Source organism: Amblyraja radiata, chromosome 32 (assembly GCF_010909765.2).
Source record: "Amblyraja radiata isolate CabotCenter1 chromosome 32, sAmbRad1.1.pri, whole genome shotgun sequence".
Classification (NCBI taxonomy): Eukaryota; Metazoa; Chordata; class Chondrichthyes; order Rajiformes; family Rajidae; genus Amblyraja; species Amblyraja radiata.
This window is the reverse complement of record NC_045987.1, coordinates 7193018-7337196: the sequence shown is the minus strand read 5'-3', so window position 1 is coordinate 7337196 and position 144179 is coordinate 7193018. Positions and strand designations below refer to the sequence as shown.

General features: G+C 46.4%; 5 protein-coding genes across 6 annotated transcripts in view; 2 read left to right on the top strand and 3 right to left on the bottom strand.

Moving 5' to 3' along the window:
- Window positions 1-18, bottom strand: part of surf4 (surfeit 4) — a 13519-nt gene extending 13501 nt beyond the window's left edge. Inside the window, exon 1 of the mRNA XM_033049113.1 lies at window positions 1-18. This exon is cut by the window's left edge and continues 113 nt beyond it. The gene's annotated coding sequence lies outside the window, so the exon portion shown is untranslated.
- Window positions 19-40747: 40729 nt separating this feature from the next.
- rexo4 (REX4 homolog, 3'-5' exonuclease) lies at window positions 40748-52318 on the bottom strand. The gene is made up of 9 exons (XM_033048701.1): window positions 52225-52318; window positions 47800-48029; window positions 45934-46244; window positions 45278-45442; window positions 44552-44745; window positions 43399-43487; window positions 42484-42558; window positions 41720-41794; window positions 40748-41235 (listed from the first exon to the last, which is right to left on the bottom strand). Exons 2-9 carry the CDS (start codon window positions 47983-47985, stop codon window positions 41086-41088), a joined length of 1245 nt encoding a protein of 414 aa, XP_032904592.1. The 5' UTR covers window positions 47986-48029; window positions 52225-52318; the 3' UTR covers window positions 40748-41085.
- A 2226-nt stretch (window positions 52319-54544) lies between these two features.
- Window positions 54545-105482, top strand: adamts13 (ADAM metallopeptidase with thrombospondin type 1 motif 13). Of its 2 annotated transcripts, XM_033048735.1 has the most exons (32): window positions 54545-54853; window positions 55316-55382; window positions 59546-59820; window positions 61932-62073; window positions 63045-63169; window positions 65461-65544; window positions 66524-66648; window positions 67682-67828; window positions 69114-69248; window positions 70373-70523; window positions 72636-72740; window positions 73658-73809; window positions 75507-75570; window positions 77030-77156; window positions 78637-78785; window positions 80095-80215; window positions 82720-82800; window positions 84786-84967; window positions 86730-86865; window positions 87811-87940; window positions 88635-88814; window positions 89758-89962; window positions 90671-90800; window positions 92672-92801; window positions 93892-94071; window positions 95453-95629; window positions 96934-97135; window positions 98492-98750; window positions 100278-100424; window positions 101096-101272; window positions 102501-102679; window positions 104511-105482. In XM_033048735.1, exons 1-32 carry the CDS (start codon window positions 54776-54778, stop codon window positions 104685-104687), a joined length of 4719 nt encoding a protein of 1572 aa, XP_032904626.1. In that variant the 5' UTR covers window positions 54545-54775; the 3' UTR covers window positions 104688-105482. The 2 variants fall into 2 exon arrangements, with proteins under 2 accessions (XP_032904626.1, XP_032904627.1); XM_033048736.1 differs by lacking the exons at window positions 59546-59820; window positions 61932-62073 and having other exon boundaries at window positions 54552-54853.
- A 586-nt stretch (window positions 105483-106068) lies between these two features.
- cacfd1 (calcium channel flower domain containing 1) lies at window positions 106069-115829 on the top strand. Its single transcript, XM_033049152.1, has 5 exons — window positions 106069-106340; window positions 110859-110931; window positions 112245-112370; window positions 113768-113875; window positions 115501-115829. Exons 1-5 carry the CDS (start codon window positions 106202-106204, stop codon window positions 115595-115597), a joined length of 543 nt encoding a protein of 180 aa, XP_032905043.1. The 5' UTR covers window positions 106069-106201; the 3' UTR covers window positions 115598-115829.
- Window positions 115830-119985: 4156 nt separating this feature from the next.
- On the bottom strand, window positions 119986-136403 carry slc2a6 (solute carrier family 2 member 6). Its single transcript, XM_033049413.1, has 9 exons — window positions 136315-136403; window positions 132438-132600; window positions 131937-132143; window positions 129541-129640; window positions 128447-128658; window positions 127184-127336; window positions 126511-126619; window positions 123040-123185; window positions 119986-120575 (listed from the first exon to the last, which is right to left on the bottom strand). Exons 1-9 carry the CDS (start codon window positions 136401-136403, stop codon window positions 120411-120413), a joined length of 1344 nt encoding a protein of 447 aa, XP_032905304.1. The 3' UTR covers window positions 119986-120410.
- Window positions 136404-144179: the final 7776 nt, after the last annotated feature.

Genomic DNA, 144179 nt, shown 5'->3' with positions numbered 1-144179 from the left:
GGGCGGAGCCAACCCGTCTCCCACAACACACCGCGGCGCCACGTCGGGGCTATGCAAATCAGTGGGCGGGGCGAATGCGCACGTCACACGGGACAATTACGTCACATAGGGCAGCGACGTCACAGGGACTGATCTACGTCACACGGGGCAGCGACGTCACACGGAACAATTACGTCACATAGGGCAGCGACGTCACACGGGACGATTACGTCACATAGGGCAGCGACGTCACACGGGACGATTACGTCACATAGGGCAGCGACGTCACACGGGACGATTACGTCACATAGGGCAGCGACGTCACACGGGACGATTACATCACATAGGGCAGCGACGTCACACGGGACGATTACGTCACATAGGGCAGCGACGTCACACGGGGCAGCGATGTCACATAGGGCAGCGACGTCACAGGGACTGATCGAGTTGGGCGTCAAGTTGGGAAAAGGGGAAGTACAACGGGATCTGGGGGACCTTGTACATCAGTTTATGAAAGTAAGCATGCAGGTACATACAGCAGGCAGTGAAGAAAGCGAATGGCATGTTGGCCTTTATAACAAGAGGAATCGAATATAGGAGCAAAGAGGTCCTTCTGCAGTTGTACAGAGGCCTAGTGAGACCACACCTGGAGTATTGTGTGCAGTTTTGGTCCCCTAATTTGAGGAAGGAGATTCTTGCTATTGAGGGAGTGCAGCGTGGGTTCACGAGGTTAATTCCCGGGACGGTGGGACTTTCATATGCTGAGAGAATGGAGCAGAATGGGCTTGTACACTCTAGAGTTTAGAAGGATGAGAGGGCATCTCATTGAAACATATAAGATTGTTAAGGGCTTGGACACGCTAGAGGCAGGAAACATGTTCCCGATGTTGGGGGAGTCCAGAACCAGGGGTCACAGTTTAAGAATAATGAGTCTTCTTCTTCATCTTATCGAGTCCACACACAAGATTAGAAGTTGTTCAGCCAGAGCTGAACACACTTCTCGGCATCTGCACAACGGTGTCTGTCTTGCACTTCTTGTGCGTCTTGTGCGTGGTGGTGGAAAGATTGGTTGAAACAGGGCCGCGACGTGAACGCTCTTTCCTTGACCCCAGAATAATGAGTAAGCCATGTAGAGCCTACTCCTGCACCTATTGTCTATTGTCTATTGTCTACATCACATGGGCAGCTCTACGTCACGCAGGGCACACACACACACAGCTTTGCATTCTGAACATGTGACAGGCATGTTACCATATGCCGTGGAAGGCAGACACAAAATGGATAGATGCTGCCTCACCCGCTGAGTTACTCCAGCATTTTGTGTCCACCTTCGATTTTATCCAGCATTTGCGGTTCTTTCTTACCGCATGTAATCATGGGCCAGGGACATACTACACACACATAGACATAGACAAGGCACACTGGCAGGTACAAATAAATTGCACACTGGGCAGAAGCACTGCCCTGAACATAGATAAAATGCAAGAACCCGTGCACACCCGTGCAGAACCAAGTTAAACACACTTTTAGGCCATAATTTTAATTAACGAAGAATGCACCATTCCTATAATTAAAAGAATCAGGAACAAAATTCCAGCATCTAGTTCCGTTGTCTTTTAATGCACAAAATTCCAGCATCTGCAGCTCCATGGATCTATTAAAATAATCACGTCTGAATGTGTTCTTGTGCTTGTAAACACGGTGATATACCAATATTCTCAAATGCAAGCATATCCACTATGGTTAGCAATCTCATATAAACAACAGCACCTGCATATTTAAGACATTCAAGTGGATGCAACCTATAGAACTAAAGCTAACCTATTCAACCGAGGTTGTCTCTATTTCAAAACCAAGGTAATTCTTAACCGCAGTAGTGGTGCTGCAATTCACTGAAGGATATAAGAAGGTGAACATTACATTCAACTCTCTAAACAGTGTCCAGCAAGACCCTGTACAATGTGAGCCTCTACCGTCGTTTAGGGACCTGCCTCTCAGCAAATGCAGACATTGATGATGAAATTCACCATCAATACACTGGTTGTCCAAGTAAAGGAATAAAATCAAGATTTCAAGTCTATTTATGGTCTTGATTATAAATACAATCAAGTCAAACTGAAGAACAATATATAGAGCAAAGAGGAAGATACAGAGCGCAGAATATAGTTCTCAGCATTGAGGTGCATCAATGCCTTAAACAAATTGTATCTGCAATGGGGATAGAGATGAATTAGACAGTACTCTAGGTTATGGAAGGACCATCCAGAAGCCCGATGACAGAGGGGAAGAAGCTGACCAAGTTTTTAGATAACTACCTTAACATTGCTTTGTGTGGCATGGATGGTACAGTACAGTTCAATGGGGTACTATTATTAAATTGTCAGATGAGTATTCAAAGGTCTGGATTGTTGATCTTAAGACACAATTTAAATCCCATTAGGGCAGCTGGCGTTATTTAAATTAATCTGGCATAAAAAAACATTTTGAGTAAGGTGAAGCTGAAAGTTGAGATTGTTGTAAATCACACCTTACACACAGGTGGTAACGGACCTAGAGTCTGAAGAAATGGTCTCGACCCGAAACGTCGTCACCCATTCCTTCTCTCCAGAGATGCTGCCTGTCCCGCTGAGTTCCTCCAGCATTTTGTGACTGTCTTCGATTTAAACCAGCATCTGCAGTTGTTTCCTGCACCTTGTTCACTCATGTCTTCAGGAAGGAGATTTGCCATCCGTACGTTGACCTATATCTGGTCCAGATGTGAATCCGGTTTCATAGTCACACGGTTAACTTTTTTACTGCCCTCTCTTAGATGGTCTGTCTCATTGCCTTTGGTCAAAGATTGAGAAACTCTGCAGGAGAACCGCCTCCTCCCTCCCTCCCACACGACGCCAGCGCCTCTCACACACTGACCTTCGGAAACCCCTGTATTTTACAACAGCCTGCCGCGTGTTTGGCAGAACATGGTTTGGGGATGGGAACACAGAGCGTGGTTGTGAAGTGGCCGTACCTGCTGCCGGTGCTCAGGGGCGACGGGTGTTGCCGCGGCGACGGGTAAACAAGGCAGGGAAGTGCTGGGCGTCGGGTGGGCGCCGCTGGCCATTGGGTTGGTCTTGGTGGCATTGGGTGCTACTGGGCAGTTGGGTGCTACTGGGCAGTTGGGTGCTACAGGGCATTGGGTGCTACTGGGCAGTTGGGTGCTACTGGGCATTGGGTGCTACTGGGCATTGGGTGCTACTGGGCATTGGGTGCTACAGGGCATTGGGTGCTACTGGGCATTAGGTGCTACTGGGCATTGGGCGCTACTGGGCCTTGGGTTTGGTTGGGTTAGGTGCTATTGAACATTGGGTAGGCACTACTGGCCATTGGTTTGGTGTTGCTGGTATTGGCTGTTGCTTGTAGTGGGAGGTGGTGGTGGTTGGATGTTATTGGACATTGGGTGCAACTGGGCGTTGGGTGGGTGGTGCTGGGTCTTGAGTGGATGTTGCTGGGTTGGTACCACTGGGCATTGAGTGGTACTGGGTGCTACGGTGGTGGGTGCACTGGGTTGGGTGTAGCTGGGTGGTGCTGGACTGTGTTGGTTACTGAGTGGTTGGTGCTGGATAATATTGGGTGCTGGCTGGGTGGTACTGGTTGCTAGGTGCACTGACTGGGCAGTTGGGTGCTGAGTGGGCATAGTTGGGCATCGGGTGGGTGGTGCTAGTCTGTGTTGGGTATAGGGTGGGTGGTGGTGGGTGTGTAGTTGTGCCGGGTGGTTGAAACTTGCCTTCGACCCGATGGAGAACTATGAGGTAAATTAGCCTGCCCCTCATGTTTATTACTGAACCAATAATTAAAAGATTGTATGTTTAAATCTCACTGTAACTCCTCCAGAAATTGAATTCAGCTTTAAAAAAAAATCTGGAAGTAGAGGCTGGTTTTAATAAATCCATGAAGTATGTCTTACATTTTTTACAATACAACGTGAGGTTCTAATTATTAAGTATAACTCCCAACATTTTGTCTTTTGGAAATGAATTTAAATGTTTAAAACTGGCAGGAGTTCATTTATAGAAAATTCTCGACTTCTACAAATTTTTGGCGTCAAATATTGTAATTTAAAAAAATCAACTTCCATTATTAACGCCTCCCATCATTGACTAATGATACAATATTTTCCCCCGCCTCTACCTGCATCTAATTCTAGTTTCTGAGACTAGTTTCAAAAGGCACCTATGGAATTCTACAAATGATGAGAGATGTGAACGAAGGCAAGACAGTTGCCGTAAAGATGGTAAGCCTAAATTTCCATTGCAAGGTCATTTTGTAGTAACAGTAGGATTGATCTTTCTTGGAAAAGTAGAGTCCAAGGGCCTCTAGAGCTTGTTCCATGATTCAGTTAGACTGTGTTACAAGGGAACAAGTTCAAGGATCTGACCAGTAGAACAGAAAAAGGCTCACTCATCTGTTTAGTTACAAATCAGATTTATTGGCAAGAGAGAGAATACTGGTCCTGGTATGCGCGGGGTCCGTTTTACAGCAGCACACCTCTCCCTCTTCTCTCTGACTCAGCCCATCGGTGAATGCCTCTCGTACATGAACTAACTTCTGGCTTATTGGCGCCTGCCATTTTACAGGCAGAAATCAGCCGTTGAAATAACCACCGCTAAGTCCTGGCCAGTTGTGCTGCTCCCAAATTCCAACTATAACCACTGGCAGGGGACTGCACCCGAGCGAGGCCCCCCCACCCCCCCCTGTTGGGAACAAAGCGCTGACCACAATCACCGATCACCTGGTTCGAGTCCTACACACGAGAGACAATTAACAGAAGCCATTTAACCTACATACCTGCACATCTTTGGAGTGTGCGTGGAAACCGGAGCAATAGACAATAGACAATAGGTGCAGGAGTAGGCCATTTGGCCCTTCGAGCCAGCACCGCCATTCAAAGTGATCATGGCTGATCATCCCCAATCAGTACCCCGTTCCTGCCTTCTCCCCATACCCCCTGACTCCGCTATTTTTAAGAGCCCTATCTAGCTCTCTCTTGAAAGCATCCAGAGAACCTGCCTCCACCGCCCTCTGAGGCAGAGAATTCCACAGACTCACCACTCTCTGTGAGAAAAAGTGTTTCCTCGTCTCTGTTCTAAATGGCTTACTCCTTATTCTTAAACTGTGTGGCCCCTGGTTCTGGACTCCCCCAACATCGGGAACATGTTTCCTGCCTCTAGTGTGTCCAAGAGCTTAGCAATCTTATATGTACAGTGCAACCTATGCGGTCACAGGGAGAACGTACAGACACCATCCCGTGGCCTGGGTGGAATCCGAACCTCTGCCGCTGTCAGGCAGCAACTACTGCTGCGCCACCGTGCCGCCCTTAATCCTCCTCATCCCGATGTTCTGCACTTTGGAATTGTGCCTTTCTCCTGATGGTGTTACCTGTGGGAATGAACTTTCCCCCATATCCTGCACTGTGGGATCGGGCTCAGTTTTCCTTGTTGTTTTGTGGCCTGGGTGCTTAACCAAGATCTTTCAACACTATTTCTACTATTTACAGATGTGGGAGCTGGACATTCCAGCAGATAATGGGAACAGCAGGAACAGAGAGTTTTATGCTTCATTAAGGGAGGATTCTTGTTCACCTTTAGTGATTTCATTACTTACTACTGATTTTCAGCTTTGACCATCTATCTTTTTTACTCACCTTGTGAAAACAGATTGAATGCATGGACGAGGGAATGGCCAACAAAGCTCTGAGGGAAGTAAGTACACAACATTCGTTGCACAGCAGGGCACAGCAGTCAGTGTTTGGTCTGTGCGGTGGGCAGTGCTGGGCATGTACATTAGGTAGTTGACATAATATTCAGCCTGGAGCAGTCAGTGAACAGAAGCCAGGACTCTGTGTGATATATGTTTCAGGAGTTATCGTTCTCCATAGGCAGATCCTCAGGATCAAAGATGATTTGCTTCCACTGCAGTTCTGCAGGCTGTGGTGATTACAGAAATGGGAATTACAGACTCCTCCATAGATGGCGTGGTGGGAAGGTGGGGGAATCGGGGTGGGGACAGTATGGTTCTTTATTTCTCACCTCCTACCACAATACAGTGAAATTCATTGTTGTACACAGTTCAGTACAAGTATCACTATACATAGGCACTTAGATAAGCATTTCAGATACAGTACAAGTGTACAGTCGCCAGTTTGGCGCCATTTACAAGTCCCAGTTGATGTAAGTGCAGGGATCATGATCTTTCTTTCTTTCTTTCTTTTAAAATCTTTTTATTAGCTTTTTTTCCAAAAACAAAAACAAAACAAAAAGAATAATGATAAACATAACAATGGTATTGATACATAGGGATCAGGATGACATTAATAACAGGTATAACCTAAATATGAGTCCACTATCAAAATACACATTGAATATAGACACTCCCGATCTCTATGTAAATATAGTTAAATGTTTAAAAGAAAACTTATATATGTAGAAAAAAAACAAAAAGATAAAAAGAAAATTTTAAAAAAAAGAGAAAAATGGAAGAAACAAAATCCCCCTAAACTAGAAAAAAAAAGCAAAACAGAATCTGAGCTGAGAATTTCAACAATTTAAGTCCCTGTTTGTTGTCAATATAAAGTATAAAGTATAAAGGTAAAATGATTTGTATAACGGTTGGAGAGGGAGCAATTTGTGTTGTGTGAAAATGTTGAGTAAATCTTCCCCAAGTCTTATCAAATTTAACCAAGGGTTCAACAATGTCACTCCTGATTTTTTCCAAATTTGATTTTGATCTGACCATGAAGGTCTGTTGCCCTTGCGGCGTTGCAGGGTTGGCCTGGCTAAACATAGCCGTTGGTGTCCTCCGCCTCTGCTCCACCTCTGTAGGCCGCGTCCGGTCCACGTACGTGACCTGGGGGTTTCAGCGGTGACAACAGTGTGTGTCAAAAGGAAGTATCGCGCACCAACCACCAACCTGGACACACTGCAGCAGAGCCACTGTCGTGCCGCTGCCGATCGGAACGCCTGTTGATGTTTAGTAGAGAGTAGAGCATTTAATTTGTTCATGATATATGTATTTTTATTTCTATTTATTTTTTACTGCACACTGAATGGACACTGGTTGAGCAACGTTTTTTTGTTTCCTCTGGGTATGTGAGTACTCAGGAAAATGACAATAAAGATATACTATACTACTATACTATACTAAGTCTTGATGTGATCCAGTTCACAGGCATAATTTCAATGCATTTGACACCTGTTTTGACTGATTTGTAATGTTGACTCTTTCAGGCCATCCTCCTGTTGGATTTGCACCATCCAAGTATTTGTAAATACAGGGAGATGTTTGTTGCCTGGAATAAAGAGGTTTGGCGTAGAATTACTCGTTCATAATGGTGAAAATCAAAATAAATTGTAAATACTGGACATATGAAACAAAAACAAAAATTGAAAACCTGCTTTTTTTGGCTTCAGGGAAAGACTTTCTCTGTTGTAATACAGACGAGGTTTGATCTCAACCAAGCAAGCAGCAGTGACAGAATCATTTTAATTCCATGACAGTGCCCTTGGCACCTCTGGCCTTGACTGCGTTAATGTTGCCATCCAACCTTCCATCTTCCTTGCACTTCAGCTTATCTAAAGGTTTTCTGCTCACTCAAACCAATGCCCGTCTACCCCTCACCTAAGTCTGACTGACATTGAGGATGGGTCTGAAATCCAGTCTGATGCTCCAAAGTTATGTCGGAGTGCAGGGAGGTCTGATCAAATGTAAACCTAGCTTCTCAAGTGAATCTTAGGCATCCCCACGACACAAATCCGAAAAGGAACAGGCTGCATTTGTTGATACCATGTGACAACATTTATCATTGAAGCAGCACCAGTAGAACATATGATGAATATGAATGAATAAGTTTATTGGCCAAGTATTCCCATACAAGGAATTTGCCTTGGTGCTCCGCCCGCAAGTGACAACATCACATACAGTGACACATAAAACATTAAGCATTAATAATAAATAATTAAATAAACATTAATGATCTATCATCACTGTGAAGAAACTTCTCATCTCAGTCCTAAATAACTTGCCCCATATCCTGAGAGTAGGACCTCTGGTTTTAGATTCCATCCAGGGCAACTGCTAAACAGTGTTAGACTTTTGAATATTTCAATGAGATCGACTCTTATTCTTAAAATGTCCAACGTACCATTTACCTTCTGGACAGCTTGTCGCATCACTTGTGTGATTTCACTGACTGGTCTACAAGTGTTACGGGCTGTATTTATTTGGTGAAATGTTTCAGTCTTTCACCTTTTAAATAATTATGATTGCAAATAGATTAGTAGATTGTGATGCATGATACTGGATGGTGGATGCTGGATCACTGGATGGATTTAAGAGAGAGTTAGATAGAGCTCCAGGGGCTAGTGGAGTCAAGGGATATGGGGAGAAGGCAGGCACGGGTTATTGCATTTTGCAATTATTAATTTTTAACTGTTAATTATTGGTCTTTTTAAGTATTTATTGCTCTCAGGTAGTGTCCACATTGTATTCTATGTATTTTCTGTCTGCGTTCGTTTTGAATCTGTGGGTTTGTTGGTTGGGAGCTTCTGGACATCTGAATTTCCCTGAGGGGATCAATAAAGTATTTATTATTATTATTATTATTATTATTGATAGAGGACGATCAGCCATGATCACAATGAATGGCGGTGATGGCTCGAAGGGCCGAATGGCCTCCTCCTGCACCTATTTTCTATGTTTCTACGATACAACCCACAGCATTATGTTTGAAATAGCTGAGAAGACTGCGTCTAAAACCACAGTTAAAGTAGAATTGCACAAATAGAATTGGACCGATCATCTGGCATTGGAACTCAATACAGTAAATCTGTCCCCAAGCAAGCTGACCCTGCAAAATCCCACAGATTGGTCAAGTAACTGCTTGACATGGTTGATCAGCAATGTTTGAATGGATGGAGTAGACTTTTTGTTTTCCACTTTTTTTCTTTTTTTTTTTTCTTCTTTTTTTTTTGAGAAAAAGAGAAAAAAGGAAAGAATGAGGAAAAAGAAGAAAGATGCAAAACAGAGAGAAGAAAAGACCCCTGAACTACCAAAAAAGTGCGATAAGAAAACAGAGAAAGAAGAAGGAAAAGAATGGAGATATGCCCCATTGTCCTCCCCCCCCCCCCCCCCCTCTCTGAGCTCACCCATCTCAAGCATCGGTTATACATTTATGTTCAACCATTCTGTTGTTGAAGAAATTCAGTGAAAGGAGACCATGTTTTGGAGAATTGGTCCACTTTATCAGCCAAAACAAGCCTGATTTTTTCTAAATGTAGTGTCTCGGACATTTCCGTAATCCACTGAAGAAGGGTTTCGCCCCGAAACGTTGCCTATTTCCTTCGCTCCATAGATCCTGCTGCACCCGCTGAGTTTCTCCAGCATTTTTGTGTACCTTCAGTAATCCACATCTTCACTGTGGGTAGACTTGATGGACAGAATGGCCTGATTCTGTTCTTAGAACCTATGCTCTGCAGGTGCTGGTTTACAAAAAAAGAAACAAAGTGCTGGAGTAACTCAGCGGGCCAGGCAGCATCTCTGGAGAACATGGGTAGGTAATGTTTTGGGTCGTGAACTTACAGAAGGATCCTGACTCGAAAAGTTACCTATCGCCTGTTCTCCAGAGATGCTGCCCAACCTGCTGTGTTACTCCAGCACTTTGTATCTTTTTTAGATAAAGATGGCAATTTTCCCCCCCAGGAGGCATCGGTGAACCAGCATTAATCCGACACTTTTGTGGTCCCCATTTATTGAAACTTGCTTTTAAAAAAAAATTGCAAATGATTGAATTAACTAAATTTAAACTTCCCAAGTGCTGTAGTAAGCTTTTGATTTAATCTTTCTAAATTGACAGACGCGGGCTTTCATTACTAGTTCAGTAACAGATTACTTCCTGTGGAGCTTTCATGGAGGATGTCAATTTGTGTTTATTGTGTGTTTTTGTTATTTATTACTATATGTATGACTGTAGGCACCAAATTCCGTTCAGACCGAAAGGTCTGAATGACAATAAAGGAATTCAGATTCAGATTCAGATTCATAAGGATATTTATTCTTTAATGTAATGTAGATGGGATGAATCCCAATTCTTTGCCTTAAACTTTGTGCTTTATGGTTAACATTGCAGGAGGCAGCAGTGTCAGTTTGCATGGTGATGGATTATGCTCCGGTAGGAGATCTGGCTTTAGTCATTCGGGAAAAGAGGTGGAAAAATCAAAAAATCAGGGAGATGGTAAGGACAGAATAATCACAAATTATTTTAGTTTAGAGGTACAGCGCGGAAACAGGCCCTTTTGGCCCAACGTGTCTGCACCGACCAGCGATCCCCGCACACTTACACTATCCTACACGTACAATTTACATTTATACCAGAACCAATTAACCTACAAACCTGTATGCCTTTGGAGTGTGGGAGGAAACCGAAGATCTCGGAGAAAACCTACGTAGGTCACGGGGAGAACGTACAAACTCTGTACAGACAGCTACCCGTAGTCAGGATCGAACCTGGGTCTCTGGCGCTGTAAGGCAATAGCTCCACCGCTGCACCACCGTGCCACCCGCAAGATTCTTAGTTGCAGCTCATGCCTTCAAGCGGAGGGAAGTAGCAATATTACCTAGCTGTTGGTCTTTGTGTGAGACAATGAACTCAGAACTTCCTACGGGTGAAATTCACTTTGTGCAGAGGGCTTAAAATGTGAAGGATTCTTTGGGATTGCTGCACATTTTCTGTTCATGGTCAATCCCAGCACTCAATATACCTATCACATTTATTTATTTAGATTTTTACAAAGAATTAGAAAGCATCTTGCAATAGTTTTATGAGACCATGTGAACTGCTCCCATTCTAATTAATTTTACAATATCAACGTATCCCATTCCTGTATCCATCGTGCAGCTTCTCATTTAAACATCTTATGTTATATCACTCAAACACAACATGATCTTGTGACTTCTACATTTTAAGAGTTTCTCTGACTTTCCTTTTAACTATGATCAAGATGATCTCCTAATCTGAGGAAAGACATTCTTGCCATAGAGGGAGTACAGAGAAGGTTCACCAGACTGATTCCTGGGATGTCAGGACTTTCATATGAAGAAAAACTGGATAGACTCGGCTTGTACTCGCTAGAATTTAGAAGATTGAGGAGGGATCTTATAGAAACTTACAAAATTCTTAAGGGGTTAGACAGGCTAGATGCAGGAAGATTGTTCCCGATGTTGGGGAAGTCCAGAACAAGGCGTCACAGTTTAAGGATAACGGGGAAATCTGCTAGGACCGAGATGAGAAAAACATTTTTTACACAGAGAGTGGTGAATCTCTGGAATTTTCTGCCACAGAAGGTAGTTGAGGCCCGTTCATTGGCTATATTTAAGAGGGAGTTAGATGTGGCCCTTGTGGCTAAAGGGATCAGGGGGTATGAAGAGAAGGCAGGTACAGGATACTGAGTTGGATGATCAGCCATGATCATATTGAATGGCGGTGCAGGCTCGAAGGGCCGAATGGGCTACTCCTGCACCTATTTTCTATGTTTCTATGTTTCTAAGATACTTGAAGTCCCTGCAAGTGGAAATATCTTCTAAACACCCAGATTAATCTTCAACAATTTCTTTCACGTCATTCCCATAGCTCCATCTGTACTTTTTCCAGAGATTAGAGTTTCAAACTGTCCATTTTTGCTGATAGTCATAAATGTCATTGTTCTAACGTTAGCCCTTTTTTTTGTATCTTTTCTATCTTTGCTTTACAGAGATTAGAACTATGCCAGTCTTCCAAATGTGATCAAATCAAGACAACATCACTTATTTGCGTTTCCGTGTTATTCTTTTAGATGCCAACTACCTGTTTTATTAAAAAATGTATCGATTCAATCTGTTTGGTGCTTTAAGTGAAGTGCATATGTGTCCACAAGATTTGATTCTTATTTTCAAAGGAACAATTGATCATCTTATTCTTCCTATCAATTGCACCACCTAAGGGATCTTCAACACCACCTTTGAACCTACGCTCTAGTTCATATGCCAACTATATCGTCCTTTAGAAAGTTTATTCATATCTGTATTGATTATTGGTTCATTGTCAAAATTGTCTTGTAGTTGCATCTCTTTGAGTCATTTAACAGCAACAGGAGTTTACACTACTTAATCCAGTCTCTTGGCCTTTGTTTGGAAGAGTTAGCAAATCTCACCCCTCTGGTTCTTTGTCATTTCTGTGAATGTGTGACCTTTGGCTAGCTACGCAATGCCTTACCTTCATCATTTCATCTACTGCCAAGTTGAATGTTAAATTTTACCTCAACCCGACCCGACCTTAACCAAAGCAAATTCTGTTTCTTCGCTCTCCTCACGTCACTGAAGTCTTTCATCCGGGTAAATTCCAGCAAATTTACTCTACTCAATTGCCAAGGCCTTGGCCTTGTTCCTCAAGTGTGGGATCCAGGTTCCAACTGGTACCTAACCAGTGATTTTATTCAAAAACGTTTTAATGTCAAACGCAGTTGGTTGGGTCGAATAAGATTTGCATACTGACCCATGACATGAGGGTCAGCAGAGGTGAGCTCAATGGAAACATGTGTTTTAAAATCATATGGAAGGATGGTTATAAAGATCCAGAAAATGAAATTGAGGAATCTTGAAAACTCTAGTGGAATGTAGAGGAGTAAAGAAACATATCTTCTCTTGGTGACAGATACTGGTGGCTCCTAGAAAGTGAACAGCACAGAATGGCTCCCAGATCAGTTCAGTTTGTTCAGCACAGGGCATATTTGAAGCCTTATCCAGCACAGGACATGTCTAAAGTTTGTCCTTGCTGACTGATGCATTTACTCTGTGGGTTATGGGGAAAATCTTGGGACTTCTGTTTACAAATTGTTTTGTTCTGTACCATTTATACCGTATGCATTTGTTTCCTAAGGTCATCAAGAATTTCTTGGGACAAATGGTGGATGTGCTTGTCTATATACACTCCAAAAACATGATTCACGGGTTAGTGTTTGACTTGATATTTTGTGTTCCTTAAGTTGGGGGAAGTTGATGCTGGAAAATTAAGTCTTCTTTCACTTTAGTGCCGCGGGAACAGAAGTAAATGCTGTCAAGGCAGCTTTAGCATGGTCTGGATTCAAGCGCAAGCTCTCTCCTCTCTGCCCTATCAAACATTTGAATATAAAGTAGAATAGTATTTACCCATAGTATTAAAAACAATGGTCAAGAACCTTCATTAACCTATGAATTACCCAATTAGACTGAAGACTTGTGAAAGAGCAGTGAAAATTATGAGATGTAAGTTTTTTAATGTTAAATGATATACAGGAAACAAAGGAGAGAGAGAGAGAGAGAGAGAAACCAAAAGCCAAAGCAGATTAGAATGTTACCATGCCCTAAAAAGAGATTATAAATTGGCAGACTATCTCACAACTGTTAGAGACATAAAGCAGAGACAGACCCTCACCAAATACAGGTTAAGTGACCACTATTTGGCAGTTGAAAAAGGAAGACAGAAGAGATTCTGGCAACCAAGAGAAAACAGAATATGCGGCCACTGTTTGACAGATGAGGTTTAAACAGAGGTGCACTTCCTCCTAAAATGAAAAAAAAATGACAAAACAAGGAAAACATACTTTGACAAACACACTGGCAACCCCTGATTTTAAAGAACTAGATGATATATCAAAACTAAGAATAATCCTTGGTGAAGGAAATACGGCACATCTTGGTGCACAATACGTAACAGCATGCCATAACCTGAGAGACGGTGAATGACCAATATGCACATATGTACCCACACACCAATTGACATTAACTAAGAAATTAATATGGAATTGCTAAACTTGCTATTCTGTTGTACTGCTTACAGGTGCAAGAACATGTAGCAACCAATAAAGGGCTATAGGCCTATTGCGAGTTTATGTACAGGGACATATCTATCCATGCACTGTATACTTGTATTTATACTTATGCATTTTAAATATGTATGTCATGTTTTATACTTTGGCAATATAACAATGTATTGTTTATCATGCCAATAAAGTTTTTAAATTGAAATTGAAATTGAGATAACTTTGTGACACTGAGAAGAGCAATGGGTGTTGGGACAATTCATTAAGTATATTTCCTTCCTAGAAACCTGAAACCGACGAACATCTTGCTGATGGATGATCTCTCCTTTGCAATTTCTGATTTCACCATTCCAACGTTTGTCAAAGATGAGGTTAAATTTAAAATAAGGATGAAAGACCGTAAGAACCAAAGTTTAATTCGTCTATGTGCATAGGAAACCATTTGTGTGTTGTTTGGGAAACACATGGCTAACCTCTCTGTTGGGGAAACGTCGATTGGAGAGTTCAACCAGAAGATGCTGGAGTAACAACGGGTCGGGTAGAATCTTTGGAGAAAAAGGATGGGTGACGTTTTGGGTCGGGACCATTCTTGGTTGGAGCCAATGATATTGGTTACAGCCATGATCACATTGAATGGCGGTGCTAGCTCGAAGGGCCGAATGGCCTACTTCTGCATCTTTTGTCTTTTGTCTATTGTCTATTATCTATTTAAAAAATATATTTTCTCTCCTCTCTCTCTCTCTCTCTCTTAGATCAAAAGACTTGGATGGCACCAGAGGTGCTGAATAGCAACGTCAACACAAAAAGTGACATTTGGTCCATAGGGTGCATTATGCTTGAGATGCTGGTGTGCAGCAAAATGTCTGTATGAAGCCCTTTTCTATTCTTTAGCTAATTTCTGTTGGATGAGTGCAATAAATACAAACGTTCCTGCTCCTTTGCTGCAGGAGCTAGTTCTCCACGGGGCAGAGAAACTGTGGGGTTCATTTGGCCACTTGTGCTCAATGGTTTAGTCTTTTAGTTTAGTTCAGAGATACAGTGTGGAAACAGGCCCTTCGGCCCACCGAGCCCGCACCGAGCTGTGATCCCCGCACACTAACACTATCATACACACACACACACACAATTTTACATTTATACGTAGCCAATTAACCTACTAAACTGTATGTCTTTGGAGTGTGGGAGGAAACTGATGATCTCGGAGAAAACCCACGCAGGTCACGGGGAGAACATACAAGCTCCGTACAGACAAGCGCCTGTAGTCAGGATCGAACCCGGGTCTCTGACGCTGTAAGGCAGTAGCTCTACCGCTAGGCCACCATGCCACCCACTCCAAAGATATTCCAGAATGCTGTTTACAAAAGGAGGGAGAGGGAAAATGGAAATGGCAACATGTTAGCCTCTCATCAGTCGCTGAATATATGCTGGAATTCCCACATTAGAGAATGCATTATCAAGGCACTTAGTAAATAACTGTGATTGAAAAGAGTCGGCATGGATTTATGAAAGGGAAATCATATTTGAGTGGATGTGGGAGTGAATCAGTGGATGTGGCATGTTTTAGTTTTCAGAAAGCTTTCAATAAGGTCTCTCCGAGGAGCTTCAAGAGATTCTCTGCCTCAGAGGGCAGTGGAGGCAGGTTCTCTGGATGCTTTCAAGAGAGAGCCAGATATGGCTCTTAAAAATAGCTGAGTCAGGGGATACCTGCACCTATTGTCTATTGCCTATTGTCTATTCAAGATTCAAGAGAGTTTGTTGTCATGTGTCCCAGATAGGACAATGAAATTCTTGCTTTGCTTCAGCACAACAGAATATAGTAGGCATTGACTACAGAACAGATCAGTGTGTCCATATACCATTATATAAATATATACACACATGAATGCTTGGTGAATGCGTTAGGGTACATGGAATTAGGGGCAATATACTAGCATGGACTGAGAATTGGTTAACAGGTAGAAAATGAAGTGTGCATATAAACAAGTCTTTCTCAGGTTGCTAGGCTGTGACAAATATGGATCAGCCTCAGCTGTTCACAATCTTCTTAGGACCAAATGGAACATGTTTTAATTTGCTAATGTCTCAAAAGTTCATCCAGTGAGGAGAATACGAAAGGGGCTTCAACGGGAGTGGGCGGGTGGGCAACGACGTGAAAGATAGAGTTCGATGTGGGCAAATTATGGGGTTGTTATTCTGGTAGAAAAAAAAAAGAAATCCTGAGGTTTTTTTAAATGATGAGATATTGCAAAATATTGATGTTTTAAAAATAGGATTGGCCTTGTACATACAGTAAACCACTGAAGGTTAATGTCCAGGTAAAACAGGCAGTTAGGAAAGCAAATAATAACTTACCCTTCATTGCAAGTGGACTTGAGTAAAGGATTTCTTACAATGATATCGGACCTCGTTGAGTCTGCATCTGGAAGAGTTTGTGTAGTTTTGGTTCTCCTTACCAAATGTACAATCACTTTGCCATAGAGGGACTACAGTGCAGGTTCACCAGTCTAGGTGGTAGGTCTGTCATATGTGAGCAGTTGAGTAAGCTGGGTCTCTTTTCCCTCGAGTTTAGAGGAGAGGCTTGCAAAATGGTTAGGTGTGAGGAGTATTTTTGCCGATTGAAGACTAGAACCTAATGCCCCTGTCCCACTTAGGAAACCTGAACGGAAACCTCTGGAGACTTTGCGCCCCACCCAAGGTTTCCGTGCGGTTCCCAGAGGTTTTTGTCAGTCTCCCTAATGGTCGAAAGTGGTTTCCGCTTCCTCTATGTTCCTGCAATTTTTTCGAAAAATTCAAAATTGGCCGCGACTAAAAATAGGTTGCCGTTTTAAAAATTGGTCTTACCTTCCACTACCTGCAACCTCCGGCAACCACCTGCAATCTCCGGCAACCACCTGCAACCTCCGGCAACCACCTTCAACTAGCATCGCAACCTGCTTCGACTAAAAAATTACCGATTTTTAAAACGGCAACCTATTTTTAGTGGTCATCAGTCTGAACAAGGGTTTCGGCCCGAAACGTTACCTATCTCCTTTGCTCCATAGATGCTGCTGCACCCGCTGAGTTTCTCCAGCATTTCTGTGTACCTTCGATTTTCCAGCATCTGCAGTTCCTTCTTGAACAACCTATTTTTAGTCGCGGCCGGTTTTGAATTTTTTGAAATAATCGCCGGAACATAGAAGATGCGGAAACCACTTTCGACCATTAGGGAGACTGACAAAAACCTCCGGGAACCGCACAGAAACCTTGGGTGGGGCACAAAGTCTCCAGAGGCTTCCGTTCAGGTAACCTAAGTGGGACAGGGGCATGAGGTTACAGTTCCAAAGCAAGGAGTACCTGTCTAAATCTTTCTCCAACATTTCCTGCCTCAACTACCTCCTCCTCAGCTCATTCAAGTCAAGTCAAGTTTATTTGTCACATACACATACGAGATGTGCAGTGAAATGAAAAGTGGCAATGCTCGCGGACTTTGTGCAAAAAGACAAACAAACAAACAACCAAACAAACTACAAATAGAATGGAACAATCACATATTCTTTTACATATTAAATATTGTGGGCGGAAGGAAAAAGGGAAATAAATCAGCAAAAAAGCAGGGAACAAAAAAAACAACAGCAGCAATCCATACACCCGCCAGCCTTTGTCATTGACACTGTTCACCTCTAATGATAGATTTCTGGGATTTGGTGGAATCAAAGAGATATGGGGATGAAAAATGGAATTAAGATTTTATTGTGTGGTGCAGCAGTTTGATGGGCTAAATGGTCTTTTGCTCCTAATATCCTTGTGCCGTTTGATTGCATTTGTATTTTTTTCTCCTCAAATTGCCAATTGTCTGGTTCAAAATGTATATTACACCGTCTCTCTCAAAAGGAAAGCGAATTCCGGCAGTTGGTTGGGATCGCCAGAATCGACTTCAACAAACTATCCCGGTTCCTGGAGGAATTCGAAACCAAGCTGAAGTACACCAAGAATCTGTGCAGCGTGGTGCAAATAATGATGGAACACAATTACATGAAAAGAATCTCAGCACTGTAAGCGAACAAACAGGACAGGAAGTCTTGGTGCCCCGTAACAATAATAGTAGATGTCAGAATATTCATTTTTAAGTGGCCTCCAATTTTGGGGCTAGATTGATTTTTTTTAATAGATTAACAGATGATTGGAAGTGAATTTGATGGAATTCAATTGAGGACCTCTTGGATATTGAATTCCACATACCTGTCACTATTATTCTTGTATATGCTGCACGTGCTTGTTTACACCCAATCTGGTTAGAGACAGTAAGCTCTACTTTTTATTCATTGAGGTGACAACTATTTTGTGGAATAATGAAACTTTTTGTGTAATTTGTAGTATTTATCAGGGACAGCGTATCCCTCCGTCATAAATTTGGAGTTGGCACAGCTCAAGTTGGATTCAAGACAAATCCCCTCTGCACTATTCCATCAAATACTCCCAGGACAGACCTAGGATGAGTTCGAAATAAAACACTTAAGGGCCTGTCCCACGAGCATGCGCCTGCATGCGGCAAGCGCGACCAAACTGGAAGCGGGGGCCGCGCGGAGGTCGAGTGAGTGACGTGAAGTTCGAGCGAAGTCCGCGGGAAGTTCGCGCGTGACGTACGGCGTCAAGACGCTGCTTATGTCGTCGAGACACTGCACACGCCCGTCAAGGCGGTGCGTACGGCGTCGAGGCGGCTGAGGGCCGGCAGGCTGTTGCCGCGCGGAATTTTTGAACAGTGTCAGTTTTTCGGAGCGCCGCCCGATGTCGGGGCCAGCTCCGCACAACTCCATATGGCTCTGGAGATCGAAGTGGGACCGGCCCCGCAAGGCCGTACGGCTCAAGCGACCATGTTAGGTCGCGCTTGTCGCATGCTCGTGGGACAGGCCCTTTATCCCTTTGGATCGTTCCAGGGCAGCTGCACCCTGGCCTGGATACAAAGTGTGGTTGTGTCAGAGGTAAAATTGTGTCAGAGGCCGAGGAGAGACCTGATGGAAGGATATAAAATTATAATAGACGGAGATCGGGTAGACAGTCAGAACCGTTTCCCCAGAGTGGAAATGTCAAAGATTAGAGGGTACAGCTTTAAGGGCAGAGAGTCTAAGTGTAAAGGAGATCTGCGGGGCAACTTTTCTTTGACACAGATGGTGGTGGGTGCCTGCCTGGAATATCCAGCCAGGGTTGGTGGTGAAGGCAGATACGATAGTGGCATTTAAGACGCTTTAAGATAGGCGCATGGATGTGTGGCGAATGGAAGGATATGGATCCCGTGCGTGCAGAGTCAGGCAAGAGATACCGTAGCATCAAAGCCCGGACAACCAGACTGCTAAACAGCTTCCTTCCACAGGCTGTGAGGCTGCTAAACAGTCACTCCACCTGATTCTGCTGCTTTTGCACTGACAATTTAATAACTCTGGCACTGGCCACTTAAATCAGCTGCCCTGGACATTTTATGACTGTTTTTACTTGTATTTTAATGTTGCTGTTTTTACCTGCACTTTTTAACTATTCGTTCTGTTTTATCAGGGACTGGATTGTTTTTATTTTATGTGTGAAATGTTTTAAGTTTTATGTGCGATGCTCCGGTATTCCCTGGGAAACGTCTTCTCATTTTGCACTGTACAAATGTTGCTTGCAAGACGACAATAAAGGTTGATTGATTGATTGATTGATAATTTTACCTTGGCATCATGTTCGGTGTGGACATTGTGCCCCAAAAGCCATGTCCCTGTGATGTACTCTTCTATGTACAGTTTGGATTCTATACAAAACATTTCATGCATCTTAGAATGGTGTCCTCCTAGATAGTTCTTTGACATTGAAGTCAACTTTTGTGCTGAAATGGTTTGATAGTGTAGCCCAAGGGAAAGTTCAGTGAGGCATTCGAAAATACATTGAGGTGGGTCTCTTGCAATCTGCACAAATGTCAAACTGAAAGCACATCAGCGCCTCTACTTCCTGAGACGATTACGGAGAGTCAGTTTGTCAAGGAGGACTCTCTCTAACTTCTACAGGTGCACAGTAGAGAGCATGCTGACCGGTTGCATTGTGGCTTGGTTCGGCAACTTGAGCGCCCTGGAGAGGAAGAGACTACAAAAAGTAGTAAACACTGCCCAGTCCATCATCGGCTCTGACCTTCCTTCCATCGAGGGGATTTATCGAAGTTGCTGCCTCAAAAAGGCTGGCAGTATCATCAAAGACCCACACCATCCTGGCCACACACTCATCTCCCTGCTACCTTCAGGTAGAAGGTACAGGAGCCTGAAGACTGCAACGACCAGGTTCAGGAATAGCTACTTCCCCACAGCCATCAGGCTATTAAACCTGGCTCGGACAAAACTCTGATTATTAACAACCCATTATTTGTTATTTGCACTTTATCAGTTTATTTATTCATGTGTTTTGTAGACAATGCCTACTGTGTTCTGTATTGAAGCAAAGCAAGAATTTCATTGTTTTATCAGGGACACATGACAATAAACTTGAACTTGAACTTGAACTTGAAACTGGTCTACGGATCTTCAGACTCAGGAGTGTTAAGGGTCAGTTGAAAGTCTGAGAATTAGAAATGGAAAATGTGTGTCCCATCAATTGAGTCAGTGAGAATTGCATGGATTTGGTTGTACAACGTTTGAGACACACGGAATATTAATATTTGATCTGTCTTTCCCCGAAGAGAAATGGTGGAGATGCAGTATGTGAGGGAATCGCTGGTAATCTGCAATTCTGCTCTGTCTGGAAGGAAGCAATCACCAACAGGTGTGATGAAAATACCATATGGTGAAGACATCGATGTGCTACTAGGTATGAAACACACTCATCTTTATTACGGGAAGAAATGAATGAAGCCCTTGTAGAATAGAACAGTATAGTACAATATTTGAGCCCAATATGTTGTTAATATAAACTCTTATCTGACTGCAAATAACCCATATCCCTCCATTCCGACCTTATCCATGAGCCTATCCAAGAGTCTCTTAAATGCCACAACATTTTCTACACGGCAGGGAATGCAAGCTAGGTCTTTATCAATCTGGATAATCCAACACTCTTATTCCCAATATCATTCTGATCATCTTGTCCTGTAATTCCTCAAAGGCAGATATATCTTTCCTGAAACACAAGAGGCTATAGATGCTGGAATCTGAAGCAAAGAAAAGAGAGACCTAGAGGAACCTGGTTGGTCATGCAGAATCTGCGGAAAGAACTGGACAGTCAACGTTTCAGGTCAATACCTTCCTAGACTGGAATCCAGTCCAGGTGAAGGATCTCGACCTGTAATGTTCCCCCCGGGTCCCTCGTGGGGGACTCAGGGGGAAGAAGAAGCTCCATCGGCCGGCCCGCGGCCTACTTCTACCGCGGGCGTGGCGTGAACTTACCATCACCCCTGGAGGGGAGCTTTGACTGCCGGCCCTGCGGTCTGCGATGCTTCTGGCTGCGGCGCGCGGGGACTTTAAATCTTCGACCGCCGGCCTGCGGCCTACACCATCTTGAAGCCGCGGTCGCCGGTGGGGAGGCACCGATTCAGGACTTATCTGGACGCCCGCAGCGACGGCTACGGAGGGTTGAGGTCCTGACCACGGGGGGAAATGGAGGAGGACTGGCCAATTTCTGTGCCTTCCACCACAGTGATGAATGCTGTGGTGGATGTTTGTGTTAACATTTCTATAGGGTGATTTCACGAAAGGTCACTGGAGCGTAGATCCGCACCCACGTGACCGAAAAATTTAACTGGGGGACAAGCGTCACTTCCGGTACATGTTAGTGAATGGGAAAACACGCACTTTCACACCCGTTAAAAACATCGAAAACGGCCAGGTTTTGAGCTGCAATTTACTGAGCCAGTCGGGGTGACCGTGAGGCACAGCTACCTAAATTTACAGTAAAAAGAAAAGATAGAAACTAAGGTAAATACAAGAGGGAGCTGAAGGGGCAAAATAAGCGGAAGTTGATAGCGGACATTTTTCGTGGAATTATCGCGTTTGCTTGCTGCATTTCATCAAAAGTAAGGCATTATTGACTTTGTTATCTTTATTCATTTGTTAGATGAAAAGTATTAAAAGTTTGAAATCCTTCAGTAAAATTGCAAAATCGCCCATGGTTCTCGGGTGGGTTTTAACATGCAAAATGAACACGCTTCTGAAGCTACATTCACCATTTAAATATCCGTGAATCATAAATGCGTCTTGAAATAAATTTTACTCAGATGCAAGCTAAGGAATTGTATAATTGTCAGCTGTTCATTTGACAAAATTAGGACATTTTATTATTAGCCAAAAAATGTCCTGATTTTGTCAAATGAACAGCTGACAATTATACCATTCCTTAGCTTGCATCTGAGTAAAATTTATTTCAAGACGCATTTATGATTCACGGATATTTAAATGGTGAATGTAGCTTCAGAAGCGTGTTCATTTTGCATGTTAAAACCCACCCGAGAACCATGGGCGATTTTGCAATTTTACTGAAGGATTTCTAACTTTTAATACTTTTCATCTAACAAATGAATAAAGATAACAAAGCCAATAATGCCTTACTTTTGATGAAATGCAGCGAGCAAACGTGATAATTCCCGATATTTTGGATCTTTAAATCTCCACGAAAAATGTCCGCTATCAACTTCCGCTTATTTTGCCCCTTCAGCTCCCTATTGTATTTACCTTAGTTTCTATCTTTTTTTTTAACTGTAAATTTAGGTAGCTGTGCCTCATGGTCACCCCGACTGGCTCAGTAAATTGCAGCTCAAAACCTGGCCGTTTTCGATGTTTTTAACGGGTGTGAAAGTGCGTGTTTTCCCATTCACTAACATGTACCGGAAGTGACGCTTGTCCCCCAGTTAAATTTTTCGGTCACGTGGGTGCGGATTTACGCTCCAGTGACCTTTCGTGAAATCACCCTATTGTGGTTGTGTGTTCTTTCTCATTGTACCGCTGCTGGTAAATTCATTTCACTTGCACTTTATGTGCAAAGTGACGAATAAAACCGTATTGTATTGTAATTGTTCATTTCCCTCCACAGATGTTGCCAAGCCCACTGAGTTCCTCTAGCAGTTCTCCTACTTTAGCTCTGTATCTTCACTCTGGTATCGTGTCCACCATTGTCCTCTGGATGGGTACGCAGAAAGGCCGGGCGAGCTCTGAGTATTTACAACGGTGGAGATGGCCGTTGCTGTATTTTGAAATTCCATCTGAAAGTATGAGGCCAAAATGTTCTTGTGTTTTGTCGTTGCAGCGTATATGCAAAGTGAAATTAATGCGGAGGACGTCCAGAAAGCTGCGCTGAAATACATAGTGTATTTACTATATGATCCTGAGGGTAGGTGAATGTTATATAATAAGCATTGCTCTTATACTAAAAGACCAGCTCGGTTTATCTCTCAGCATGCGAGTTGTACCCTTCATGACTGACTGATATTATAAACACTCACTATTTGGGCATTCGCCCATGAAGATTGACCATTCAACTGACACTTAAACCCTTGATGTAAATGAACACTGATCCTCTTCTTCTTGCGTATGGCGTGCACAGCCCAGAGTTGTAGGTCCAGGGTAGACATCCAGGCCAGGACAGCATCAGTTACTGGGTGGATGGGCTTTGATGCCACCGGGGGAAAGCCTCAGTGGGCAGTCATTCACGATGTGTGGGATGGTGTGGTCTGGGTGTCCACAGTCACAAGCAGGGCTGTCTGTCATCCCCCACGTGCAGGTGATGGGCTGTTCGTACATTGGGGGGTGTGGGTTCCGTTCAGGGTTAACCATTGCTTGCAATGGAGGTCAAATCCAGGTGGTTTCTCTGTGTGGGGTCTATGATGACCTCTCCGTTGTTGGTGTTGGCATCTTTCCAGGCTCTGCCCCACTCAGTCTTGGGGTCAAAGTCTTCAGGGATTTGACGGAAGACCAGAAGGGTTTGCGGGACTTCAGGCGCATGTTGGACAGATTGTTCAGTTCAGCATGGATGGGAAGGTCAGGGCTAGCCTCGATGGTGCACCAATCTTTCAACATCCTCTCCCTTCTGCGTACGCTGGGAGGGGCGATATGAGCGGGGACACGGAGCCACTGCAAAGGTGTTGACTTAAGCGTCCGTGTGATGACCCGCATCGCAGAGTTAAGGACAGTGTCAACTCGTTTGGTGTGGCAGCTATTAGCCCAAGCTGTTGAGCAAAACTTGGCTGTTGAGTAGACTGGGTATAAGCTTGTGGTACGGAGGGTGTGTGCATTGGATCCCCAGCTGTTGCCTGCAAGTTTCCTGATGATGTTGACCCCCTGCTTTCAGTTTATCAGCCACCCTCTTCAGGTGTTCACGATAGGGGAGGGTGCGATCCAGGGCGACTCCGAGCTACTTGGGGAATTCTTCATTCTTCACCGGCTTACCACAAAACGACACTCAGAGCTTTGCGTTGGCGAGCCGATTGCTGAGGTGAAAGGCAGAGACAGTTGTCTTAGATGGGTTAGGGCGAAGTCGCCAGAGGGTGAAGTACTCCTCCATCTCCCTTCAAGTCTTGGGTTAGCAATCTGCTGATATCCTCAAGGGCAGCTCCCTGGTAGACAAGGGCAAGGTTATCTGCATATGCAAACCTCCTGGACGAGGTAGTTGCCATGTCATTCACATCAATGTTGATGAGTTGGGGAGTTAGGACAGAGCCCTGGGAGAGACCATCATGCAGGGTCCTGACAGAGCTGGTCTGGTTCCCAAGCGAGACCTTAACTCTACAGTGGCTGAGGGTGGATGAGAGGGCACGCATGCTGGTTTACCACTTCAAGATTCTGGAAGCTTTCAGCAACAGATCATGTCTCCACAGGTGACAGATCGATGAGAGCAACACCAGTTTTCAGGGCATGTTGAAAAAGCCAGCCTCTATATTGGTAGTGAGGGCAAAGAAATGAGAAATGCAATTTCACGCATGGATATCCCTTAAAGGTGGACTGAGGAATCTTTGGAATTAGAGGCAACGATACCAATGAATGTATAAGTATCATTGGATGGATAACCACAATGTTGTGAGTTCTGAGCTATGAATTTCTGGCTGCTGTTCCAAGTTGGAACTGCCCTGAACTGAAATGTTAACTTTTATTCATTTGCACTGCTCAGTACACATGGCCAGTGCCCGGATCATTCCAGTCCTCATCACTTTGCTGAACGTCCATCCGAAATGCTTGGAAATACAGGCTCAGGTGTGCCAGATTTTCCTTAAATTTGCAATTAAAGGTAAGATAATCTCGCCATTTAAGGCCAACCTTGTAGTGTTTCTCTACTGTTGTATCTGTACCGAAGGTTAGATGGCAATTTTGTATTGTATTCAATATATTGTCATTATCTCATATTAGAGACAACGAAATGAATTTTCCTTACAGTCAAGTATCATTAAAAAAAAATAATAATAAATAAATAAAACATATTACAATGGGAAAAAAAGCACAAACACAGAAGTCCACGACACAATATAAACCACAACACAACACAGTTGCACCAAAGTTGAGGAAGGTACCATAGTCCAGCCAGCCTCCACTCCCATCTTCCCAGATGTTCACTCGTGGTCGGGTGTATTTGAGTGTATGTTCCAAGCTGACTCTCCCATGTAGCACTGAGGGAGAGCTGGACTGTTGTGTAATGAAGTCTGAGGGAAGTCTGCACTGATGGCGCTACTTAAACTTTTTTTTAACAAAAATAAATTAATCAATTATTGCAATAATATATAGAATACAAAACAACACCAAATAACCCACCACCATCACCCAATTATCTAAACACATATTTTTAGTTTTAGTTTTTAGTTTTAATTAAGAGATACAGCACGGAAACAGGCCCTTCGGCCCACCGGGTCCGCGCCGACCAGCGATCCCCGCACAGTAACACAGTCTTACACCCACTAGGGACAATTTGTACATTTATACCAAGCCAATTAACCTACAAACCTGTACATGTTTGGAGTGTGGGTGGAAACTGAAGATCTCAGAGAAAACCCACGCAGGTCACGGGGTGAACGTACGAACTCCGTACAGACAGCGCCCGTAGTCGGGATCGAACCCGGGTCTCCAGCGCTGCATGCATTCGCGGTAAGGGGGCAGCTCTACCGCTGCGCCACCGTGACTGCCCGGTTCTTATCTACTTATAACTACTATTATACAACTATATTACAATCCTTGGCAAGGATACATTCCACCCCTCGCGGTGCCCAGCGGTCCTGGAAACCCCCCAGGGTGCCTGTGGACAGCGCGTAGTCCCTTTATAATACCACCCGGGCGCAGACATAACCCCGGAAAAGGGGCTTGGGCAACTTTGGCACTGTTGGAGAGGCAGTATTGAGGGAGTTGTGCATGTTCATTGACAATACTGAGAGAATACTGAGTTCTCAGTGCAATGTTGCACTGTGGTCGGCAGTAAAGGAGCTCCATAATATCAAAAGGACATGACTGAGAGGATGCTGCACTATCATTAGATCAGTACTGCTGTGTCAAATTAGGCAGTACTGGCAAAGTGATGCTGTACTTCAGCGAGAGGCGCCAAAAAAATTGCAGCCTGAATTTAAAGGAGAGGTCATTTCTCCAGTTTCCTGATCAGTATATCTTGAACAACGTTGTCTTTCTAACAGAAAATCTGCAACAACTTCACAGAAACTTTGCTCCGATCTTTCTTTGATTTTTTTCCCCCTGCAGCCACGGAGCTCAGTGTGGAGGACAGCATTCTGTATAGTGAGCCTATGGTCAACGTCGTTCTGTCACTGATGGAGTCACAACGCAAGTCCCTGGATCTCCAGATGCTCATTTGCAAACTTCTCATGGTGCTGTCAGGAAGCGGTGAGTCTGGATGCTGACATGTTTCGAACAGTGTTGCATTAATTCACGTGCCGATTTGATATCTGCATCACTCACACTTTCTAAATCCGCAGCATGTACTCATCATCTGGAGAACAAGGGGCAAATGTGTCTTATTTTGCCCACTCATTATTAACAAGTATAAAGCATAAAGTATCCTTTATTGTCATTCAGACATTTCAGTCTGAACGAAATTGCATACCTTGGTGCAGGAGTAGGCCATTCGGCCCTTCGAGCCTGCACCGCCATTCAATATGATCATGGCTGATCATCCAACTCAGTATCCTGTACCTGCCTTCTCTCCATACCCCCTGATCCCTTTAGCCACAAGGGCCACATCTAACTCCCTCTTAAATATAGCCAATGAACTGGCCTCAACTACCTTCTGTGGCAGAGAGTTCCAGAGATTCACCACTCTCTGTGTGAAAAATGTTTTCCTCATCTCGGTCCTAAAAGATTTCCCCCTTATCCTCAAACTGTGACCCCTTGTTCTGGACTTCCCCAACATCGGGAACAATCTTCTTGCATCTAGCCTGTCCAACCCCTTAAGAATTTTGTAAGTTTCTATAAGATCCCCCCCTCAATTTCCTAAATTCTAGCGAGTACAAGCCGGGTCTATCACATAGAATAAAATAACAGAACACACACTTAACACAGTTTAACATCCACCACAGTGAGTCTACCAGACACCTCCTCACTCTGATGGAAGGCGATCCAGGCTTCCGATGTTGGGCCCCCACGCCGGGTGATGGTAAGTCCCGCGGCCGAATCCGAGCTCCGCGAACGGGCCGGTTCTAACTCCGCGGCCCGGGGCGGTCAAAGCTGCCACCCTCCAGTCCAGCGGACGAAGCTGTTGTTGCGGGAGCTCCGGAGAATCGGTCACCAACCTGGGACCTGCGAGCTCCCGACGTTGTCGTCCACTGGGCCCGCGGCCGAAGCCTCCGAGGCTCCGAAGTCGGCTCGCCGCAACGCCACCACAGCCCCGAAGTCGGCCAGTTGGTAAGTTCTGGCTCATACTCTCTAGAATTTAGGAGATTGAGGGGGGATCTTATAGAAACTTACAAAATTCTTAAGGGGTTGGACAGGCTAGATGCAGGAAGATTGCTCCCGATGTTGGGGAAGTCCAGGACAAGGGGTCACAGCTTAAGGATAAGGGGGAAATCCTTTAAAACCGAGATGAGAAGAACTTTTTTCACACAGAGAGTGGTGAATCTCTGGAACTGTCTGCCACAGAGGGTAGTCGAGGCCAGTTCATTGGCTATATTTAAGAGGGAGTTAGATGTGGCCCTTGTGGCTAAGGGGATCAGAGGGTATGGAGAGAAGGCAGGTACAGGATACTGAGTTGGATGATCAGCCATGATCATATTGAATGGCAGTGCAGGCTCGAAGGGCCGAATGGCCTACTCCTGCACCTAATTTCTATGTTTCTATGACCTGGGAGACGTTCACTGGGTGAAATAGTGTGAACTTAAATCTCTCTCCTGTGTCCTTGTGTAGAGAGAGCTTTGCCCACTGAGAGAGTGATGGGGCCATGTAGAAGTCGCGATGCTCTATAACTAACCCATGTTGTGGATATAATTGTGGAACTGCAGATGCTGGAAAATCGAAGGTAGACAAAAAAGCTGGAGAAACTCAGTGGGTGCAGCAGCATCTACGGAGCGAAGGAAATAGAAGGGTTTCGGGGTTTCAGAAGGGTTTTGGCCCGAAACGATGCCTATTTCCTTCGCTCCATAGATGCTGCTGCACCCGCTGAGTTTCTCCAGCTTTTTTTGTGTACCTTGTGGATATAATTGATGGGGAAGAGTAATGGGAGCTTTACCCGTATCTAATTCATGCTCATTGTCCCTGGAAGATTTTAACATGACTGTGTGGAGGAAGCCTGCTCAGTTAGACAAAAACGCTGGAGAAACTCAGCGGGTGAGGCAGCATCTATGGAGTGAAGGAATAGGTGACGTTTCGGGACGAAACGTCACCTATTCCTTCGCTCCATAGATGTTGCCTCACCCGCTGAGTTTCTCCAGCATTTTTGTCTACCTTGGAATTTTTCCAGCATCTGCAGTTCTTTCTTAAACAAGCCAGTTCAGTTATGTTTGTGTGACCTGGATCTGTACCCGACTGTGATTGGATTGTTACGAGGTCAAAATCGGAACATGATGTCTGATCCGGAGCACAGATCGTGTGTTATTATCCGAACCCAATGAAAACCGTGGCACTTCCTTACAGAAACGACTGGAAAGCTAATCGGACGAGCTAAAGGGGTCCAGTCGATCTTGATGACATTGAGAATGTACATAGATTCCAGTCACATCTGCATCCCCTGCTGTGGAGCCATCTGGAGTCTCGTCACCAACAGTGAGTCCTCGCTCATTCTCCTCCTTCCGATTGCAACTTGAGATAGGAAAGGGAAGATAAGTAAATACAAATTAGGTTACAATGATAAAGGAGATTATATGCTTCACTTTAGAGAAACAGGCCCTTCGGCCCACCGAGTCAGCGCCAACCAGCGATCACCCCGTACACTTATGCCCCTGTCCCACTTAGGAAACCTGAACGGAAACCTCTGGGGACTTTGCGCCCCACCCAAGGTTTCCGTGCGGTTCCCGGAGGTTTTTGTCAGTCTCCCTACCTGCTTCCACTACCTGCAACCTCCAGCAACCACCTGCAACCTCCGGGAACCGCACGGAAACCTTGGGTGGGGCGCAAAGTCTCCAGAGGTTTCCGTTCAGGTTTCCTAAGTGGGACGACAGGGGCTTAACACTCGTCCTACACACACTAGGGACAATTTACAATTTTACCGAAGCCAATTAACCTACAAACCTGAACGTCTTTGGAGTGTGGGAGGAAACCGGAGCACCTGGGGAAAACCCACGCAGGTCACAGGGAGAATGTACAAACTCCTTAAAGACTGCACCCTTAGTCGGGATCGAACCAGGGTCTCTGGCCCTGTAAGACAGCAGCTCTACTTCTGCGCCACTGTGCCGCCCCCATGCTGGTGGGAGAATAAACACTGACTTGGACCTAATGTGTAAATCACATCAATTTGGTACATTCTACGTGCTATATGCTCAATATGGAATAGGAATAAGAAATGGATCTAAGCTTTTCCCCTAAGCTTTTCGTAGGATAGAGAGTAAGACAATCAAAGACCCAAACTGCTGGAGTAACTCATCTGGTCAGGCAGTATCTCTGAAGAACATGGATAGGTGACATTTTGGGTCGGGACTACTTCTCCAGAGTAGGGCATTTAGTTCCTTTAAGTCTTTTCTGCTTTTTAATCAGTGGACATTTTGTAACTTAGTTCCCACCTATTTGCTTGGTTGCTTGCTCTTATTTCCCCTACCCAACAAAAATCATCGATCCCAGACCATAAGCCCACTTTGCCAGGGATGGTCTAACATTTTAATTATTCTTGTGTGGAGAAGTGCTCTAAGTGACCGAGCTCTGATATTAGAGCATTAGATCATGCCCTTTGCCTTATGCCCCTGTGTCCCACTTAGGAAACCTGAAAGGAAACCTCTGGAGACTTTGCGCCCCACGCAAGGTTTCTGTGCGGTTCCCGGAGGTTTTTGTCAGTCTCACTACCTGCTTTCACTGCCTGCAACCTCCGGCAACCACCTGCAACCTCCGGGAACCGCACGGAAACCTTGGGTGGAGCGCAAAGTCTCCAGAGGTTTCCGTTCAGTTTTCCTAAGTGGGACAGGGGCATTAGCCTCATACACCTGGGGCAAATAATTTCTGCCCATTTACATCAAGTCCCTTAACTATCTGCAGCTCTTTCATTAAGCCGCCTTAACTCAGGAGAATACAAACCTGGTCTACACAATCCATCTTTAAAACGTAATCGTTAGTCCCAATGACATTTGGTAAATCCCCATTCCTGCTAAAAATAAAAAATAAAAATAAAAATTTCTTTATTTATATAGCACATTTTTAGTCAACTTGCATTGACCCCAAAGTGCTTCACATAATTACATCCACACACACAGGCAAAGGTGGGTGAAGTGTCTTGCCCAAGGACACACATAGGCAAAGGTGGGTGAAGTGTCTTGCCCAAGGACACAACGACAGTATGCACTCCAAGCGGGATTCGAACCAGCTACCTTCCGGTTGCCAGCCGAACACTTAGCCCATTGTGCCATCTGTCGGCCTCTCCAGACACAAACTGCATAACCCAGACATGAGGATTTTGGGTTGTTAGGTTGCAGTAAAGTTCAACATTCCTCTAGTCTTTTCTACCTATGCACTAACTTTTGAAGATTTTTAGACTCGTAAATCCCTCTATTCATCACAGTTAGAAACATAGAAAATAGGTGCAGGAGGAGGCCTTCCGGTCCTTTGAGCCAGCACCGCCATTCATTGTGATCATGGCTGATCGTCCCCAATCAATAACCCGTGCCTGCCTTCTCCCCATATCCTTTGACTCCACTAGCCCCTAGAGCTCTATCTAACTCTCTCTTAAATCCGTAGCCAAGTTCCCAGCTCTTGGCCACTTGGAAAACATTCTGGTCTTTCATCCTTTGATTTACATTCATCAAACACAATTCAATCCGCCAGAATATTGCCCCTTCATTTAATCTATCAATATGTTGAGTGGAGTGTAGATGATGATCAAGCAAGGACAATACTGGGCCCCACTGCAGTGGCATAGTGAATGAAAGGCCATCCAGTGTGCACTGTGAAACAGCAGCCTGGAGTATCAGGAAAGGAGGTTGTTTGTGGATCCAACACTGTACAAGAGTCAGAGGCTTTATATATTTATTCACTCCTTTCAGGACAACCTAGAACACTTTTCTAGATGATAGCGATCATATTACTTGCTTTCCTGTGATCCCCAATTGACGGGAATTGTGCAGGTCCAGGGGAAAATACCAAACTCTTCTTCAAAATCCGACACTTCCTACAACACAGGGAGACTGTTTGATGCATCAGATTAATGCCGGGTCGATTATGCACCATTGCAAATGAAGGCAGACTTTGGCTTCAAAAATAGTATATATAATAATAGCCTGTTCCAACGTTAGCCTTGGTTATACAAAACAAATCTCAACTGAAGCAAAACACATAGTGCTGTGGAATCTCAGTGGGTCTGGCACCTTTAGTGGGGGGGGAATGGACTGACGATGTTTAGGGTCTGGACCTTTCTTCAGATCCTTGTGTCTCCAAATCTCAAGAGAGGTAGGAGGTCAAACCCATGACCTCTGATGCAAGGGCTCACTGGACAATGGCCAGCACTATCTCAGGAAAGAAGCGGGGCTCGCCTGCTGTCCGCTCTCACGTGAATTACTTGGAGAGATCGTGGGATAGAATTACCGTGTTGACTGTGTCCTTGTTTCCCCGGTAGAAATGAATGCGCGGATGGCACAGAAGGAAGGAGCCCTGGAGACCGTTTGGCAGGTTCTGGAGAATCATCTTCAGAATGGTGATGTGGTGGAGACGGCCTGCTTAGCTCTGTGGACTCTATCCTTGGAGGGTTAGTCCCGAATCCTTGTCACCACAAAGCATACACACTTGATCAAAAATGCTAAAAAAAAAACACGTGATATAGAGATCCAAAGAAAGGCACACCATGTCAAACAGTGTCTGCATACATCACGTACTAAACATGTGGGAAATCTCAGCATGGATGCACACCAAATGATTTGTGCTATCACTCCTCTTGCATGCCATGTATTGTTATCTGGGTGCATGTAGGCCATAGACACTTTGTGTTGTACTCAATAACTCAGTCCATTGAGCTTTTCTCAATCTGCATCTCAATACCTTCCAGTCCATGTGTGCAGTCATGGGTGAGGGTCCCATTGTATAGGCAATGTCCACCCAGGCCCATGTCCATCTCCCCCTCGGCCTTCATGCAGCTACATCCACGCGTTCACCCCATCCCCACAGAATGCATGACTTCCTCAGCTTTACAAGTGCTGTCATACTTTCTCTTCAGAGACGCTGTCTGATGCACAGTTTGAAGATATCACTCTACTCCTGATTGGGGCATTTGAGCTCCATAAACGAAAAGAAAATAGTGTCAGAAACATCTGCCTTTGCCTATCCAGCCTTATTCGATTATCAGGTAAGATTTAGAGATGAGTTCTTCGTGCAGTGCTATTTAATACTCGTCCCAGCTGTGCTTTCCCTTTGATGTTCCGTATGCTATCCTGTCCAAGAGAACTACAGGCCTATTTCATTGAATTTGCAAGCTACCCAGCTTCTCTTCCTGGATATCTTCAGGTCCTCGGGTTTGCTGCGAATGTTTCTGTGTCTTCAGGTGGTATCACCTTCCACTGTATCTACATTGTCAGACTCTTAGCCAGTGTCAGGCAAGTTGATGTACAGAAATTTCCCCCCCCAGCTAAATATCGAGAAGACTGAAGCCATCGTGTTTGGTCACAGTTACAGATTATGTTCACCAGTCACTGACTCTGTCCTACACCCTGGCAATTATAGAAACGTAGAAAATAGGTGCAGGAGTAGGCCATTCAGCCCTTCAGGTCAGCACCGCCATTCAACATGATCACGGCTGATCATCCAAAATCAGTACCCTGTTCCTGCTTTTCCCCCATATCCCTCGATTCCGTTAGCCCGGAGAGCTCTATCTAACTCCCTCTTGAAAATATCCAGTGAATTAGCCTCCACTGCCTTCCGTGGCAGAGAATTCCACAGATTCACAAATCTCTGGGTGAAAAAGTTTTTCCTCATCTCAGTTCTAAATGGCCTACCCCTTATTCCTAAACTGTGACCCCTGGTTCTGGACTCCCCCAATATCGGGAACATTTTTCCTGCATCTAGTCTGTAGAATTTTATATATTTCTATAAGATCCCCTCTAAATTCCAGTATCAGCCCAGTCGATTCATTCTTTTATCATATGTCAGTCCCATCATCCCGGAAATAAACCTGGCGAACCTACACTGCACTCCCTCAATAGCAAGAATGTCCTTCCTCAAATTTGGAGATCAAAACTGCACACAATACTCCAGGTGTGGTCTCACCAGGGGCTCTGTACAACTGCAGAAGGACCTCTTTGCTCCTATACTCAACTCCTCTTGTTATGAAGGCCAACATGCTATTTGCTTTCTTCACTGCCAGCTGTACCTGCATGCTTACTTATTCATGGACTTGTTGTATTTAACCTCAAGTTGAATCTCTAGTCACCTAGGCGTGCCATCACCAAGACAGCCAGTTTCCACCACACTGGAACAACCTGCCATCCATAAACTTCTGTTCATCCTCAGCTCCAACCCTCTTACATGCCTTTAAACAAACCACTCCAGTTATTTGTCTCCTTTTTTTGAGCCTATGTCAGCGGGATGATCCAGCACTGCTTGAGCCTTTTCATAAACTTGGCCAAATTCCACTCGCCCATGAGCTTGTTTGTCTACTGTGATTAGTAGACCCCCCCCCCCTCAGTCATGACTGACCATGGGTGATGCACCCTAGTTTGCAGGTGATGTGTGGTCGGATGCAAGCCTGGGCGATGTCATATGGTGGACAGGCTGTTGCCCATGCAGCACGTCCCCCCTCTCCACGTCGCTGATCGATCCAAAGGAACAGCAGGGCCGTTACAGTTCGGCACCAGCGCCATCGCAGGAGCTGCCAGAGCGAGGTTGTAGACAACGACGAACTGCCTTAGGGGCTCCGACTCCGGATTCTCTTGAGGTTTACTCCAGGGGCCTTTTCCATGACTGCATATGGCCACAATGCAGTGGAGGCTTTAAATCAGTGTTTTCCCTCTCCTAGATGGACCGCCTTCCCAGGCTGACGAGCCCCATCTGCCCGAGACTCGTGGGGGCGGGAGCGTCTCCCTTCCCGCGCAGGTCTATAGCACCTGCCCACTGCCCACTGTGATTGTAGGTTAAGCAAAACCGCCTATGCTGGGTGTTCATCCTCATTTTCAAATTATTGCATAAACTCTTCCATCCCTTTCTTTATAATCCTCTCAGGAATGCTTTATAATTCACTCTCAGATCTCTGCTTTCCTCCAATTTCACCTTCGTAATTGTCCCTGACTTTGATCATCACTTTGTGAGCATCCATATCTTCAGATGTCAATGTCCTAATCTCCAGAATGCACTCCTTAATTTCTAATTCTCTTTGCTCTTAAGATGGTCTTTCACAAATTACATCTCAGATGCTCGATGTCAGATATGTTTGAAACATATTAAAGCACCGTGGGATATTTTACTCTGCACGTGTACAAGTTGTGGCTGCGTGTTATCTTGGCCGGGAAACAGAGGTGCAGGTTGAAGACAAAATGCTGGAATAACTCAGCGGGTCAGGCAGCATCTCTGGAGAAAAGGAACAAGGTGACGTTTTGGGTCAAAACCCTTCTTCAGACTGAGAGCCAGGAGGTAGGGAAGCTAGAGATGCGAAAAGGATCAGAACAAGTCAGAGCCGGCACCGAAGACCAGGGAAAGGTGGAGCCCACAATGGTCCATTGTTGGCTGTGCAAGCGGTAATAACGAAGGTATATGTGGATGCAAATAGAACTGACAGGACAACCAGGATGGGGGAGGGGCTAGAGAGGGAAGGCAGTGGTTATTTGAAATGGGAAAAATCAACATTCATACAGCTGGGTTGTAAGGGATGCTGCCCGACATTGAGTTACTCCAGCATTTTGTGTCTCTTCTTAGGCTCCCTTTGGTCATGGCTGACCATGGGTGTCTCCAGCGTGCTATTCCCTGTATGGGGGACGCCTGTGCGTGACTTTGTTTAACGTGGGGAGACTGGTGCACAGACAGCCACCACACACACGGTCCTTGACAGATCTGGGTCAGAATCCAGTGGCATGGAGTCCAAGACGACCGGAGACCCTTTTCTGCTGCAGCCTTCATCCCCCTTCCCAGCCGTTGTGACGAAGGTCCACTAAGGTCAGCCATCATTCTCCGCCTGTTCCAGCGTTGAGGTCTTGGTTGGATTGCTCTTTGTCAGAGACCTCCCCTTGACCTTGCTGCCATGGGTGGCCCTACCAGGAGCATAGCTCCAGACGGCATCGCTCTCAGGATCTCAGGCCAACACAACAAGTATTTTATGCCTATCTTTGGTGTAAACAGGCATCTGCAGTTCCTTCTTACACAACTAATACCAAGACTGACTTTTGAAATCTTTAAGTTTACCAGGAAGACCACAGGAACAAAGGGTCGGTTAATGCACTGAGTCTAGATGTAAAGGCCAGGAAGGGAGGTGATGTGGGTTTGTGTTTAAGGCACCCATTCTGGATCCTTTACTCTCCTCCTTTCAGAGCTGGTGGCCTTCCGAATCCTGGTGCCGGACATGCAGTATGATGGGCTGAAAGTGCTGGTGCAGAGTTACTACTTCCACCAGAATGACTCTGAAGTGGTGCAGATTATCTGCATGGTGTTTCAGGACATGGCACAATACGGTGGGTTCAAATATATGGCTAGTTGCAAGGGAGGAGAGAGTGAAAGATAGAAGCATAGAAAATAGGTGCAGGAGTAGGCCATTCGGCCCTTCGAGCCTGCACCGCCATTCAATATGATCACGGCTGATCATCCAACTCAGTATCCCATCCCTGCCTTCTCTCCATACCCCCTGATCCCTTTAGCCACAAGGGCCACATCTAACTCCCTCTTAAATATAGCCAATGAACTGGCCTCAACTACCTTCTGTGGCAGAGAATTCCACAGATTCACCACTCTCTGTGTGAAAAATGTTTTTCTCATCTCGGTCCTAAAAGACTTCCCCCTTATCCTTAAACTGTGTGACCCCTTGTTCTGGACTTGCCCAACATCGGGAACAATCTTCCTGCATCTAGCCTGTCCACCCCCTTAAGAATTCTGTAAGTTTCTATAAGATCCCCCCTCAATATTCTAAATTCTAGCGAGTCGCAAGATGAAGTTGGGAACAGGACAGTACGGAGGGAGTGGGTGGAGGGATGGAGGGGAGTATGGGGGCAATGGGCTGAGATCAGTTTTTGGAGAGAGAGGGGATGGGGAATGGAGAGGAGAATATACTTCCCAAATGGTAGCTGTATAATTCCCTGGCTAATAATTGACTGGGATGATTTCTACTGTAAGTCCCGTTGCAGGTGCAGAACCCACTTCCCTGCTGCAGGCCCCTGAGGCTTGAAACAAGGTGAAGACCACACTGGGGGCAAGGTTTAGTTTCTCCTCATCCCTGATGCCAGAGTAAATCTTCACAAAGTACGGTGCTGAATTATTAGAACTGTTTGAGTATTTATCCTCCCATGAGTTCAATGGGCCAAAGGGCCTGTTTCTGTGCTCCATGATTGCAATCAACCGGATGTTTTGGAATGTCCTGAAGTTGGGAGATTTTTTTTTTAATTTGTTATTTTATTAATGAATAAACCTGTCATTTCCTTTAATTAATAAACCTGAATACGGATGATGCTGCTCCAGAGGATGTGTTGCCTTGTCTACTATCTGAAAATATAGACAAGCTACTGAATGAAATCAAAATCAAGTTTGCATCAAATGAGGTGAGTGGAATTCACTGAATATTGGCCTTCTGCACTGTCCTCTGTTCCATAAAGCAGCCATATGGATGGGCAAACTTAACACCTATTAAATCTCAGATATAGGGTAGATTTAACCATGTTTATTGTGGCTGTTCACCTTTGTGCAGAGAATATCAATAAGATTTCAAAATAATAAATTAAATAAATAAATAAATGAAAATAATGAGTGTTCAAAATCGCAAGGAGTTCTGATGAAGGAAATTGTTAGTTATTTGCACCATCAACAGACAGTAACTAGGGAACACAAGATAATCAGCAAAAGATTTTGAGAAGTTAACTTTTTTTTGTAAACAGTAAATTTTGATCTATAATCATATGTCAGACATGATAGCTAATAGCAGATTAAAAACTAGTGTTCCAGGGGCTGTGGCAATATATACTCAAATTGTGCAATATATACACTCAGAGTTGAAGCAGATGGTCCCATGAAGTGCTTTTTGATTTTTCCACATTATTAGCCATGACATGATTATGGATCAAAATTCGTTGTTTACAAAACAAAGTGGGGGGGGTCGTTAAAACGAGGCTTTACTGGGTTATTATCTTTGCGAAAAAGTTAGGAGAGAAGATTAAGAGCATATTAGATTCTTTCACAACAGTGGCTCTTGCCCTTCACAACACCATCCGTGGCCGCTCAGAGAATTTCAACTGAACTCTCTGAATTTTGTCCGGATTGTAGAGGCAGGCGGACCATCAATTGCTGGGAAAATCGGTGTTCAACCTATAATTAAAGCTGCAGTTACATCCCATCTGGATTATTTATTACAATCAGTGTGGGCTCATCATAGAACAGTTATTATTGATACTGGACCGATTCACAAGAGAGATCATATTGAAGCTAAAACAGTAACATTGTTTTAAGGCTTCATTGCCTTAAATATTTAACATTAATTGGGATCTAATTAACAATACTGAAGATGACTGAAGGATTTAGAAAAACTAATACCGGCACTCCCCGACTTACGTAATAGGCGATTTATGTAAACTCACACTTACGTAAACAATTCTTTAAGGCCACTGATTTTATTTCTGATCAGCATGTCATGTCTCAGTAGACTCATTAGCAGAGTGCTGTTGCCATCGCGTGCAGCATTTTCTGCAAACCAGTCTCGCAGATGCTCCGAAGTGGTCTTCTGCCTTCCACAAGGGTCTGCTGGACGTAACCCTTCCGCAAGTCGGGGAACGTCGGTAATGCTCTCTTCAGGGATGATGCAAGAAAAGACCTCTTCCACCAGGGATGAAGGGAAATCCTCGACCCAAAGAAACATAAACATAGCGGCCCAACTGAAATACTGGAGGAATTGATCTATTTCCAGTGGGTAGGGATATCAACAGAATACATAAAAATAGGTCAATGGAACTGAGGATTAGTCACGATCTTTACCATGGGTTGAATAATTACGCATTCTTTTTTATTGTCCAATTGGTGCTGAAGTTAGGAGAGGGAGACATTTGGTTACATCTGCCTCGGCATTTACAGCAAAGGGAGAAAGTTTGTGCAAGGAATAGATAACGCAGGAGAGAAACACATGAAATGTTAATTTACTTCCTTTCATTCTTCCCTTCAGGATATCATCACCATAGTCAATCCAACAATTCTAAAATTTCAGGAAATGGATAGAAAGTCTGAGAATGAAGACAGCAATTCATCTGCACAAGATGTCCACAATTAAACGGACAAATTGACCCAAGTCGCTTGTTTGTGTTAAGTTCCTCCTCCCCACAGTGCCTGACTTAGCAGTAACACAGCAGCTTCTCCCACGGGTGCTCTCAGTCGATGATGCAGCACTCTACAAACCATCTCCTGCCTCTAACCTTCCAAACTGTGCTCTGTATCAATTGCACTCTCCTGAAATCTGTAGGTTCGACTTCCTCCCCCTGACTTCACAAACCACATCCAACTCCAGGTAATGCAACCCAAGAAAGATGATTGATTCAAATGCTGCATCAGAGATTTGGGGAGTTATGCCCCTGTCCCACTTAGGAAACCTGAACGGAAACCTCTGGAGACTTTGCGCCCCACCCAAGGTTTCCGTGCGGTTCCTGGAGGTTGCAGGTAGTGGAAGCAGGTAGGGAGACTGACAAAAACCTCCGGGAACTGCACGGAAACCTTGGGTGGGGCGCAAAGTCTCCAGAGGTTTCCGTTCAGGTTTCCTAAGTGGGACAGGGGCATAAGCTCCCCCCACCTGCTAAATTCCAGGAAGAAATGGCACAACCCTGCGGTTGAAGACAACGGGCAAGCTAATTTGTTTAAAGACATGAGGAGGAATAACAGGGAGAGAAGATGTGGAGAAACACCCCTTTTGCTGGTTCAGGAAGGGTGTTGTCTAAAAATTGACGCCAAGCCTTTCAAGAGCTAAAAACAAACTGCTGGAGGAACTCAGCGAGTCAGGCAGCATCTGTGGAAAGAACTGAACAGACATGTTTTTGGGTTGATGCCTTCCTTGAGATGCGCTCTGACCTGAAATGCCATGTGTCCATATCCTTCCACACATAATAATAATAATAATAATAATAATGGATGGGATTTATATAGCGCCTTTCTAATACTCAAGGCGCTTTACATCGCATTATTAATTCACTCCTCAGTCACACTCGGTTGTGGTAAGCTACTTCTGTAGCCACAGCTGCCCTGGGGCAGACTGACGGAAGCGTGGCTGCCAATCTGCGCCTACGGCCCCTCCGACCACCACCAATCACTCACACACATTCACACACAGGCAAAGGTGGGTGAAGTGTCTTGCCCAAGGACACAACGACAGTATGCACACATACCGCCTGACCCGCTGAGTTCCTCCAGCAGTTTGTTTTTTTGGCTGAAGATTCCAGCATCTGCATTCTTTTATCTCCTTTTAAGAACAAAATTGGAAAGGTGCCAGAAATCTTGAACTTTTCCGAAATGTTGTAAATTGATGGACTTAAGTTAACAAGATACTTGTGTGTCTGTGAGAAATACCAGACAGATAATTCACTGATCTAATCTTATTGGAAGCCAGAACAGGATAGAGGATCTAATTAGATAATCCTTCCTCATGTGTTCTTTTGATAGATATTCTAGAGCAAGGGTTCCCAACTTGGGGGTAAATTTTCCCTACCCAGGGGGTAAATTTGTTGATTCTGGATTTGTACATATTTTTTCTCATTGACTGACTGTGTTTGGTTCTGGTATACCGGTATCTGTTCATCATTAGTTGTTCATAAATAAGTGAAATAACATTGTTATGTGCTATTAAAGTTGCCAGGGGTAAACGGATGAAAAAGGTTGGAGATCCCTGTTCTAGAGGGGAGCTCTGCTCTGAGAATGTATGAAACTAAACCAGGGTGCACAGATTTTCTAGGCACAAGGAACTGAAGATGCTGGTTTACAAAAAAAGGTACAAAGTGCTGGAGTAACTCAGCAGGTCAGGCAGCATCTCTCGGCAATATGGAATGGCATCGTTTTGGTTTGTGATCCCCTCTTCAGTCTGAAGGGTCCCGACCCGAAACGTCACCTATCATGTTCTCGAGAGATGCTGCCTGACCAGCTGTTACCCCACCCAGCACCCTGGGCCTTATTTCATGCAGCTTCTGTGTTCTCCCAGTCACCAACTTGCGCCACTCCATGTAAAAGCTTGACAAATTTAATTTTCTTAAAAATTCCTAGGATTAGATGCAGAATATCTGCAAAATGTACAGATTTCAGTATCAGCCCAAACCATCGAGTTGCCACATGAACAACTTTGAGGAGATTGCAGCAGCCTCTTGCTCTTTCTGTTTGCATCCACTTAGTGTATTGTGCTCTTTACTGCAATATCCATTGATGTGTCACAAATACCGCTGTTGTCACACAAGGACTTTCCCCACACAACTACGTGTTCCTCTGTCAAATTTAAATTGCAGTGCAAGGGTGGCATGGATTGACCTCGGAGAAGCATTAGAGGGACACTGGTCCCTCCCTCACTGTCACTTTCTTGTGCTCCCCTCCTCTTTCACATGAGCTTTACTTTTCTCTTTAATGGCTTCTTTCTTCCCTTTGTGCTTTGCCTTTAACTCGGCTTCCCACTCTTTTCGTGCCAACGTGTACAGTCTCATTGTTGCCTGCGCGTCCTGCACCTATAGGTAAGAGACATCGAGAGCAGGTTATGCACAGTTCACATCAGTCAGTGCTGAAACACAGGGCTTCTGCCAGTCCAAGTGCCCTGTCACCCTCTCAGCTGAATACACTTTACACTGGTGAGGACCCGGGAAGAGATAGTGCTTGGATTAGTCGTTTTAATTGTTCTTATCGGGGGAATGACATCAAGGCCAGGGAAGACTTCTGCCTAACGACAACTGATATAATCAGTATTTAAAGGTGAAAGAAGCTGCATCTCTGAGCGTTTCCAGGCTTGGACACCAAAGTGTGATCAGTTAGTTCACTTGGCTAGATGTTCCCCACACCAGGCCATTCTCACACAGGAGGGTGTTCATGCAGCCCATGCTCTGGTATCCACACTCCAGTGGATGGAGAGAGATTAACTGAAAAACTGGAGTGTTCCAGCACATCACTGATATTAATTTGCACAGGCTATCGCATGACTTCAGTGAATATACTCACCGAAGAATGTTCAGACTCTTGCACTTTAACCTTTAGGATCTCTCGACACAGATGTTTGAGAGAAGGTCGACCACACTGCAAAGAAGAAAATAAATCCAGGGATGAAAAAGTTCCTGCGAATCTTAAAATAGTGCCGTGCGCGTCATTCCAAACCCCTCGTTCAGCTGTGTCCTGCACAGAATCTCCCTGCTTCAGTCTAGCTCACTGCAATAAACAGTGATTTCAGTGATGCAAGCGTGGACAAGGAGTTCCTGTATCTGACAGGATCAAAGGGAGACACAAAATGCTGGAGTAACTCAGCGGGACAAGCAGCATCTCTGGAGAGAAGGAATGGGTGACGTTTCGGGTCGGGACCCTTCTTCAGACTCGACCCAAAACGTCACCCATTCCTTCTCTCCAGAGATGCTGCCTGTCCCGCTGAGTTACTCCAGCATTTTGTATCTACCTTCGATTTAAACCAGCATCTGCAGTTCCTTGCTACACATTCTGACAGGATCAATCCTGGTACAGTGCTCTCAGAAACATCACCAGAGGCTACAAATTCTCAGAGCAGCTTTTAGTAACACAAACAGATCCAATGCATAATACGGCCCATTTCAGAAATGCACACCACTCACCCATTCCACAATGATTAAAAACTACATTATTCACAACCATCTTAGTACAAGACCTTAGATTAAGAATGTATTTGAGTCCCACACTCATTTAGCTGGAAATGACCCTTTACTGCTTGGCAATGGCATGCTGTATTTAAATTTACTTACCTGGGTAATTGCCTTGAATGGTTTGTATTTCTGCGTGTCACGAATTCTCTTTTTCGGATGATCCAAAAGCAGGATCTGTAGGAAATGATATCGTGGGTACCAGAGAATTAAATACTTTTATTAAAACATGTTTACTTATGTCAAGTAGTAGATTCTGTGCCCAAGAAAACAAAGAGTCTTGACGTTCTATCCCTGACTCGTGTCATTTGTACAATCCTCTAGTTTGGATCTGGGGTCGTGGGTAGTTTGTATGGGTGGGTGCTGATTCAGCAAAATGAACCCTGAACTTGTGGAAATCAGGAATGCAAGTGATTGCAGGTGGAAGTTTAAACGTCCACAATCATTTACAATGGCTCAAATCGCCTGAAAACTCAACCCAATTGTGCCAAAACCTTTGTAAATGCTAAATATCGTTATGTCTTTAGTAAGCTGGATTTAAGTTTGAGAATTTGATCTACGCCTTCTACCCTACTTCCTTTCCCCCATTTATTTCCAGCCCTCATCTATTCTGATGATGACAGCGTTTCTGAGACGTCTTCCTTTTAGTTTGACCATGGTTATCATTGCACCAACAATGTCAGGGCTTTCAACTGTGTCTGCTCCATTTCCCCCACACATTTCCTTTAACCTCCCAACCATTACAAGGATAGACGTCCCCTTTCCCTCACCACCCCCTTAGCCTCCACAATTCTGCCAGCTTCAGCACCACATCTTCCTCTCCCTTCTCCTGCCACTACTCCAAGGGGACCATTCACTCCATAATCACTGGTTCATTCTTCCATCTTAGAATTAAGTAGCATCTGTTTCTATTCAGTTCAGCCTTCTCTTCTACAAAGTTCACATGGATCCAAGCCCACACGCTGAGCATCTTGGTGTTCGGGAACGGGTCAGACTGAGTGACGGTGGAGAGCTAACCTTGAGGTCGTTGTGTATCGCGTGGCCGACTAACGTCCTGCCTTTCAAGATGTCTGCCACCTCCTTCTGCACCACTTTGAAGGCTTCACCTGAAAATAGCCAAGCCAGTCATATAGTGGAATCAATTTACGTGCAAAACCCGCGTGCAATTTAAATTCTTTACTGTAAAGCAACGGTCCCACTCTGGGCCACTGAGGCACACAACTGTTTACATTCCTCCAATACAAAAAGACATTAGCTGTTTTTTCCACTCTACCCAATTTCCTATTCACTCTGATGCCTTTGGAATATCCATTTAGGTAACGCACAGTATACTTCCTTCATCAATAAACTCCCATTATTTCCTCACCCAGCACCAGTCTAGCCTTGAACAACTCTACAATGACTGGTTAATAACCAACATCCTTCCACACATTATGTCGTCCCATTCTCTGGACTCAACAACTAGCTATTTAGTTTGTGGTCATTTGGTTCATATTTTTCTGAACTGAGTTCATATTTTTTGTTGTTTATTTTTCAACATTAGATCATATTTTTACACTGACCACCTCTAATTCATTGAAGACTATTTATGTACCCAAGAAGTTATAAAAGATGGCCTTAAGTATTGTTCCAGTATTCCAGGAGAGAGATCAGCATTAATGTCCCTTTCCACTTCGGCCATGGGGAAACGCATGCCTCTATTTCCCCCCCCCCCCCCCCCAAACAAGCCTGTCATGACCTTGTTTACCTATCAGCTCTCCTCTCAGTCTCCTACACTATATGAAAAACATTTCTAGCCTATCCAATCTCTTCCATATCTGAGACCATCCATCCCAGGCAGCATCCTATGAATCTCCTCCATATCTTGGGATCGGGATTAGGACACTGTTGGTTTAGGGTAGATACAAATGTCTACATTCAAATGTCTACCATTCAATCGTGGCTTTCCCTCTAAACCCCATTCTCCTCATAACCCCTGACGCCATTACTAATCAAAAATCTGTCAATCCCTGCCTAAAAAATATCCATAGACTTGACCTCCAGAACCGTTGATGTCAGTGAATTCCACAGATTCACCACCCTCTGACTTTGCACCCTATGCACTAGTTTTATGCACAAGTTCTATGCACTTCTTAATCTTTTCACCAAAAAAATCAAGGGAGTCTCTTACCGTCCTTAATGTTCTCTGGCCGGATGCCACTCACCCAGGTCCTGTAATCGGTCACCTTCTCCGTTGGTTTCACATATTTGTCATAAACACATTTGCCAAACTGGTTGACAATGGAGACCCTTGCCAGGATACTGTCCACTTTGTCTGTCCCCACACCGACCATCTCGCAGTCCATCGCCACAGCTTTGGTCAGTCTGAGAAAGCAACCAGCACAGCGATGCAGAGTGTCACCAAGGATTTATGTGAGATTTGTATTTAGATATTAGTTTGGAGAGACTAGCGCCCTTCGATCTACAGAGTCCGCGCCGACTAGTGATCCCTGTACACTAGGGACAATTTACAATCTGTACCCAAGCCAATTAACCTACAAACCTGTACGTCCTTGGAGCGTGGGAGGAAACCGGAGCACCCGGGGAAAACCCACGCAGTCACGGGGAAAACGTACAAACTCCATGCAGACAGCGCCCGTAGTCAGGATCGAACTCGGGTCTCTGGCGCTGCAAGGCAGCAACTCTACCGCTGCGCCACCCAAGAAAATCTTGCAAAGGATAGACGATATTTCACTAAAAACTAAACACTGGGCCATCATGGTGGAGTCACCCAGGGGTTCCAGGCCCTCCTCGGGTCTGACACAAGAGGTACACAGTAGAGCATTCTCCATGCTGCCCCATTAATTCATATCATTGTGGCTTAAGGTAGGGGTTCTACCCATAGCTCGGTACCCACCCTTCAAAAGCTCCATCCTTAACCAGCGCCTTTTCCAAGCCTTGTTCTGTCGGGTTTGGATTTCCCGACGCTGCACCTTCCTGCCGCCGAGCAATGTTTGCAGCTTCTGGCCCCATCGCGGCTTCGATATCATCGGGGTCCACGTCATCAAACCAGATGTCAGGCCTGTCGGGAAAGAGAATAAAGACACGGAAATAAGATCAGTGCTGGGTTCCCTCAACAGATGCTGCCTGACCCACTGAGTTCCTCCAGTAGATCGGTTACTCAAGGTTGCAGCATCTGCAGTCGTTCATGTGTCCTGTACTGGCCTCTGCCGAGGGACGACTCTACTTTCAGCCCCACTGTTGGGGCAGCAGAGAAAATACAGAAGGGACAATTTGTACAAAGGCCGATTAACCTGAAAGCAGGAAGAAACCGGAGCACCCGGAGGAAACCCACACGGTCACAAGAGAATGCGCAAACTCCACACAGGCAGCACACATGGTCAGGATCAAACCTGCTCCGCTGCCCATTTTAATCGGCAAGAACAACATCACCATCGTTTTCATGCCATCACTTTAAATGACCGTCTCATCACTCTTTAACCTGTTCTATTCAAAGGGAACCAGGCGCGGCAAGTCAGGAAGATAGAGGTTGATCACTTTGCAAATACTCACGCAGGTGGTTTCTCAACTTCTGGTTCCACCTTTCTTCGTTTTCTCTGTTGAGGGCCATAACCTTCCTCTGCCAGGCCATGGCCGTTCCTAACCCGCTTATTTTCCCTACGTTGAGTCCCCTGTTGTGCGTTCTTATCTACTTTCAGTCCGTTTTCTCTCGCTGGTGCACTTGTTGAAGAGTGTGGCTGGGTCTTCTTTTCTGCCCCTTTCTCAGGTTTGACTTGTTGACAATGTTTCTTTTCCTCCTTGGTCCTTGTCTGGTTTTTGCCGTCTGGAACTTTGTTCTCGTTTTCTGTCTTCGGATTCAGCAGCTAAAAAATTACAAGCAGTTACATGAATTGGTTGCCAGAGGTCGGGCTATCAGGGGTTATGGGGAGAAGGCAGGAGAATGGGGTTGAGAGGGACAGATAGATCAGCCATAGGAGCAGGGAGGTTCTACTGCAGTTGTACAGGGTCTTGGTGAGACCACACCTGGAGTATTGCGTACAGTTTTGGTCTCCAAATCTGAGGAAGGACATTATTGCCATAGAGGGAGTGCAGAGAAGGTTCACCAGACTGATTCCTGGGATGTCAGGACTGTCTTATGAAGAAAGACTGGATAGACTTGGTTTATACTCTCTAGAATTTAGGAGATTGAGAGGGGATCTTATAGAAACTTACAAAATTCTTAAGGGGTTGGACAGGCTAGATGCAGGAAGATTGCTCCCGATGTTGGGGAAGTCCAGGACAAGGGGTCACAGCTTAAGGATAAGGGGGAAATCCTTTAAAACCGAGATGAGAAGAACTTTTTTCACACAGAGAGTGGTGAATCTCTGGAACTCCCTGCCACAGAGGGTAGTCGAGGCCAGTTCATTGGCTATATTTAAGAGGGAGTTAGATGTGGCCCTTGTGGCTAAGGGGATCAGAGGGTATGGAGAGAATAGTATGGCAGAGTAGACTCGATGGGCCGAATGGCCCAATACTGCTCCGATGTCTCATAAACTACCAACAGAGACATGCCACACTCAAATCCATTGTGTGACGGCGAAGTCTATTCATAGAACATAGAAAAGTAAAGCACGGGGACAGGCTCTGTACCCCTAAATGTCTGTGCTGGGCATGATCCCAAGGGCTTGTACACTCTGGAGTTTAGAAGGATGAGAGGAGATCTCATTGGAACATATAAGATTGTTAAGGGTTTGGACACGCTAGAGGCAGGAAACATGTTCCCGATGTTGGGAGAGTCCAGAACCAGGGACCACAGTTTGAGAATAAGGAGTAAGCCATTTAGAACGGAGACGAGGAAACATTTTTTCTCACAGAGAGTGGTGAGTCTGTGGAATTCTCTGAGGCAGGTTCTCTGGATGCTTTCAAGAGAGAGCTAGATAGGGCTCTTAAAAATAGCGGAGTCAGGAGATATGGGGAGAAGGCAGGAACGGGCTACTGATTGGGGATGATCAGCCATGATCACATTGAATGGCGGTGCTGGCTCGAAGTGCCGAATGGCCTACTCCTGCACCTATTGTCTATTAAACTAATCCCGTATGCCTGTACGTGATCCATATCCCTGCATATCCAAGTGACTCTCTAAAAGCCTCTTCAATACCACTATCGTATCTGCCTCCATCCACCACCCCCTTTTTCAAACAAAAAGGCAGAACTTTTCTTGATAATGAAAGGCACATTTTGTCAACAATCCATGCACAAGTCCATACAACCTCCCTCCAGCCATAGTAGTAAGCTCCCAAGCTCCCAAGATTGGCTCAGGGCCACAGTTTTAGCCAAAGGTTTTATTTGGATGAAAGTTAATGTTTGGCATGATGTTTCTGAATTCAGTTTCTGACGCTTGCAGTGTGCTGCATCTTTGTATATTTATTTAACCCTTACCTGCTGCAGTGCCTTCCAGTTGGTGGAGTATTCAGCACCATCTCCAGGAGGCAATATTGGTTCCGTCTTTTTGGTCGCACCTTTCTCCTTGGCCCAGAACTTCTTCCTCTTCTTGTTCTTCTTTTGGTGACCCTGGGCAGATCCAGTAGGGACCACGCTGTCCGCCTGCAGATCAGTCTTTGCCATAGTGTACAGGCCAGGCACTTGTCCTCAAAGCCAGGGAGTTGTCTCTACACACAGGACATTGCACAATATTCTTAGTTTAGTTTAGAGATACAGTGCGGAAACAGGCCCTTCGGCCCACCGAGTCCGCACTGACCAGTGATCCCCGCGCACTAATACTATCCTATACACCAGGGACAATTTACAATTTCACTGAAGCCAATTAGCCTACAAACCTGTACGTCTTTAGAGTGTGGGGGGGAAACCGGAGCACCCGGAGAAAACCCACGCAGGTCACAGGGAGAACATACAAACTCCATACAGACAACATCCATAGTCAGGGTTGAACCCGGGTCTCTGGCGCTGCAAGACAGCAACTCTACCGCTACGCCACCGTGCCACCCTAACATTCATTTTTGAAACACACTTACCCATGTGGGCACTCTATCTAAATAGTCCAATTGTTGCCTCACTCTCTTTCCTCTTATCCCTTCATATTGTTCTTTCTTATGTATTTTTTTAATTCCCTTCCATTTAAAAAGCTGTATCCGATTCATTTTCCTCCTGTCTTTCAGGCAGAGCATGCCAGATCAGAGCCACACAAAACAACTTAGCTGCTCTGTCATTTTTTGCTAACTATATGAAATCCATGCCTTTCGATTATCTAAAAAGACACAAAGTGCTGGAGTAACTCGGTGGGTCAGGCAGCATCTCTGCAGAACATGGATAGGCGATATTTCTGGATGGGACCCTTCTTCGGACTCTTAAGCCACCCCTTGTTTAATCTAAGGTAGACACAAAATGCTGGAGTAACTCAGTGGGACAGGCAGCATCTCTGGATAGAAGAAATGGGTGACATTTCAGGTCGAGATCCTTCTTCTGACTGAGAGTCAGGGGAGAGGGAGACACAGTGATAAGGAAGGGTAAAGTGTGTGAAAACTAGACACCAAAAGAGATGGAAGATCAAGCTATCTGTGTTCTCCGGAGATATTGCCTGACCGGCTGATGTGCTCCAGCACTTTATGTCCTATTTTGTAAATGAGCATCTGCAGTTCCTTGTGTCTCCTTCAGATTATCAATCTTTGTGTGTGTTTTTATACTCTACCGAGGCACTTAGTTTGAATTTGGTTTGATTATATTGATCTGATCTGTCTGGATAGCATGAAAAACAAAGCTTTTCACTGTATCTCAGTACACGTGACAATAATCAATTTAAACCTTGCTGCGGTTTACAAAAAAGGCACAAGTGCTGGAGTAACGCAAGCATGTCAGGCAGCATCGGAGAACATGGATGGTTGATGTGTAGGAAGGAACAGCAGATGATGGTTTAAACCGAAGAGACTCAAAATGCTGAGACCATTCTTGCTCTGAGACATCTGGACAAACCAGAGGGCAGTGGGCTGACGGTTGTCCAGCAGTTTCAGTCCATGCATCCCCTGGAATAACACAGACACACACACACTCCCGTGGAGGGCTACAGCTGTCACGGACAAGCCTCCACATGGACGGCTGCACTTCTACACGGAGCTGCCGGGCGTGAGGAGAGGCAACGGACACTACACGCCGACCTTCACCCCATTAGCCATTCGCTGCCTCAGTCCCTTGCCCCAACACCCCCAGCTCCCACATCCCCGCTCGCTGCCCCCACCCCACAACTTCAGGCCTCCTGCTCCCAGCCCCTTGCTCTCTTCCCAGCCCCCTGTATCCTGCTCCTTTCTCAGCTCCCAGCTCCCTGCCCCCAGCCCCCTGTACCCTGTCCCCAGCCCCCTGTTTCCTGCTCCTTTCTCAGCTCCCAGCTCCCTGTCCCCAGCTCCCTGTCCCCAGCCCCCAGCTCCCTGTACCCTGTCCCCAGCACTCTGTACCCTGCTCCCTGCCCCCTGTACCCTGCTCCCAGCCCCCTGTCCCCTGCCCCCTGTCCCCAGCCCCCTGTACCCTGCTCCTAGCTCCCAGCCCCCCTGTCCCCAGCTCCCAGCCCCCTGTACCCTGCTCCTTTCTCAGCTCCCTGTACCCTGCCCCCCTGTCCCCAGCCCCTGTACCCTGCCCCCTGTCCCCAGCCCCCTGTACCCTGCCTCCTTCTCAGCCCCCTGTCCCTCAGCCCCCTGTCCCCAGCCCCCTGTACCCTGCTCCTTTCTCAGCCCCCTGTCCCCAACCCCCTGTCCCCTGTCCCCTGTCCCCTGTCCCCAGCCCCCTGTCCCCAGCCCCCTGTCCCCTGTCCCCAGCCCCCTGTCCCCAGCCCCCTGTCCCCAGCCCCCTGTCCCGTCCCCAGCCCCCTGTCCCCAGCCCCCTGTCCCCTGTCCCCAGCCCCCAGCCCCCTGTCCCCAGCTCCCTGTCCCCAGCCCCCTGCCCCCTGTCCCCAGCCCCCTGTCCCCAACCCCCTGTCCCCTGTCCCCAGCCCCCTGTCCCCTGTCCCCAGCCCCCTGCCCCCAGCTCCCTGTCCCCAGCTCCCTGTCCCCAGCCCCCTGTCCCCTGTCCCCAGCCCCCTGTCCCCTGTCCCCAACCCCCTGTCCCCTGTCCCCAGCCCCCTGTCCCCAGCCCCCAGCCCCCTGCCCCCAGCCCCCTGTCCCGTCCCCAGCCCCCTGTCCCCAGCCACGTCCCCAGCCCCCTGCCCCCAGCCCCGTCCCGTCCCCAGCCCCCTGTCCCCTGTCCCCAGCCCCCTGTCCCCAGCCCCGTCCCCAGCCCCCTGTCCCCAACCCCCTGTCCCCTGTCCCCAGCCCCCTGTCCCCAGCCCCCTGTCCCCAGCTCCCTGTCCCCAGCCCCCCTGTCCCCATCCCCCTGTCCCTGTCCCCTGTCCCCTGTCCCCTGTCCCCTGTCCCCTGTCCCCTGTCCCCTGTCCCCTGCCCCTGTCCCCTGTCCCCTGTCCCCTGTCCCCTGTCCCCTGTCCCCTGTCCCCTGTCCCCTGTCCCCTGTCCCCTGTCCCCCAGCCCCCTGCCCCCATCCCCCTGTCCCCAGCCCCCTGTCCCGTCCCCAGCCCCCTGTCCCCAGCCCCCTGTCCCCTGTCCCCAGCCCCCCTGCCCCCAGCCCCTGTCCCCTGTCCCCTGTCCCCAGCCCCCTGTCCCCTGTCCCCTGTCCCCAGCCCCCTGTCCCCAGCCCCTTGTCCCCTGTCCCCTGTCCCCAGCCCCCTGTCCCCAGCCCCCTGTCCCGTCCCCAGCCCCCTGTCCCCAGCCCCCTGTCCCCTGTCCCCAGCCCCCTGTCCCCTGTCCCCAGCCCCCTGTCCCCTGTCCCCTGTCCCCAGCCCCCTGTCCCCAGCCCCCTGTCCCCTGCCCCCTGTCCCCAGCCCCCTGTCCCCAGCCCCCTGTCCCCTGTCCCCAGCCCCCTGTCCCCTGTCCCCTGTCCCCAGCCCCCTGTCCCCTGTCCCCAGCCCCCTGTCCCCTGTCCCCTGTCCCCATCCCCTGTCCCCAGCCCCCTGTCCCCAGCCCCCTGTCCCGTCCCAGCCCCCTGTCCCCAGCCCCCTGTCCCCTGTCCCCAGCCCCCTGTCCCCTGTCCCCTGTCCCCAGCCCCCTGTCCCCAGCCCCCTGTCCCCACCCCCCCTGTCCCCCTGTCCCCTGTCGCCGTCTGTCCCCTGTCCCCCAGCCCCCTGTCCCCAGCCCCCTGTCCCCTGTCCCCCACCCCCTGTCCCCTGTCCCCAGGCCCCTGTCCCAGCCCCCTGTCCCCAGCCCCCTGTCCCCTGTCCCCCGTCCCCCTGCCCCCTGTCCCCAGCCCCCTGTCCCCAGCCCCCAGCCCCCTGTCCCCAGCTCCCTGTCCCCTGTCCCCTGTCCCGCAGCCCCCTGTCCCCCAGCCCCCTGTCCCCTGTCCCCAGCCCCCTGTCCCCAGCCCCCTGTCCCCTGTCCCCTGTCCCCTGTCCCCAGCCCCCTGTCCCCAGCCCCCTGCCCCTGTCCCCAGCCCCCTGTCCCCAGCCCCCTGTCCCTGTCCCCAGCCCCCTGTCCCCTGTCCCCTGTCCCCTGTCCCCTGCCCCCTGTCCCCTGTCCCCAGCCCCCTGTACCCTGTCCCCTGTCCCCTGTCCCCAGCCCCCTGTCCCCTGTCCCCTGTCCCCCGCCCCCTGTACCCTGTCCCCTGTCCCCTGTCCCCTGTCCCCTGTCCCCTGTCCCCAGCCCCCTGTCCCCTGTCCCCTGTCCCCAGCCCCCTGTACCCTGTCCCCTGTCCCCTGTCCCCAGCCCCCTGTCCCCTGTCCCCAGCTCCCTGTCCCCTGCATCTTCTCCAAGCTCCCAACCTCTGCCAGCCCTGACACCGGGGGACGAGGATGCCCCGCCGGGGAGGGGGAATTACCGGGTGTGGAGGCGCCACTTGTGAGGCCGCTCTGACCAGAGATACTAGAGGAGCGTCCACGCTGCCCGCTGCCGGAAGCGGTGCCGCCTCCAACACCGTCCCTCCAGTAACCCGCGCCCTCTCTCCCCGCCCGCCCGCGTGTCAACACCGTCAACACCATCAACACTGGGATGTATTTGGAGTTTGAGAGACTCTGACAAACTCCTGGATGGGCCTTCAAGAGAATTCTTTCCAGGAAAATTAAGACTTTTATATCAACCAGCTTCAGACTTAGTTCAAAAGTCACAATACCAGTTTATCCAATTTAGTGTGAATGTGCCCCACTGAGTGGCTTGGCATATATTTAAATACAGGTCAATGGTATTTGGACATTTACAGGATTTACAATATATATTAATGATTTAGACGAGGGAGACAAGTTTGTGGATGACACAAAGCTGGGTGGCAGTGTGAACTGAGAGGAGGATGCTATTATATGAGGCTGCAGGGTGACTTGGACAGGTTGGGTGAGTGGGCAGATGCATGGCAGATGTAGGATAATGTGGATAAATGTCAGGTTATCCACTTTGGTGGCAAGAACTGGAAGGCAGATTATTATCAGATTAGGAAAAGGGGAGGTACAACGAGACCTGGGTGTGCTTGTACATCAGTCACTGAAAGTAAGCAGGCAGGTACAGCAGAAAGGCCTTCATTGCGAGAGGATTTGAGTTCAGAAGCAAGGAGGTCCTGCTGCAGTTGTACAGGGCCCTGGTGAGACTGCACCTGGAGTATTGTGTGCAGTTTTGGTCTCCTAATTTGAGGAAGGACATTCTTGCTATTGAGAGAATGCAGCATAGGTTCACCAGGTTAATTCCCGGGATGGCGGGACTGACATATGATGAAATAATGGGTTGACTGGGCTTGTATTCACTGGAATTTAGAAGGATGAGAAGAGATTTAAACATATAACATTCTTAAAGGATTGGACAGGCTAGATGCAGGAAAAAAATTTCCAATGTTGGGGGAGCCCAGAACCAGGGGTCACAGTTGAAGAATAAGGGGTAGGCCATTTAGGTCTGAGATGAGGAAAAACTCCTTCACCCAGAGAGTTGTTAATCTGTGGAATTCTCAGCCACAGAAGGCAGTGGAGGCCAATTCACTGGATGTTTTCAAGAGAGAATTAGATTTAGCTCTTAGGACTAAAGGAATCAAGGGGTATGGGGAAAAAGCAGGATTGGGGTACTGATTTTAGATGTTCAGCCATGATCATATTGAATGCTGGCTCGAAGGGCCGAATGGCTTACGCCTTGCGACCTATTTTTCGATGTTTCTATGAATCTTGTGCATGGCGTAGGATGAGACTGCAACATATATGACATTTTATCCCATCTAGGACCACCAGAGGGTGAAAATCTTCTTGGGAGGATAGTATATATCTCATATTTCGCTTGGGCAGCTTACAGCCCAGTGGTATGACTTTTGATTTCTCTAACTTTAAGTAACCCGGGCAGTCCCTCTCTCTCTATCCCTCCCCCACCCAAGTCGCACCAGCTTCTCGTTTTCACCTAAAAAACAGCTGACAATGGCCTGTTTCCTTTATCAACGTTTCTGATTTCCAAATCTTTCATTCATTGTTCTTTATCTCTCCACATCAGCGTCTATATCTCTCATTTCCCTTTTCCCTAATGAGCCTGAAGAAGGGTCTCGACCCGAAACGTCACCCATTCCTTCTCTCCAGAGATGCTGCCTGCCCCACTGAGTTACTCCAGCTTTTTGTGTCTATCTTTAGTTTAAACCAGCATCTGCAGTTCCTTCCTACACTATCCCATTATCCAATGGTCTGAAGAAGGGTCCCGGTCCGGAACATCACCCATCCTTTTTCTCCAGAGATGCTGCCTGACCTGCTGAATTACTCCAGCACTTTGTGTCTGTCTTCCGTATTACTCCAAACAGGGCCTCACCCATGTTTTATACAGCTGCCACATGACTATTATATTCAATGAAGGCAAGGATATTAAACGCCTTCTTAACCACACTATCCACATGCGTTGCTACTTTCAGGAAGCTATGGACTTGCATACCAAGATCCCTCTACATCAATTTCTCGTTGGCCTGTGCCCTTTCTGTGATGCGAAGGCCAGGAACTGAGCACTGTGCTCCAAGTGTGATCCGATCACTATCGTAATACAGCATAGGTGGAGGACATTTGGCCCATTGTGGCGCTGCCAGCCCCATCCTATTAGTTCCACTCCCTCCGTCCTTTCACCGTTCTCCCTTTTTGTGTGCATACTTTAATTTACTATAACTCACCTCCTCCCGTTTTGTTTCCATCATATTTGCATTAGTGCGTGGTGGTGGTGTAAGTCCTGGCCTGCCCACTGCGAGTGGTCACTGTTTGCAGAGGAAGAGAGTGTGTTGTGCAAGGGCCGGACTGGCCAGGAAGCAGTTGCACAGACCTTTAGCCGAGTCGAGGCTCTCCAAATGAAAGCCCAATCAACAAGCACAGCTCTCTGTCCCCTCGATATGTTGCTATCGTTCCTTGGAGCCTTTCCGACTGCCTGATAGCGATACAATGATCAGTCTTTCACTGCCCTTGTCGTATCCGAACCTCCTTCTTCATCTCTCGTGTATCGGATTGTTCTTTAATCAGGTAAGCCCAACTCCCCATTAACAGGGCGCAATTTCCACAATGATTCTTTAAAACAATAGTTGGTTACTCCGTCAACGGCGAATAAAGGAGTAGATTGGATGGATCAGCTTTTCTTTGAACATAAATATTTTTACTAATTTAGTGGAAGGAGGGGAAAGTTATAGTAAATTAAAATTCACACAAAGGGGGAGCGGTGTGGGAGGCGTTTAAGAAGGAACTGCAGATGCTGGAACATCGAAGGTGGACAAAAATGCTGGAGAAACTCAGCGGGTGAGGCAGCATCTATGGAGTGAAGGAAATAGGCGACGTTTCGGGTCGAAACGTCGCCTATTTCCTTCACTCCATAGATTCTGCCTCACCCGCTGAGTTTCTCCAGCATTTTTCTCTCCCTGCGGTGTAGGGGGTCGTTTATTTTATATTTAAAAGTCAGTAACTTGTCTATTTGTTCACACACTTCTTTAGGCATTTCTGGGATCTGTCAAAGGCACCAGTGATTCGCCTAATTTTGGTGATCCCTCATCAATTGGAGGTATGAATATCCTTGCTACACTCTTCCCCAAAGAGGACCCCTGTGTGTTTACAGAACTTAAAACAGTTAATATTACACTGAAGCTGCATTGCCTCATTATGGTAAATAAGGACCTCAGCTCGTTTGTTAAAGGGACAGGATCACATAGAAACATAGAAACGTAGAAAATAGGTGCAGGAGTAGGCCAGTCGGCCCTTCGAGCCTGCACCGCCATTCAATATGATCATGGCTGATCATCCAACTCAGTATCCTGTACCTGCCTTCTCTCCATACCCCCTGATCCCTTTAGCCACAAGGGCCACATCTAACTCCCTCTTAAATATAGCCAATGAACTGGCCTCAACTACCTTCTGTGGCAGAGAATTCCAGAGATTCACCACTCTCTGTGTGAAAAATGTTTTTCTCATCTCGGTCCTAAAAGATTGCCCCCTTATCCTTAAACTGTGTCCCCTTGTTCTGGACTTCCCCAACATCGGGAACAATCTTCCTGCATCTAGCCTGCCCAACCCCTTAAGAATTTTGTAAGTTTCTATAAGATCCCCCCTCACCAGGGGATAATATATTATGAGGTGAACTAAAGCAAGCAAGCAAGGAGGGAAAGGAAGAACATGGAACGTTCATCATGCATATGCCTGAAAGAAAGAGAGATGTATTCGTAGAGCACCTATCACGAGTGCTTTACTGCCAATGTGCTTCATAAGTTTTGAAATTAGACAGCAACGTGACCATGATCAAATATATTTTGTGTGATGCTGATTAAGGTTTGAAACATAGAAAACATAGAAACATAGAAAATAGGTGCAGGAGGAGGCCATTCGGCCCTTCAAGCCAGCACCGCCATTCATTGTGATCATGGCTGATCGTCCCCTATCAATAACCCGTGCCTGCCTTCTCCCCATATCCCTTGACTCCACTAGCCCCTAAATGTTGGTCAGGACCTGTCAGAATTACCGCGCTCTTCTTTGAAGCAGCATCATGGGACCTTGAAAGACGTGGCCTTGGTTTAATGTCTCAAGTCAAGAGACAAGACTCAAGTGTGCTCAGTGGTCATATGTGCTTGTGGCCTTGGGCAAAGCAGTTCCAAAACCAAGCTGTGATGCAAGCCAACAGTAGGCTATCTCCGGTGCATCTGTAAAAGTCTGAAAGATGACGAATTTCCTCAGTCTCCTCAGGAAGTAGAGCTGTTGATGTGCCTTCTTGACGGTCGCTAGGGTTGCCAACTGTCCCGTATTAGCCGGGACATCCCTTATATTGAGCTAAAATGGTTTGTCCCATACGGGACCGCCCTTGTCCTGTATTTGACTGCTACTACTCGGGTCGGGGGGAGCGCCGCGTCCAGCCCCGCCTCACCCATCCCAACGTAGTGCAGCTCATGGAGTGCAGCAGCAGCACCTCGCCCATGGCCCCGTCGGTCGGCAGCCCAGCCAGCTGTCCGACCTTCGTACCTTCGCTTACCGCCGACACCACCACCACCCCTCCTTCTCACGGCCGATCATCGGTTCATGAGTTGGATGGGGCACCGGACCAAAACTCTTCAGCTGGCCCGCCGGCTGGGCTTTGTGTGCAGTCCAGCACCCGGGCCAACTCATCAGTCACCAAGCCACGGCCGAGTCGGTCAACGAATTGCCGTGGGGAATTTGTCCCTTATTTTGACCTTTTGTCCCTTATTCGGGAGTGAGAAAGTGGCATGAGAGAAATGAGAGAAGAAGGGGGAGATACAGAGAAAGTGAAAGATAAGAGGCTGCAGATGCTGGAATCTAGAGCAACAAGCAATCTGATGGAGGAACTCAGCATCTGGGAGTGCTGGTGAGGGGGAGGGAGGGGGGCGGGGGAGGAACCGAGTTTCGACCAGAAACATCGACCATTCCTTTCTCCCCACAGATGCTGCTCGACCTGCTGAGTTCCTCCACCAGATTGTTTGTAGCTCCTGATTCTAGTATCCGAAGGCTCTCAGTTTCAGTTTAGTTTATTGTCACGTGTACCGAGGTACAGTACAAAAGCTTTTGTTATGTGCTATCCAGTCAGCGGAAAGACTGTACATGGTTACAATTGAGCCATTTACAGAGTATAGAAACATGATAAGGGAATAACGTTTAGTGCATGGAAAAGCCAGTGAAGTCCGATCAAGGATAGTCCAAGGATCACCAATGAGGTAGATAGTAGTTCTGCACTGCTCTCTGGTTGTGGTGGGATAATTTAGTTGCCTGATAACAACTGGGAAGAAACTGTCCCTGAATCTGGAGGTGTGCATTTTCACACCTATACCTTTTGCCTGATGGGAGAGGGGAGAAGAGGGAGTGGCCAAGGGTGCGACTCGTCCTTGATGATGCTGCTGGCCTTGCCGAGGCAGCGTGAGGTGTAAACGCAGTCAATGGAAGGGAGATTGGTTGGTGTGATGGCTCCTGTGTCGTCGGAGAGACGGCACTGGTACAGTTTGAACGATGGGAGAGGGGGGGGAATAATGTGCAACGGGGAGGGCAGAGAAAACACTTCACCCGTTTTATAGAGTGGAAGTGAATGGGAAGCAATGTGGTGCGCTGGGCTGAATGTCAACAAAAGGGATCATCTCGCGAATGAATGGAAATGCTCCGATCCAGTGGAATTCTGTGGAAGTAAATCAGTAACTACCTTGTTGTGTACTCGCCTGGGCTTTAATGGACCTTGGATTTTTGGCAGTGAAGCACTTTACTGTAGAATCAGAAAGAAAAAAAAACAAAGTGCTGGAGTAACTCGGCCGGTCAGGCAGCATCTCCGGAGGGAAACCCAACTTGAAACGTTGCTTGTCCATTCCGTTCAGAGAAGATGCCTGACCCGCTGAGTTACACCAGCACTCTGTGTTTTTTCTGATTCTACAGTAAACCCACAATACAAGATCTAATATTATTATTATTAACTCGTTGAAAACATTAGCGACACAGTGGTGCTGGTTTCCGACGGGCACGGTCTAATAGGGTGATTTCACGAAAGGTCACTGGAGCGTAAATCCCCACTCACGTGACCGAAAATTTTAACTGGGGGACAAGCGTCACTTCCGGTACATGTTAGTGGATAGGAAAACACGCACTTTCACACCCGTTAAAAACATCGAAAACGGCCAGGTTTTGAGCTGCAATTTACTGAGCCAGTCGGGGTGACTGTGAGGAACAGCTACCTAAATTTACAGTCCAAAAAAAAGATAGAAACTAAGGTAAATTCAAGAGGGAGCTGAAGGGGCCAAAACGGCGGAAGTTGATAGCGGACATTTTTCGTGGAGATTTAAAGATCCAAAATATCGGGAATTATCGCGTTTGCTCGCTGCATTTCATCAAAAGTGGCATTTTTGGCTTTGTTATCTTTATTCATTTGTTAGATGAAAAGTATTAAAAGTTAGAAACCCTTCAGTAAAATTGCAAAATCGCCCATGGTTCTCGGGTGGGTTTTAACATGCAAAATGAACACGCTTCTGAAGCTACATTCACCATTTAATTAATCGTAAACTCTCAATGCGTTTGGAAATCAATTTTACTGAGATGCAAGCTTACGATTATTTAAATGGTGAATGTAGCTTCAGAAGCGTGTTCATTTTGCATGTTAAAACCCACCCGAGAACCATTGGCGATTTTGCAATTTTACTGAAGGGTTTCTAACTTTTAATACTTTTCATCTAACAAATGAATAAAGATAACAAAGTCAATAATGCCACTTTTGATGAAATGCAGCGAGCAAACGCGATAATCCCCGATATTTTGGATCTTTAAATCTCCACGAAAAATGTCCGCAATCAACTTCCGCCGTTTTGGCCCCTTCAGCTCCCTCTTGTATTTACCTTAGTTTCTATCTTTTTTTTGGACTGTAAATTTAGGTAGCTGTTCCTCACGGTCACCCCGACTGGCTCAGTAAATTGCAGCTCAAAAACTGGCCATTTTCGATGTTTTTAACGGGTGTGAAAGTGCGTGTTTTCCCATCCACTAACATGTACCGGAAGTGACGCTTGTCCCCCAGTTAAAATTTTCAGTCACGTGAGTGGGGATTTACGCTCCAGTGACCTTTCGTGAAATCACCCTATACACTGTACATGAAGCTCAGGAAAATACACTAAAAGGTAGTTGCTGATATTTTTGTAAACCAGAGCCTGCGGTGGCTGGTGGGTGTCTCCTTTATGATCTCTCAGTCTTCATTTACAGAGGGATGGCCAGCAAGCTTCCAGTGTCAGTGCCAGGGACTGACCCAGGGCCACTCCTGCAGGGAGGAGTTGTGCACACTCCGGACTCCGGGGGAGATCTTCCTCATCCGGTTCCCCACTGACAACAGACTCTCTTCCAACTTGTCTTGCATTCATCACGTCTTCAATTCGTCGGTCAGCACCATCAGGCGACTGGCGGGGAGAGGCGTCCAGAGCGGGGAGCTGGTGTGGCCGCCGGGGCTCCGTGCGCTGGTCACCTACTGCCGTGGTCATCTGGTGAGCCACAGTCATGGCTGTGCTGCAAGCACTTTAGTTCAATAGAGAGAAGCTGTTTCCTTTGGCTGGGGAGGCTATGATCCCGATGCTTGGCCCCAGGATGAGGTACTGGCCATTCCTTCAATTACCAGTGGTGGAGCCGCTGCCTCACCCCGTCACAGACCCAGGTTCGATTCTGACCTCGGGTGCTGTCTGTGTGGAGTTTGCATGTTTCCCCTGCGACTGTGTGTGTGTGGGTTTCCTCCGGGTGCTCCGGTTTCCTCCCACATCCCAAAGACGTGCGAGTCTGTAGGTTACTTGACCTTCTGTAAATTGTCCCCGATGTGCAGGGACTGAGAGAATATAGAATCTGTGTGAACGGGTGATCGGTGGTCGGCATGGACTCGGTGGGCCGAAGGGCCTGTTTCCATGCTGTATCTTTCAATCAATCAAAAGATAGTGAATCTTTAAAGTTCTCTACTCCAAATAACAGAGAGTATTTAAGGGTGTATAGAATATAGACAGATAAATAGGCACCGAGAGACTTGCGGGAAATGAGAATCGGACATCAATGTGGATAATTGAAAGGACCAGCAGTGATCTTATTGAATGTGGAGCAGCTCGAGGTCATAGCCTTAGAATTAAAGCATGTTCTTCAAGAAAGATGAGGAGAAATTTATTTAGTCAGAGGGTGGTGAATCTGTGGAATTCTTTGCCACGGAAGGCTGTAGAGGCCAAGTCAGTGGATATTTTTAAGGCAGAGATAGATAGATTTTTGATTAGTACGGGTGTCAGAGGTTATGGGGAGAAGGCAGGTGAATGGGGTTAGGAGGGAGAGATAGATCAGCCATGATTGAATGGCGGAGTAGACTTGATGGGCCGAATGGCCTAATTTTACTATCAATTATGACCTCATGACCTCATGAGCTGAGAGGGGGTGTGGTACACCAAGTAAGAATTGCATTACCCTATCTGGGATGGGACATATGACAATAAAACATTATTGACCCTTGCTTTGGCTGGACCTGCTGAAGTTTCTGGAGATGTTGAACAGAGGGCCTTTCTGCCCTCTGGTGGACAGCAACGGTGTTTCAGAGACGTTGAGCAGAGCTGAGGAATTCTCACAATATTTTCCCCTCAACCAAGATCTAACCAATACTTGGAAAGGTAGCGTTGGCATGTGACAGTTGTGTACTTGGTGGTAAAACTGCATCTACCTGCTGCCTGGATTAGGTGGTATTTACTACCCGGTTAAGGAAATATTAGATACAAGAAGAATTTGGACGAACTTGGTTGAGGGAAACCTGATAGACGTATATATGATGAATAGACACAAATGGAGTTGGCAGAACCTTTTTTCCCCAGGGTGGAAATGTCAAAGATGAGAGGGCATAGCTTTAATGCGAGAGGGACAAAGTTTAACAGAGATGTACTGGGCAGGCTTTTTCACACAGGGGGTGGTGAGTGCCTGGAACGCGCTGCCAGAAGGAGTGGTGGAGGCAGATACGATAGTAGTTTTTAAGAGGCTTTTAGACAGGCAAATGTGATTAATTTATCTTGACATCATATTCAGCAGAGACATTTTAGCTGAAGGGCCGAAGGGCCTGTTCTAATGCTGTACTGAGCTAAAGAGAGACACAAAGTGCTGGAATAACACAGCAGGTCAGGCAGCATCTCTGGAGAAAAGGATTAGTCAAGTCAAGTCAAGTCACATTTATTTATATAGCACATTTAAAAAACAACTCTCGTTGGCCAAAGTGCTTTACATTTGTTATAAGAATAGTGTAAACAAACAAACTACATACATATATACATGTAGCCCTCGCTCAGTGGACGTCAGGAAAGGCTTGGGAGTATAGATACGTTTTTAGTCTTTACTTAAAGGAGTCGATGGAGGGGGCAGTTCTGATGGGAAGAGGGATGCTGCTGTTCCACAGTCTAGGAGCTGCAACCGCAAAGGCACGGTCGCCCCTAAGCTTATGCCTAGTTAAGTGACGTTTCGGGTTGAGACCCTTCTTCAGACTGTGCAAAGTTCTATAAGAATACTTTGGAAGTTCTTTGATCAGTGTAAATTAATTTAAAAACAAATTTGATTTCACTTCCTCCCCCCTCTGCAACTCCCCGTCCTATAGCATGCGATGATATTTACAAAGGATCGGAAGATTCACATTCACCCAAAGGAGCTGGAACGATCTACTGATGGAGGGGGCATTGCCCCACTCGTTGGCTTCCATTACCCGCTCTCAGATGGCGCCCGGAGACCTGCTCGTGACAGTAAGAGTTCCAACATGTGATCTCTTACTCACCGGCGCTCTGAGTCAGGCAGCTGTGGCTTTGAGCCGTGCTCCAGAGTTTTGTGCAAATAATCCAGACTAGTCCCAAACTGATGCACTTCATACAAGTGGCTTAGTCATCCTCGAAGGCACCATTGCTCAAAAGATGCCCTCGCTCGTTCAGTTGCTGCTGAGGCAGGTTGTTGTTATATTGCTGACATAATGGAGCATCAAAAGGCCACAAAACGCTGGAGTAACTCAGCAGATTTGGCAGCATCTCTGGAGAACATGAATAGGTGACGTTTCAATAATAGAATCGATATCCCTGGGATGGCGGGACTGTCATATGAGGAAAGATTGAAAAGACTAGGCTTGTATTCACTGGAGTTTAGAAGGATGAGGGGGTTCTTATAGAAACATGTAAAATTATAAAAGGACTGGACAAGCTAAATGCAGGAAAAATGTTCCCAATGTTGGGCAAGTCCAGAACCAGGGTCTTAGAATAAAGGGGAGACCATTTAAGACTGAGGTGAGAAAAAACGTTTTCACCCAGAGAGTTGTGAATTTGTGGAATTCCCTGCCACAGAGGGCAGTGGAGGCCAAATCACTGGATGGATTTAAGAGAGAGTTAGATAGAGCTCTTTGGGCTAGTGGAATCAAGGGATATGGGGAGAAGGCAGGCACGGGTTATTGATTGAGGACGATCAGCCATGATCACAATGAATGGCGGTGCTGGCTCGAAGGGCCGAATGGCCTCCTCCTGCACCTATTTTCTATGTTTCTATGATATAGGAATTATTTTCTCTTTGGGACGGTGGTGTCGGCAGCCCAGCTTGAATGCTGCCGGGGAGGTGGTGCGGGCCAGGGGCGATGTAGATCTGTGGGGTCCGTCCGCTATAACCAACATCCATTGTACTGAGATCCGTGACAACAAGGGTTTACTGCAGGTTCCATTCTGTTTGATCATCCCAGGACACATCAGACGCCGGTCAGCGCAGGACACAAAACATCTGGAGCTCCTGGTTGTGGTGGGGCAGGATGTGTACAATGTTCACAAGCAAGACACAGAACGCTACATCCTCACCAACCTGAACATTGTGAGTACACTTGTCCCTCCTCCAACATAAACCACGGCCCACGACTTGTGCGACACTTCCAGCATTGTGTCGATTGCATTGTATTGTAGCAGTAGATGAGTCACATGATCCTTGGCCTTTGATCCACGTCTATTCCTCCAGCAGAAAAAAAGCTTTGTTATGTATATATATCCCTGATAACACGATACGATACGATCGAACTTTATTTATCACAGGAGGGAAATTGGTCGTAAAACACAACAAGATACGTGAATCATGAAACTAAAGTGATGAGTGGAAGGTCCAGGATTTGGGATGTGCAAAGATTGGGGGGGGGGGGGGGAGGGGGGGAGGGGGAGTCAGTCTACCCCACGACAGAAAAGGGAGGAGTTGTACAGTTTGATAAGGATCCACAGGGAATAAGGATCTCCTGTGCCGTTCTGTGCTGCATCTTGGCGGAACCAGTCTGTTGCTGAAAGTGAACACATGAATGTTATCCCATTTTCTAACAGAGTTAAAGAGCATAGGAACAGGCCCTTGGCCCCTCCGTGTGATTGCTAATCGCCAAGCCCATGTATACTAATCCCACTTGCCCGCAGTAATTCCTTTTCATTAGTTCACAAGTCATAGGAGCAGAAGTAGGCCATTCAGCCCATCAGGTCCATACCGCCATTCATACTTGGCTGATTTATCTTTCCCTCTCAAACCCATTCTCCTGCCTTCTCCCCATATCCCTTACTAATCAAGAATATGTCAATCTCTGCCTTAAAAATACCCAATGACCTGGAAGAAATGAGACTCCTCCTAATAGATAAACAAGACCAATTCTTAACGAGTTGGTCTCCATTTATTGATTTCTTGGATTCATGTGGTGCAACAGTATCGTAAAAATTAAAGGTTTCAGGTATGGGTGAAAGATAATCAATAATATAAAAACTCATCTCCTTGCGGCGATTTGTTAATCTCCCCCCTGGTTTCTTTTCTTGCTTATTTCTTTTCCTCACTATTGCTTTTCCCTCCTTCCCGACAGATGGCACAATGGGCTAAGTGTTCGGCTGGCAACCGGAAGGTAGCTGGTTCGAATCCCGCTTGGAGTGCATACTGTCATTGTGTCCTTGGGCAAGACACTTCACCCATCTTTGCCTGTGTGTGTGAATGTAATTATGTGAAGCATTTTGGGGTCAATGCAAGTTGACTAAAAATGTGCTATATAAATAAAGAAATTTAATTTTAATTTAATTTAAATTTTATTCACACACACTAGACTTTCCTCTATTCTTTACTATCTCTTTCTTTCTTATTTCTCTCTTTAAAAAAAAAAAAAAAAAAAATTAAAGTTGTACAGAGAATGTATTATGTTAACATAATTTTGGGAACCTGTAAAAAGGTACTTGCTTCTAATAAAATTAAAAATAAATAAATAAATAAAAATAAAAATACCCAATGACCTGTCCTCCACAGCCTTCTATGGCAATGAATTCCGCAGATTCACCACCCTCTGGCTAAAGAAATTCCTTCTCAACTCCTTTCTAAAGGTACGCCCTATTATTCTGAGGCTACGCCCTCTGGTCCTAGACTCTCCCACATCTACTCTGTATCCTTTATGCCTCCTCCATCTCCTCTGTCGGCACATTGCAGGCACCTACTGGTCCTAGTTATGAACAACACCCCTCAGGTAGACAAAAGTGCTGGAGAAACTCAGCGGGTGCAGCAGCATCTATGGAGCGAAGGAAATAGGCAACGTTTCGGCCCGAAACGTTGCCTATTTCCTTCGCTCCATAGATGCTGCTGCACCCGCTGAGTTTCTACAGCACTTTTGTCTGCCTTCGATTTTCCAGCATCTGCAGTTCCTTCTTAAACAACATACCCCTCAGACTCTCTTTACACCTTCATCTCACGGAGTTGCTGCCTTACAGTGCTTGCAGCACCGGAGACCCGGGTTCAATCCCGGCTGCGGGTGCTGTCTGCATGGAGTTTGCACGTTCTCCCCATGACCACGTGGGTTTTCTCCGAGATCTTCGGTTTCCTCCCACACTCCAAAGAGGTACAGGTATTTCGGTTAATTGGCTTGGTGTATGTGTGTAAATTGTCCCCAGCGTGTGTAGGATAGTGTTAGTGTGCGGGGATCGCTGGTCGGTGGGGACTCGGTGGGCTGAAGGGCCTGCTTCCGCGCTGGATCCCTAAACTAAATGAAACTTAAACCTCTACCCTCTAGCTCGAGGCAGGCCGATCATGGGAACAGACTCTCGTCATCTACCCTCTTCCTGCCATGGACTCTTGTCTGATGCCTCGTGTCCCTTTGTTTTCCCCAGGCTGCCGAGCTGTTGAGAGATGCTTCCTTGGGAGCACAACTGCGAGTCCACCTGACGAAGATAGTCATTCTGAGAGAACCTGAGGTATGAACTCCCGTCTGAGGAGCTCACAATCAACAACATCTATATGTATATGGTGATTTTAGTTTAGTTTAGTTTCGAGATACAGCGTGGAAACAGGCCCTTTGGCCCACCGAGACCGCACCGACCAGCGATCCCCGCACATTAACACTATCCGACACGCATCCGACAATGTTTACATTTATACCAAGCCAATTAACCTACAAACCTGTACGTCTTTGGAGTGTGGGAGGAAACCAAAGTATTCCAAGAAAACCCACGCAGGTCACGGGGAAAACGTACAAACTCCGTATAGACAAGCACTCGTAGTCAGGATCGAACCCGGGTCTCTGGCGCTGTAAAGCAGCAACTCTACCGCTGCGCCACCGTGTATTTAAGCTAATTAAGGGATGAGAGGATGAAATCTACAAAGGATTCACAGGACTGCCACCAAACAAAATTTAACGTATCCGACACGAGATATTCAGACGTACGGGAATATATATTGACGTCTGTTGGGACCTTGGGCTGCAAGTTGAGACCTCACTGATAATAGTGACACAAGTGGATAAGGTGGTGAAGAAAGCACACACTTACTAGCTTGTGCTCATAGGCAGGAGTTCTTCCCACAGCCTCATCTATTCCTCCCAGAAGTGACCACTCACCCACCACTCTTCACATTAAGTAAATGATTCGCCAATCACCTTAAACCTATGTCCTCGAATTTTCACGAGCAGAATTAAGCCATTCGGCCCATCGGGTCTACTCCGCCATTTAATCGTGGTAGATCTATATTTCCCTCTCAACTCCATTCTCCTGCCTTCTCCCCGTAAACCCTTGACACCACTAGGCTAGGGGAATTTTAGACTTACCTACGCTTCCACCGCGCTAACTCGGAGCGGTCTTGATCTACCAGGCCCCCTGCGCCGGATAAATATCGGTGAAGGGGAGAGGGGGGAAAGTCTGACACATCTCTACGGTGTCCGTGGTATTTTGTCCACAGCTGGAACTGCAGATCACGAAGAACCTCACCTCGTCTCTCATGAGCTTGTGCAGGTGGAGTCGAGCGATCAACCCGGAGAATGATTCTGACCCAGTCCATGCCGACCTGGTTCTATACGTCACCAGGTAGGTTGCCAGCCACTCGGTGGGTGTTGCCAGCACCTTTCTCTCTGGGGCGGTGGGTATTTCAGTCACTAGGTTATTTATGTCCCTTTGTTAGTTCACGACGATTCATTTCTTACTGGGCAAATGGGGAAGCCCAACAATGTCAAAATTGAATAAAAAAGAATTCTGTCAAAGAATTGAGTCAAAAACGTTCCCTTGCACTAAACGTTATTCCCTTATCGTGTATCTGTGCACTGTAAATAGCTCGATTGTAATCACACATTGTCTTCCCGCTGACTGGTTAGCACGCAGAAAAAGCTTTCCACTGTACCTGTGTACTGTACACGTGGACAAGTAACGGCCTCAAGCGGTGGTTGGTGAATGTTACGGCTCAGAGTGAATCAGCCTGCTCCCATCTGTAGAGGAACATGCCTAATCAAGCCGCTGCCTGGTTGAGGCTTAGTCCCCTTTCTTCTATTTAAAGGGGCTGCACGGTGGCGCAGCGGTAGAGTTGCTGCCTCAAAGCGCCAGAGACCCGGGTTCGATCCTGACCACGGGTGCTGCCTGTGCGGAGTTTGTACGTTCTTCCTGTGACCACGTGGGTTTTCTCGGGGTGCTCCGGCTTCATCCCACATCCCAAAGATGTGCAGGTTTGTAGGTTAATTGGCTTCGGTAAATTGTCCCTCATGTGTAGGATAGTGTTGGTGTGCGGGGATCGCTGGTCGGCGCGGACTCGGTGGGCCGGGGGGCCTGTTTCCACGCTGTATCTCTAAACTAAAACTAACATGAAAATCACCCACTCCTGCTACACACAAGGCACCATTGTCTGTGTTTAGACAATCTTGACAATTGGGCTGGTGCTCTGAATGTCACAACGGTAATAAACCCAGATGAAATGCTACCTACGGCGCAGCTGTAGAATTCGGTGAGGGTCGATGTGGGACCATCCGAAGCCTTCCAGTGAAGTAGAGAAGTGTGATTGGGTTCGTGGAGGTAGTAGGGTTTGGGTTTTTTTTTTGACCACCCTGACTCTTACTTTCCCTTCCCTCCTGAGGTTTGATTTGGAATCAGATGACGGCAACAAGATGGTTCACGGCGTGACCCAGCGCGGAGGCCTGTGCAGCCGCGCGTGGAGTTGTGTGATCACCGAGGACACCGGCTTTAATCTCGGCATCACCATCGCCCACGAGATCGGCCACAGGTGGGTGAGGGGACAGGGTAGAACCTTGCAGCGTAGAACCTAGAACAGTGCAGCACAAGAACAGGACCTTCGGCCCAATGTCTGTGCCGAACACGAGATGAGATGAGATGAGATACTTTTATAATAATAATAATAATAATGGATGGGATTTATATAGCGCCTTTCTAATACTCAAGGCGCTTTACATCGCATTATTCATTCACTCCTCAGTCACACTCGGTGGTGGTAAGCTACTTCTGTAGCCACAGCTGCCCTGGGGCAGACTGACGGATGCGTGGCTGCCAATCTGCGCCTACGGCCCCTCCGACCACCACCAATCACTCACACACATTCACACACAGGCAAAGGTGGGTGAAGTGTCTTGCCCAAGGACACAACGACAGTATGCACTCCAAGCGGGATTCGAACCGGCTACCTTCCGGTTGCCAGCCGAACACTTAGCCCATTGTGCCATCTGTCGTGTGACAAGTCACAGTGAGACGCATTTTATTATTATTATTATTATAAACTTTATTTCGGACTCAAGGTCCAGACAAGGGACAACATTACATAAAAATGCATTGCATAATAAAAAATATAAAGTACATATAAAAGCTTAGTATATCACTTATAAAAGCTTCATAAATTATATATTTAAAAAAAAACACAATACATGAATTAAAAACCAGAATAAAAGAATAATCAATGTCCTACAATGAGACAACGATACCAGTGTCTCCACAACTGGGATTCGTAGCATGTAGTGCTAAACCTTATGTTTGTTTCACATTCCTAGACAATACATAAAGGGGGCAGACAAAGTTACAAAGTACCCCTTTATTGGCCCCAATGTTACCCCCACTTCCCCCCTCTGGTCACGATGCGCCCCCCCCCCCCCCCCTGTGCCCGGCCCCCCTTAGTTCTCGCCGCCCCCCCACGTCAGGTCCCCCTTTATTCTCGGTGCGATATCGGGACTCGGTCCTCGGTGCATGATGCTATGACCATCATTTATCTACCTGCACATACCCCATGTCTCCATTCCCTGCACCATCCATGTATTTTAAATGCCACTAACATACCTGCTTCAACCACTACCCCCAGCAGTGTGTTCCAGGCACTCACCACCCTCTGTGTCAAAAAATACACCTGCCCGGCACATTTTTCTTTCCTTTATAAGTACATAAGCTGTAGGTTGCAGAATTAGGCCATTCGGCCCGTCAAGTCTACTCCGCCATTAAACCGCGGCTGATCTATATCTTCCCGCCTTCTCCCCGTAACTCCTGACGCCCGTACTAATCTCTGGCAGTTTTGGCATCAACCATGATGGGGATAGGAACGACTGCGCTGGGAACCTGCATATCATGGCGGCCGCGGGCGGCTACAACAGCGTTGACCTGACCTGGTCCAAGTGCAGCCGTGACCAGCTGGCAAAATTCTTCAGGTAAAGCTTTCTCCCAATCCGCACCCACCTCCATTTTTACGAGACTCGGTAGAAAGCAAATAAGGTTGGATACTTAGGGTGAGCAGCACTAATCAGATGGGTGGTGCCGAGAGCAGGCTGGTCTCTGGCTGGGCAGCTTTGTAAGAGTTACTCAAGTCATCCAATCCCATCCGCAAGCTTTACTCCAAGTGCGCTACCAAGGCAATGTAGCATTGTTAGTGGAGCTGCTCCTCGGGTCAATTTAAAAGATCCTACGACTTCCTTTCAAAGACAGTCTGAAGCCCTGTCTGATATTTATTCCCTAAACCTCAGAAAGCAACGATTCCTTCTTAATTACATTGCTATTTGTACGAGCTTTCTGTGCTTAAATGAGTTTAGTTTAGAGATACAGCATGGAAACAAATCCTTCGGCCCACCGAGTCCAAGCCGACCATTTACACTAGTTTTGTGTTATCTCACTTTCTCATCCACTCTCTTCCCACTAGGAGCTACTTTACAGAGGCCAATTAACCTACAAACCCTCCCATCTTTGAGATGAGGGCAGAAATCGGAGCACCTAGAGACAGGCCATGTGGGTACAGGGACAACGTGTAAACTCTACATGGAGAGCAACCAAGGTCAGGATTGAACTGGGGTGTCTAGCGCAGTGAGCCAGCGCTACTGACTGCGCCAACATGCCACCCATGAATTAGTGGCTGTATGCCCTATATCTAAACAACGACCTCGTCAACGCAAAATGGCTATAAAGTGTTTCGGAACATCCTGAGGATATGATAGGCGATATAGAAAAGGAATCTTTTTCACCCAGACAGTTGTGAATCTGTGGAATTCTCTGCCATAGAAGGCAGTGGAGGCCAATTCACTGATTTTTTTTTTCCAAGAGAGAGTTAGATTTAGCTCCAAGGACTTAAGAGAATCAAGGGATATGGGGAGAAGGCAGGAACGGGGTACTGATTTTGGATGATCAGCCATGATCATATTGAATGGTGGTGCTGGCTCAAAGGGCCGAATGGCCTACTCCTACACCTATTTTCTATGTTTCTATGAATCTACCCTTCCAATTCTACTGATAGCTAAATGAACTCCCAGTTGAATATAATTGTTGGTCTTGTTTGTTTTGCCAGAGCGAGGCGAGGGACATGTTTGGATGACTTCCCAGCCACAGAATCTGACCTCTCCAGCCAGAAGCCGGGCCTGTACTATGGCATGGACGACCAGTGCAAGATAGCCTTTGGAGGCAAGGCCATCTCTTGCAGCTTCAGCCAACACGACATCGTAGGTTTCGCCTGACATCGACTGGCCAGAGGTTAAACCTTGATTCACCTGCAGGAAGGAGACGAGGAGAAATCTATTTAGTCAGGCGGTGGTGAATCTGTGGAACTCATTGCCACAGAAGGCAGTGGAGGCCAAGTCAATGGATATTTTTAGGGCGGAGATTGACATTTTCTTAACTAGTACGGGTGTCAGGGATTATGGGGAGAGGGCAGGAGAATGGGGTTGAGAGGGGAAAATAGTTCAGCCATGATTGAATGGCGGAGTAGACTTGATGGGCCGAATGGCCGAATTCTGCTCCTGGAACTTATGAAAAACAGAGGGAGACCACCACACCTCTGGAAGAACAATCCAGATAATCCCACTCACTCAATACCTTCCCCCCTTGGTCATGTAGATCCTTCCCCTCTCATTGATGTCCAATTATCTTTTGATAATCAAGAGGACACAAAGTGCCGGAGTAACGCAGCATCTCTAGAGAACATGGGGAGGTCACGTTGCAGGTTGAGACCCTTCTTCAGAAGTCACCTATTCTTGTTGAGTCTAAAGAAGGGTCTAGGCACGAGATGTCACCTATTCATATTCTCCAGAGATTCTGCCTGACCTGTTGATTGTCCCTCAATAAAATTGCCGTTAGTGTGTTGGGAGTGGTTGAGAAAGTGCAGTAATATAGAACTAGTGAGAATGGGTGCTCGATGATTGCCGTGGACTCGGAGGGACGAAGGGCCCGGTCCCATGCTGTATCTCTAAACTAAACTAATAATGGGTGGACATTATGAGTTATTCTTGCCAGTGAAGCCCACATCTCATTGATAACTTCAAAGGCTTGCACTGACCACTGCCCACTCTGCCCCTGGTCACACCCCCACCCCCACCCCCACCCCCACCCCCACCCCCACCCCCACCCCCACGCCATCAACCTGGTTTGATCTGGTTTGAGTTTGACAAATATAGTGAACCCACCTTGGAACTACCGCTTAGAATGACCTGGGCGGCACGGTGGTGCAGCGGTAGAGTGGCTGCCTCACAGCGCCAGAGACCCGGGTTCGATTCTGACTACGGGTGCTGTCTGCACGGAGTTTGTACATTCTCCCTGTGACCATGTGGGTTTTCTCCAGGTGCTCTGGTTTCCTTCCAGACTCCAAAGATGTGCAGGTTTGTAGGCATCGGTAAATTGTAAATTGTCCTCAGTGTTTGTAGGTGTCAGCGGTCAGCGTGGACACGAAGGGCTTGTTTCCGTGCTGTATCTCAACTAAACTAAACTAAAACTAAATATAATGTGTAAGGAGGAACCGCAGATGCTGATTCACACCGAAGATAGACACAAAATACTGGAGAAACTCAGCGGGTCAGGCAGCATCTCTGGAGAGAAGGTATAGGTGACGTCACCTACTCCTTTTCTCCAGAGATGCTGTCTGACCCGCTGAGTTATGCCCCTGTCCAACTTAGGAAACCTGAATGGAAACCTCTGGAGACTTTGTGCCCCGCCCAAGGTTTTCGTGCAGTTTCCAGAGGTTCCCGGAGGTTTTTGTCAGTCTCCCTACCTGCTTCCACTACCTGCAACCTCCGGCAACCACCTGCAACCTCCGGGAACCGCACGGAAACCTTGGGTGGGGCGCAAAGTCTCCAGAGGTTTCCGTTCAGGTTTCCTAAGTGGGACACAGGAGCATTACTCCAGCATTTTGCATCTGTCTTCGGTCTAAAACTAAATATAAATCCAGTTTTTTACGGTACAATATGGCTTTATTCGTCACATTGCACATAAAGTGCAAGTGAAATGAATTTGCCAGCAGCGGTACAATGAGAAAGAACACACACAATACACAATAGAAATGTTAACACAAACATCCACCACAGCATTCATCACTGTGGTGGAAGGCACAGAAATTGGCCAGTCCTCCTCCATTTCCCCCGTGGTCGGGATCTCTGCGGGCGTCCAGATGTGCAGACAGGTAAAAGTCCTGAGTCGGCACTTCCCCACCAGAGACCGCGGCTTCCCCACCGGAGTTCCATTGTGAGAGGGGCCAACTAGTACATTTGCTGCTATATACTGTATTGTCATTCTCTGCATTGCCCTGTCTGTTGCTGAGCTCTGGGTGCTTTGTGTCTGTCCAGGATGTGTGCAACGTTCTATCGTGTCACGCGGATCCATCAGACCACAGCACGTGCACCCGCCTGTTCATCCCCCTGCTCGACGGGACAGAGTGCGGCCCTAACAAGGTATCGGCAGTGTGTGTGTGTGTGGAAACCTCGATCACCTCACGAACGTGGCGTGGAGTTGTGGACCAATGGTGGCGTTTATGGTTTAGAAACAGAGAAACATCGAAAATAGGTGGAGGAGTTGGCCATTCGGCCCCTTCGAGCCAGCACCGCCATTCAATATGTTCATGGCTGATCATCCAGAATCAGTAGGTGGACAAAATTGTTGGAGAAACTCAGCGGGTGCGGCAGCATCTATGGAGCGAAGGAAATAGGCAACAAAGGAAATAGGCAACGTCTCGGGCCGAAACCCTAAGGGTTTCGGCCCGAGACGTTGCCTATTTCCTTCGCTCCATAGATGCTGCCGCACCCGCTGAGTTTCTCCAACAATTTTGTCTACCTTTGATTTTTGAACATCCAGAATCAGCATCCCGTTCCTGCTTTCTCCCCGTATCCCTTGATTCCGTTAGCCCTAAGAGCCATACATATCTAACTCTCTCTTGAATACATCCAAGGAATCGGCCTCCTGTGGCAGCGAATTCCGCAGATTCACAACTCTCTGGGTGAAAAAAGCTTTTCCTCATCTCAGTCCTAAATGGCCTGCCCCTTATTCTTAAACTGTGACCCCCCCTGGTTCTGGACTCCCCCAACATCGGCAGGGCATGGTCTATGGGCCAGGAGTCATGTTGAGGCACGGATGTTTGTCACAGACTGTCTGCTGGAGGAACTCAGCGGGTCGGGCGATATTCTACCCACAGATGAGTTCCTCCATGAGATTGTTTGTTGCCCCAGTGTCCGGCATCTGCAGTCTCTTGTGCCTGTCTCCATTTCACAACGTCTTTGGCCGGTTCGAAAAGCTTCTTGTCAAAAACAAATCCTATCCCCGCGCTGAATCGCACAAGTGAGGGATGGTTCTAACGGATGTTCTTTCTTTCCAGTGGTGTTTAAGAAGGAGTTGCATGTCTCTCGGGGACCTGAAAATGATCGGGGCCGTCCATGGGGCGTGGTCAAGTTGGAGCCCATTCAGCGGCTGTTCACGGAGTTGTGGGGGTGGGGTCACGTCGAGGCACAGATACTGCAACAATCCAAGGTGGGTGGACAACCGCTAAGAGCAAACCATCTGAATGTAGGGTGGACAAAATTGCTGGAGAGGATAGGTGATATTTCGGGTCAGTTTATTGACCCGACCCGAAAAGTTACCTCCTACACATGTCACGTGAAAATGGTGCCAAGTCTCGCAACTCTGTCTACTGTCTCAGTGTACACTGGGGTGGGAGATTGCAACCTTCACGTGGTCCACCCTGTTCGACTAATGCAATCAACCCGACGTGCACAAACAATTAGATCAAATAGAACAAGTTGACCTCCAACTTTAGGCTGTGCACGCCGTACGCAAGAAGAAGAAGACTACTGTACACTTGTACTGTATCAGAGATGCTTATCTAAGATGTATCTAATTGCTTATGTGTAGTGGCACTTGTGCTGAACCATATATAAAAATAAAATTCACTGTAGCTCGGCGCATCATGTGACACATAAAGTGTCATTGAACCATAGTCGTCCAGAGATGCTGCCTGACCCGCTGAATTACTCCAGCACTTTGTGTAATCTGACTTGTACTGGACCTTCCCTGTGGATGTATTTGATAGATTATCAAGGTAGCCTTATCAACTTTGGGCGGTCTTGGTGGTGCAGCGGTAGAGTTCCTGCCTTACAACGAATGCAGCGCCGGAGACCTGGGTTCGATCCTGACTCCGGGTGCTGTCCGTACGGAGTTTGTACGTTCTCCCCGTGGTCTGTGTGGGTTTTCTCCGAGATCGTCGGTTTCCTCCCACACTCCAAAGATGTACAGGTTTACAGGTTAAGAAGGAACTTCAGATGCTGGAAAATTGAAGGTAGACAAAAGTGCTGGAGAAACTCAGCGCGTGCAGCAGCATCTATGGAGCGATGGAAATAGGCAACGTTTCGTGCCGAAACGTTGCCTATTTCCTTCGCTCCATAGATGCTGCCGCACCCGCTGAGTTTCTCCAGCACTTTTGTCTACCTTCGATTCTCCAGCATCTGCAGTTCCTTCTTGAACATCTGAATGTAGGAGGGGAACTGAGGAGCCAACCTTGTCCTCCACTCATTTCAATCATGGTTGATCAGTGATCACTATCTTAACTCCATTTGAATGCCCAGTTTCTTCCTTTTTAGAGATACAGCAAGGAAACAGGCCTTTCGGCCCACTGAGTCACCATTGGTCACCAGTTCAAACTAGTTATGTTATCCTATCCTAGTATGTAGGAAGGAACTGCAGATGTTAGTTTTCGCCGAAAAATGGCCATCGTCTACTCTGCCATTCAATCATGTCTGATCTATCTCTCCTTCCAAACTCCATTGCCTTCTCCCCATAACCCCTGACACCTGTTCTCATCAAGAATCTATCTATATCTGCCTTAAAAATATCCACTGACTTGGCCTTTACAGCCTTCTGTGAGTTCCACAGATTCACCACCCTCTCACTAATGGGGTCAGGGGCGGACTGGCCAGGGTGCCAGCTTGCCTGATGGCAAGTGGGCCCCTGACGAAGTGGGCCCCCTATGTCAAGTGGGCCCCTGATCAAGTGGGCCCCCTTTGTCTCCTGGCAACCAATATTTTTAGACCCAGTCCGCCACTGAATGGGGTTCTCCCTATCCATGGGTCTCAGTACCACTCCGCCTTAGTACCACTCCGCCTTAGTTATGGCTGGGTTCTTCCGCCCTCTTGAAAGATGCGATGATTCACACGGCGTTTGCATTTTTCTAGGCCTGGTTTTGGTGGCCGTAAGTGCGAGGGAACAGATCTGGAGGCAAAAATGTGTAACGCACAGGTAAGGGTGAGTGTGTGAGTCTCGATGGTAATACTCGATGGTCTCGATGGTAATACTCGATGTAGGGGAAGTGCACATCGGCAGTGAGCTGAGAGTCAGGAAGCAGCCCCGTATTGCACAGGCACATTATACTTACACAGGCCGAGAATGGACGAAGGCATTTGGAGAGAGGTACAAGAGGCAATAACAATAGACAATAGGTACAGGAGTAGGCCATTGGGCCCTTCAAGCCAGAATGCCATTCACTGTGATCATGGCCGATCATCCACATTCAGTACCCCGTTCCTGCCTTCTCCCCATATCCCCTGACTGCTATCTTTATGAGCTCTATCCAACTCTCTCTTGAAAGCATCCAGAGAATTGGCTTCCACTGCCTTCTGAGGCAGAGAATTCCACAGATTCACAATTCTTTGGGTGAAAACGTTTATCCTCATCTTCGTTCTAAATGGCCCACCCTTTATTCCTAAACTGTGGCCCCTGGGTCTGGACTCCCCCAACATCGGGAACATGTTTCCTTGCATGTCCAAACCCTTAATAATCTTGTATGTTTCAATAAGATCCCCTCTCGTCCTTCTAAACCCCAGAGTGTACAAGCCCAGCCGCTCCACTCTATCAACATACGGCATGGCAGGCGTACGGAATTTAGTTTATGTACACTCCATCAGAACTTTGATGTTATTTGATTCGCGAGGGGAAGTTTTAAATTCTAGTGGAAACATATAACAGCCTTCAGGTAAATAACAAAGTTGAGACAAATCACTCTCTGTGGGTCGAGTGGTTGCAATCCTGAGCACAATGTAGGTGTTGAGGGGATGAAGGAAAGGCAGAGAATTTATTCCATCCAAATAGAAATAGTTAAGCATTGAGATCCCAGAAAGAATATTGCATGAAAATTCCTTATGGCATTATCCCACCATTGGAATGGTATCAGCACACTCACGAACACTGTTTCAAAAAGCTCAGAAGTGCAATTTGTAGCACCTTTCCCCCCAGCCCGTTAGTTAAGTTTAGTTTACATTATTTTAGTTTAGTTTCGAGTTACAGCGCACAAACAGGCCCTTCAGCCCATCGAGTCTGTGCCAACCAGCGATCACCTCGTGCATTAGCACTATCCAACTCATTAGGGGCAATTTTGTCATTTTTACCAAATCCAATTAACCCATTTACCAAATTTAAATATTTACCAAAACCAATTAATGTCGGTCTTTGGGATGTGGGGGGGAAACGCAGCACCCGGAGAAAACCCACGCAGTCACAGGGAGAAAATAAACGCCATACAGGCAGCACCTGTAGTCAGGGTTGAACCCCGGGTCTCTGGCGCAGAAGGCAGTAACTCTACTGCTCCGCCACTCTACCCCACCCTTGCCACAATGTCGTCAGCAATGCCAACGGCTGCGGTGTCTCTACCTAGATTTTTGTCACCTGCTGTTTTAAAAAAATCTTTTTGCTCTTTGTGCAGCTTTGCCAGGATAGCCAGCTTGACTTCATGGCTCTACAGTGTTCGGAGACCAATTCTCAGCCTCTGGAACTGACACCCAGGGTCCCAGCTTACTACAAGTGGTTGCCTGCTGTTGGTTACGCAAAAGGTAAAATATTATTGAACATAGAGCCTCGCTCCATGATAAATAGTTAGGGGGGGGATTCAATCTGTGGCTGCACAGGACACAGGTAACCATTGTGTAGGAAGGAACTGCAGCCGCTGCTTTAAACCGAAGAGCGATAAAATCCTGGAGTAACTCAGCATGAATATCCACAATCCTGCCCTTTCCTCACCTTCCCTCAGTTTTCTCCTCAAAATTATGACTTAAATTCCTTTCAAATTATACTTTTTAATCTTCCTCCACCAACATTTAGGCATTTAAATAATTTGCTGTAATTAAACGGACTTTCTCTTCATCTCTGGTATTGGTATAAATTGCCTTTAATCCTATACAGTAATCCCGTGTCTCAGTCTCTGTGAGTATCCCCACTCCCCCGCCCTCTCACACTCACTCTAACCCTTCCTCAATGAGTAGAAATGCACCCAGCCGCACACACACACACACACACATCCCTCACGCTCCTGTCAATACATTGATACCAGATGATAGAACTTTATTTTTCCCAGGAGGGAAATGGATCTGTCAACAGTCATAAAACACAAGACACATGAAACATGACATTAAAGTGACGAGTGGAAAGGATCCCTCTCTCCCTCTCTCTTTCTCCCTCCCTCTTTCTCTCTCCCTCTTTCTCTCTCTCTCTTTCTCTCTCCCTTCTTCCTCTCTCTACCTCTCTCCTTCCTTCTCTCCTTCCCTCTCCTTCCATCTCCCTCTCAATCCCTCTCTCTTCCTTTCCCTTTCCCTCTCTCCTACTCTCCCTCTCTCTCTCCCTCTCTCCTTCCCTCTCCCTTGCCCTCTCCCTCGCCCTCCCTCTCTCTGCCTCTCTCTGCCTCTCTCTGCCTCTCTTCCTCTCCCCCTCTCTCCCCCTCTCTCCCCCTCTCTCCCTCTCTTTCCTCTCTTTCCTCTCTTCCCCTCTCTTCCCCTCTCTTCCCCTCTCTTCCCCTCTCTTCCCCTCTCTTCCCCTCTCTCTCTCTCTCCCTCTCTCTCCCACCCACTCCCTCTCTCCCTCTCTCCCGCCCATCACATCCACTCCGCCATTCAATCAAACTTTCCCTCTCAGCCCCATTCTCCTGCCTTCTCCCCATGACCCTTGATACCCTGACTAATCAAGAACTTATCAATCTCCACCTTAAAAACATCCATTGACTTGGCCTCCACAACCTTCTGTGGCGATGAATTCCACAAAGTCACCACCCTCTGACTAAAGAAATTCCTCCTCATCTCCTTCCTAAAGGTAAATTATTTTATTCTGAGGCTGTGACCTCTGGTCCTAGACTCTCCCACAAGTGGAAATATCCTCTCCACACCCACCCTAACCTCCCCCCACCCCCCCCCCCCCCCATGCTTCTAAACTCCAGCGAGTAAAGGCCCAGTGCCATCATATGTTAACCCGATCACCCCTGGGATTGGTGCCAGTGTATGGTGTGATGCCCTACAGTAATACTGTGCCTTTGCCCATTGCCAGGGAGTGTGCTGTGCAAGTACATGTGTCGTGTGGATGGGATGAGCTTCATGTTGAGTCGGGGGGACAGTTTTGTGGATGGAACCAGATGTGAGTCGAGTAACCTGGAGACAACATCGCTGCACAATCTGTGTGTGAAAGGACATTGCAGGGTAATGATCACGCACCCCTCTTCTCCCATCTACTGTCACCAGGCTCCCGATGATGGATGCTCATGTCCACTGCCCCTCACTCTGTGTGTAACTACCACCGCCTGTCCTCATTCACTGTAGACCCAACCCCTCCCTTCACCTTCCCCTCAATCCCAGTGCTTCCACTCTTCACAGCCTCCCCCTTTCGGTATTCCAGATGTTACTAACCCCCTCCTGCCACGGACACCCAACTCCGCACTCCCTTCTTTTTCTTCTTCTTCTTTCGTGTGGCGTGCACGGCCTAAAGTTGTAGGACAACTTGTTCCATTTGATCTTCTGTTTGTGCACGTCGAGTTGATTGCATTAGTCGTAACAGGGCGGACCACATGAAGGTTGCAATCTTCCACCCCCCCCCCCCCCCCCCGCACTCCCTCATCCTCATAGACTCTCACTGCCCTGACCCACCCGGTCCTGTCACCCCACTGCCTCACCCTGCACATCCCCTCAGCCCCCCCGTCTCTCACCTCCCCCACCTTCCCTCAGCCCCCCTCACCCACCCACTGTCACTCACCCCCCTCTCCCGCCGAACCTCCCCCTCTCCCTCAAGGGCCTGTGCCACTATGACCAGTTCATTTGCGAGTTTAGGAGAGTGTCATGGTCCTGTTGTATCGCTGAAAATTTGGCATCCTTCGACTAAGTAGAACACCTCCTACGACCTCCTTCGACTATGTAGAGAACCTCCTACGAATATGTAGACGATTAGCTTCGACCAGCTTCGATTTAATCGCCGATGCTCTCGGGAAAATTGGACTTGACTACCTTCGATTACCTTCGATTACCTTTGATTACCTCCGATTACCTACGATAACATGCCGACCTACTACGACCTACTTCGTCTAAACCTACGAGTAAAAAAGTATCGAATTTTTTCCATGCCGACCAATTTTTACTCGCAGAAAGTTTTTCAGCCTGCTGAAACATATTCCTCGACCAAACTGAGGCTGCAAGTATTAACCACTATGCGGGAACCCCTCTCGACCACGAAGGAGACTCACCAATGACCACCTATGACCACGTGTCGATCATGCTGCGAGCTAGTGGCGAGTGCAAACTCTCCTAAACTCGCCATAGTGGGACAGGCCCTTTACTCTCCCCTCGCTCTTCCTCGCTCTCCTTCGCTCTTCCTCGCTCTCCCCTCGCTCTCCCCTCGCTCTCCCCTCGCTCTTCCTCGCTCTCCCTCGCTCTCTGTGTCATTTACCCAATGGTCTTCAGTGTTATTTTGCTGATCGAGGGCAGTTTTTTCCTGTTGTTGGTTTTGTTTTGCTCGTAGGTGTTCGGCTGCGATGGAAGGATGGACTCTGGCCAGATGTGGGACAGCTGCAGGGTTTGTGGTGGTGACAACTCCAGATGCCAGAAGATGGTTGGCTCCTACACGGAGGGCACAGTCCAGGGTAACTAGGACTCGGGAGGAAGCTTTATAGCACCGGATAAAGCTGTGGAATACTGCTGGTTCCTCATTAGATTGGAAGCTCCACAGATACTCATCAGAGCCCAAGGCCTTGCGTTCATCCCTTGGCCTATGCTGTGTCCACATGCGTTTAGTCTTTAGAGATATAGCGTGGAAACAGGCCCTTCGGCCAACCGAATCCATTCCGACCATGATCAGTACACTAACACTATCCGACACACACACACACACACTAGGGACAATTTACAATTTTACCAAAGCCAATTAACCTACAAACCTGTACGTCTTTGGAGTGTGGGAGGAATCCGGAGCACGCGGTCACAGGGAGAAGGTAAAACTCCGTACAGACAGCACTCGTAGTCGGGATCGAACCAGGGTGTCTGGCGCTGTACGGCAGCAACTCTACCGCTGTGCTGCCCTAAATTTAGTTTAGTTTAGTTTACTGTCACGTGTACCGAGGTACAGTGAAAAGCTTTTGTTGCGTGCTAACCAACCAGCGGAAAGACAATACATGATTATAATCGAGCCATCCACAGTGATATACATACATGATAAAGGGAATGAAATGAATAACGTCTAGCGCCAGATGAAGTCAGTAAAGTTCAATCAAAGATAGTCGATAGCAGTGCAGTAATGTTCTCTAGTTGTGGTAGGATGGTTCGGTTGCCTGATAACAGCTGGGAAGAAATTGTCCCTGAATCTGGAGTTGTGTGTTTTCACACTTCTACACCTTTTGCCCGATGGGAGAGGGGTGAAGAGGTAGAATGGCCGAGGTGCAACTTGTCCTTGATTATGCTGCTGGCCTTGCTGAGGTAGCATGAGGTGCAAATGGAGCAAATGGGATGGATGCTGGGTTTTAGTTTAGTTTAGTTTAGAGATACAGCGCGGAAACAGGCCCTTCGGCCCACCGGATCTGCGCTGACCAGCAATCCTCGTACATTAAGACTATCCTACACACACTAGGGACAATTTTTACATTTACCAAGCCAATTAACCTACAAACCTGTACGTCTTTGGAGTGTGGGAGGAAAGCGAAGATCTCAGAGAAAACCCACGCAGGTCACGTGAAGAACGTACAAACTCCGTACAGACAGCACCAGTTGTTGAGATCGAATCTGGGTTTCCGGCGCTGCAAGCGCTGTAAGGCAGCAACTCTACCGCTGCGCCACAGTGCCGTCCTTAGTTTGTGGTCTTGGAATGGGGCTGTTCCCAAACCGTGCTGTGATGCATCCCGAGGGAACCAAACCTCGAGGGCAGCTGACCAGATGGGGGCCAACACTCCCTCCCTCATCCAACCCAATCCTTACGGCATAGAGTATATAGGCAGGGATTGCAACAGGAATCAATTGATGGCAAGCATGAGCAGGAAGACAGCCGATGTAGGTCACCAAGCCCCTTGAGTCTGCGCTCAGTTCGTGTACGGCTGATTTATTTTCCTTCGCCAAGTAACGGCAGTGTGGTGATTAAGTCACGGGCTGATATGCGGGGACGTGCACTATTAATCTGCAGGCACATGTTCAGCAGCGAGAGAGAATTTAAGATCACATTAATAAATCAGGAAGAAAAACATAGGCACGGTGTTGCTGACTGAGAAACTCTCGGCTCGCTATGCAGCGCTTCTCTTGTTCACTGAGGTCGTTCAGGTGAAGGAAGTCTGTGCACTCACCACATCTGGTCTCTCTACACACCAGGCATTGCACCTCCCGTTTCACACCACCCGCTCCAATATCCCTCATCCCTCATCTACACCCTCCCTCATCCTCCACCCCCTCACATCCCTCTGCACCCTCCCCTCATCCTTGTAGTTCATCCCTCCATCCCCTCTCCATCCCTCCACTCTCCCTCATCCCTCCCCACATCGCTCCACCCCTCCCTCCACCCTTTCTCATCCCTCCACCCTCCCTCGTCCCTCCACCCCACCACCCTCCATCCTACAAGACCTCAACAGCGGACCAGGCGGACGAAGCTATCTCGAACACAACGGCTGTGAAGACGGCAACAGATCTATCAGCGTCAATCGTCTGGGTTCCCTTGCCATTGGAATGAGTGGATTGATTTGTGAAGGACCGTGAGCTTCTTGGAGTGCAACATCAAGTACACGTTAAACACACACACACACACGCACCTAGGCGTCTTCGTTCTGTGAGCTGCAAAGCCAGGATTGGACTCACAAGCCGCCTGAGAGTCTGTAAAAACAACAGAACGTAGACCACCATCCTCGACCTCGAGGGATAGCCACGACGACCCCCCCCTCAACAGCCCCTCGTCCCTACCACTCCCTCCACCCTCTCGCATCTCTGCCACCACCTCACCCTCTATATTTAGCTGATGCAATCCTCTTTGTATCGTGCACGTTACAGAAATACCACCTTCACTGAGCGGCCATAAGCTCTTCTAATTGAAGCAAGGTTTGCTGGCTCTCCAGTTCGTGGGCCTCGCTGCTCGCAACAGTGCGCAGATGATAATGAATTTACTTTTGATTTGCAGAGTATGTCACTTTCCTGACGATCCCACCACATTCCACAAATGTCCGCGTTTCCAATACCCAGGCTGTCTTCTCTCATCTAGGTAAGTTATTGATGAAAGGTTATTGAATGGCCTTTATCAGTTAGGGCATTGGGTATAGACGGTAGATACAAAATGCTGGAGGAACTCAGCGGGTGAGGCGGCATCTATGGAGAGAAGGAATAGGCGACGAAACGTCGCCTATTCCTTCTCTCCATAGATGCCGCCTCACCCGCTGAGTTTCTCCAGCATTTTGTATCAAACTTTGATTTTACCAGCTTCTGCAGTTCTTTCTTAAACTAAACATTGAGTATAGAAGTTAGGGCATTATGTTTAATTGTGCAAAATGCTGGTGTGGCCACACTTGTGGAGTATTGCGTTCAGCTGTGGTCACCCTGGAGATAGCATGGATGTCATTGAGCTAGCAAGTTTGCTGGGAATGTTTACAAGGATTTTGCCAGGAATTGAGGGGCTGAGCTACAGGGAAAGGTTGGTTTCAGGCTAGGACCTTATTCCTTGGAGCGCAGGAGGCTGAGGGGTGACCTTAGAGAGGAGTATAAAATCATGAGGGGAATAGATCGAGTGAATGCATATAGTCTTTTACCAAAAGTCTTTTATCAAAAACAAAATGACATAGGTTTAGGGTGAGGTGGCGAGACGCTGAGATGCAACCTTTTCACTCAAAGAGGGATGGATGGGGGGGGGGGGGGGGGGGGGGGGGGTGGGAGATTGCAACCTTCACGTGGTCCACCCTGTTTCAACGAATGCAATCAACCTGGCGTGCACAAACAGAAGATCTAACAGAACAAGTTGTCTTACAACTTTAGGCTGTGCACGCCATACGCAAGAAGAAGAAGAGAGGGAGGTGGGTGTATGGAGTTAATGTTGGCTTTGCTAATGTGGCCTTGTCCACTTCCTGTTATTAAGTATGTTTTCAAAAAGGACCTCCATTTTATCCTCTTTTTTTAAATTCAGAGACCAGGGCTGTAATCTGTCCTGTGCTGTGATTGAGAACAGAGGAGGAACATAACCCAGTGGTTATGTTATTCCCATATAAGTTTTGATGGTGATATGGTAAACCTACTAATATAAAGGAGATATAGCAAGCTTGGAGTGTAGCTTTTGCGAATTGGAGATACACACAGAGTGCCGGGGTAACTCAGCGGGTCAGGCAGTGGCTCTGGAGAAAAAGGATAGGTGGCGTTTCCGGTCGGGACCTTTCTTCAGACGTGAATTGGAATCCTATTGGATCAGAATAGGTGGGAAAGGAGTGGACAAAGCTTCCATCTTCACTATCTCCGTGACCTTCTCCTACTCTTCAACCTCTCCTCCAGAACCCACTTTTATCAACTGAGTTTAAAACTGAATTCTCTCTCTCTCCGTCTCCCCGAACCTCTACACAGCTCTTTCTTTAAGATGCTTTTTGAAACCGTTGTTTGTTTTACCAAGATTTTGGGCCCAATGTTTTATTACATAATCCAATGTCAAAAATTGCATTTCCATGTAGTTGGGTTTCAGTACTCAGTTTAGTTTATTGTCACGTGTGCTGAGGTACAGTGAAAACTTTTGTTGCGTGCTAATGAAGGGGGGAGGAACCGAGTCCCGATGCAGAGTTTCGACCATTCCTTTCTCCCCACAGATGCTGCTCGACCCGCTGAGTTCCTCCACAAGATTGTATGTCGCTCCTGATTCTAGTATCTGAAGGCTCTCAGTTTCAGTTTAGTTTATTGTCACGTGTACCGAGGTACATTGAAAAGCTTTTGTTGCGTGCTATCCAGTCAGCGGAAAGACAATACATGATTACAATCGAGCCGTTTACAGTGTACAGATACGTGATAAGGGAATACTGGAGAAACTCAGTGGGTGAGGCAGCATCTGTGGAGGGAAGGAATTCCTTCGCTCCATAGATGCTGCCTCACCCACTGAGTTTCTCCAGCATTTTTGTCTACCTTCGATTTCTCCAGCATCTGCAGTTCTTTCTTAAACATGGTAAGGGAATAACGTTTAGTGCAAGGCGAGTGTTATATAAATGGAGGTTTTTATTGCAGGGGTGAAAGTTAACGGGCAGTATGTTGTTGCTGGTGCCAAGAAGCTTTCGCTCAACACATCATATCCCAGCAACCTGGAGGACAATAGAGTTGTGCACAGGTTGTATCTGACCCAGCAGAACCTGCCGGCCTCTGAGGAGATCATCATCCATGGACCCACACGTGAAGCCATTGAAGTGCAGGTGAGGCTGGGAGAAAATAACTTCATTCGGAAATGGCTCCCAATGCTTTATTTGTAATGGGAATATGGAAATGCACAACACAGCTTCTGCAGTTCTGTGCCTTCATCCCACTCATTGAATTACTCCAGCACTTTGTGCTTTGGTCAAGATTCCAACAACTGCGGTTCCTTCGAAGATAGACACAAAATGCTGGAGTAACTCAGCGGGACAGGCAGCATTTGTGGAGAGAAGGAATGGGGTGACGTTTCGGGTCGAGACCCTTCTCCGGTTCCTTGTTTGGTTTAGTTTAGAGATACAGTGCAGAAACAGGCCCATGCCGACCAGCGGGTCCCATGCCGACCACCGGGTCCCGTGCCGACCACCGGGTCCGTGCCGACCAGCGATGCCCGCACACTAACACCATCCTACACACACTAGGAGCAATTTACAATTTTACCAAAGCCAATTAGCGTACCATCTTCGTAGGAACTGCAGATGTTGGAATCTTGATCAAAGTGCTGTAGTATTTCAGCGAGTGGGATGAAGGCACAGAACTGTACGCCTTTGGAGTGTGGGAAGAAACTGGAGCTCCCTGAGAAAACCCACGCAGGTAACAGGGAGAACGTACAAACTTCGTACAGACAGGACCCATAGTCAGGATCGAACCCGGGTCTCTGGCGGTGTAAGGCAGCAACGCCATTTTGTGTTCCTTGTGTCACCATTTATTTTCATAGTTCAAATTAGGATCGGGGCTGTCCATATATTTTGTAGAAGGTGTGGTGTCGAACAAAGCCTCCCTAATTATGTATTGTAGACAGTTTTTAAGTTATAATTTAAGGCCTGGTGGTGAGCCTGTCCAAGGAAGGTTTAATCAACGATAAAGTTACGATGCAAGTCTGTTGTTTCTATTAACTGTGATAAAGATGGCTAGTTTTGTAATTAGCTGAGCAGATGCTACATCAGAATGCTTCGTGAAAACCAGAGGCGAGAGTATACATTATTGATTAAACCTGCTGTAAAATTAATGAGCTGTGCACATCAATATGCCAATGCATATGAGGAGAGTAACTGTGTGAGAATCAGGAGAAGCAAATTCTAAACCCAAAGAGCAACAGTCTACCACATTGCATAAATCAGCAACAGCCCATACAAAGAGCTTTTAGTTTTGTTTATCGTCACATGTACCGAGGTACAGTGGAAAGCTTTTGTTCCCTGCTATCCAGTCAGCGGAAAGACAATACATGATTACAATCGATCCATTTACAGTGTACAGATACATGATAATGGAATAACGTTTAGTGCAAGGTAAAGGTAGCAAAGTCCGATCAAGTATAGTCTGCTGTTCACCAGTGAGGTAGATAGTAGTTCAGCACTGCTCTCTGGATGTGGTAGGATGATTCGGTTGCCTGATAACAGCGGAGAAGAACCAGTCCCTGAATCTGGAGGTGTGTGTTTTCACACTTCTGTACCTTTTGCCTGAGGGGACAAGAGGGAGTGGCCGGGGTGCGACTCGACCTTGATTATGCTTCTGGCCTAGCCGAATGGAATTTTTATCTGGCCCACAGCTTGTTGAACAAATCTCAGCAGCATTACTGAGGGAGGGCCACAGAGGGGCAGTACTGAGGAAGGGCCGCAATGTTAGTGGGCATTAGGAAGGGCTGTCATCTTCGAAGTGCTGCAAGGGGCTTCCACATCTCATGTTATTCTGTTAAATGTACCATTTATGGAGTTGTATCTGGACTCTCCAAATATCCTTAAAATGACCCATAATTTGTTTCCTCAGGTGTACCGGAAATATGGGAAGCAATATGGAGATGTTGTGAATCCCAACATCACTTACAGCCTCTACGTGCCCAAGCGAGGTTATTACTATGACTGGCTCCCAGTTACAGGGGCATGTTCAACAACATGTGGGCCAGGTCAGAACTCCATTAACATTCATACTTAAGGGCTTATTATTGCAAAGATATTAAGCAGAGATGACAACAATTATTGTGTAGGAAGGAACTGCTGGTGCTGGTTTAAACTGCATATAGACACAAAATGCTGGAGTAACTCAGAGGGACAGGCAGCATCTCTGGAGAGACGGAATGGGTGACGTTTCGGGTCGAGACCCTTCTTCAGACTGAAAGCCCAGATTCCCCACACCTCAAATTCTTCCACTCCAGCAACAACCACAAACATTTTCTTTATTTCCTCAAACGTTCTTCTATCCTCCATGTGATGTGGTGTCTTGAGTGTAGTCTTGGAGCCATCTATCAGGTATAGTCAGGTTTAATTAGAGTGCACTTTACTCAATTGTACAGAGCTGTTACTTATTCAGCGAGATAAGGATTCAACCACAAAAGGACACAAAGTGCTGGAGTAAATCAGCAGGTCAGGCAGAATCTCTGGAGAAAATGGATCGGTGACGTTTTGGCTCAAAACCCGAGACGTCATCTATCCATGTTCTCCACAAATGCTCAGTGTGTGGAGTTTGCACGTTCTCCCTGTGACCGTTTGGATTTTCTCCGGATCCTCTGGTTTCCTCCCACATTCCAGACGTGCAGGTTTGTAGGTTAATTGGCTTCTGTAAATTGTCCCTAGTGTGTAGGATAGTGTAAGGGTGATCACTAGTCGGCATGGACTCGGTGGGCCAAAGGGCCTGATTCCATGCTATATCTCTGAAACTAAAACTACAAATCCTTTTGTGTATTAACCAGCATCTGCAGTTCTTTGTTTCTACAAGGATTAAACCTTACATACAGTAATGTTACTATATGTCATCACTCGTAAGCCTGTACAAATGTCAACCTTCCTAAGTGACCAAATATTTGAAGATCTGAGTGACTGTGGACATTATGGTATGTTGTACACTGCTGCAGGATCTACAAGAGTCCATTACGTGTGCAGAGACCAGAGCTCTGAGCAAGAGGTGGCACTACAGCACTGCTCCCAGTCAGTGAGGCCAGCAGATAGGTTGGAAGCTTGCAACATCGCATCGTGTCTCCCTTGGTAAGGCAGGGAAATCTCCAAAAACAGTGCTATTGTCTCTCCCTTCACTTGAATGTGCAGATTCTCATTACGATCTACAGGCACTGTTATGTGGGTCCCACACACACTGACCCTCACTGGGGTACAGGTCCCACACACGCACGCACACACACGCACGCACGCACGCACACACACGCACACACACACGCACACTGACCCTCACTGGGTTACAGGTCCTACACACACACACACACACACACACACACACACACACACCCTCACTGGGGTACAGGTCACACACACACACACACACACACACACACACACACACACACACACACACACACACACACACACACACACACACACACACCACAACACACACACACACACACACACACACACACACTGACCCTCACTGGGCTACAGGTCCCACACACACACACACACACACACACTGACCCTCACTGGGGTACAGGTCCCACACACACACTGACCTTAACCTTCCCTGCACTTAGGAGAAGTCCAGACTTTCTCATTCATCTCAAAGCCCTAAAATTGTTGCCATGGCTACTCAGTTGCATGAAGATATTCTCCTGCCCTTCCTTAACTTTCTGAACCATCGAGATAAATGTTCCTGTGGTGGCCCTTTGTCGTGAGTGGGATATGCTGTGCAGTCGCAGAACCTCTCTCTACTCTTATTCCGGACCCACAGGTGGGAGGTGGGCAAGTTTGGTGCGTGCAACACCTCATGTGGCGGTGGACAGCGGGAAAGGGACGTTCGTTGCCTGAAGCAGGAGGCACTGGAGAAGCAGTGGACCCCTGACACCGACTGTACTGACTCTCCCAGGCCCCAGTCAATGGAAAGGTGCAACGAACACGGCTGCCCGGTCAGGTACATGATTCACACCTGTAAACTGTGGCGGGGAGGCACAGTAAAGACACCGTGACATTCACAGTGTACACATACAGGATAAAGGGAATAACGTTTGGTGTAAGAAAAAAGACCCGAACAAAGATAGTCCGCGGGTCTCCAATGAAACATAGAAAACAGGTGCAGGAGTAGGCCATTCGGCCCTTCGAGCCTGCACCACCATTTAATATGATCATGGCTGATCATCCAACTCAGTATCCTGTACCTGCCTTCTCTCCATACCCCCTGATCCCTTTAGCCACAAGGGCCACATCTAACTCCCTCTTAAATATAGCCAATGAACTGGCCTCAACTACCTTCTGTGGCAGAGAATTCCAGAGATTCACCACTCTCTGTGTGAAAAATGTTTTTCTCATCTCGGTCCTAAACGATTTCCCCCTTATCCTTAAACTGTGACCCCTTGTTCTGGACTTCCCCAACATCGGGAACAATCTTCCTGCATCTAGCCTGTCCAACCCCTTGAGAATTTTGTAAGTTTCTATAAGATCCCCCCTCAATCTTCTAAATTCTAGCGAGTACAAGCCGAGTCTATCCAGTCTTTCTTCATATAAAAGTCCTGACATACCAGGAATCAGTCTGGTGAACCTTCTCTGTACTCCTTCTATGGCAAGGATGTCTTTCCTCAGATTAGGAGACCAAAACTGTATGCAATACTCCAGGTGTGGTCTCACCAAGACCCTGTACAACTGCAGTGGAACCTCCCTGCTCCTATACTCAAATCCTTTTGCTATGAATGCTAACATACCATTCGCTTTCTTCACTGAAGTAGATAGTGGTGCAGGGTTTGTTCTCTAGTTGTTGGTGTAGGATGGGCCAAACAAGACTCTGGCCGTAGGGTTTGAGGAAGCAGTCTGTTCAATGAGCTGCTGAGCTAGCCAGTGTTCTTGCTCCTTGGTCACTGCAGGTGGAATGTTTGGGAGACGAGTGTCTGCTCTGTGTCGTGTGGAGTTGGAACTGTTGAGCGGTCAGTTACCTGTGTCCAGTTCATCAACGGCGCGGACGTGGAAGTGAACCAGACACGGTGTCCGGCAGAAACCCAGCCCCTGGGCATCACTCCGTGCATTGTCAGCATCTGCCCCTTCGTGCTGGATCAAGTACCCTGGTCTGAGGTAAATGCCCAGCAACTCCCTGTGTGAGTGAATGCCCGCGTAACCACATGTCCATTTTGTACAAGCATGTATTTCCTTCGGAGCTTCCAATACCTTAACGATGACCGGACAGGTTGGTTCAACCTGAGGATTTCATAAGATCATAAGTGATAGGAGCCATTCGGCCCATCAAGTCTACTCCGCCAATCATGGCTGATCTATCTCTCCTAACCCCATTCTCCTGCCTTCTCCCCACAACCTCTGACACCAGTGGGCTTACAGTTTTAACTACAGATTATTAAAGCTAAGAGCCTCACAGCTCCAGGACCTGGTTTCTCATTGAAAGTTTTACAGGTATTGGTGTTCAAAATTAAGGTGAAACTTTCATCACTGGCATGTGAAGGAGAAACCAGGCTGTACTAAAACGGGAAAATAGTCAGAGGGAATTAGAAGATATTACGGAGTTTTATTTTTCAATTGGATTGCTCTAGCTGCTGGCATTTCAAAATATTTATTGAAAAGGTATTTGATAAAGGATCAAGTAACACAGAGGCATGGGGAAAGAGCAGAGGACACAGGGCTAATTGCAAAGCAGTTTTAAAGAGCTGGCATAGGAATGATGGGCTGAATCATCTCCTGCACTCCTCATGATGGGCTGAATCATCTCCTGTGTCATTGTGTGGATGTCTCTAGCAATGGAGTTTTTTTTTAAATCGTTTTCTATTTCAGGTGTCCAATCAAGTGAGGAAGGAGATTAGAAAAGTCATGAACGTCACAGCCTTGGCAAGAATGCCAACACAGAGTGACAGTTATCTCTGGGTTCCTATAAAGGGCCCCTGTTCTGCTAGCTGTGGCCAAGGTGAGTGTGCGGTGATGTTCAGAGTTCAAATGTTTAGGAAGGAACTGCAGATGCTGGAAAATCGAAGGTAGACAAAAATGCTGGAGAAACTCAGCGGATGAGGCAGCATCTATGGAGCGAGGGAAATAGGCGACGTTTCGGGTCTCGACCCGAAACGTTGCCTATTTCCCTCGCTCCATAGATGCTGCCTCACCCGCTGAATTTCTCCAGCAGTTTTAGCTACATTCAGAGTTCAAGTAATTAGTTTTGTTTGAATCATGCTCCTGGTATTTAAACACTCAGTGTTTATCTTGGGGTAGGGAAGGTGCAGAGATTTAACTGTTGTTGAACTAACTAGTAGAATCCAATACTTTAGTTTTAGTTTTAGAGATACAACGCGGAAACAGGCCCTTCGGCCCACTGAGTCCGCACCAACTAGCGATCCCCACACACAAATACTATCCTACACGCACTAGGGACAATTGACAATTTTACCAAAGCCAAATAACCCACGAACCTGTCCGTCTTTGGAGTGTGAGAGGAAACCAGAGCACCCAGAGAAAACCCACACGGTCACAGGGAAAGCGTACAAATTCTGTACCGAGAGCGCCCGTAGTCAGGATTGAACCCGGGCCTCTGGTGCTGTACGGCAACGTTTCTACCGCTGCATCACCGCGCTGCCCACCTCCACATGTGTTGTAAGGAATAGACTTTATCCCAATAGTTCATTCATAATTAACGTCTGAAGAACTATCCATGTTCTTCAGGGATGCTGCTTGACCCGTTGAGTTACTCCAGCACTTAGTGTCTTTTTGTTCTGAACCAGCATCTGCAGTTCCTTGTTTCTCCTCTCTAGAAGGCATAGTTCCACAGGGAGTCTGATATCACCATGAAAAAACTCGAATAATGAACTGAAAACATCCAAAGCTGCTTCAGAAAAGCGTAAATGTATCAACATTTGACGTCACGCCACGTGTCGAGAAATTAGGATTATGACCAAAGGCTTGGTCAAGGAAGTACGGAGCAATGTAAGGGAGGAAAGAGAGGAGCCTAGTGAAGGAATTCTGATGTGCGAGCACTGTGTGGGTCAGCAAGCTGTCTGACGGCAAGACATCGCAGGAAATTCATTCACACCTCTCCCTCTTTCAATCACGCACAACTATAACCTTTTACAGGAATCGATGAAGAGTAATTAAAATGGAGAGATAACCTGAGGCAGTCGGGGCAATTGGCAATCAACTCACTACGGTTAGATCAGATCATGTATCTGGGTCTTCCTGATTGATCTCTGTGGCTGCTCTTTCATCAGAACAAGGAGACACCAGAGGGAGCTCCTCTTCCTTAGTTTGATTGTATTTTATACATTGTTCATATGATCGAGAGTCAAGAGTGTTCAACTGTCTTATGCACTGGGACTGGAACGCTGAAATGCTTACTCTCTGCAGCTATACAGGGCCATTAAATGCAACAACACAACAGATAAATATCTGATAACTTATCAGTTGTTCTGGGTAAAATAATGCAAGCCAAAGTATGTAGTGCAATCTTAATGCAAAAATCCACATTAGTTTGAGCTGTGGTGGGGTAGTGGTTATGGTTATGCAGGGGGGGGGGGGGGGTTGATGGGAAGAAGCTGTTTTTTAACCTGGATGTAATGGTTCCCGGGCTCCTGTGCCTTCTTCCCGATGGTAGCTACAAGATGAGAGCATGGCCAGGGTAGTGTGTAGGTCATTGATGATATTAGTTGTCTTACTGAAGCAGTGTGCTCTGTAGATCCCATTGATGGTGGGGAGGTTCAATACCTGAAGTGGATCAGGCAATGACCAAAACTGAGCATCTTACTCCAAATTGCACAAGATCAGTCCTATATGATAACTGTTTTTGGTTCACAGGAGTATCAGAGATCAGGTACATGTGCATCAATGTTGAGACCAAGAAGGAATCACAACAAGAATATTGTGATCAGAGCTTCCAACCTCAGCTGCATTACATGCCATGTGCCAATAAAACATGTCCCCCATGGTAAGTCAGTTCAATATCATCAATTGACACCATTACTCTGATAGCACTCCTATATCACGTTCTGAAACATCACAGGGAAGCATGGCTATAAATCAGCTCCCACAGAAGGTAGGGTCTTTGTGCAGAGCATCCTCTCGCTTCAGTATCAAACAATCCCAGGGAATATGCAACATAAGTCAGATACAAAGAACCCTTCAAAGCCACACTACAATTACACACTGTAATGGTAAGATGATATCAAGAGTCATGGAGTCATACAGCATGGAAACAGGCCCCTCGGCCCAGCTTGCCCACGCCAACCAACATGCCCAATCTACACTGGTCCAACTTGCCTGCCTTTGGCACATATCAAGGTCCTTGCAGACTCAGTCGGCTGAAGGGCCTGTTTCCACGCTGTATCTCTAAACTAAACTAAACTAAAACGATGTTACTGAATGAAGGCTCAAACTCATTCAAATGGGCTACTCCTGCTCTTGTTTTCTATGTTCAAAAACGCCACAAGTTAGGTAGAGTAACGCTCTTTCTTGGACCTCCTGTCAAACCCAGTCAGAAAGTAACGGTCTAGGATTGGTAAAAGTGACCTTGAAGTTATGAAATAGCCACAAAATCCCAAGTGGTTTCCTATCATTCCTCAGGGAAGGAAATCTGATCTCCTTTGTGAGACTGATCGTATCTGCAGTCCTCTGTCATTATGTCTGACTCCTAACTACCATCTGATGTGACCCAGCAAAGCTCTCCGTTTCTCTTCAGAGATTGCATAGAAGAATTAATTACACATTAAAAATCTGCACCAGCAATCTACATGCCTGTGAATTTGAGCAGGGTGAGCGGCTATTGAGTAAGACCTGATACCCTGGCTCAGTCCCACTCTCCTTAACCCAGGGTCCTTGATGTTAAGAGAGAGTTGGATATAACTCTTGGGGCTAACGGAATCAAGGGATATGGGGAGAAAGCAGGAACGGACTACTGATTTTGGATGATCAGCCATGATCATATTGTATGGCGGTGCTGGCTCGAAGGGCCGAATGACCTACTCCTGCACCTATGTTTATATGTTACTTTGTACTTACTGTCATTTACTCTTTTAAAGGTGGGAAGTCCATGAGTATGGGCCCTGCAATGTAAGTTGCGGGGGTGGAGTACGCGAGAGGGAAGTGTACTGCGTAAAGAAAGCGAGGTATTTGTACCTAAGGGTTCCTCCCTTGGAATGTGGCAACGCTCCAAGACCGATCTCCATGGAGATGTGCAATTCTGATCCCTGTCCTGTAAGGTAACGACCCTTCATCCACGGATAAACCTTTGTGTGCTTTCTCTGTAAGTGAGATTTCCTGTTATTATTATCAAATGGACTTAAACATGAAGGACAGCTGAACATCAAGGCTAAGAATGGCCAACCAAAGACCATTCCTTCAGTGTTCAAAAGGGAACTGCAGATGCTGGAATATCGAAGGTACACAAAATTGCTGGGGAAACTCAGCGGGTGCAGCAGCATCTATGGAGCGAAGGAAATAGGCGACGTTTCGGGCCGAAACCCTTCTTCAGTCTGACACTGCCAGGTTAAGGAGCCTAGGACTAGCATGACTAATGTAGGGTTTAGACACCAGCAAAGGCCAGTTAGGCCTTGTGACCTGTTGCTCACAAGGCCTAACTTCAGTCTGAAGAAGGGTTTCGGCCCGAAACGTCGCCTATTTCCTTCACTCCATAGATGCTGCTGCACCCGCTGAGTTTCCCCAGCAATTTTGTGTACCATTCCTTCAGTATCCAGACACAGATATCTCCAATATCTAATGTTCTGGAGAGAAAAAAAGACACAACATGCTGGAGTAACTGCAGGGCACGTGGTGGCACAGCGGCAGAGTTGCTGCCTTACAGTGCCAGAGACCCATGTTCGATCCTGACTACGGGTGCTGTCTGTACGGAGTTCGTACGTTCTCCCCGTGACCACGTGGGTTTTCTCCGGGTGCTCCGGTTTCCTCCCACATTCAAAAGACATACAGTTTTGTAGGTTGAATGGCTTCGGTAAGAATCGTAAATTGTCCCTAGTGTGTAGGATAATGTTAGTGTACGGGCGATCGCTCGTTGGCGTGGACTTATTGAGCTAAAGGGCCTGTCTAATAATGTTTTAATATTAATGTTTTATGTGTCATCCCTAACTGTCACTGTATGTCATGTTGTCACTTGCGGGCGGAGCACCAAGGCAAATTCCTTGTATGTGAATACTTGGCCAATAAACGTATTCATTCTTCCTGTATCGCTAAACTAGACTAAACTAAACGGACCAGGCAACATCTCTGGAGAACATGTACAGGTGACATTTCGGTTTCGTGTCCGCACCTTTCTTCTACCTGACCTGAAAGGTCACCCATCCTTTTTCTTCAAAGATGCTGCCTGACCCGATGTGTTACTCCAGCATTTTGTATCGATCTTCAATTAATTGCCACACGCCACCGTCTGATAGTTTTTCACTTGAACTACACGGTTTATTATACAGATTTATGTTAGGTTGTTTTTGTATGTCCATCCAACAGTCTGTACCCTGTCTATTTTCTATCATGCGCTCTGTATGAGCTGGGCCACCGCTCGCCCTGTGCTGGCGTCTGGCCGATTACACTGTTAAGTCTCCCTTGACTCTCCCTACACCTTTTCTGAAGATGGCGGTACAAGTCTGAATCGTGCAGCATGCCATGCGGAGGAGGGGTGAGGCGCAGGCTCCTGTATTGCACAAAGGTACTACCTGACCGAGAAGAGCTGACATCAGACCACGAATGTCTTCACTTGAACCGCCCCGAGGACCTTGAATTTTGCCATCTCCATCCTTGCCCGCCAAGGTTGGTGAACTATATACACTATAACTCACCTCTTTCTTTGAAGACACTCATTCTCGCTGGGTTATAAATGCAGTGAACAATACAACACAGGAGCAGGCCCTTCAGCCCACTGTATCTGTGCTAACCGCCATCCTAATTTTAACTCATTCCATCTGCCCTTCCATGGTATCTACCCTTCTACTCCCTGCCTGCCTCTTTAAATGCATTTCAAATGTTGCTCCTGTGTTTAGCTTCTTCCACCTCCCCTTGTAATGCATCCAAGCACCTATCGCCATTTTGATGTGAAAAACCTTGCTTCCCAAATCTCCTTCTCTCCTTCCCGTTCTCTCTTTAAACCTGTCCTTGAGTATTTCACATCTCCACCCTGGGGGGGGGGGGGGAAAGATTCTAACCATCTACCCATTCCTATCCCTCTCATGGTTTTATATACTTCTATCAGGTCGCCCCTCAGCTGCAGAGAAAGCTGTGTGGCACGGTGGCGCAGCCATAGAGTTGCTGCCTTACAGCACCAGTGACCCGTGTTCGATCCTGATTATGGGTGCTGCCTGTACAGAGTTTATGCGTGTGGGCTTTCTCCTGGTGCTCCGGATTTCTCCCACACACCAAGGACATACTGCAGAGGTTTTTAGGTTAAATGGCTTGGTATAATTGTAAATTGGCCCTACTGTGTGTAGGATAGTGTAAGTGTGCGGGGATCGTTGGTCGGCGCGGACTCGGTGGGCCAAAGGGCCTGTTTCTGCCCCGTATCTCAAAAAAAACAATCCAAATCCGTCCAATCTCTCGTTAAAGCGAATACCCTCCAATCCAGTAAACATCCCGTTGAACCTCTCTCTTCTGCACCCTCTCCAAAGCCTCCCCATCCTTCCTGCAGTGTGTAGTGACCAGAAATGCACACAATGCTCCAAACCAACGTTTTACACAGCTGCAGCATGAACTGAGTTGAAGGGAGACTAAATGTCATTGAGTGAGGAGTTCTACGGGCATTGATTCTAACAGAGATACAACATCCCAGAGCAATCACTGTTCCGTCACAACAAGCAAACCTCAGCCTGATACTGAAGCTCCTGGTTAAAAGGAGGTCTGGACAGCAATGCTCTGTGATCAAGAGGCTGGTTTCAACTAAGCCCTGCATGGATGGACCAGAAATGTAACGTTACTTTGTGTATCAGAGGGATGGGTTGGTTAAAGGAGTTAGGAGGCACAGGTCTCGAAGTGTAACTGTGAGACTCATAGTGAGAGGCAGAGAGGGGAAAGCAGAGGGCTGGAGTGGGGACGCTTTTAAAATCTGTGATTCTGGCTGACAGGTGGCAGGTTTCGGAGCCGGGACGGTGCTCGGTGCTCTGTGGGGCCGGTCTGGCGGAGAGGAGGGTGATCTGCGTCCAGCTTCACAACGGGACGGATGTGGAGGTGAAGAGAGGCCGCTGCTCGGGGCAGGAGGAGCCGATGACACTGGTCCCATGCGTGGTCAGCTGCCCCTTCGGCTGGACTCCCCAGAACTGGTCGGAGGTTAGTGGCCTTGCCCGGGGAGAGGGTGGGCACGGTAACAACATGGGAACACGGCGGGGGCATTCTACGTGCTTGATAACTCATCAACGTAATGTCGCGAATATCTGAAGTCACAGCGTATATCCTTGGAGTAATATCACTTATTCCTAGCATTTATCATTTGCCAACAGTTGCATAATGAGATGAGGAGGAATTTCTTTGGTCGGAAGGTGGTGAATCAGTGGAATTCATTGCCGCAGAAGGCCATGGAGGCCAAGTCAATGGATACAGTGTCTTTAAGGCAGAGATAGATTCTTGATTAGTACGGGTGTCAGGGATTATGGGGAGAAGGCAGGAGAATGGGCTTGAGAGGGAAAGCTAGATCAGCCATAATTGAATGGCAGAGTAGACTTGATGGGCCTAATGGCCTAATTCTGATCCTATCACTTCTCAACTTATGAATCTTTCATTTGAATTAGTGGTCTCTGACATGGAATCTTATTGAACGACAAAAGGAAGTGCACATAAATGATAACCAGTGACATTCCCTGTCTACTAACAGAGTCCTTGCAAAAAATTAAATGAAAGGGGTAGCTAGTAGAGCACCAGTGACCAGGTTATCACCCTGACCTCCGGAGCTGTCTGTGTGGAGTTTTCATGTACTCTCTGCGTTTCTCCCACATCCCAAATATTTGTGTGCTGGTACGCTAACTGGCTACTGTCCGTTTAGATGGTGTTAGACAGGAGCTTTCAAAAGTGGATTGGTGGAGGCTGCTTGTAGGGAATGGGATGGTCGGATTCAGAAGGTGGGAGTGAGAGAGAGTGAATGGTGCGGTAGGGAGAGAGTGGGTGGGTGAGGGTGGGGGGGGGGAGAGTGGGTGGGTGAGGGTGGGGGGGAGAGTGAATGGTGAGGGTGGGGGGGGGAGTGGATGGGTGTGGGTGGGGGAGATGTCGGAAAGGTAGAGAGAAAGGAAAGTATGTAGGAGGAAGCTGCAGATGCGGGTTTAAACCGAAGACAAACACAAAATGCTGGAGTAACTCCATGGGACAGGCAGCATCTCTGGAGAGAAGGAATGGGTGATGTTTCGGGTCGAGAATCTGGAGAAGGGTCTCGACCTGAAACGTCACCCTTCTCTTCTCTTCCGAGATGCTGCCTGTCCCGCTGAGTTACTTCAGCATTTTGTGTCTATCTGAAGGAAAGGATGATTTGAGAGGGTGATGTTCTGAATGAGGTTGAAGATTGGGTGGGTTTGATAGGAGCGGGATCAGTTCAAGAGAGATGGGGGGGTGGTTGAGATTGAGGAGGGAGTTTGGGTTGAGTTGAGGACATGCAATGTACAGAGTCCCTGATTCTTCTTCTTATTCTTCGGTTCCCAGTGTTCAGTTTCCTGTGGGCATGGTGCACGTACCAGGCAGTTGCTCTGTGTCAACCTCGACTCCACGGAGGTTGTGCTCGATGCCTCCTGTGATGAGCTGACGAAGCCTGCCACACAGGAGCCCTGTGACGTAGGACCCTGCTCAACCCAGCCAGCTCTTCAGCCTGTAGCTCCGACACCGGCTCCCACAGGGGTACCCGCAGCAACACCACAGCCCAGTACAGAATCAACTACACAGGCTAAAAGCTCAAAGAACGAAGGTACAAGGGACAGGGCTATGTATTTCCGACACCTCAATAACCCATTCTAATACATGGTCCACAAATGAGGTGTACAGCAAGGTTTTAGTCTAGTTTGGTTTAGAGATACAGCACGGACCCGGGACCTTCAGCCCACCGGGTCCGCGCCGACCAGCGATCCCCGCACATTAACACTATTTTGCACACACAAGGGACAATTTTTACATTTACCAAGCCAATTAACCTACAAACCTGGGTAGACAAAAGTGCTGGAGAAACTCAGCGGGTGCAGCAGCATCTATGGAACGATGGAAATAGGCACCCGCTGAGTTTCTCCAGCACGTTTGTCTACCTTCGATTTTCCAGCATCTGCAGTTCCTTCTTAACCTGTAAACCTGTACATCTTTGGAGTGTGGGAAGAAACCGACGATCTCGGAGAAAACCCACACAGATCACGTGGGGAGCATACAAAACTCCGTACGGACAGCACCCGGAGTCAGGATCGAACCCAGGTCTCCGGCGCTGCATTCGTTGTAAGGCAGCAACTCTACCGCTGCGCCACCATGACCGCCCAAAGTTGATAAGGCTACCTTGATAATCTATCAAATACATCCACAGGGAAGGTCCAGTACAAGTCAGATTACACAAAGTGCTGGAGTAATTCAGCGGGTCAGGCAGCATCTCTGGACGACTATGGTTCAATGACACTTTTTGTGTCACATGATGCACCGAGGTACAGTGAATTTTATTTTTATATATGGTTCAGCACAAGTGCTACTACACATAAGAAATTTAGATACATCTTAGATAAGCATCTCTGATACAGTACAAGTGTACAGTAGTCTCTTCTTCTTGCGTACAGCGTGCACAGCTTAAAGTTGGAGGTCAACTTGTTCTATTTGATCTAATTGTTTGTGCACGTCGGGTTGATTGCATTAGTCGAACAGGGTGGACCACGTGAAGGTTGCAATCTCCCACCCCAGTGTACACTGAGACAGTAGACAGTCGCGAGATTTGGCACAATTTTCACGTGACTTGGGTAGGTAACTATTCGGGTCGGGCCCTTCTTCAGAATAAACTGACCCGAAATATCACCTATCAACGTTCTCCAGAAATGATGCCTGACCCACAGAGTTACTCCAGCATTCTGTGGCTTTTTTTCTGGTAATCCAGCATCTGCAGTTCCTTGTGCCTCCAAGCTGTGGGTACATTAACTCAAAGGTTTTTTTTTCCCCAAAAGATTTCATCAGTTTGTAGAAAAGTTCACAAAATGGAAACACAGAAAGTGGTGTTTTAATTAGTTCACTGTTGGAAACTTCTTTCATGAAATTTTAATGAAAGCAAGTTATGTATGAAGTTAAGTCTGAATGCTATCAGGACAAACTGGAAGTCATTTGATGTTAGGATTTTTATCAGGCCTCGAAAAATTCATTCCAACAGACTGAGATGAGTTTAAAGCCCGAGGACTGGAGATAAATGGATGTTGTCCATCTCACTTGTCCTTGAAGTGTGTACAACTGACACTGATGGCGTGTTGTTTTATTGCAGGTTTCTGCGGGAAGCTGCTGCTGAGTAAATCAGGGATGCTGAACCTGACTGAGTTGCAGCTGAGGGAGTGCACATTCAGCATTGTACGTCCGCTGGATGAAGTCATTACAGTCCACGTTCTGTCCAGCACCTTAAACTGCAGCATGAGTAAGAGTCCTGTTACATATCACTCTGTGCTGAATTACAGCTTCTAGAGGCTGCCGACCAAAATGGTGGCATGCTGGGGTAAAGGAGAAGGGGCGCTGATGATAGGCTGCTAATGGTACTGTGTTTCACAACAAAGAGTTTAAAGCAAGAGCTTGAGGCAAAGAGAGTGGTTTACTCTAAAGAATGAGTCCTGGCATAACCTGTACCACAACTGAGACTCAGTGGCTATGGAACCATCTTGCAGTAAGATTCAGTGTTATGGATTCTGTACCATAATGGTGGTGTCTTGGTCAGGTCATAGGTCAGTGTTTCTAGATATTGTGTGTAAACTCCCAAATGAGAGTTGGGGCCAGTGGTATTTGTAGTGAGGGTCAATGTGTGTGGGACCCGTACCCCAGTGAGGGTCAGTGTGTGTGTGGGGCCTGTATCTCAGTAATAATCAGTGTCATAGGAATTAGAGACAGCATGTTTGAGATCTGCAACCAAGACTGGGTTGGGGCCAGTGAATGCCATTTACCCTGAGATTTGGAAATGATGTAACGGCATACCTGCGGGTGTCAACATTATGAGGGACAGGGGAACAATTGTCTTGTAAACTCAAGGAATTGAAATAATGACTATAATAATGGTATAGATTCTGGATCTTTTAGATGCCTTTACTCTTTCACCAGGGGACACTTTGTCATTTTGTGGGCGACGACTGTTTTGGAAGACCTGCTCCCCACTGAAAGGGTTCACACTCACATCTACCACCAACACACTAACAGTCAGGCAGCGGAGCGGCTCCAAGGGCAGTGGAGCTGTCCTCCAATACTCCAGCAGCCTCTCGTCCCGGCAGTACCATAAAGGTAGGTGCTCAGATGGTTGGGTACCAGGTGTACAGGGTCTTGGTGAGACCACACCTGGAGTATTGCGTACAGTTTTGGTCTCCAAATCTGAGGAAGGACATTATTGCCATAGAGGGAGTGCAGAGAAGGTTCACCAGACTGATTCCTGGGATGTCAGGACTGTCTTATGAAGAAAGACTGGATAGACTTGGTTTATACTCTCTAGAATTTAGGAGATTGAGAGGGGATCTTATAGAAACTTACAAAATTCTTAAGGGGTTGGACAGGCTAGATGCAGGAAGATTGCTCCCGATGTTGGGGAAGTCCAGGACAAGGGGTCACAGCTTAAGGATAAGGGGGAAATCCTTTAAAACCGAGATGAGAAGAACTTTTTTCACACAGAGAGTGGTGAATCTCTTGAACTCCCTGCCACAGAGGGTAGTCGAGGCCAGTTCATTGGCTATATTTAAGAGGGAGTTAGATGTGGCCCTTGTGGCTAAGGGGATCAGAGGGTATGGAGAGAAGGCAGGTACGGGATACTGAGTTGGATGATCAGCCATGATCATATTGAATGGCGGTGCAGGCTCGAAGGGCCGAATGGCCTACTCCTGCACCTAATTTCTATGTTTCTATGTTGAGGGCTTTCTAAGGAGCGTTGTGGCTCTGTGAGTTACCCGAGGCGATGGGCTTGAATTTAACCCCTATACTGGAACACAAAATGTAGTTTGACACCACCAATGCCATTAGAAGGAGGGATGCAAGAAGAAGCCTCCACGTGGCGCATCCTGGGCAATGCTGACGACAGAAACTGTACCACAGTGACTGACTGAAGTAGCCAATTCTGCAACCACCGACCGTCAACCGTCACTGACCGACCGGAAAGACTTGATATAGAAGATGGCCGGACACGATGCTGCCCTTCAGAAGAGACGCTAAGCCTGCGCCTTGTCCTCCATCTCAGACGAATTTAAACAATCTCAACATATTATTGTTTGAAGTCTACGAATCCTCCTTGGTGTCCTGACCAATATCAGTGAGAGATATCTGCAGTTCCTTCCTAAAGAAAATATTGTTGTTCGTTATGGTTAAAAAACAGGTATGGAGTAAAGATGAATAAAACTGAGGTTGTGATTAGAACGTGTTACCACTCCAGGTGTCACTACTTCAGTCAATAACATGTTCAGTAGATAATTTGCCATGGATTGAACTCCAGTATTCACTCACAGAACTGTTGTTTTCCTTTTTGCAGAATGTGATGTCCAGCTACATGGCCCATGGGGTATAATAAAAAGCCCCATGCAGTCCTACAGGGAGGGCCATGCCTGCCGTACATTTATCAATGTATCTCCCATGGACAGGATCATAATCAGAGTCCTGCACCTAAAGTTTAACATTAGGGTGAATACTACCACATCTGACTACATTCTGGTGAGTTGGACTCGGCATTCTCATTATATTAGTCTGTTAGAGTCACAAGGAACTGCAAGTGCTGGAATCATGATCAAAACACAAACTGCTGAAGGATCGCAATGGGTCAGGCTGGAGAACATGCATAGGTGTTGTTTCAGGTCAGGACCCTTCTTCAGACTGGGAATTATTCTTATTCTGTTAGCTCTTCTGAGAACTCTCAATGATGTATGGTTTCAGGACTTTAGACTTTAGGGATAAAGCATGGACACTGGGCCTTCAGCCCGATGAGTGTGTGCAGACCATCGATCACCTTGTACACTAGCACTATCCTACACACGAGGGACAATTTACAATTTACAGAAGCCAATTAACCAACAAACCTGCACATCTTTGGGACGTGGGAGGAAACCAGAGCACCCGGAGAAAACCCAGGCGGTCATAGGGAGAATGTCTCTGTAAGGTTTCAAGGTTTCAAGGTCAGTTTATTCTCACATGTACCAGTTAAGGTACAGTGAAATTCGATTTAGACATACTAAAAAAATAAGCAACAAGACACACAACTACTTAAAAGTTAACATAAACATCCACCACAGTGGATTCCCAACAATCCTCACTGTGCTGGAAGGCTATAAAATCCAATCTCCTTCCTCTTTATTAGGCAGCAACTCTACCGCTGTGCAGCCCCTATTATTATTAGTTTTTGTTTTAACATTTTTTTAAAACAAAACCAGCACTTTTATTTGCATTTTATTAGTAGATGCAAAGGCAAAGTAATCTGTAGCAAAGTAGACAAGACAAAATGCTTTAGATACCTAGAGGGAAGAAAATGAATTTTAGAGAATAAACAGAAAAACAGGATTGGAAATTGGAGCAATTGTTATTTAGTGCAGTGTTTTGATTTCCAGTTCTCTATTTAATGTAATTCTCTGATCTATTACCATTGCCTTACATCATGTAAATGTGTTTTGTCAAAATGAAAAATCCAGGACTGCAAAGGAAATAAATGGGCAAAGATTCAGCAAACATAGCACTAATATTGGGTGTTTTAAAGCAAAATTCAAGAAATATTTCACCACAATCGGGATCAAAAGTTGAGAAAACTTGGCATATGATAAAAGTTTGTACCTCAGGTACAATGAAAAAAAACTCCATGCAAACTCCTTGAGAATGCCATGCACTCAAGGCTTGTAAAACTAACATTCACTGGGATATAGCATCCATGGACATGTCACGAGGATATGGATACCACAAATTCTGACGTACTTTATTGGAACTTGAAGCACATGCTTTGACCTGGTGGTGCCTACTTCATTTTTAGTATGTTGTGTAGTTTAGTTTAGAGATACCTCGTGAAAAAAGACCCTTCGACCCACCGAGTCCGCACCGGCCAGCGATCCCCGCACACTAGCACTATCGTACACAAAAGAGACAATTCTTTTACAATTTTACCGAAGCTAATTAACCTACAAACCTGTACGTCTTTGGAATGTGGGAGGAAACCGGAGTACCCGGAGAAAACCCACGCGGTCTAGGGGAGAACATACAAACTCCGTACAAACTGCACCCGTAGTCAGGATGGAACCCGGGTCTCTGGCGCTGCAAGGCAGCAACTCTACCGCTGCGCCACCGTGCCACCCCATGTTTTTTTTTTAAGGCAAAGATTCATAAATTCATGATTAGTATGGGTGTCAGGGGTTATGGGATGAAGGCAGGAGAGTGGGATTGTGAGGGAAAGATAGATCATCCTTGATTGAATGGCCGAGTAGACTTAATGGACCGAATGCCCTAATTATGCTCCATCACTTGTGAACTTCGTTGTCTTTAATGGTTAAACTCATTGTGTTTTCAGATAAAGGATGTCAGTACCCAGAGGTATTCTGCATATCGCGGTAACAGCCTGTTCTTCTGGCAGTCACTGGGAAGCTCTGTTGAAATTGAATTCCATGGAGATTTCCAATTCCGGGCCTTGTACAGAGCCATGCCATCCTTAAATGTGAGGGGCGTCCACCAACTGAACTGTGGGTAGTGAAAAACTGTGGCAGATTCCCCATTTCTGGAATGTTCTCTCGCTGACCGGATATCCATGCAGCAGCTGATCATGTCTTGCCCAAGCTGTAGCTGTAAGGACTTGGCATTCTCCGAACTACATGTAGACTGTCCCCTTCCCATGTTCCCACCATTGGAAACCAACCCTTCCTTGACCTATTGCTGTAACCGTCCGTTTAAAGAATCTGCTTCCAGACACGACTGAGAGATTATATGCTCAAGTGAGACATGAGCCCACTAATTACTGACCCAGTAAGGAAAGTGCTTCCCACTTAGCCAAGGGTGACGGTTTGTTCCACTGAGTGAAGGCTCGTGTCCACAGCAATTGACATCGCCAACTGCGGTCACGTTGACTCCAGCTCCACTTCACGCTGCCTCGGAAAAGTGGTCGACCCAACCAAAGATTTGTCATTCCTTCTCTTCCTCGCTTCCATCTGGCAAAAGCTACAGAAGCTTGAAATCGAGCACTGTCAGACTCAGGAACAGCTTCTTCCCCTCTGTTATCAGGCTTCTGAACCATCCTGTAAGCCAGGATATTGTCCGATTCACCTCTATCCCAAAGAAGGCATTGGACTTTGTCTATGGAACTGTTGCGCTACAATGCTGAGAACTATATTCTGCAATTGGTATCTTCCCCTTTGCTCTACCCATTGTACTTGAAATTGACTTGATTGTTTTAATGTATAGCATCATCTGATCTGTTTTGATATCAAAACAAAGCTTTTAATTGCACCTTGGTACACGTGACAATAATAAACGTAAACCTAAATAAAAAGCAAGGAATGGCTTACTTGTAACATCAGTGTTGATGTAGACCAGTGAGGTGAATCTGTTTATTTTTATACTCTTGGCCCAATATAATTTGTTTATGTTATGGGGAGAAGGCAGAAGAATAGGATTAAGAGAGATAGATCAGCCATGATTGAAAGGCGGAGTGGACTTGATGGATCGAATGGCCTCATTCTACTCCTATCATTTATGAATTCAGAGAAAAACATTTAGTTAAACATCATTTTTTAAACTGCAAGAAATTAAGTGCAGTGGACAATTAAAGCATGGAATAATCTCCACCCTACTATAGTTACCTAACCAGATGCAACTAAATTTAAGGTAGCTCTTTGTTCCCCAAAACCCCTTCTGGCTGAAGTCCTCCCTCCACCACCTCCAGTTTAAATTCCATTTGGAATATTTTGGAGATCTTTGCAAGAAACCAAGAACCAAGACTGACTGATGACGTTTGGGGTCGTGACCCGTGGCGCCCACCCGTCGGCCCCGCCCATTAAGGTCTGACGTCCGGGCGGTGACGTAGAAATGGTCATGACGTCGACGCGTTGAGGGACCGCGGCGCGTGACGTGGAGGCTGTCAGTCGAAGGGGGGCTCGAGTGGCGAGAGGAGGGAGAGAGAGAGTGGACAGAGGACAGGAGGCGAGGCCGGACCACCAGGACCACCGGGACCACCGGGACAGCAAGTGCCCCCTCCCCCCCGTGTCCACAATGCCGAGCTCGGAGGATGCCAGCGCCGAGCCCGGGGCCGAGGATGCGGCCGTGGCCGGTTCGGCGCAGGGCGGCGGCGACGGGATGACCTGGTGGTATCGCTGGCTGTGCCGGTTCGCGGCTGTGATCGGCGGGGTGTGTGAGTACCGGGGGCCGGTGTGGGGTGTGTGAGTACTGGGCCCGGGGCCGGTGTGGGAGCGGGGTGTGTGAGTACTGGGCCCGGGGCCGGTGGGGGCTATGGGCTGGAGCTTGACCAGCCGGCTGGTTGTACCAAAGAGCGAGTGTTAAACTTGTTCCCTGCACTGTGATAAAACCAACATGTCCCATGTGGACCGTCTAGATCCAGTGTGCCCAGCTCAGATTGAAGCACCTTTCTCTGGCAGTCCCCGAGAAGGTGTGTTCAAGAAGGAACTGCAGATGCTGGAAAATCGAAGGTAGAAGACAAAAGTGCTGGAGACACTCAGCGGGTGCGACAGCATCTATGGAGCGAAGGAAATAGGCTATTTCCTTCGCTCCATTGATGCTGCCGCACCCGCTGAATGTCTCCAGCACTTTTGTCTACCCCTGAGAAGGTGTGTTGGATAGCCAGCATTTCCGTGCTTAGCGAGGGAGATGATGATCTGCATCTTATTTCCTATTATTTAAAACGCTCAGTGTGTAGCAGAGGTTCAATGTTTAGATGGGACCGTGTTGCTGTAACGATGTCATAACTGTTTCCGTTTATTTCTGAGCTGCTTATTTTACCCCGGGTTTGATTACAGTCTACTTATTGTTACACTGTCTAGTCAGCTGTGCATGTACCAATTAACTGTTTTTTAATCCTCAATGGAGTTGCGTACGCTATTAGACTATCAATGCACACTGGATGATTGTATTTGCAGATCTTGGGACTGTATTAAATGCCTCAAACTACCTCGTTTTTGTACAAACAGCGCCTGTTTCCATACTGTATCCCTCCGACACTGCTGCCATTCATTGGACTGCAGCTTAGAGTTTAGTGTGTTGGAAAGTGCGGCTGTAGTAACTGGCAAATCTGTTTAGAAAATTACCTGGATTAAATTGAAAGCAAATTGCATACAATTGATTTGACAGATAGTGGAATGTATTGCTCTATTATTATCACGTTTACCAAGGGTGGGAACACTCTTTGTTTTATCCAGGCAGATCAACTCATGAGTACAACAGGTTGTGCAAGAGAGAAAAATAGAATGCAGCATATAAAGTCAGGGCTGCAGAGAAAGTGCAGATAAAAATAGTGCAAGGCGTGCAGTGATGTAGATTGGAAGATCAGGAATAGATACATAGCACGTGATCCATTCAAGAGTGATAATAGTAAGGGAAAATCTTTCTGAATCCGGTGATATGTGCTTTCAACATTTAGTATCCTCCACACTTGATAATTTACATTTATACTGAAGCCAATTAACCTACAAACCTGTACGTCTTTGGAATGTGGGAGGAAACCAAAGATCCCGGAGATCTTTGGAAAATCCACGCGGTCACCCAAACTCCATACAGACAGCACCAGCAGTCGGGATCTGGCAACTGTAAGGCAGCAACTCTGCCGCTGGGCCACCTTGCCGCTGCGACCAAGGGAAAATGCTATGGAACTAGTAAAGGACGATCCAGCAGACAATCTCAACAGGCTCTTCCTGCACCCTTGCTCTACTGTTAAGAACTCCCACATGGAGCAGTGCATGGAGAACTAAGATGAGAGGGTAGGTCACGTTGGTAGTCTCAGTATCCAGGAACATTGCTGTTAGACAAGATCCTTCAGAAAAACTATTTTAGTCAGCTGTGTTAGTACAGCTAGTAAGGCTTGGACTTGTAATGCATCCAAAAAGAGCTGGCTTCGACTTGAAGGATCAAATGGCTGCCTCCTGGTATATTATTATGAGAGGTATATTCATGTCTTGAATAGATTAGAGAGGGTAGTCAGCCAATGCTGAATGTGGAAGTCAGCAACTCTTGTGGGGGGGGGGGGGGGGGGGTGGGGGTGAGGGAGATGGATGAGGGAGGGGTGGTAGGGGAGGGAAGGGATATTGGGGGCAAGGTGGGGAGGAGGGGGAAGTGTGCAACGTTGTGTCCTCAAGAAAAATGGCTCGCAATGATACCACATGTCCTCAATTATTGATTTTTAACCACAGAATTGAGCTGCGGAAGTATTATCTGTTGTTGTTTTTGTGCTTGGTGCCACCGTTTTCTGAATTATATGCGTTGTTTTCACCTCTTTTTGCACAAAGTTAAGGTAAAATAGGAATCATTCTGGAACATGTTGGATCATTCTCGGTGCTGGGCTCTTTACACAAAGGAATGTCAATAAAATGGAGCATTCAAATATGTTTAAATGTTTTATTGGCCATTGCACTCTTATCATTTTTGCTGAAATTCTGAAGAGGAAGGTGTGATTAAGGACAGGCTGTAACACGGCAAGAATGTGTTGGATTGGGGGAGGTAACGGGAACTGATGGCTGACTCATTGCCCTTTGTTAAAGGTATTCCACCAGCTATTCCTTGGACTATGATACTCAACCTTGGGGACAGGCAGCTTGTGCATATTTAACAAGATGTTTTTCTATAATTCAGCAGCGGTAATTGGATCCAAATATACACAGTGGAGGAGTAGATGGATTTTACCATTTAGGTAGATAGGATTCTTCCTCTTTCCTCACCCTTCTGAGTTATGTAACACAAATTAAAGATAGTAAATATTTTTCTCAATTGTATAGTGTACTTAGGAGAACATACAATGCAGAAACACGCCATGGAGGTATTTGTCAACACTTGACCAACCTGTTCCACATATTTTGCACCTATTCCTTTAATATATTAATTGAACAGTACAGCACAGCAACTGGTCCTTCAACCCACAACATCCACACTTGTAATGTGGGTAATGCAGGTATCCTGGTAACTTGTTGAGTCACATTGAATGAGTGATTAATGATGGTGTGAGCCCCTGTCGAAAGTCCAGCAGAGCCAGTGGATTTTTAATGTCCAGCTGTAAAGTCCATCTCAGCCACAAAGTGTAGAGTTCCACATTTTCACTACGCCAAGTATTGATGTCAAAATAAGATTGGATTAATTCCCTCGGTTATTGGTCAACTTTATTTTGGTTGTTACTGCACCTCTGTTTAGACTTTACTTTAGACTTTAGAGATATAACATGAAAACGGGCCCTTTGGCTCACTGAGACCATGCAAACCAACGATCACCCCGTACACTAACACTATCCTGCACCAAGGACAATTTACAGAAGCCGATTAACCTACAAATCTGTATGTCCTTGGAGTGTGGGAGGAAACCAGAGCCCCCAGGGGAGAACGTACAAACTCCATACAGACAGCACCCGTAGACGGGATTGATCCCGATGCTCATCGCTGTGTACCACTGTGCCACTCTGTTAAGCACAATACCCATAAATGAACAAGAAGACACTGGATAGTAACCAGAGAGACTAATACACAGGATAGCTCAAAGTACAGGAGTAGCAGCTTTCTTTTTACCTCTGGTGGCCACCAAGGATCTGCTCTTGGACTCTGGTCTTTCATTGACAAACCTGCTCCCTGCAGCTGGGAACCTTTTGAGAATTGAGTCTTGAATCAATAATTGCGAATCAACACTCGAACCCCAAATGAGATCTATTTTATTGCAACTGAAATGTGGTGCAGGCCACAACTGGTGGGGGAAATGTTAGGACTGTCAGAGATTATAACAGCTGGCTGGGAAAGTACTTTTACTAGCTTTAAGGTTGTGAAGGAAAGACTGGCTGCATCTGTACAACTCACCACATGACCTTGAAGGCCCATAGTATTCCAGCCAATGAAGCCCATATGAAATTTGAACACTACTGGAAGGAAAAAAAACATTGCAGCTAATTAGCAAACAGCAATCTCTTACAAACAGCAACCTGTGTGTGAAGTTGGTTAAAAGATAAGGAGAAGAAACACTCCTGCTCTTCATGTTAAGTGTTTGCATGTGCCAGTGACAGCAGTCATGGCAAATGTTTAATGTCAGAAGAAGGGTCCCAACCCCAAACATCATGTGTCCATTCGCTTCATAGATGCAGCCTGACCCGCTGAGTTCTTCCAGCACTTTGTGTTTTGCTGAAGATTCCAGCATCTGCAGTTCCTTGTGCCTTTGTGGTTTGACGTCTCTCTTGCATGAGCTCTCCTCGAGTAAGCACCATTATCTCGGTGTTCAAAAGGGAACTGCAGATGCTGGAATATCGAAGGTACACAAAATTGCTGGAGGAACTCAGCGGGTGCAGCAGCATCTGAAGAAGGGTTTCGGCCCGAAACGTCGCCTATTTCCTTCGCTCCATAGATGCTGCTGCACCCGCTGAGTTCCTCCAGCAATTTTGTGTACCATTATCTCGGTGTTGTCCCCTGTGGTTATTCATATTATGGGCAGTGTGTGGTGTTTGAGCCCATGAGCTTCTGTCTCTGTGTTAGGAGATACATGGATAGCTCTCTGCAGTGAGTCTGGAACTAAACATAACTGGGAGGAGAGGACTAATGGATATTTGTAATTGATGGTTACGTAACCTAGAAAGTGCAGTGGTGCTCTAGTGATAGTCATACGTGACAACAGAGGCTGGGATTGCTATTATTATCCTCTTGTCACAACTGAGCCGCTCTTTCTGGTTGTTTTGCAGCTTGTGCAATTGCTGGTGTGTGGAACTGTGTTACAATCGATCCCCTCAACATTGCAGCCGGGGTCTGGATGGTGTAAGTACCCGCACGCAGCAGCCCTGCTCACTGTGGAAAGAATGCCTTGAGGTCTTGTTTTGGGAGTGGGTTTATGTGCACGGTTGAGCTTGTTTACCCCCCACCCCACCGCCTTGCAGGAAACTATCAGATTGGTTCTTATTCTCTATTACACTTAAAAGAAAAGATTGATCAATGTGCCAAAGAACAATATCAGAGCACCCATTCCCTGTTTCACCAACTGGGACATTTTTGCTAATACCCACTACCTTCATGTGTTGTCCCCAATTAATCCCTTGGCTTCTCAAGTTCTTCTCCTACCCTAATGTTTCTTACTCCTCTTCCAATCGCAGGCTTTTCCCCTATCTGTTTGCTACCATCTGTATAATAAAAATACATGCAGAGTCTAAAAATTAACTTGTGACTTTTGGAGTCTTTCATATGCTGTAGAAATTACACTATCCTTGCAATAGTTTTACCTGTGATTTGTTGCTGAACCCTGCTCTCCATTTCCAGAGAGGAACCTTTTACAAAATGTCTCTGAGGCAAGTTGCCTTGTGTCCCTTAGATTGGAAACGCAAGGAACTGCAGATGCTGGAATCTTGAGTAAAACACAAAATGCAGGAGTAATTCAATGGGCCAGGCAGCAGGACATGGATGGGTGACGTGTTGGGACCCTTCTTCAGACTGGGTGATGTTTCAGGTCAGAAACCTTATTCAGACGTTTCAAGTCAGGACTCTTCTTCAGACCGTTCAAAGTGTCTTGGGTCCTGCCCTGAAATATCACCTCTCCTTGTCCTTCAGAGATCATGGCTGATCCACTGAGTTACTCCAGCACTTTGTGTTTTACCTTCGATTAGGTGCACCTTTAAGGTAAAGGTGGCGTGTTGCCAAAGAAATGATGATACTTGTTCTGGAAAGGTCATTTGGCTATCTCCACTGCAAGAACAGGAATGGTGAATATATGCTACCTGGTGTTTTAGTGCACTGACAGCCTTTGCTCCATTTTATTGAAGATGGCATTCTGTGTGCCAAATTAATCACAACGTTTCACACTCCTTGACAATAGACTTCCCTTATTTTCTGCATTTCATAGAAACAGACCACTCATTTCACAAGCCTACATTACATTCCACATAATCTCTGCCACTGTTATATACTTCTGTTCCATTTTCCATTGTCTAACTTCGCATTCATGTAATCTGGAGTATTTTTTTCAACTATTCGTCATGCATTGCAGTTTTTGTGTGTAGTCTTTAGTTGTGATGCAAACCACAAAATATATTGCGTTTGTTTAGTGGTGTAACGTTGCCATTTTATCTTTTAACACACAGGCTGAGTGCGTTTGTCCTTTTCCTCTGTGAAGCTCCATTCTGTTGCCAGTTCATAGAGTTTGCGAATGCAGTGTCTGCACGAGCTGATAAGTTCCGCTACTGGCAGAAAGCAATGTTCTATTGCGGGTAAGTGTACTGTGGAAGGGCTGTGTGGCAGCAGTAAATGACATTTGTATTTCTCATTGGTGTTGTGGTTCATGTCTATCCTCATTGCGCTGTTAACCAGTGAGAGTAGTTTGTAGATAGACACAAAATGCTGGAGTAACTCAGCAGCATCTCTGGAGAGAAGGAATGGGTGATGTTTCGGGTCGAGTTCCTTCAGAGAGTTGTGTGTAACTGACCTAATGAGGTGATGATGGGTTTGGGGAATTAGCTGGGAGATGCTGTGGAGATTAGTCATGAACAGGATTGAAATTCGCCAGGTTATAATTCGCATTCAAATAACCTACCAATACTCTGTGTTCAAAAGGGAACTGCAGATGCTGGAATATCGAAGGTACACAAAATTGCTGGAGGAACTCAGCGGGTGCAGCAGCATCTATGGAGCGAAGGAAATAGGCGACGTTTCGGCCCGAAACGTCGCCTATTTCCTTCGCTCCATAGATGCTGCTGCACCCGCTGAGTTCCTCCAGCAATTTTGTGTACCTACCAATACTCTGTCTTTTGTTTACAAATGGTTCAGCAACCTGCTGAAGGAACTATGTGGCACTCGGCTTCCTTGAAATTCTTTGGTCTACCCCTCAAGTCTGGGTCACGGTTCAGAAAAAAGCATGGCTTCATCAGTGTAATCTGTGGAACATTATTCTCCTTTCTTCTTTTTGAAAAGCAGTTATTCGCCAAGTGCCACTTTATCAGTTACTTAATATAAATTATATCAGCAAAGGGCATCAGTGCCCTCTTTATGCCCGATGCTTCAACCTAGCGGAGAGGTCTGTTGTGTGGCACTTTATCAAGAGCCTTCTGGAAGTCTTGTGCACCACATTGCCTGTGGCCCTCAGCAATTCTGACCATTATCGCATTTTTTAAAACTCTTTATCAAATTGGTTAAACACAATCGCCCTTTACAAACCTGTGCTAGCTTTACTTTTACCTCCCAGGTAATGATTAATCCTTCTCTAGCTCAGTGTTTTTAAATGCGTTCCCACCTCAGAGGTGAACCTGTCTCAGCTGTTGTCGCTGGGGTTACTCAGAACAACGGGGTTACTCAGAACAACGAAGTAACATTTCCTTTCCAGTCCTCTGTCATCACTCCTCCCCATTGTTCTATGCTTATTGAACACTATTTTGATTTCTCTCGCCTAATTTTGAGAAGGGTCTCAGACCAGAACTGCTAACTGTTTCTCTTCCCACAGGTGCTGCCTGATCCGAATGTTTCCAGCATTTTCCGTTATTATTTTTGATTTTCGATAGTTTTTTCTGATTTTCAATGTGTCTGTGGACTTCTTCCAGAACTCAAGTGAAAGATCCCCCCATCCTGGTTTCCAGAATGTAAAGTGAATCTTTATTTTTCTCTTTCCCCACAGGATAGCAATATTCCCAGTTTTCCTGCGATTTTCATTCACTACGCTCTTTGGGAATGCAATTGCTTTTGCTTCGGGTGTGCTCTATGGACTTGCATCACTTGGCAAAAAGTGAGTTTTCACTGGCATTCAACGTCTGTTTGTTGTGTGACTTGATCTCGACTTGAGGGCAGATTGAAAACACAGGATTGAACGATGACGTAATCCTAAAAGGACACGGTACAGTTCCTCGCTTGATGGTTGTTCTTAAAGCTCGGAGAATAGCACAAAGGATGCCTGCCAATAAATGGGTGCTGTTGTTAAGCATCGCCATTGAGTAGTTGAGCTTAAGTGATACTGTGAATGTCCCACAGATTCAGTGCTGATTCTGCTAATAAAAACAGAATCACTGATCAGTCTGTTTCAATCTGGCCTGCAATATTGCAAAGCATCTTGAAAAATAATTTCTTCAGCAAAATTACAGTGAGGAGGAAGATACTTACATTTGAAGTCTCTCCCAGACATTTGCAAAAATAACATTCAAGCTTTTCCAAGAATTAGTAAAGATTTGCATCTTAAGATACAAGATTCAATTTAATTGTCACCATATGCACCATTAGTATGTAACAAGTTGTACTTGATCACTTAATTGGTTGTTCACAGTGACAATCTTGATATAAAATCCCCCATGACCAATTGTGCCTAAGGGTTTACTGCTGTAAATGACTAGGATTGAGTTTTTACGTGTATATAATGTGAATGTCTTCCTCTCACTGCATTTTACTGCAGCAGTAATGATTTTAAAGAGGCTGGATTCTGTTGTACATGTGAACTACGTTGATGGTGTTTTCAATGTTGAATTTATTTAAAACCGTCACTGCAGCCTGTTTGCAGTAGCGAAGGTGTGTAAAAGGGCTCGGCTGTGGAAAGCTGTTTATTTGGAGTCCCACTATAAGCCCTGTTACACTATGGCTGGCACTGCCACTGTATTGATGACCAAAAGTGGTCGGAATAATCCATACACATGCATGCAGATTTGTATTCCACTTAGAATAGGGTAGAATTGCTTAAAAATGGCTTGCGGAAAACGTCCAGATTGTTCTGATCTAGATGTTGAAAACAGCTGTAAATTTATGCAATATTGTGTGAATGAGAATGGACTTTGAATTAAGAATGGAAATTGTAGCTTGGATCCATGGGATCTTTTTAATGGTGGGATCAAAGTTTTGGAAGTTATTATTCCTAGAGAGAATTTGTTAACATGTTTGGTGTGTTTGTGTCAAGCTGGGTGCTTGCTGGAGTATTGCCAATTCTAAGCATGGCCGAGGCGGATGTGAAGCATTTGGGAAGGTGATTTACTGGAGTGGGACAAGGCATGAGGGTTGTCATTATGCACGTGGCCTGGTGAAGTGGATGGGCCTATTCTTGGAGCAGGGAAGATTAAGGTGTTTTAAAAGAAGTTATGCAGGCTTTTGAGGGAGTAATTAAGACAAGCCCTTTAATGATCGGTAAAAGATGCAGAGGTGAACTGAAGTAAAAATGTTTTGTTGCAACACTTGGTTGAGATTTGGATTAAACTGCTTGGTGATTCAAGTCAAGGCTTTCAGAATATTTGAAGTAGAAAAACCAAGTATCCAGCAAAAGAGCTAATGGGGCAATGGAGTGAAAGATGGCTACTTTTCGTTATTTTTCTGTTTTCTAATGGTGCTCCTTTCTCCTCCCTTCCCCTCCCCCCACTTCCACAACCGACCACGAAGGGGTGATGCTGTTTCGTACGCCAGGCTCAAAGACAAGAAACTGGCCGATGAAGAAAAGTTGACGGGATCGATCACCAATGAGACGGCAATGCAGTGAAAGACAAGACACCGTGTTTACCTCGTGCAACCGCAGATCAACAAACTAACGGGACTTTATATTTATATGCGTACAATTTATATACTGCAGAGAGGGTCAGCTCTTGGTTTGATGTGCAATTGGTTCTTTCAGGGAATAGTAAAAACAGTGTAGATGAACGCAAAATGGTGGAGTAACTCAGCGGGTCAGGCAGCGTGTCTGGAGAGAAGGAATGTGTGATATTTCATGTCGAAACCCTTCTTCAGTTGAAGAAGGGTCTTGACCCAAAATGTCACTTATTCCTTCTCTAGATGCCGCCTGACCCGCTGTGTTACTCCACCATTTTGTGTCTATCGTCGGTGTAAACTAACATCTGCAGTTCCTTCCTACACAGTAAAAACACTGCTGGAGTAACTCAGCAGGTCAAGCAGCATCTCTGAATGACATGGATGCTGCCCGACCCTCTGAGTTACTACAATGCTTTGGGGTTTTTTTTGCAAACCAGCATCTGCAGTTCCTTGTGTTTTCAAAAAGAATCGAATCCCTCTCTTTTTAAATATGTGACTTTTATATCTTTCTGCATTTCTAGGGATTTTGACTTTCAAACTTTCTTTAAATCAGTTACTGATTCGAAATCTCAGGGGTTTGACAGCCTTTTAATATTCTATTGATGTGATTACAGATCAAATGATGTTGATTACATTGAGATAGGCTGCACTTGAATTCAATATCAGTTGCTGCTGGCAGCTATGCACCACCCATTGGGATAATTAAATGACAACAATAATGGAATTCAGGTCGCGGCTCAGTAATACCATATGTTTCTTAAAGCACAGTTTAATACAAATCTAGGCGTTTTTGTTTGGGCTATCCTTCATGGAAAATATCACTGCACTGGAATTATTTTCTGTAAATCTCCAACCATGCTTTCTAAAGTAAAATTTACTCGTACTCTTGGTGGCACAGTGATCAAACTCCCCACATTCACCATCTCCATCCTCTGGCTTGGGTGCTCCCTCACCTTCACCAATGTATCGATGACCATCCATGGGTAGCACGATGGCACAGCTGGTAGAACCACTGACTCGCAGCGCCAGAGACACAGGTTCGACCCTGACCTACGGTGCTGGCTGCGTGAAGTTTGTGGGCTCTCCCTATGACTGCTCGCACATCCCAATAACGTGCGGGTTTGTAGGTTAATTGGCCCCCGTAAATTGCCCCAAGTGTGTAGAGAGAGGATGCGAGATTAGGATAACATAGAACTAATGTTAAGAGATGATCAAAGGTCAGTGTGGACTTGTTGGGCTGAAGGGCCTGTTTCCATACTGTACCTCTGTATATCTCAACTGCCTATACTGATGCTGCTAAGTTCTGACTCAGTATCAGTTTCCACCCTGCTCTCAGTTTTCTATGCTCCATCACTGACACTTCCCCTCACGAGCTCAGTTTCAGGAGTTAGGTGAACAAACAATATTCACCGCGGTGCTAATGTGAGGTCGCTGATTTCTTCATGAGTACTGGCTGACCCGCTAAATATTTACATATTTTCTGTTCACTTCAGAATTGATTCTCCAGCAATATTTAATTCAATTCTTGAATTTCTTCAGGGATAAGGTCATGTAACATTTACAGACCTTCACAGGGAGATCCAACTGCACCTTTATAAAGATGACTTATAACTCAGTTACATAGAATATCCAACACACTATCAAGATCTAGATTTGATCCAGCATATCTCCCTCAACACCAGCAGCCATAACTCGCCAATCCTTTACATGCTGTCATCTTCCTCTGCAAACATAATCTGGAGTATTTTTGGAATGCAGTGTACAAGAAAGGGAAAAAGACACACACAATCTTTTGAAGTATGAGTGAGTTTTTATTGGGAAAAGCAAAATAATTCTTATCTAGAGGATAGTTTGGTTTGGCCGTGATGCAATCCATAGTACACAAGCTGCTGTCGTCGTTAGGGCAGTGGCCAGTTGATTAAAATACAGGGTTTGAAGTAAGGTGTTTTTAAAAGAATAGCATGAAGCCGTACAAGCTGATTTTGGTTTTTTTCAAGGTCCAGTAATTCTGGATCATTGTGTATGTTAAAGAATGCATGCTGGATGTGGTTAACATGACTTGAGACAAGTCAAAGCTTGACTTGCGCTCTGTGCGTGATAGCACAACTTAAAAGGGAATTCTCCAGCTCTTCCATTGCACAGCTGACAAACATTTGTCCAACATTCTGTGACTTTGTTCCACATGTTAATTTGTTTCTCCCCTCGGATGGCAATAATTTACCCAATGTCACCACTACATGTTAGCACCACTCCTTAGCCTTTCCTTTGTCTATCTGAACTTTTGTTTTTGCCTCAACTATAAATCCTGGGAACAGATAACACCAAAGACAGACACAAAATGTTGGAGTAACTCAGTGGGTCAGGCAGCATCTCTGGAGAAAATGAATAGGTGAAGTTTTGGGTCATGACCCTTCTTCAGATTGATTCTTTTTCTTCAGAGATGCTGCCTATCCTGCTGAGTTACTCCAGCATTTTATAGACAATAGGTACAGGAATAGGCCATTCGGCCCTTCGAGCCAGCACTGCCATTCAACGTGATCATGGCTGATCATCCACAATGATGTCTGACGAAGACATATCTTTTGTGTCTGTCTTCGATGCAAACCTGCAACTGCAGTTCCTTCCTGCACAGATTATATAACACTTCCCATTTTATAACGGATTCCTGTTTTCTAAGCCTCTTGAGTTTAACCAATAGCCCCGGAATTACTGGGAGTTGTCTATTGTCCTCTTATACGGGTCTCATAAGCAAAACCAAGGCAAAGTCTTAACGGCAGCGATCTGGGGAATCAGTGCTGGACTCTCATTCCTTCTTATTGTTTTACATTATGGAGCTCAAAATTGCACACAGTCCTTCAACTTGAGCCTCAGTTTTGTACACCTGCCTCATTTATTTATATTCTGCTCCTTTTATTTGTGACGAGTCCTCCACAAAGCATGCTGATGCTGCGTTTGCTGTGGTATGCTTAGGGCTAACTGGCCTCACTGGGAATGACTACACACACAAAATCCACCGGGTTTGGCTGGGCCGTCTCTAGTGCAATGTTTAGTGTTGGCCGATTGCTCACTGCCGGTTTCACCTCTCAGTTTTGTTTTTAGCGCAAGTTCTATTCTTCTGAGCATTACCATTGGGGATATCAGGAGCCCGTTAATTGATGCTGACTTTAAATAGACCAGGACTGATCAGAATGGCACATGGTTGCTTCCTTAGACCTGGCCGATAAGAGTGGATACACCGGTGCTTGGGAAGGGGATAAAATTGGCCAGCGCTCTGGTTCCTAATTGTGTGAGTGAGGGGTGCAGATCACACCCCAAACAACACTTTGCAAAGATTTCGCTCGGAAAAGAAATGAATGCCCTTCCAAAGACAGTGCTTATGTTAATCCATTCTTGGACACATCTTGCAACCTGAAGGAATGGAGAGGCAAAGGTTGGCCAGATGGGTAATAGTCTTTGGGATCTGGTCAGATTCTGGGTCAGCAATAATTGGAAACTGATCATAAATAGTTGTACATTTTAGAGCTTTAGTTTGTATTGGCATGTGTCTATTTAAATACAATGGATATTTTATATATTTTGTCCATTTCTGACCATTTACTGTGAAATAAAAAATGTTACTGCACTCTTGTCATAGTCATAACACAGCGAAACTGGCACTTTAGCCCACTAGGTCCATGCCAACCATCTATACCAACTGGCCTCTATAGTGTGAGAATATGGGTGCTCAAAAAGATGTGTAAATGTTCTCAGCACACCTGGCCCCATCACCTTCTCAAGCTGCCTCTAGGTTTACAATTAAAATCCTCAGATTCCCTCTAACCCCTGTATTCCTGCCTTACATCTGCACCCTCTGATTTTAGACATCTCTGCTATTGAAGGAAGTTTCCCACTATCCATCCTGTCTATGCCATTCATAAGTGACATGGTTAATTCAGAGACTAAGGTCCTGAACTTGAATAAAGGAGATGTTGAAGGTATGAAGAGATGGGAATTGGCTCGGATAGACTGGCAAATTCTACTTAAAGGGTTAACAGTGGAGATGCAATGGCGTAGCTTTGAAGAGTCGCATGAATGAACTCCAGAAATTGTTCATCCCTGTCTGGCGGAAAAATAAAACTGGGAAGGCGGCAATCACCGAACAGCAATCACCGCATACGCTAACACTATCTTACACATGAGGGACAATTTTACAATTTCCAGAAGCCAATGAACCTACAAACCTCTATGTCTTCAGAGTGTGGAAGAAATCCGGTGCACCCGGAGAAAACCCACACGGTCACAGGAAGAACGTAAAAACTCCGCACGGACCACCTGTAGTCAGGATCGAACCTGGGACTGTGGATCTGTAAGGCAGAAACTCTACCACTGTGCCACCCAACACTTGCTCCCTCCAGAGGTTGTGAAATCTCAACGGACTACACCCCAACACTACCTTCATTGGAAGTATTTGATGAAAAAACACACAGTAACATCTTATAAGCAGGTGCCCATGCTGTACCTCGAGTGTTTGATGGGTCAAGGTGGAGGGAGTTTTACTCCGTATATCTAACCTGCTCCGTACCAGCCCTGAGAGTGTGTGATGTGCGGAGGTACGCAAAGAGGAACCACCCCTGCATCACCAGCTCTTTGTACAATAGCAGGCGATGAAAAAATGCACCAAATTAATTTTTGCTTTGGGATGGGTTTCCCCCTCATCGGATGGACAGGAAGAGGAGCTTATCAGAGCACGTCTTTAACTTCCAGCTCTTCAACATCGAGGGTCCACGTCAACTGTTGTCATCATCGCGGGGAGTCCTCAAGTTCCTGAACTCGTCTTCAATTTGCTCCAAGGTTTTCCCTTTGGTTTCCGGGACGCAGAGACCGGTGAATATTATTCCCAGGGCGGAGATCACACAGAAGAACAAGAAGGGCACAGCGAGTCCATAGGTAGCCTGAACAAGAACAAAGCGTTTAAACTTTTTTTAAACAAACACTTCCCCAGATGCATGGACTCATTTGTAGATACTGTACCACTCCAACTTTAACCATGACTAAAATTATTAAATTATAAGAAAGAGGTGTGTGTGATGATTAGTGAAGCATGCCAGACTTGATATTACGACGATCTGTGCAGAAAAAGGTAAACACAATGAACTGCAGATGCTGATTTATAAACAAAGACGCAAAGTACTGGAGTAACTCATTGGATCTGGCAGCATCTCTGGAGAACATGGATAGGCGATGTTTCGAAGAAGAGTCCTGACGTGAAACGTCGCCTATCCATGTTCTCCATAGATACTGCCTGACCTGTTGAACTACTCCCAGGACCTTGGTGTTTTAATCTGCAGAAGGTTCATGTTCAGGCTAGGCGGCTGTGACGTGGATGCCACAAGGATTAGTACAGGGAGTCCAGCTGCTCACAGTCCAGAGCAGTGACTTGTGAGGCAGGACCAGTCGTATTTTGCTACAACTAAGTGGCATTGTGGGCTTGAGGAGAATGCAGAGAAGCTTCAGAGGAATACAGACAGGCTAAGAATATGACGGATGTAATTTACTGTGGAACAATTTAAAGCCATCTTTGGAAGCAAAATTGAGTCATGTACAGAGTGGAAACAGGCCCTTTGGCCCACACTGACCAACATGTCCCATCTACACTAATCCCACCAACCTTCATATCCCTCTAAACCTATCCTATCCCTTTACCTGCCCAAATGTTTCTTAAATGTTGTGATAGTCTCTGACCTAACTCCCTGTGGCAGCTCGTTCCATACACCCACCACCCTTTGTGTGAAAACGCTACCCCTCAGATTCGTATTAAATCTTTCCCACTTCACCTTAAACCTATGTCCTCTTGTTCTCGATTCCCCATACTCTGGGCAAGAGACTCTGTGCGTCTACCCGATCTATTTCTCTCATGAATGGAAGATAAAAAATATAAAAATGGAGTTGTTTTACATAGTGAAAGATTGAAACCTGTTGTTGCTTGGAGAGATCTGGGTATCCTTGTACATAAACGATTATAATCTAATGGGCAGGTAAAACAATGGTATGTTGGCCCACCTTGCAAGAGGATCTGCGTGCAACACTAAGGATCATACAGAGCCCTGGGGAGACCACACCTTTGGACTAGGGCAGCACATTGCTGCAGCTGGAAAGCTGGGATCGATCCTGACCTCCGTTGCTGCCTGTGTGGAGTTCTCACGTTCTATCTGTGTCTGCGTGCATTTCCTACGGCTGATCCAGTGTCCGCCCACATCCCAAAGACGTGCAGAAGGGTCTCTACCCGGAACGTCACGTATTCCTTTTCTCCAGAGATGCTGCCCGACCTGCTGGAGTTACCCCAGCATTTTGTGTCTATCATCAGGTTCATACGTTGATTGGCCTCTGTAAATTGCCACTAGCGTGTAGGGAGTATGTGAGATAGTGGGATAACATAGAACTAGTGTGAACAGGTAATCAATAGTCGGCGTGGACTCTGTGGTCTGAAGAGTCTGTTTCCATTCTGTGTTTGTACATCAAACTAAACTAAACTACATCAAACTAAACTAAACGAAGAAAGACTGGATAGACCCGGCTTGTACTCGCTAGAATTTATAAGATTGAGGGGGGATCTTATAGAAACTTACAAAATTCTTAAGGGGTTGGACAGGCTAGATGCAGGAAGATTGTTCCCGACGTTGGGGAAGTCCAGAACAAGGGGTCACAGTTTAAGGATAAAGGGGAAATCTTTTAGGACCGAGATGAGGAAAACATTTTTCACACAGAGAGTGGTGAATCTCTGGAATTCTCTGCCACAGAAGGTAGTTGAGGTCAGTTCATTGGCTATATTTAAGAGGGAGTTAGATGTGGCCCTTGTGGCTAAAGGGATCAGGGGGCATGGAGAGAAGGCAGGTTCAGGATACTGAGTTGGATGATCAGCCATGATCATATTGAATGGCGGTGAAGGGCTGAATGGCCTACTCCTGCACCTATTTTCTATGTTTCTAAATTAAACTTGGAACTTTATGGACAGGTCCAGTCTCTCTACCTAAGGTAGGGTATACTTGCAATAGAGGGAATGAAACAAAGGTTCATCAGATTAAATTCAAGGACGGTAGAGATGATCTCATTGAAAAGTACGGAGCTTGTGCAGGGTTTGATGATTCACTGGGCTGGCATGTCGAGGACCAGAGATCACATCTCAAGATAAGGATATGATCATTCAGGACTGGGAAGTGAAGATATTTCCTCATGCAACACCCCATGAAACTTCTGCATTCACTTCCCCAGGGGGGAGGTGGAGGCTGACTGACCGACAGAGGATTTGGGGATATTTAGAGGACCAAGGGACATGGAATTTCTTTCCCCCAGGATAGAAAACAAACCCTTCAGACCTGTGGGGTAGAAGAGAAGGAGAATTCATTAAGAGGAACAAACCTTCACGAGCAGGAAATACTCTGTGAGGATGAAGCCTGTGATCCAGCTGACAATGACACACAGGCCTGACATCAGGCCCCGCACTTTAAGGGGAAGGATTTCCGACATCAACAGCCATGTGATTGGACCCCATCCCAGGGCGTAGCCTGCAAACAAGACAAGAGGAGACAATGTCTTCAACCACATTGAGACAACTGGCTTAGTGATCCCATGAGGGCAAGAGATCAGACCAGTGATGAATGCTGTGGTGGATGTTTGTGTAAATTTTTTATTGTGGTTGTGTTCTTTATTATTGTACCGCTGCTGGCAACCCAAATACCTCCGACCTTGGTTGTGTGGCAATTAAATTATTTCAATTATTATTTCAAAGCAAAAACATATCTCAGGAACAACTAAAGGTCCATTAGGCCCGCTTCACACTGACTCCGCACCCTGACGTGAGAAAATTCCCCTCAACTTATTCGGGTTATTGATTCCACCTTTGCTTCAGTGCAGTGCTCTGCAAATGTAAACCCTCTGTTCCAACTCAAGCACAATGAGAAAGATACAGAATATAGTAGAATATAGTGGTCAGCGTTATAGCGTAACAGTTCCAAAAACAGTCCCATGTCCGCAATGGGGTAGAGGTGAATAGGACAGTACCTTAGCGTATGAAAGGGCCATTTGGAAGCCTGATAAGGGAAGGGAAAAAGCTGTCCCTATAAGTGTAAGTGTGATGATTTCTCACTATTCCACCAAGCACTTCCAGGGTAGGTACAATATTAGGCCCCCGACCCAAAACGTCGCCTGTCCTTTTTCTCCAGAGATGCTGTTTGACCCGCTAACCCGTTAACGGAATATAACCCGCTAACGGAATAGCTGCTTCCCCACAGCCATCAGGCTATTAAACCTGGCTCGGACAAAACTCTGATTATTAATAACCCATTTTCTTTTATTTGCACTTTATCAGTTTATTTATTCATGTGTGTATATATTTATACTACGGTATAAGGACACACTTATCTGTTTTGTAGTCAATGCCTACTGTGTGCTCAAGCAAAGCAAGAATTTCATTGTCCTATCCAGGGACACATGACAATAAATTCACTTGAACTTGAACTAACCCCAGCACTTTGTGTGTATCTTAGGTACAATATTAGTTTGGCATAAAGTAAAGCTTCCTCAATAGCCCCCTAACCAAACTCTTGATGTAGGACTTACCAAATATGTAAACAATGATGCTGAGCAGAGGTAGGATGGTTAGCCATTTTGCTATGTTGTGTTGAGGGTGATACGCAAGGGTTAAGTGGTCACTATCCACATTAGAATGGTTAGTCATGCTTGTGTTGTATTTGTTGATCCCATCCAGACTGATGTAGACTCCAAGGGTCAACGTAGACAGACACATAATTGTACCTGGTGGGAAAAATGAAAGAAAAATGTCAATTTCCCTGCTATTTCTCATGCTCGGAGACTGTTTTGCAATTACTCCAAACCTAGTGGTATAGCAATATAATGGTTAGAATATTGGATGCTGAGATGGCATAGAATCCACTGAATGTTAGCTCAAGTCCCACTAAGAAATTGAATGTAGATGAGACTTTCAGGAGGAGGAACTGCAACACTGATGTAAAAAACTATTGTAAAAATCCAACTGATGCACAAATCTCCGAAAGGGAATGAAATATGTTTAGTTTAGTTTAGTTTATTGTCATGTGTACGGAGGTATAATGAAAAGCTTTTGATGCGTGCTAATCAGTTGGCGGAAAGACACTACATTACAATCAAGCCATCCACAGTGTACAGATACATGATAAAGGGAATTTAAGTCAAGTCAAGTCACATTTATTTATATAGCACATTTAAAAACAACTCCCGTTGGCCAAAGGGCTTTACATTTGTTATAAGAATAGTATAAACAAACAAACAAACTACATACATATATACATGTAGCCCTCGCTCAGTGGACGTCAGGAAAGGCTTGGGAGTACAGATAAGTTTTTAGTCTTGACTTAAAGGAGTCGATGGAGGGGGCAGTTCTGATGGGAAGGGGGATGCTGCTGTTCCACAGTCTAGGAGCTGCAACCGCAAAGGAGAGGTCGCCCCTGAGCTTATGCCTAGACCACGGGATATTCAGCAGCCCCAAGTCGGCCGATCTGAGGGACCTGGAGGTGGAGTGGTGGGTGAGAAGACTTTTAATGTAGGAGGGGGCAAGCCCATTGAGGGCTTTGTAGACATAGAGGAGGGTCTTGAAATGTATACGGAATAACGGTTAGTGCAAGATAAAGCCCGATTAAAGATAGTCCGAGGGTCTCCAATGAGGTAGATAGTACAGTGTTTAAGAAGGAACTGCAGATGCTGGAAAATCGATGGTACACAAAAATGCTGGAGAAACTCAGCGGGTGCAGCAGTATCTATGGAACAAAGGAAATAGGCAACGTTTCGGCCCGAAACGTTGCCTATTTCCTTCGCTCCATAGATGCTGCTGCACCCGCTGAGTTTCTCCAGCATTTTTGTGTACCCAGGTAGATAGTACAAATGGATTATACCCACTTGAATGTCCAGACCCACACTGGTACCGTTGGTTCAGATGCGCCTCTGAAGTGATCTAAGTTACTCCAGCGTTTCATATACTTTGTGTAAGCCTGCATCAGCAGTTCCTTGTTTCTACATTTAAAAGTTTGGTTTTCCGGGGACTCTTAATGATCCCACTCCAGGTCTAAAACCACCAACACTCTGTTCTTCAACAACTTTGGCCTAAGACCCAGTCACATTCATTAGACCATGGGGACCACGCAAAAGCCAATCTTCACAGAAACTCCACTTGGTGGTCAGGTTTGGAAAGTGAGCATGTTTGATCCTTTCCATATCGTGAGTTTGAATGAGGTGGTCAATAGGTGTATACTTGGGGCTCGTATACTCTGGAATTTAGAAGGGTTTTATTAAGAGGGGATCTTATTGAAACATATAAGATTATTAACGGTTTTATTAAGAGGGGATTTTATTGAAACATACAAGATTATTAAGGGTTTGGACACGCTAGTGGCAGGAAACATGTTCCCGATGTTGGGGGAGTCCAGAACCAGGGGCCACAGTTTGAGAATAAGGGGTATGGCATTTAGAACGGAGACAAGGAAACACTTTTTCACACAGAGAGTTGTGAGTCTGTGGAATTCTCTGCCTCAGAGGGCGGTGGAGGCCGATTCTCTGGATGCTTTCAAGAGAGAGCTAGATAGGGCTCTTAAAGATAGCGGAGTCAGGGGATATGGGGAGAAGGCAGGAACGGGGTACTGATTGGGGATGATCAGCCATGATCACATTGAATGGCAGTGCTGGCTCGAAGTCGAATGGCCTACTCCTGCACCTATTGTCTATTGTCTATTGAAACATGACTACGTTTATCATGCCCTTTCCATCCCTGGATTCGTCAGTGCAGACCAATGATGGAGTTAGGCTCCCTGCTCTGTGGCTCGGTCCCACTGCATCTTTTACCTGAAGCAAAGAGAAGTTTCCGCCTTCCAGCTTTGTCCATAACCCAGGCCGCAATGGACACGGACACCAAGCGAACAAGTCCAACCAACACTGCATCATAGGAACCTGGCTACAAAACAAACCTCCGTCAGCCTGCAGAACTGAAAGTGAGTGAGAGGGGGGAAGGGATGGGAGATACGCTAAATATGAAGGACCCTTTACCGCCAGCGGAGGGTGACATTTTAAAGTAATTAGTATAAGTTGTAGAGGAGAGATGTTTAGTTATTTTTAGAGATAGTGTGGAAACAAGCCCTTTGACCCAGCGAGTCCACACAGCGAGACCATCGATCGCCCCGCACACTGGTTCCACATTATCCCACTGTCGCATCCTACACACTAGGGGCAAGTTACAGAGGCCGATTAACCTACAAACCCGCGCGTCTTTGGGATGTGGGAGGAAACCGGAGCACCCGGAGGAAACCCACGCGGTCACAGGGAAAATATACAAACTCCACATAGACAGCAGCCGAGGTTCGGATCGACCCTGGTTCTCTGGTGCTGTGAGGCAGCAGCTCTACCCGCTGCACCGCTGTACGGGGGGGGGGGGGGTCTGGAACTCTGTGCGGATGGGGACCCTGCGAACAGCAGACTGGTTTATTGTGCGGTGGCAATAGTGTGTGATGTTGGTACTTACCAGGATGACTGACGTACTGTCAAAGATGAGCTGCAAGTTGACCAGGATGACTGTGATGCCACTCAGCTGTTGAAACACTCTCATGAAGAGAGTAATCAGCATGGGCTTGTAGACAAAGGGCTGCCGCAGGTCCATGCACGACAATCGTTTGACCTGGCAGGGAGACAGAGACACACGCTCACGTTGGAAGAACAGGGAAAGACAGAGAGCTTGTCTTTTATACACCACCGAGGCTCAAGGAACTGCAGATGCTGGAGTCGTGAGCAAAGCATGAAGCGCTGGAGGAACTCAATGGGTCAGGCAGCATCTTTGGAGGGAATGGGGTAGACGGATCAGGACTCTTCTTCAAACTGGTTGGTGCTGGGGGAGGGAGAAACTGGACGAGAGGTGAGGGTGAGACAAATCCTGGCAAGTGGTAGATAAGTGGGTATAGGTGAGGCTGCCGGGCCTTGTGGTGCCCCCACCTCTTCTTCAGCTTCACCCTCCCCCAACTAAAACCAGTCTGAAGATGGGTCCCGACCCGCCAGTCTATTCCCTCCACAGATGCTGCCTGACCCGCTGAGATTCTCCAGTTTCACTTTATGCAACACTGAAGTACATCCACAGCGTAGAATGCAGAACAAGCGGCCAAGGCTGACAAGAATCCACAAGTGATGGGAGAACTGTTCAGATGATCAAGGTAGCCATAGAGTTCCATGGAGACATAGAAGCCTCTTATTGCTTCTTAAAATGGTCGCTTCGGAACCCAGATCGGCCTTCATTCACATACAGTGGTATTTCCCCCCCCCCCCCCCCCCCCCCCCCCCGTGTACAACATCATCTGTCCCCCCAGTGTGCAGAGAGTGGATGGGAAAGTACGATAACACAGAACATAAAGCTTTTCACTGTACCTCGGTGCAAGTGGCAATACTAACCCACACTATACTAAACTAGTGTGAACGGGGAGATCGATGGCCAGCATGAACTCGATGGGCCAAAGGACCTGTTTTCATGCTGCATCTTTCAATTAATTAATCATTTATGCTCACAGATCACCCACTAAACTCTTTGAATTTCAGAGACTAATGACCCAAACTTTGTTTCTGGATGCTTATGTTTGCTCTGGGCTGGCCGTGTGCAGTGGGAGTGGATGTGAAGGGGTTTGGTACACGAGGAGCCTATTGACATGGATGGTGGTTGGGGAAGATGGCAGGGCTGCTGATCCGTGCTTCACCCAGGCAATTCAGGAAAGGAAGCCCTTCCCAACGGGCCATTCCCACTTACGTCCTTGTTCAGGGATTCATCGATCTTCCTGTACTCTTCCAGGTAATCGGAATCCGATCCTCGAAGCCACATGAGGGCTTCGATGGCTTCGTAATAGCGCTCTTTGGAGATTAAATAGCGAGGAGACTGCGGCATGAAGCACATGGCGATAATTAATACTGCCGGTATAACTGCCCCGACAACAGCTAGCCAACGCCACGACAAGACCAAGTCTGAAAAACACCAACAGATCTCAGGTCAGCCTTACACTTGAATCACTGATCTCCTTTCCCCATTACTAACACAAACTGCAGAGGGTTACAGAGGGTTACATATTGTGTTTGGGCAGCTTACACCCCAGCGGTGTGAATATTGACTTCTCTAACTCCAAGTAACCCTTGCTTTTCATCTCTCCCCCTTCCTAGTTCGCCAACTGTCTGACTGTCCCCGATTACATTTTATCTTTGTACGTGTACTTATCACAATCACCTATTCTACCTTTTCCTTTGATCTACCTTGTCTTTTATGTCTCTGTGTCTCCCTCTCCCCTGACTCTCAGTCTGACGAAGAGCCTCGACCCGAAACGTCACCCATTCCTTCTCTCCAGAGATGCTGCCTGTCCCGCTGTTACTCCAGCTTTTTGTGTGTCTCTCTCGGGTTACAATTAAATTATTTTTCACATCCTTTGCTATTTGCCACCAATGTAGAACATATCTTAGAACACTTTCCTTTGCATCAGGAGAACAGCCACAAAATCAAGGACCCTTTACACACCAGTTGTCCCCTCTTCTCCCATCTCAATTTGGGGCAGAATATACAAAAGCTTGAAAGCATATATCACCGCTTCCCTGCTATTATCAGTCTTCTGAAGGGAGCTCCCATAAACTGGGCTGTAATCCCCATCTCCCAGCCAACCTCATTGCGGTTGTTGCACTTTTTTAAATCTGCACTTTCCCTGTAGCTGTAACACTATATTCTGCCCTCTGGTGCTTTTCTGTTGACTGTGCCTGTTGCACTTGTGCGAGGCTTGATGTACGGTATGATTTGGTTGGATGGCACACAAATATCTCACCGCATCTCAATACTAAGCAACACCAATGTGCAGAATTCCTCACCCAGAGCGTAGAGCAGAAGTGATCCACAGACAAGCATGAACTGGGGAGTAGATCCCAGTCTCCCTCTCAGCTTGGCCACTGATATCTCCGAAATATACACCTGGAGAAGAGGAACAGTACACTAAGCATGTGTAGGAAGCAACTGCGGATGCACCGAAGATAGACACAAAGTGCTGGAGTAACTCAGCGGGTCAGGCAGCATCTCTGGAGAAAGGGAAACGGTGACATTAGAGACCCTTCTTCAGATTGAGAGAGAAACTAGAGCTATTAAAAAGTGCAGAACATATAAGAGTCGGCACCAATGGCCCAGGAGCCCACAATGGTCCATTGTTGCCTGTGAAGGAGGTGATAACAAAGAGATACGAACAGTGAAACTAGCAGGACAACTAGGGTGGGGGATGGACGGAGAGAGAGGGAATACAACCGGTACTGGAAATTAGAGAAATCAATATCCATACCGCTTCCTCCAATTTGCATTGGGCCTCACTCTGACAGTGGAGGAGGCCCAGGACAGAAAGATCAGTATGGGAATGGGAAGGGGAATTAAAATGTTTGGCAACCAGGAGATCGCGTTCACTTAGCAACCTGGTGTCCAGCAGGGGTTAGTGGGAGCTGCCACCACTTTGGGTTGGAACCATCGATGTCACGGGTGGGCAGCATGAAGTATAGAAGGTAGGGGCCGCACAGCCGGTATAAACCCAGTTGTTGTTGCAAGTTGTTGTTCTCAACATATCTGGTGTTCCCCATGGTTCAGTGACCTGAGATATAGTCTATGCGAGAGACCTGAAGGCTGGTGGACCAATACAGTTCAGGGGGAACTATCTTTAATCAGACTTTATCAGACATTAATGTTATATCTTGCACTAAACATTCTACCCTTTATTCTTTAACTGTGCACTGTGGATGGCTTAATTGTATTCATGGGTGGGCTTCTTCATTGGAGAGCACACAGACAAAGGCTTTTCACTGCACCTCGGTGCACTAAACTAAACCTATTGACGGGTGGCATATACAGCAGACTGCACAAACAGTGGGGCAGTACTGATGGAGTGCCACAGTGGGGCAGTACTGATGGAGTGCCACAGAGGGGCAGTACTGAGGGAGTACCACAGAGGGGCAGTACTGAGGGAGTGCCACAGAGGGGCAGTACTGAGGGAGTGCCTCACTGATTTACCTCACACTGTCCCTCAGCCTGCAGAGCAGCTGGCAAAGCCTCTGCCTCACAGCACCAGAGACCTGGGTTCAATCCCGACCTCGGGTGCAGTCTGCGAGGAGTTTGCATGTTCTTCCAGTGACTGCAAGGTTTTCCTTTAGGTGTCCCGGTTTCCCCCCACATCCACAATAGTGTAGGTCGGTCGGCTAACTGCCACTAAAAACTGCCCCTGGTGTGCAGGTAAGTGGATATTGTTATAGCTACAGAGAAAGTGCAGATTGAAAAAGTGCATGGACCGCAATGAGGTAGGTTGGGAGATGGGGATTTCAGCCCAGTTTATGGGAGTTTCCTTCAGAAGTACGATGGGTAAGTAAATGCAGGTCTCGCTGAGAAAGTTGGGAGCAAAACAATGGGATGAATGGAGAATCTAACTAGACTCTCTGGAGAGATGGGTGGCATAATGATGCAGTGGTAGAGTTGCTGCCTCACAGCGCCAGATACCAGGTTCGATCCTGATTATGGGTGCTGTCTGTAGGGAGTTTGTACGTTCTCTCCGTGACCTGTGTGGGTTTTCTCCGAGATTTCCGATTTCCTCCCACACTCCAGAAGCGTACAGGTTTGTAAGTTAATTGTCTTGGTATCATTGTAAATTGTCCCTAGTGTGTGTAGGGTAGCGTTAGTGTGCGGGGACGGCTGGTCGGCGCGGACATGTGGGCCTGCTTCCACGCTGCGTGCCCCGCTCCCTGCAATGGCTGCCCTTCACCGCACACGGTGTCTGAGACGGGCTGGGAAAATCATTAAGGACCCCTCACACCCCAACCATGGGCTATTTGCCCTCCTCCCATCAGGGAGGCGGTACAGGAGCCTCAGGTCTCGCACCAGCAGGCTGAGGAACAGCTTCTTCCAAAATACCATTACCCTGCTGAACTCACAGGCCCCACGCTAGCTATCTTTTATACCCTTTTATCTGTATATATTTATTTGCCTATGTACTAGATCAATATATCCACATTGTACATATTGTTTTAACCAGTATTTTACTACTTTGCACTCTGATTAGATGCTAAACTGCATTCCGTTGTACCGGTCCTCGTATTTGTGAAATGACAATAAAGTTGAATCTAATCTAATCTAATCTCTGAACTAAACTGTAAACTAACCCCTCTCAGGCTGCCCCCCCCGACGTTGCACGAGATCGCAAGGCAAGCTTGGATCCATGTTTCACAGGGATTTAGCGACTTACCGGGATGGAACTGGCAGACATTCCCGCTGCGAAACCGGTCATAGCACGGCCCAGATCAAGCATCCATCTTGTACTGGCTCCGCCCATCAAGGCAAAGCCCACAGCGGAGGGCACGGCAGACACCATGATGGTCAACTTGCGACCCAACAGGTCATTGAACAACATGGCGCCGAGCCCACCCACGACAGCCCCCAGGTTGAAGACAGACTGTAAAACAAATGGACACAAGGAACTGCAGATGCTGGTTCACGAAAAAAGACACAAAATGCTGGAGTGGCGGAGGTTGAGCAGGCGGGGACTCCATTCCTTGGAGCGCAGGAAGATGAATCTTCAATCTTGAGTAAATCTTCCTCAACTCTGTCCCAATGATAATTCCCATGGCAATTATAGCATGGGCTGGGCACAGATGAATGATCTTCTGCCTTGTCTCATCAACTATCCCCACGGTGCAGGGTGAATATGATATATCATCATTATATAATAATCATCAAAAGTGCCTACCTCAAACCATGCTCCAGAACGGTCATTAAGTCGGAGGTCAGGGTCTAGAGAGTGTTCCAGTTCTGGGACCACAGGCGAAGTGTACACCAAGGCATAACCAAAGCTTAGGTTTCCCAGCACAGCGGTGAAGACTGCCAGGAACATCCATCTGTTATTCACCGGCCTGGAATCAAAATGTGGATTGGCCTCTCAGTCAGCGGGACCCTCGAGCCTTCGCGCACTCCAGTCATATGTATCCAACTCCAGGATCAGCCTGAAGAAGGGTCTCCACCCGAAACGTCACCCGTCCCTTCTCTCCAGAGACGCTGCCCGTCCCGCTGAGTTACTCCAGCATTTTGTGTCCATCCAGGATTTACAACATCCTCTCCCTCGTTTATGGAGACACAAGGAACTGCAGACGCTGGAATTCTGCGTTAAAACTCAAAAGTGCTGGAGGAACTTGGCGGGGCAGGCAGCGATGGTCAAGCAACGTCTCGGCTCGGGACCTTTGATCTGACCTCTACTGTGTTGAGGCCGGGGCAGCAGCTCTCAGGCACCTCCTCATATCCACCCCTCCTCCTTTGTTAATGTTTTACTCCACGTCCAAGTCCATTGTTTCAGCCACTCCCTGCAGCTGTGAGTTTATTTCTCATCACTATCTATCTATCTAAGTCCTCCCTCCCTCCACCGCCTCCAGTTTAAATTCCATTTGGAATATTTTGGAGGACCAAGAAACCAAGAACCAAGAACTATCCAGTAAAAGCATTTCTCCTTTCCTCCCCGGTAGAATATTGATGACTATCACTCTTGTATTATATTCCCATAATGTTTCTACATCTACCCTGTTGAAATTTTTAATGGTCACGAAGATCTCCACTAGATGATTCAGTGGCCTTTTATTGAGGAAGCGTGCACATTATCTGCACTCCTTTCTAATCTCTCAGTTCCTGTCACAATTGCACAAGTTTCTTTTTTAATACAGCTTCTCAAAAGCCCCCCCAATCCCTTTTTAATATCAAAACTAGAACTGTGCACAGGGTGAACTTCTCTGCTCTTCAATGTGACTTTTCTCGATATAGACCCAATGGTTTAGGTTAGTGGTTGAAAGGGTTTATTAATCTTAGTCATTACTTTCAGCAACTTGTGAATCTGTGCCCCGAGATCCACTTCCCCCATTTGCACAGAGCTCTTGAGTTGCGTGTGGTGTCCCTGTTCCTGCTGCTGAGACATCACCTCACCCTCACCTGCACTGCACACCATAACCATGTGAAAGCTTCATTATTGCCTGTCCTCCTTCACCGTAGAACATAGAAGAGTAGAGCACAGGAACAGGCCCTTTGACCCAAACGTCTGTGCTGAACTTGATCCCAGGTTAACCTAATCTCTCCATCCTCACGTGAGCCATATCCCTCCCTTCTCTCCATATCCATGTGCCTATCCAAAAATGCCACCATCATATCTGCCTCCCCCACCACCTGAAGTAGCATGTTCCAGGCATTCACTACTCTCTGTGTAAAAAAACATGCCCCCCTCATCTCCTTAAAATGTTGCACCTCTCCCCTTAAGGTTGGCAAGAAGCATTTCACTACACCTAGGCGTATGTGACCAATAAATAACCTTTGAACCTTTGAAGGTTATGCCACCTAATCTTTAACATTTACTACATTCTGGCAAGATAGATAGACAGACAGACAGACAGACAGACAGACAGACAGACAGACAGACAGACAGACAGACAGACAGACAGACAATCTATCGTGGGGGGCATGTTTTTTTACACAGAGAGTAGTGAATGCCTGGAACTATCTATCTATCTATCTATCTATCTATCTATCTATCTATCTATCTATCTATCTATCTATCTATCTATCTATCTATCTATCTATCTATCTATCTATCTATCTATCTATCTATCTATCTATCTATCTATCTATCTATCTATCTATCTATCTATCTATCTATCTATCTATCTATCTATCTATCTATCTATCTATCTATCTATCTATCTATCTATCTATCTATCTATCTCTGACTGTCTACCCTATCTATGTCTTATAATTTTATGTTCCGTACTTCTATCAGATCTCTCTTCACCTTCCAGATAAAACAATCCAAGTTTGTACAATTTGTCCTTATAGCGAATGCTCTCTAAACCAGGCAGCGTTCTGAACATCTGCACTCTCTCCAAAGCCTCCACATCATTCCCATGAAGGAGTGATCAGAACTGCACACAATACTTCAAACATGACCTAACCAAAGTCCTGCAGATAAGGCTGCAACATGACTTCCTGGCTGGTATACTCGATACCTGACCGATGAAGGCAAGCATGTCCCATTGTATCATTTAATAACCTTCCTCACTGTCCACAACTCCATCAATTTCCGTGTCGTCAGCAAACTCACGAACCAACCTGCCTACATTTACTTCCAAGTCATTTATACACATCACAAACAGCAGAGGTCCCAGCACAGATCCCTGCAGAACTCCACTGGTCACAGGCCACCAGCCAGAACAACACCCTTCCGCCACAACCCTCTGCCTTCGACAATCGTATCTTATTTATTAATTATCATATTTTTAAATTATGTGAACTGAAAAAAAAAAAGAAAATGCATCTTTCAACTGTGCCTCTATGCCATACTTCTGTACAACTTACATACATGGAGCAACATCCTTGGAGCCTACGCCAGCTATTATCTCAAACTGTCTTATAGTCAATGAATTATTTTGGAACACAGCGATCAATCTTTCATATAGTAAACTCCCAACAATGTCCTGGTGCTGGCCTGAGCCCTTTCCTCTCTCCACAGATATGATACGATAGGACTTTATTTATCCCAGGAGGGAAATTGATCGGTCAACAGTCATAAACACACTAAATGCTGCCAGATCAGTTGTTTCCTGCATTTTCTGTTTATAATTCAGATTTTCAGCATCGGTAATCTTTTACTCCAATATCTACCCTAAGTGAGTCAATATTGATTTTTATCTGGTGCTGCTTATGTAAAAGTACTCTAGGACATTTAACACTGATCATAGATGATGCCCAAACCCAGACAGCTCTTTGTGTGCTGGTCACGGAAGTAAGTCTGCAATCATGCATCACAATCACTCCACTCTTTTAAATCCATCTGCACACTGTGGACGGCTCGATTGTAATGATGTATTGTCTTTCCGCCGACTGGTTAGCACGCCACAAAAGTTTTCATTGTACCGCGGTACACGTGATAATAAACAAAACTCAACGCGACTCAATAGACAATAGACAATAGACAATAGACAATAGGTGCAGGAGTAGGCCATTCAATCCTTCAAGCCAGCACCGCCATTCAATGTGATCATGGCTGATCATCCCCAATCAGTACCCCTGTTCCTGCCTCCTCCCCATATTCCCTGACTCCGCTATATTTAAGAGCCCTATCTAGCTCTCTCTTGAAAGCATCCAGAGAACCTGCCCCCACCGCCCTCTGAGGCAGAGAATTCCACAGACTCACCACTCTCTGTGAGAAAAAGTGTTTCCTCGTCTCCGTTCTAAATGGCTTACTCCTTATTCTTAAACTGTGTGGCCCCTGGTTCTGGACTCCCCCCAACATCGGGAACATGTTTCCTGCCTCTAGCGCGCCCAACTCAACATCAAAAGTGCCAAACAAAAAACGTTCTTGATATACCTTGATATACGGTATACCTTCAGTCTGAAGTAGGGTCTCGACCTGAAACGTTACCCATTCCTTCTCTCCAGAGATGCAGCCTGTCCCGCTGAGTTACTCCAGCATTTTGTGTCTAACTTTCTTGATATATCTCGGTTTTTTTAAAGCATCACATTTATGAGGTACTTTTTTTTTTTATTCAGTCATTCTTAATTGCATCTGATTTTGAAAGGCTGTTTCTAGTTCTTACCTTGCCTGAGGCTCCTGCTGCTGCTGCATAAGATCACTGAAGGTGTTATACTGTTGGCCATTGGCATCATTGATCAATGTGTTCCTCATGATGGGGACAGAGTGAGGTTCCTCTTGATCCAGCATTGGACTTTTATACCCTCATCATCTCTTTACAGAAGTTCCCGTCTGCAGAATTTCACCATGTGTGGAAGTGAGTCATCTTGAAGAGCTGCTGTAGAATTCACTGCCCGGAATGTTCTTGTCACCAGGATTTTCAAGTAGATGTTAGCCAATACTGGGAGGAACAAAAATAGAAAGTGAAACATAGAAACATGTGGCCCCTGGTTCTGGACCCCTCAACATTGGGGAAAAAAATTCTGCATCTAGCTTATCCAGTCCTTTTATAATTGTATACGTTTCTATAAGATCCCCTCTCGTCCCTCTAAATTCCAGTGAATACAAGCCCAGTCTTTCCAATCTTTTCTCATATGATAGTCCCGCCATCCCAGGGATTAACCTTGTGAACCTACGCTGCACTGCCTCAATAGCAAGGATGTCCTTCCTCAAATTAGGGGACCAAAACTGCACACATTACTCCAGATGTGGTCTCACCAGGGCCCTGTACAACTGCAGAAGGACCTCTTTACTCCTATACTCAAATCCTCTCGCACTGAAGGCCAACATGGAAACATAGAAAATAGGTGCAGGAGTAGGCCATTCGGCCATTCGAGTCTGCACTGCCATTCAATATGATTATGGCTGATCATCCAACTCAGTATCCCGTACCTGCCTTCTCTCCATACCCCCTGATCCCCTTAGCCACAAGGGCCACATCTAAATCCCTCTTATTTATAGCCAATGAACTGGCCTCAACTACCTTCTGTGGCAGAGAATTCCACAGATTCACCACTCTCTGTGTGAAAAATGTTTTTCTCATGCCATTAGCTTTCTTCACTGCCTGCTGTACCTGCATGTTTACTTTCAGTGACTGGTGTACAAGGCCACCCAGATCTCGTTGCACTTCCCAGAGAACCTCCCAGAGAATGAATAGAAGTAACATGGGATGTTGTAGGTGGGAATTGGTCAACTTGAAGAACCAACGATCGATACTGTGCAGTAAAAATAGTTTCAAGCCATTGAGCCGTTGATGAACCTGGCAGAAAATTACATCCTCCCTTGCTCTCCTCTGCTACATGAGACCCTCCACTTTATACTGATGCTAACAAAGGAAAAGTCCGATGTGTAGAGAAAGCCTCATATAGTGAGATAGTTCCTGTGGGTCAGGTGGGTCAGGTGAGTAGGTACTCAAGTGATCCATCATTTACTGACTACAAGAACTGGAGAGGGGGGGGGTGGGGGGTCACTGACCCCCCAACACATGCGGCAGCAGTTTTCTCACGACATCCACGGGCGAGAACACACCTCTTAGTACGATCAGAGTCACAAGCCAGTGTCCAGCAGCTGGGCCCAGTAACACCACAAGTTTGCCCCAGAGAACTGGTAGAGCATCCTGTTGTGGAGAGGATGTTTCCACCAGAGTCTAGGCCCAGAGTGCACAGCCTCAGACTAAAACAACGCACCTTTAGAAAGGAGATGAGGATTTAGGTACACAGAAATGGTGGAGAAACTCAGCGGGTGCAGCAGCATCTATGGAGCGAAGGAAATAGGCAAAGTTTCGGGTCGAAGCCGGAAGGTAATAGGCAATGTTTCGGGTCGAAACCCGAAGGGTTTCGGGACGAAACATTGCCTATTTCCTTCGCTCCATAGATGCTGCTGCACCCGCTGATTTTCTCCAGCATTTTTGTGTACCTTCTATTTTCCAGCTTCTGCAGTTCCTTCTTAAACGAGATGAGGATTTAGTCTGGTGAAGGTGAATCTGGGGAATTCATTGCCACAGACGGCTGTGGAGGTCAAGTCATTGGCTATTGTACCGTTGACCCTGTGTTAACCTACATATGACAAATAAAACTGAACTGAATTGAACTGAACGGAGATTGACAGATTCTTGATTAGTAATGGTGTCAGAGGTTATGGGGAGAACACAGGAAAATGGGGTTGAGAAAGAAGGCACCGCAGATACTGTTTTTTTTATGTTGGAAGGAAATGGACAAGGGGAATAGGATGGAGTCATAAGGTCATAAGGGATAGGAGTAGAATTAGGCCATTCGGCCCATCAAGTCTACTCCGCCATTCAATCATGGCTGATCTATCTTTCCTTCCTAACCCCATTCTCCTGCCTACTCCCCAAAACTTATGACACCCGTACTAATCAAGAATCTATCTATCTCTGCCTTAAAAATATCCACTGACTTGGCCTCTACAGCCTTCTGTGGCAAAGAATTCCACAGATTCACCAACATCTGACTAAAGAAATTTCTCCTCATCTCCTTCCTAAAAGAACGTCCTTTAATTCTGAGGCTATGACCTCTAGTCCTAGACTCTCCCACTAGTGGAAGAATCCTCTCCACATCCACTCTATCCAGGCCTTTCACCATTCTGTGTTTCTATGAGGTCCCCCCTCATTCTTCTAAACTCCAGCGAGTACAGGCCCAGTGCCGACAAACGCTCATCATAGGTTAACCTACTCATTCCTGGGATTACGTTATAAACATTATAGAAACTCCTGTCACACACATATTTCGAGGAATGCAAACACATATATGTGAAGTATATAGAGGTGAGTTCAGCAGGTAAAAACAATGGGTCTGTCATAGTTTGTGGATTTTGGGGAGGAGATAGAGTCGGGCAGTGCAGGGCTGGGGAAGGATAAGGTTGGAGGCTGTGGAAGGCAGATCGCCAGAGGTGATGACATTTTTTGTGGAAAGGGACTGGACAAAGAGGAATAGGATGGAATCAAGGTACAGTATGTGGAGAGGACCCTTCTGAAGATGGGGTCCCAAAGTGAATCCATCATCTATCCATGTTCTCCTGGGATGCTGACTAACCTGCTGAGTTACTCCTGCATTCAACATCTTCTATCTTTCCTTGGTAATAGAAGATGTTGACTTGGGAATAAAGTTACATCAAACTAAACAGGATCCCCAGGAAGGTCATGAAAGATGCTGGAATCTTGAGTAAAATACGAAGTGCTGTAGTAACTCAGCAGGTCAGGCAGCATCTGTGGAGGGAATGGGCAGCTGACTTTTTGGGTTGGTACCCTTCTTCCCGTCGAGATGCTGTCTGACCTCCAGATCCCCGTGAATGTCTCACCGAGTTCAGGAACCGTTTGCAAAGAAATGATAACATGCCGAATAAACAGACAACCTGCTCAGAACAAAAACAGGATTTTGTTTTCTCTTTCCCAGTCCCAAGATCATATTTCCATTCATATTCTCTTGATGCTATGATACTTTGTGTTTTCAATCAACGAAGGTTGTTTATCTGAATTAATCTGTGAAGAGATAGAAATAAGTAACTGGACAAAATTGCTGGAGAAACTCAGCGGGTGCGGCAGCATCTGTGGAGCGAAGGAAATAGGCAACGTTTCGGGCCGAAACCCTTCTTCAGTTCCTTCTTGGACAATAAGTAACTGGAATTCCCAGTTGCTGCACAACTCTGGTTAAGATTGTGAATTACATGGGAATTTCTAATTCACACACAGTTTTAATTAGTGAATAATTTGAATTGGCATTTTGTGAAATAGTTTGGGAACACATTCAATCATACTTTGTGCCTAGGTACAGTGAAATGCTTTGATTTGCATACAACCTGATAAAGATCGTACAACAGACCTCACCTAGGCAGCACACAGCAGTCGCCACATGTCTGGCGAAGTTACAAAAGTTCACTAATGCCCCTGTCCAATTTAGGAAACCTGAACAGAAACCTCTGGAGACTTTGCGCCCCACCCAAGGTTTCCGTGCGGTTCCCGGAGGATCCTCCGGGAACCGCACGGAAACCTTGGGTGGGGCGCAAAGTCTCCAGAGGTTTCCGTTCAGGTTTCCGTTCAGGTTTCCTAAGTGGGACAGGGGCATAAAGGTTGGCTTGCCCTGCATCACCCGCCTGTGTGGCATCATCTGGGGTCGGCACAGTGACTGCGCAGAGCTGATCAGATGTGAACGAGCCAACCTACCGTGGGCACACATGGGCAAGTGGCACAGGCACGTCTCTCGAAGTCTGAAGAAGGGTCTCGACCCGAAATGTCACCCATTCCTTCTCTCCGGAGATGCTGCCTGTCCCGCTGAGATACTCCGGCATTTTGTGTCTACCTGTCCCTCGAACATATACATTGATGTGGCCAAGCGAGAGACATCTGTTTGAGCCGTCAGTGTCCTGGCAGAAGCCTAAACGAGAAGCTGGCTTCAAAACGATAATGTTTGTCAAAATATATGGCTATTCTTCAGTAACAAAAAGGGATGGAGATTTGGGATCGACACACTTGAAGACAATAGAGACGCAATACTACGCAATGAACGTATCGGTGGAAATGTTTAGAAAAAACCCAACAAATAGTCATTTATGACTGTGTCTTTTGGGACCTTGTCATTTTCTTTGTTGGCATAGTATGTACAGTATATTTAATTGAGAAACTAAGGAAGTAACCAAATGCTGGAGAAATGGCTAATCTCCGAGGAGCAACCATTCCATCACTCACCAAGGTTGCAGTGGGCAGTGATCCCCCCAACCTGCACATCCTTGCGATGTGGGAGGACAACCTGAAGCACTGGTAGAAATTGTCAACTCCACACAAACTGAACCAAGGTGGGGACTTGAATCTGGGTTACTGGAGCCCTGTGGCAGCAGCAGCAGCTCTGCAAGGTGTATCTTTATTGCAGCTGGTAGATCAGTCTTGTGATTGCATTCACTTGTGATCTTCTAAGGTGCATCTTGTGCCTCAGTGACATGTGTTGTGTCAATAATTGTGAAACTATTGTATTCCTGGGGAAACGTACCGTGTGTTTCCTCGTGTCTCACCATTTTATGTATTTATTATTGCCAAAGAAGAGCTATTTCTTCTTCAAGATCTTGAAGATCAAGTTCAATACTTGGAGATCAAGTATTTGACTGTTCAGCCAAAATGTGTAGGAAGGAACAGGTGCTGGTTTAAACCAAAGAAAGACACAAAAAGCTGGAGTAACTCAGCAGGTCAGGCAGCCTCTGGAGAGAAGGAATGTGACATTTCGGGTCGAGACCCTTCTAGGTCTGAAGAAGGGTCTCGGCCCGAAATGTCACCTATTCCTTTTCTCCTGAGCTGCTGAGTTACTCCAGCTTTTTGTGTCTACCTTCTGTTCGGCCAAGCTGGGTGCCAGAAGTTACAATGGCCAGTGTTAGGAATCCATAGTCTGATTCCAATTATAGATTTGAGAAAAATGGCAGGACACAAGGAAACACATGGTACATATAATCTGCAAATCTTAATGTTGCCAAGCTGGAAAGGGTACAGAGAAGATTTACGAGGATGTTGCCAGGACTAGAGGGTCTGAGCTACAGGGAGAGGTTGAGTAGGCTGGGACTCTATTCCTTGGAGCGCAGGAGGATGGATGATCTTATAGCAGTGTATAGAATCATGAGGGGAATAGATCGGATAGATGCACAGTCTCTTGCCCAAAGTAGGTGAATCGAGGACCAGAGGACAAATGTTTAAGGTGAAGGGGAAAAGATTTAGTAGGAATCTGAGGGGTGATGTTTTCACACAAAGAGTGGAGGGTGTATGGACCGAGCTGCCAGAGGAGGTTGTTGAGGGAGGGACTATCCCAAAGTTTAAGAAACAGTTAGGCAGGTACATGGATAGGACAGGTTTGGGGGGATATGGACCAAACGCGGGCAGGTGGGACTAGTGTAGCTGGGACATGTAGATTGGTGAGGGCAAGTTGGGCCGAAGGGCCTGTTTCCACGCTGTATGACTCTATTAATTTTGAGTAACAGTGGACTGATATCCACTCACGTCACCATGGAGAATAACAACTACCAGACATATCACACCAAGGTCAAGACCAGCACGGCTGGGAACAGACTTAAGCTGCTTGTACACGATCCCACCAAGAAGTCACCTGGTCATCGAAATAATGGTAAAGTCAAAGAACATTAACATTCTAAAAATAGAATATTGCAGACTGCATTTCTGGAAAGAGGTGTTGAGAAATGTTGTGAGAGTTCAGAAACAGACTTTTCTGACATTGCATCATCCAGATACATTAAGAAAGTTGAAATCAGCAACTAATTTTCTGATGAGCTTGGAAAAGAAAAATCAATGCAAGTAAGCAGGGTGGGGTTTAGTTTAAGTCTGGAGATGCAGTGCAGAAAAGGCCCTTCGGCCCAACCAGTTCCTGCTGACCAACGATCACTCGTATACTAGTTCTATTCTGCACATCAGGGACAATTTGCAGAAGCCAATTAACCTACAGTCCTGCTCGTCTTTGGAGTGTAGGAGGAAACTGAAGCACCCAGAGACAACCCACGCGGTCACAGGGAGAATGTAGTAACTCCGTGCAGTTAGCACCCGGAGTTGGAATGGGCCCTGTGTCTCTGGCATTAATTCTACCACTGCGCCACTGTGCAACCCAAGTTGCTTTCCCTGGTGAGGAAAGGCTGATAAAATGATGAGCTGGATGGATTGGGTCCACAGAGGGGTCATCGGAGAAGGCATTGGCTTCAGGTGAGAGGCAGAAGGTTAAGAAGAGATGTCCGGGAGAATATTTATTTAAACAGAGTGATTGGAATCTGGAACATGTTGCCTGAAGAGATGGGGAAGCAGGCACTCTGACAACATTAAAGCATCTACATGGGCATTTGAATCAAAAGGTCATTAGAACACTCCTGAATTAATAGGACGGACAATGGACCTAGTTCAACATGGACGTTAAGGGGTTGAGGGCCTGTTTCTGTGCTGTACTGTTCAATGTTAATGCTGGTAAATGGGGACTAGTATAGATGGGTGCAATGTTTGGCATGCATGGACACAGTGGGCCAAAGGGCCTCTTTCTGTGATATATGACATTAGTACTATCGATGTGGGACTGGAAGAGCAACAAAGATGTCCATCACAGTGGCCTAGTCTTGAGGTTCCAGCATGGAACCTGTTCACCCAATGGCCAGATGTTCACTCTCCATTTGGAAAAGCCTCACTAAAGACTTCCGAAGGCAATCAAATTGCCGATCCTCCCTTGGGAACAACAGGCAGCAGAATTCCATGGGTGCAACGGATCCAGTAGTGCTGGACATTAGCTTAGTTTTGTTTTTAGTTTAGAGATAGAGGATGGAAACAGGCCTTTCGGCCCACCAAGTCTGCGCCGACCAGCGATCACCCCGTACATTAACACCATCACATGCACACACTGGGGACAATTTACCATTTTACTGAAGCCAATTCACCTACAAACCCTGGAGCCTTTGGGTTGCGGGAGGAAGCCGGAGCACCCGGAGAAACCCACAGTCACAGGGAGAATGTACAAACTCCGTACATACAGCACCCATTGCCAGGATTAAACCTGGGTCTCTGGTGCTGGGAAGTAGCAACTCTACCGCTGCACCACTGTGCTGCCCAGCATCAGGATCAGGAATAAATATTTATTATAGCACAAGAATGCAGTTGCTGTAAATAAATGCTCTGCCTCTGCCTCGGCATTACCACCAGAGGGAAGAGTGATGGATAGAAGTATCATAGTAGCTACTTTTATACATAAAATATAGGCATGCATAAAATCCATGATGTTATTGAGCAAACATACATCTCCAGCTGGTATGGCAATGTTCAGTATATGTTCTCTTGGCAGACAGAGGGCTGAGCTGCTTCCTCAAGACTTGGGAGGCAATTGGGGAGACTTTGGTGAGTCAGGCAACAACACAGAAGTGAAAGGGGGAAGTTTAATTTAGTTTGGAGATACAGCATGGAATCAGGCCCTTCGCCCCATTGAGTCCACACCGACCATTGATCACCCATCCACA

Coding starts and splice junctions, on each gene's coding strand:
- rexo4 (XM_033048701.1), bottom strand. CDS start 47,985: ATGGCAAAGACTGATCTGCAGGCGGACAGCGTGGTCCCTACTGGATCT. Junction 43,488..44,551: donor GCCAGAGAACATTAAGGACG/GTAAGAGACTCC, acceptor GGCTATTTTCAG/GTGAAGCCTTCAAAGTGGTG. Junction 41,236..41,719: donor AAGAGTCTGAACATTCTTCG/GTGAGTATATTC, acceptor TCTTACCTATAG/GTGCAGGACGCGCAGGCAAC.
- adamts13 (XM_033048735.1), top strand. CDS start 54,776: ATGATCAGTCTTTCACTGCCCTTGTCGTATCCGAACCTCCTTCTTCAT. Junction 67,829..69,113: donor GCCCACGAGATCGGCCACAG/GTGGGTGAGGGG, acceptor AATCTCTGGCAG/TTTTGGCATCAACCATGATG. Junction 84,968..86,729: donor GTGAAGCCATTGAAGTGCAG/GTGAGGCTGGGA, acceptor TTGTTTCCTCAG/GTGTACCGGAAATATGGGAA.
- cacfd1 (XM_033049152.1), top strand. CDS start 106,202: ATGCCGAGCTCGGAGGATGCCAGCGCCGAGCCCGGGGCCGAGGATGCG. Junction 110,932..112,244: donor GCAGCCGGGGTCTGGATGGT/GTAAGTACCCGC, acceptor TTTAACACACAG/GCTGAGTGCGTTTGTCCTTT. Junction 113,876..115,500: donor CTTGCATCACTTGGCAAAAA/GTGAGTTTTCAC, acceptor CCGACCACGAAG/GGGTGATGCTGTTTCGTACG.
- slc2a6 (XM_033049413.1), bottom strand. CDS start 136,403: ATGAGGAACACATTGATCAATGATGCCAATGGCCAACAGTATAACACC. Junction 128,659..129,540: donor ACTTCTGCTCTACGCTCTGG/GTGAGGAATTCT, acceptor GGTGTTTTTCAG/ACTTGGTCTTGTCGTGGCGT. Junction 123,186..126,510: donor GAAACTTCTCTTTGCTTCAG/GTAAAAGATGCA, acceptor TCTTGTTTGCAG/GCTACGCCCTGGGATGGGGT.